The sequence below is a fragment of the Myxine glutinosa genome, chromosome 1 (assembly GCF_964187855.1).
Source record: "Myxine glutinosa chromosome 1, kmMyxGlut1.1, whole genome shotgun sequence".
Classification (NCBI taxonomy): domain Eukaryota; kingdom Metazoa; phylum Chordata; class Myxini; order Myxiniformes; family Myxinidae; genus Myxine; species Myxine glutinosa.
The window spans coordinates 296,531,444-296,675,622 of record NC_136261.1 but is presented as its reverse complement, the minus strand read 5'-3'; the positions used below and the strand labels follow the sequence as shown (position 1 = coordinate 296,675,622).

Here is a 144,179-nt window from a genome sequence, read left to right as displayed (position 1 = left end):
TTCCATCTCTTCCTCATTATGAGGATTGATGATGAATTGGGTGATGGCAAATTTTGGTTAGAGGGATTGTGGTGACGAATTTGGTATAGAGGAAATATGGGGAGACGTGACAGTAGCGACGGATTGGTAATGTGTAGATTTTGTACATATGGGGTAAGGGCAAGGGTAGTGTAGGTGACAGGGGGGTGACGTACGGTAGGGACGAGCTTTCTCACTTCGCTCTCCGTACGCATTTCGCCTTGCATTGCCTTATTGATGTGTACCCTTGTGACCTTACCCCTCGCTCATTTGTCTCTTTTGTCTCCCACATGACCTGTGCGCCATTGGGCGCCGAGGGGAGCGTGCGTGAGTCGGCCATTGTGCGCCCGGCACTCTCAGAACCAGCTGTCTGCATCGATGCACCACATTATGGACCACATGCCTGTGGCCGAGCACCACTGATGGACCCCATGGGTTTGGGCATGGCCCCTCTGCTGGAAACGGCCATGAGGGCCCGAAATCTTGCTGGCGGACCTTGGCCACAGGGCACCGATGCCCCACAGGTGAACCACACTAGTCGGCCCTGTGGGCCATAAATAAAATAAAATAAAAAGGACACATTGGGTGCATTTTTCAGTTCAAATAGGCCGCCAGTAAGAAAATGAAAGAATGACAACATCTGGAAGAACAAATAATAATAACCAGCAGAGGGAGCCGAAGAGCAAGAGATCACCTGCAGGGTTAGGGGTTGTTGATTTATTTTTTATTGTTGAACATTGATGAACAGTGATGACTGCACCGATTGGTGCTTGGGTGTGTATTGGTGCGTTTTTGGGTGCTTTAATGGTGCATTGATGCAGAGCAGACTGTCTCCCCCACAGAAAGAACAATTACAGGTCCTGGGTTAGTTTGTAAATAAAAATAGCGTCATTGTAAATAATGCTCCCCACCGTCAGTGTGTAGTTTGAAGACCATTCCGCAATTCGGTTAACTGTGGGCGTAAGTCTGTTAGGCAGGGTGCAATGGAGCAGCGGGACACATTTATTTATGTTTTAAAAACTGTCGCACTCAGGGTCAGGTTAAAAGTAGAGGGAACTACACCTACGTGTCACACTAAATAAAAAGTTGTAGGCCCGGGACGTGCCTAAGAGGAGGAGGGTGCAGTGTTGCGGATATGAGGATTGTGTTTTTTTTTATTGTGTGCTTTATTATTATTATTGGTTATTCTGCGCCTCCTGCCTCCGGAGCTGTGTAAAGGTCAAAAGGGCGTCCCATAATTAGTCCACAAGCATACACGTCAGCCAATCATAGAATACCCCTGTTCGATAGTTATATCTTATTCTGTGTTTTAGGGTAAGGCTGTGTCTCCCATTAATAGAAGTACTCCATTGCACCAAGTGAAAGAGATAGATTCCCTTCATTCCCATTCCCAAAACCTCCATTCCCCCTTTTCGTCGATTGGAAACTACCTCCGCTCCAATTGCCGCCATTGACCACGAGGCAGGGTTGGGGAAGAAAGGCGGGTCCCCACCTCGTCATAGAGGGGAGGAGTGAACCAGCCCTTGCCGACCAACCCAGAACGAGGGGTTGGCTTTAGAGGGCGGAGAGAGAACGTTTGGGGGAGGTTCGAAAAGGTTGAGGGGCAGGGCCTATATAACCCACAGCGGGGCGTTTCCAAAAGGAGATGCGCTTTGAGTAGAGTCGAGGAGGGAGGAGATCAGAAGACAGAAAGGCCTTGAGTTGGACTAAGCAAGAGAGGAAGTTGTTGGCCTGGGTGGGACTAAGAAAGAGAGAGAAAGAGTCCTGAAGCTTGTGAGGGAAGGAGAGAGAACCCGTCACACCAACCCCCCACCAGCCGCGTTGGCTCCACCAAGCGTTCACCTCCACCAAGGCTCCACCAAGCTCCGCGTTGGCTCCACCAAGCGTTCACCTCCACCAAGGCTCCACCAAGCTCCGCGTTGGCTCCACCAAGCGTTCACCTCCACCAAAGCTCCACCAAGCTCCGCGTTGGCTCCACCAAGCGTTCACCTCCAGCCATCCACCTCCTGCCATTCCTGTCATTCCCGCGTGAGTCTGTCTTTTGTTTGTTCTGTCCTGGGTTAATTAAGACTGTAGGTAAGCTAGCGTTGCACTGTGTCACCTGCGTCTTATGTGTTGTAAATAAACGTGACTGCTTTCTTTTTGCTTATGTGTGTAAATAGTAAATAAATTTAGTAGTATTTCCAAACCTTTCTTTGCCTTCGTCTTCCGCTTTGCATTCGTCGTTTTAGTCTTTTCCCTCATTGAGCAGCCGCGGTGCGATCCGGCCAACGTTTGGGTGGAATCGGGTTCTAATCGGGGAATAACTGTTCGGTCGCGGTAATACACCACCGCTCGGTCAAAATAACATCTTAACCGCGTCCGTAACAATTGGTAGTCAGGAGTTGGGATTCGAACCTGGGACTAAATTTATTTAGCCCAAATTTTGGACACCAATTGTGTTATTACCGCAACAATTGGTGTCTGGGAGTGAGATACGGACCCGAAGCGCGCTTAACGCGCTCAAAATTACAAGCTGCTGGAAATTTGTGTTGAAAAGCAAAAACCCGAATTTTGAAATCGCGCCATGGCTGGTCAAGGTGATCGAATGCCGGTGGGTGAGCTAGAGGAGGGGTTAGGAGTAACCCAGGACCTCGGGGTAATGTATATGGAGGAGGTGGTTGAGGGGGTATCAGACGCGCAAAATGGCGCTCTCGCGCACGAGGTTACGGGCGCGCAAAATGGCGCCTCGCACATGGCCACGGCGCCCGCGACCGTAGCAGCGCCGCCGTTGGATTTGAACCTTTTGTTGCAACAAATCGTGACAGTACCCTTTGTACTACCAACGGTGGCCCAAATGCAAGCCTTCATGGCCGAAATGAATGCAAAAATGGATAGGATGGGGGCCGATTGGGAGGAAAGGGAGCAGAGGGACAGAGACCGCAGGTTGGGCGAGCACGTCCCACGGGTGCACGAGGAGGTAAAGCGGGTCGAGAAGCGCTGGTTGAGCGAAGCTGAGGAAAGCGCGGGTACAATGACGGGTGTAGAAATCGCGACACGGGGTTTGGAAAAGCCGGCAACCGCTGAGGTAGAGGAGGGTGTTTTATTAAAGCCAGCGGTCGTCGAGGTGAATAAAGAAAAAGCAGTGCTGGGAATTAAAATTGAAGAGACGACGGAGGTAGCCCGGGAATTGCAGGGAGAAATGGAAAATGTACAAAGTCCCTGCTCAAATCATGATGATGTACGCACTAACCAAATAAAGAGTTTGCAGGTTTTGGTGCAGGGAGGAAGAAGAACCCCGAAGGTGAGACGTGCTGTGTATTGTGCGGGGAGATTTTGTAAGAGGATGTTTGGCGACAAAAGAATTTTCGCGCGCTTGGGATCGAGGCATCCGGGCGTTGGTGAAGGGTCCCGTGTGAGTGGAAATGGCACGCGTGTGAAAAAAAGTGTGCGTCAAGGGGTGAGCGTGTTACGAAGCGCGAGTGTGATACCGAGTGCGAGCGAGAATGCACGTCGGAGTGTACGGAGTGTGACACGGAGAGTAAGGTGGTGGTGGAACATGTGCGAGGAAGCACACCTGAGTTGGTGGTAGCGCGAGTGTGGGCGAGCCCATGTGAGCGCGTTAGTGGGTGGATGCCAGAGTGCACGCCCATGGTGAGTGTTACGGAGGACGTAACGGAGGAGAGGTGTGGACCGAGGTGTGCGCACGGCGAGTGTGCGCAAGAGTGTGCGCGAGAGGAGTGGTGTGTAACAGGGAGAGCGTTGGTGGAATGTACGGACGGCGTTGGAACGCCGGATTTTGTGAGGGTGAAAGGGGTAGCGTATGCGTGTGAGCATGCCGGTGAAGCATCGACGGTAACCGGGTTAGCGGTTAGGGCGACGGATAGCCGATGTGAGCACTCGGGGCGCGGTGTGCTTTGTTGGGTGCGAGGCCCGGCGCGGATCGATGCTGGGTCGCTTCTCTTCGAAGCGTCGTTGCCGATTCGGGCTTGGCCCCGCCCCGCACGGTCGAGTCCGGGCCTTGTCGGGCCAGGCGACCGGTCCGGTTCAAGGGCGAGTGGGAGGAAGCGGAACGGTGCCCCCTCGCGGGGACGGGGTTCCGACCGAGGGAGATTGAGCCATCGGGCCCGGGACCGCAAGGTGCCGCGCCGAGATGGTGCGTGGAACCTCGGCCCAACCAAACCACCTCCCTTGAACCGAAAGCCGGACGGATTCAACCTGCAGGCGACCAAACCACCCGAATTCATTGCTCGGCTTTACGAACCGAGTTTAATGATGTCACGACGCACCGAGGCTAGGATATAGCGGACTGTGATGATGGTAGTGATTTGATACGAAATTTATAATAGTGGGTAGAATTGGCAGTAAATGGAAAATTTTTGAATTGGTTGGAATTTGGACGAGCAAAATTGATAGTGGGACCTCCCCGATGTGGTGGGATTGCAACTCTGTCATCCCTCACAACGAGGGGGGCAAAGGAGCACTAGCTTATGGGGTTGATGGCAGTGAAAACTAGCCCGGGTGGGTTAGGATATTGTGTGTAGGGCCCTAGAAGATGACATTAGGTAACGGTAAGATTAGTTAGTGACAATGACACCTGTAGTGGGGACGCAGGTAGTTTAGTGTGGATGATAATGACGTGGGAGCGCAATAGTTTAAAGGGGCGACTGGGAAGCCCAAGTTTCAGAGGGGAGTAGTTAGATGAGATGATGCCGTGTGTGTGAGGATTGAACAGGTGTGATTGCACAGGTGTGCAACTGAACAGGTGTATGGAGCAGTGTTTGAGTGATGGTAATGGTGAGGTGTGTTGTGTTGACCAACTGGTCCAGGAAGGAAGGAGGGTGCAGGTGGCACCAGGTGTGAGTGCACAGGTGTGCACCAACAGGTGTGTGGAAAACATGGAGTGTGGAGTATATGGAGGATTGGAATGGATGGTCGTGGAGTGAGTATGGTGGAAATTGTGGAGTGGAGTGGATGGTGTGAAGGTGTGAATGGGGGAAGGGTGGACCCCCATCACCGATACCCGGGGCGGGTAGTGTAAGTGTTAGGTAGAGGGTACAGGTAAATTGTGGTTGGATATTGGCATCTGTGGTGCGGTTGGAAGAATGATGTTTGGATGGGTGCATTAGTGTTGTGGAAATGGCTGGGCGTGTAGCCTGTTAGTGTGTGTAGTTGGTTTGGGCACACCACCACTGTGAGGATGTCGGCCAGGTGAGTCCGCAGGTGGGCTCTGGGAGCCGGTAGTAGTTGTTGTGGATGGGGCCCGAGGATCCGGAGGACGGACCCGGGTAGCCCAGTGCCAGAGGGCACCGAGTGGGGTGACAGAGCCAGGAGGGGCCTTCCCCAGCTAGATAGGTTAGGGTGAGGAGCTAGGTAAGCTCGGGTGGCAACTGCAGTGGTGGAGGTGTGCAGGTGGGTAGACCTGCTGGGAGAGCTACACGTCGCAGCCCAGAAATTGTGCGAGGGCACCGGGAGATGAATCGGGGGAGTGAGACCCCAAATTGAGAAGCACCAGTTTGGTCAATGGGAATTGGTTTTTAGAACCCATAGTGTAAGTTGGCCAATGGATTGGCAGGGAAAGACCCCGGGTAGTGTAAAGTGTGTTAAAATCATTTCGAGGATAGTTAGGATGAAGGATCTCCTCGCACCATCTGCATCCACTCACCTGAGGTGACAGGTACTCCACACCATGCCATGTTTTGATTATTTTTTATGATGCAAATGTTTGGATTGTGAGACGCATCATGACGTGGGTGTGACATTGTGCTTGATGTTCCATCTCTTCCTCCTTATGAGGATTGATGATGAATTGGGTGATGGCAAATTTTGGTTAGAGGGATTGTGGTGACGAATTTGGTATAGAGGAAATATGGGGAGACGTGACAGTAGCGACGGATTGGTAATGTGTAGATTTTGTACATATGGGGTAAGGGCAAGGGTAGTGTAGGTGACAGGGGGGTGACGTACGGTAGGGACGAGCTTTCTCACTTCGCTCTCCGTACGCATTTCGCCTTGCATTGCCTTATTGATGTGTACCCTTGTGACCTTACCCCTCGCTCATTTGTCTCTTTTGTCTCCCACATGACCTGTGTGCCATTGGGCGCCGAGGGGAGCGTGCGTGAGTCAGCCATTTTGCGCCCGGCACTCTCAGAACCAGCTGTCTGCATCGATGCACCACATTATGGACCACATGCCTGTGGCCGAGCACCACTGATGGACCCCATGGGTTGGGGCATGGCCCCTCTGCTGGAACCGGCCATGAGGGCCCGAAATCTTGCTGGCGGACCTTGGCCACAGGGCACCGATGCCCCACAGGTGAACCACACTAGTCGGCCCTGTGGGCCATAAATAAAATAAAATAAAAAGGACACATTGGGTGCATTTTTCAGTTCAAATAGGCCGCCAGTAAGAAAATGAAAGAATGACAACATCTGGAAGAACAAATAATAATAACCAGCAGAGGGAGCCGAAGAGCAAGAGATCACCTGCAGGGTTAGGGGTTGTTGATTTATTTTTTATTGTTGAACATTGATGAACAGTGATGACTGCACCGATTGGTGCTTGGGTGTGTATTGGTGCGTTTTTGGGTGCTTTAATGGTGCATTGATGCAGAGCAGACTGTCTCCCCCCCAGAAAGAACAATTACAGGTCCTGGGTTAGTTTTGTAAATAAAAATAGCGTCATTGTAAATAATGCTCCCCACTGTCAGTGTGTAGTTTGAAGACCATTCCGCAATTCGGTTAACTGTGGGCGTAAGTCTGTTAGGCAGGGTGCAATGGAGCAGCGGGTCACATTTATTTATGTTTTAAAAACTGTCGCACTCAGGGTCAGGTTAAAAGTAGAGGGAACTACACCTACGTGTCACAATAAATAAAAAGTTGTAGGCCCGGGACGTGCCTAAGAGGAGGAGGGTGCAGTGTTGCGGATATGAGGATTGTGTTTTTTTTTATTGTGTGCTTTATTATTATTATTGGTTATTCTGCGCCTCCTGCCTCCGGAGCTGTGTAAAGGTCAAAAGGGCGTCCCATAATTAGTCCACAAGCATACACGTCAGCCAATCATAGAATACCCCTGTTCGATAGTTATATCTTATTCTGTGTTTTAGGGTAAGGCTGTGTCTCCCATTAATAGAAGTACTCCATTGCACCAAGTGAAAGAGATAGATTCCCTTCATTCTCATTCCCAAAACCTCCATTCCCCCTTTTCGTCGATTGGAAACTACCTCCGCTCCAATTGCCGCCATTGACCACGAGGCAGGGTTGGGGAAGAAAGGCGGGTCCCCACCTCATCATAGAGGGGAGGAGTGAACCAGACCTTGCCGACCAACCCAGAACGAGGGGTTGGCTTTAGAGGGCGGAGAGAGAACGTTTGGGGGAGGTTCGAAAAGGTTGAGGGGCAGGGCCTATATAACCCACGGCGGGGCGTTTCCAAAAGGAGATGCGCTTTGAGTAGAGTCGAGGAGGGAGGAGATCAGAAGACAGAAAGGCCTTGAGTTGGACTAAGCAAGAGAGGAAGTTGTTGGCCTGGGTGGGACTAAGAAAGAGAGAGAAAGAGTCCTGAAGCTTGTGAGGGAAGGAGAGAGAACCCGTCACACCAACCCCCCACCAGCCGCGTTGGCTCCACCAAGCGTTCACCTCCACCAAGGCTCCACCAAGCTCCGCGTTGGCTCCACCAAGCGTTCACCTCCACCAAGGCTCCACCAAGCTCCGCGTTGGCTCCACCAAGCGTTCACCTCCACCAAAGCTCCACCAAGCTCCGCGTTGGCTCCACCAAGCGTTCACCTCCAGCCATCCACCTCCTGCCATTCCTGTCATTCCCCGCGTGAGTCTGTCTTTTGTTTGTTCTGTCCTGGGTTAATTAAGACTGTAGGTAAGCTAGCGTTGCACTGTGTCACCTGCGTCTTATGTGTTGTAAATAAACGTGACTGCTTTCTTTTTGCTTATGTGTGTAAATAGTAAATAAATTTAGTAGTATTTCCAAACCTTTCTTTGCCTTCGTCTTCCTCCTTGCATTCGTCGTTTTAGTCTTTTCCCTCATTGAGCAGCCGCGGTGCGATCCGGCCAACGTTTGGGTGGAATCGGGTTCTAATCGGGGAATAACTGTTCGGTCGCGGTAATACACCACCGCTCGGTCAAAATAACATCTTAACCGCGTCCGTAACAATTGGTAGTCAGGAGTTGGGATTCGAACCTGGGACTAAATTTATTTAACCCAAATTTTGGACACCAATTGTGTTATTACCGCAACAATTGGTGTCTGGGAGTGAGATACGGGCCCGAAGCGTGCTTAACGCGCTCAAAATTACAAGCTGCTGGAAATTTGTGTTGAAAAGCAAAAACCCGAATTTTGAAATCGCGCCATGGCTGGTCAAGGCGATCGAATGCCGGTGGGTGAGCTAGAGGAGGGGTTAGGAGTAACCCAGGACCTCGGGGTAATGTATATGGAGGAGGTGGTTGAGGGGGTATCAGACGCGCAAAATGGCGCTCTCGCGCACGAGGTTACGGGCGCGCAAAATGGCGCCTCGCACATGGCCACGGCGCCCGCGACCGGAGCAGCGCCGCCGTTGGATTTGAACCTTTTGTTGCAACAAATCGTGACAGTACCCTTTGTACTACCAACGGTGGCCCAAATGCAAGCCTTCATGGCCGAAATGAATGCAAAAATGGATAGGATGGGGCCGATTGGGAGGAAAGGGAGCAGAGGGACAGAGACCGCAGGTTGGGCGAGCACGTCCCACGGGTGCACGAGGAGGTAAAGCGGGTCGAGAAGCGCTGGTTGAGTGAAGCTGAGGAAAGCGCGGGTACAATGACGGGTGTAGAAATCGCGACACGGGGTTTGGAAAAGCCGGCAACCGCTGAGGTAGAGGAGGGTGTTTTATTAAAGCCAGCGGGCATCGAGGTGAATAAAGAAAAAGCAGTGCTGGGAATTAAAATTGAAGAGATGACGGAGGTAGCCCGGGAATTGCAGGGAGAAATGGAAAATGTACAAAGTCCCTGCTCAAATCATGATGAAGTACGCACTAACCAAATAAAGAGTTTGCAGGTTTTGGTGCAGGGAGGAAGAAGAACCCCGAAGGTGAGACGTGCTGTGTATTGTGCGGGGAGATTTTGTAAGAGGATGTTTGGCGACAAAAGAATTTTCGCGCGCTTGGGATCGAGGCATCCGGGCGTTGGTGAAGGGTCCCGTGTGAGTGGAAATGGCACGCGTGTGAAAAAAAAGTGTGCGTCAAGGGGTGAGCGTGTTACGAAGCGCGAGTGTGATACCGAGTGCGAGCGAGAATGCACGTCGGAGTGTACGGAGTGTGACACGGAGAGTAAGGTGGTGGTGGAACATGTGCGAGGAAGCACACCTGAGTTGGTGGTAGCGCGAGTGTGGGCGAGCCCATGTGAGCGCGTTAGTGGGTGGATGCCAGAGTGCACGCCCATGGTGAGTGTTACGGAGGACGTAACGGAGGAGAGGTGTGGACCGAGGTGTGCGCACGGCGAGTGTGCGCAAGAGTGTGCGCGAGAGGAGTGGTGTGTAACAGGGAGAGCGTTGGTGGAATGTACGGACGGCGTTGGAACGCCGGATTTTGTGAGGGTGAAAGGGGTAGCGTATGCGTGTGAGCATGCCGGTGAAGCATCGACGGTAACCGGGTTAGCGGTTAGGGCGACGGATAGCCGATGCGAGCACTCGGGGCGCGGTGTGCTTTGTTGGGTGCGAGGCCCGGCGCGGATCGATGCTGCGTCGCTTCTCTTCGAAGCGTCGTTGCCGATTCGGGCTTGGCCCCGCCCCGCACGGTCGAGTCCGGGCCTTGTCGGGCCAGGCGACCGGTCCGGTTCAAGGGCGAGTGGGAGGAAGCGGAACGGTGCCCCCTCGCGGGGACGGGGTTCCGACCGAGGGAGATTGAGCCATCGGGCCCGGGACCGCAAGGTGCCGCGCCGAGATGGTGCGTGGAACCTCGGCCCAACCAAACCACCTCCCTTGAACCGAAAGCCGGACGGATTCAACCTGCAGGCGACCAAACCACCCGAATTCATTGCTCGGCTTTACGAACCGAGTTTAATGATGTCACGACGCACCGAGGCTAGGATATAGCGGACTGTGATGATGGTAGTGATTTGATACGAAATTTATAATAGTGGGTAGAATTGGCAGTAAATGGAAAATTTTTGAATTGGTTGGAATTTGGACGAGCAAAATTGATAGTGGGACCTCCCCGATGTGGTGGGATGGCAACTCTGTCATCCCTCACAACGAGGGGGGCAAAGGAGCACTAGCTTATGGGGTTGATGGCAGTGAAAACTAGCCCGGGTGGGTTAGGATATTGTGTGTAGGGCCCTAGAAGATGACATTAGGTAACGGTAAGATTAGTTAGTGACAATGACACCTGTAGTGGGGACGCAGGTAGTTTAGTGTGGATGATAATGACGTGGGAGCGCAATAGTTTAAAGGGGCGACTGGGAAGCCCAAGTTTCAGAGGGGAGTAGTTAGATGAGATGATGCCGTGTGTGTGAGGATTGAACAGGTGTGATTGCACAGGTGTGCAACTGAACAGGTGTATGGAGCAGTGTTTGAGTGATGGTAATGGTGAGGTGTGTTGTGTTGACCAACTGGTCCAGGAAGGAAGGAGGGTGCAGGTGGCACCAGGTGTGAGTGCACAGGTGTGCACCAACAGGTGTGTGGAAAACATGGAGTGTGGAGTATATGGAGGATTGGAATGGATGGTCGTGGAGTGAGTATGGTGGAAATTGTGGAGTGGAGTGGATGGTGCGAAGGAGTGAATGGGGGAAGAGTGGACCCCCATCACGGATACCCGGGGCGGGTAGTGTAAGTGTTAGGTAGAGGGTACAGGTAAATTGTGGTTGGATATTGGCATCTGTGGTGCGGTTGGAAGAATGATGTTTGGATGGGTGCATTAGTGTTGTGGAAATGGCTGGGCGTGTAGCCTGTTAGTGTGTGTAGTTGGTTTGGGCACTCCACCACTGTGAGGATGTCGGCCAGGTGAGGCCGCAGGTGGGCTCTGGGAGCCGGTAGTAGTTGTTGTGGATGGGGCCCGAGGATCCGGAGGACGGACCCGGGTAGCCCAGTGCCAGAGGGCACCGAGTGGGGTGACAGAGCCAGGAGGGGCCTTCCCCAGCTAGATAGGTTAGGGTGAGGAGCTAGGTAAGCTCGGGTGGCAACTGCAGTGGTGGAGGTGTGCAGGTGGGTAGACCTGCTGGGAGAGCTACACGTCGCAGCCCAGAAATTGTGCGAGGGCACCGGGAGATGAATCGGGGGAGTGAGACCCCAAATTGAGAAGCACCAGTTTGGTCAATGGGAATTGGTTTTTAGAACCCATAGTGTAAGTTGGCCAATGGATTGGCAGGGAAAGACCCCGGGTAGTGTAAAGTGTGTTAAAATCATTTCGAGGATAGTTAGGATGAAGGATCTCCTCGCACCATCTGCATCCACTCACCTGAGGTGACAGGTACTCCACACCATGCCATGTTTTGATTATTTTTTATGATGCAAATGTTTGGATTGTGAGACGCATCATGACGTGGGTGTGACATTGTGCTTGATGTTCCATCTCTTCCTCCTTATGAGGATTGATGATGAATTGGGTGATGGCAAATTTTGGTTAGAGGGATTGTGGTGACGAATTTGGTATAGAGGAAATATGGGGAGACGTGACAGTAGCGACGGATTGGTAATGTGTAGATTTTGTACATATGGGGTAAGGGCAAGGGTAGTGTAGGTGACAGGGGGGTGACGTACGGTAGGGACGAGCTTTCTCACTTCGCTCTCCGTACGCATTTTGCCTTGCATTGCCTTATTGATGTGTACCCTTGTGACCTTACCCCTCGCTCATTTGCCTCTTTTGTCTCCCACATGACCTGTGCGCCATTGGGCGCCGAGGGGAGCGTGCGTGAGTCGGCCATTGTGCGCCCGGCACTCTCAGAACCAGCTGTCTGCATCGATGCACCACATTATGGACCACATGCCTGTGGCCGAGCACCACTGATGGACCCCATGGGTTGGGGCATGGCCCCTCTGCTGGAAACGGCCATGAGGGCCCGAAATCTTGCTGGCGGACCTTGGCCACAGGGCACCGATGCCCCACAGGTGAACCACACTAGTCGGCCCTGTGGGCCATAAATAAAATAAAATAAAAAGGACACATTGGGTGCATTTTTCAGTTCAAATAGGCCGCCAGTAAGAAAATGAAAGAATGACAACATCTGGAAGAACAAATAATAATAACCAGCAGAGGGAGCCGAAGAGCAAGAGATCACCTGCAGGGTTAGGGGTTGTTGATTTATTTTTTATTGTTGAACATTGATGAACAGTGATGACTGCACCGATTGGTGCTTGGGTGTGTATTGGTGCGTTTTTGGGTGCTTTAATGGTGCATTGATGCAGAGCAGACTGTCTCCCCCCCAGAAAGAACAATTACAGGTCCTGGGTTAGTTTGTAAATAAAAATAGCGTCATTGTAAATAATGCTCCCCACCGTCAGTGTGTAGTTTGAAGACCATTCCGCAATTCGGTTAACTGTGGGCGTAAGTCTGTTAGGCAGGGTGCAATGGAGCAGCGGGACACATTTATTTATGTTTTAAAAACTGTCGCACTCAGGGTCAGGTTAAAAGTAGAGGGAACTACACCTACGTGTCACACTAAATAAAAAGTTGTAGGCCCGGGCTGTGCCTAAGAGGAGGAGGGTGCAGTGTTGCGGATATGAGGATTGTGTTTTTTTTTATTGTGTGCTTTATTATTATTATTGGTTATTCTGCGCCTCCTGCCTCCGGAGCTGTGTAAAGGTCAAAAGGGCGTCCCATAATTAGTCCACAAGCATACACGTCAGCCAATCATAGAATACCCCTGTTCGATAGTTATATCTTATTCTGTGTTTTAGGGTAAGGCTGTGTCTCCCATTAATAGAAGTACTCCATTGCACCAAGTGAAAGAGATAGATTCCCTTCATTCCCATTCCCAAAACCTCCATTCCCCCTTTTCGTCGATTGGAAACTACCTCCGCTCCAATTGCCGCCATTGACCACGAGGCAGGGTTGGGGAAGAAAGGCGGGTCCCCACCTCGTCATAGAGGGGAGGAGTGAACCAGCCCTTGCCGACCAACCCAGAACGAGGGGTTGGCTTTAGAGGGCGGAGAGAGAACGTTTGGGGGAGGTTCGAAAAGGTTGAGGGGCGGGGCCTATATAACCCACGGCGGGGCGTTTCCAAAAGGAGATGCGCTTTGAGTAGAGTCGAGGAGGGAGGAGATCAGAAGACAGAAAGGCCTTGAGTTGGACTAAGCAAGAGAGGAAGTTGTTGGCCTGGGTGGGACTAAGAAAGAGAGAGAAAGAGTCCTGAAGCTTGTGAGGGAAGGAGAGAGAACCCGTCACACCAACCCCCCACCAGCCGCGTTGGCTCCACCAAGCGTTCACCTCCACCAAGGCTCCACCAAGCTCCGCGTTGGCTCCACCAAGCATTCACCTCCACCAAGGCTCCACCAAGCTCCGCGTTGGCTCCACCAAGCGTTCACCTCCACCAAAGCTCCACCAAGCTCCGCGTTGGCTCCACCAAGCGTTCACCTCCAGCCATCCACCTCCTGCCATTCCTGTCATTCCCCGCGTGAGTCTGTCTTTTGTTTGTTCTGTCCTGGGTTAATTAAGACTGTAGGTAAGCTAGCGTTGCACTGTGTCACCTGCGTCTTATGTGTTGTAAATAAACGTGACTGCTTTCTTTTTGCTTATGTGTGTAAATAGTAAATAAATTTAGTAGTATTTCCAAACCTTTCTTTGCCTTCGTCTTCCTCTTTGCATTCGTCGTTTTAGTCTTTTCCCTCATTGAGCAGCCGCGGTGCGATCCGGCCAACGTTTGGGTGGAATCGGGTTCTAATCGGGGAATAACTGTTCGGTTGCGGTAATACACCACCGCTCGGTCAAAATAACATCTTAACCGCGTCCGTAACAATATTATTCCATTGTGGCGGACACGAAAGCCCATTGGCGTGGTGACATCATTCCGCGCACCAAGTGGGCGGCGGCCACGCCCGAGGGGTAGGCGTGGCCTGAGGATATACACGGGGCGCGCAGCCCGGAGCGCGCTGGTGTTACAGTGAGCTCCTGAAATAAAGACGCTTATAAGTTACCGTTCGTCCGCTTCCTCCTTGCTCGCAAGCAGCGCGCGTAACGCCGCGCTTTACTGGTGACCCTCGACGTTGGATCTGCCGGAGCGATCCTTCCACACACGACGCCATTGCCATGGCCAACTTCATCAAACTTCCCGAATTTTGGGAGGCCCAGGCCGAAGTCTGGTTCGTCCAAGCCGAAGCCCAATTTCAGCTTCGGCGCCTCACCGGCGACGACACGCGCTACTGCCACGTCGTCGCCTCCCTCGGGCCCGGCATGGCCGCTCGAGTTGTGTCCGTCCTTCGCCACCCACCAGACGGCCACAAGTACGAGGCACTCAAGCGGCTACTCCTAGCCACGTTCGGCCTCACGGACGACACACGGGCCGACCGCCTCCTGGATCTCCCCGAGCTCGGCGACATGCGCCCGAGCTAGGCTGGGCCAAATCAGGGGTGATTTTCAATTTTTCATACTACAAGGTTGTAATTTACCTAAAGGTTGTGGCTGGGTAACAGAAACAAAACCATGAATTTTTTTTTCAAAAATATTGACGTCTTACGGTAAAACAGCCCTTTACTATAGCAACCGTTACAGACGACTCAAAAAATTCTTAAAATCGATTATTTCTCAGGCTGTGTGTGATCCCCAGAGTTGATTCTGGTACCAAAAGATCAGAATTGAAAGCCAAGGATGATTGGATAGCTTAACAATGTCTGTGACACAATTCAATACAACTTTTATCCCAAAAACTCATTTTTATCTCAAATTTAAGGCATTTGTTTGAAAAAAAAATGAAAATTTTGCTTTTTAATCATAGGATAATCATTAATCAGAGCTATAGTCAAATTAAATGTACTTTAAATTAACTTTTGTCATTGATTAAGCTTTTTTGTCTCAAATTTAAGGTCTGACATTGAACATTGATAACAAAATAAAAAACCTAGTCCCAATTGTAATCAATGGAGGCCAATGACTTCTTAGTCACAACCTCAGTGGATGTTGCCAGTCCATGCAGCTTCTCCCTGACGCCCTTCACAACCCTGTATAGAGCCTGGAGCTGCGCCTCAGATTTGGGGGCCTTGTTAGTGTTCAAATCTGTGGCGAGTCCAAGTGTCCGCTCTGCTGCGTCATTGACAACTGGGAGTTTGGCCACAACTTCCTTGCCATGACGATAGCTGTCTGAGGTGGGCCACTGTGCAACGGGGAGCTTGACAAAACTGGAGTCAATACCCAAGAGTTCAAACATGCTCCAAGAGTCGTAACCAACAAAGTCTTTGAGGGCTTTACTCCCCAATTGCTGTGAGGCTGGCATCTCCTGTATCATGTTATGTGCAGTCCCATGGTACCTGAGCATAGCCCTTCTCATAGTCTGCTTGTCAGATGACGTTCTGTCCGAGAAGAGTGCCAAAGAGACCAATCTCTCTGAGAGGTACCACAAATGGTTTTGTAGCTTCTCTCGGGCCACAGTCACAAAGGACAGAAATTTGGCAGGCCACTTTGTTGGATTCTTTGCGATACTGGCCTCAGCCTTGAGGAGGTTCTTCATCAGGTACATGTCGTTAGATGGTGCATCTGCAGCACTGGTACATGTCAACCATGCTTTAGTGTAGAAGACTGACATGAATGCAGCGAGACTGGTTATGTCTTCCAGCTCTTCGGGTGTGTAGATATCTCCCAGCTTCCAACGGAAGAGTGCCACCTTTATAGTGTATAAAGTCTTGCTCATCCAACGGGCGTGGTGGAATGCCCCAGGAGCTTTGATAGTGATGGTCCTCATACCATCAGGGACAGTCCCTCCAAGAAACAGCAGTGTGAGGTGTGCCAGCTCCAGGTAGTCGTGTCGAAGAGTCTCCTTTGTGCTATTGTCCATCCACGTCTGAAGGAAGGTGATGGTGGCATGTACATGGCCAGCCAGCTCTCTCTGTTGAGCAGACACCTCGACCAATGTGTAGTTGCCCTGGTCCAATTCACTCCAAGTGTTGAGCAGTCGCTTGAACAGCTGTTCATTAGGTCCTGTGGTGGGGCCATACACTATTGAGCAAGACGCCCCTCCAACCAATTCGTGGATGTGGTGCCGACATGCCAGTTGCAGAAGATTCCTGCCAAACTCAGTCTCCAGTCTTACTACGACTCCACTCTTGACCCCAGAGTTCACTGCCGTTGTATCGAAGACAAGAGCGCCTATCCTTGATGTGTGCAAGAGCGCCTTGAACGCCCTGATGAATGGTTACAGTAACAACCGAAAGCAGGCATTAAAATTAATGATTGTAAGCTGCTTTTGTTAACTTTTTTTTATTGAAATGAAGATGGCCAAATTTAAACAACGTTATAACAGTTATAAAAACTGGACAATACAAGGTTGTAAAAGACAATTTAAAGTAAATTTAATCTGATTAATGGTTATCCTATGATTAAAAAGCAAAATTTTCAATTTTTTTCCATAAATATGCTTGAAATTTCAGACAAAAATCCGTTTTTTGGATAAAAGTGGTATTGAATTGTGTCACAGACATTGTTAAGCTATCCAATCATCCTTGGCTTTCAATTCTGCATCTTTTGGTACCAGAATCAACTCTGGGGGTCAAACACAGCTTGAGAAATCGTCAATTTAGGCATTTTTTGAGTCGTCTGTAACTGTTGCTATGGTAACGGGCTGTCTGACCGTAAAACGTCAATATTTTTGAATTTTTTTTTCATGATTTTGTTCCTGATACTCACTCACAACTTTTAGGTAAATTACATTGAATTAGGAAAATCACCTCCGATTTGGCCCAGCCTGCCGCCCGTCGGTCCGAATGGACCATATGCTGTCACTGTTGGGCGACGAAGCCCCCGGTTCTCTATTCCGGGCGCTTTTCCGTCGCCAACTTCCAGCGCAGGTTCGCCTCGCGTTGGCCGGGACCGTGCTAACGGAACCCCGAGCATTGGCAGCCGAGGCGGACAGGTACTTCGCGGCTGCGGACACGTTACGTGGGCGAGAGTCGGTGCGGCCTTCACGGACCTCGAGGCTGATGCTGCTGATGATGCTGATCCACAGCATCAGCTTACACAGCATACGCAGCATGCTGATACGCACCTCGTGACCGCCGCCACGCCCCGCCCACCGCCGCGGCGAAAACCGCCACCACGGGGAACACCGCCAACTCCACCGGCCTGGCGGAGCCAGCCGCACTCCTCCAGCTCCACCACCTGGTGCTGGTTCCACGCCAGGTTCGGCCACGAGGCTCGGCAGTGTCATCCGCCATGCTCCTTCAACAGGTCGGGAAACGCCCGGGCCGGCGCTCAATAGTGGCGATGAGCGCCGGCCGTTCGAGCAGCCTGCTGTTCATAACGGACACCTTATCCGGGCGCCGTTACCTGTGCGACACGGGAGCGCAGGTGAGTGTCGTTCCCGCCGGTACGTCAGACAAGCACGCCGCGGGTGGGGGCCCTGTGCTGCTTGCCGCGAACGGGACGCCCATCCGTACGTACGGAAAACGCTGCCTCTCTCTGCGGTTCGGAGGGCAGGTTTTCCGATGGACGTTCGTCACCGCCGACGTGCCCATGGCACTGCTTGGCGCGGACTTCCTGTGCGCTAATGGGCTCCTGGTCGACATAAAGCGCAGACGTCTTGTCCAGGCCGAGACGTTCAGCTCGCTCGCTTGTGCGCTGCCCAGCTCGTCGAGCAGCTCAACGAGCGGCTCGCCGAGCGGCTTGCCAAGCGGCTTGCCGAACGGTTCGGTTCCGGCCACGTTGATCTGTACGCTTCCGGCAGCGGACGAATTCACCCGCCTCCTCGTCGGCTTCCCGGCCCTCACGCGGCCCACCTTCTCGGCGGGGGCCGTCAAGCACGGGGTGGCCCATCACATCCCCACCGTCGGGCCACCGGTCTACGCCCGGGCACGCCGCCTCGAGCCGACGAAGCTGGCGGTGGCAAAAGCGGGTTTCGCTACCCTGGAGCGACTCGGCATCGTTCGGCGCTCAGAGAGTGCTTGGGCGTCGCCGCTGCACATCGTGCCGAAGCCCGGCGGGGGATGGCGACCGTGCGGGGACTATCGCCGTCTCAATGACGCCACCACTCCCGACCGCTACCCCGTCCCCCACATTCAGGACTTTTCCGCCCGTTTGGCGGGCATGTCCTTCTTCTCGAAGGTGGACCTCATACGCGGCTACCATCAGGTCCCCGTCAGGCCGGAGGACGTCCCAAAGATGGCGGTCATCACGCCATTCGGACTCTTCGAGTTCCTGCGGATGCCCTTCGGTCTGAAGAATGCGGCTCAGGCGTTCCAGCGACTGATGGACAGCGTCCTGCGCGACTTGGATTTTGTCTACGTCTACCTGGACGATATCCTCGTCGCCAGCACGTCCCGCGAAGAGCACCTACGCCACCTCCGCACGCTCTTCGAACGCCTGGGCCAGCATGGCCTGATTGTGAGCCCCGCAAAGTGCCCGTTCGGCGTCGCCGTAATCGATTTTCTGGGGCACCGTGTCACCAGGCAGGGAGCCGTCCCCCTGCCGGCCAAGGTGGAGGCGGTGAAGGGGTTTCCGCGCCCCCGCACGATCAGAGGGCTGCAGGAGTTCCTGGGCATGGTGAACTTTTACCATCGGTTCCTGCCCCGTATCGCCCAGCTCCTGCGCCCCCTGCACGAAGCTCTCCGAGGTAAGCCGGGCAAAGGCGACGTTACCTGGACCGAGCAGATGGACACGGCGTTCACGGGCGCGAAGCTTGCCTTGGCTAACGCCACCATGCTCGCGCACCCGGCGCCCGATGCACCGATCGCCCTCACCACCGACGCCTCGGACTACGCGGTGGGCACGGTGCACGAGCAATGGGTGCGTGGAGCTTGGCAACCGCTGGCGTTCTTTACCCGGCAGCTTCGCCCGCCCAAACGCCATTACAGTACCTTCGACCGCGAGTTGCTCGGGCTTCACTTGGCGGTCAGGCACTTCCGCCATCTGCTCGAGGGCCATGCGTTCACGGCCTTCGTCGACCACAAGCCGCTGATCTTCGCGATGGGCAAGGTCACCGAGCCGTGGTCGGCCCGGCAGCAGCGTCACCTCTCGGCCGTGTCCGAGTACACGACGGACATCCGGCACGTCGCGGGGAAGGACAACCCGGTGGCGGATTGCCTTTCCCGGGCCGTCGCCCACGCAGTCCACCTCGGCATCGACTATGCCCGGATGGCAGTGGACCAGGCCGCTGACCCCGACGTCCAGGCCTTGCGGACCGCCGTCACGGGCCTCCGCGTCACCGAGGTGCCGTTCGACGGCGCGGGTGCGGCCCTCTTGTGCGACGTCTCCCTCGGGCGGCCTCGCCCCATCGTGCCCGCGGCCTGGCAGCGCCAGGTGTTTGACGCCATCCACGGCCTGTCCCACCCGGGCGCGAGGGCCTCCCAAAGGTTGATTGCCAACAAGTTCGTCTGGCATGGCCTCCGGAAGGCCGTCCGTGGCTGGGCCAGGACGTGCCTCGCATGCCAGCGCGCCAAGGTGCACCGGCACACCCAGGCCCCATTGGCCCCGTGCACGGTGCCGGAACGCCGGTTTGACCATGTCCACGTGGACCTGGTGGGACCTCTGCCCCCCTCGCGGGGTTTCACCCACGTCCTCACCATGGTGGACCGCACCACCCGGTGGCCGGAGGCCGTGCCCTTGGCGTCGACGACGGCGGCGGACATCGCGCAGGCTTTCATCGCCACCTGGGTCGCCCGGTTCGGCGCCCCCTCAGACATCTCGTCCGACCGTGGCCCCCAGTTCACCTCGGAGCTCTGGGGGGCGGTCGCGCAGGGGCTCGGGGTCCGGCTGCACCGAACCACGGCCTACCACCCCCAGGCTAACGGCCTGTGTGAGCGATTTCACCGCTCATTGAAGGCCGCGCTCCGGGCCACCCTCCGCAACGGCGGCTGGGTCGACAGGCTCCCCTGGGTCCTGCTGGGCCTCCGGACGGCGCCCAAGGAGGACCTGCGCGCATCTGCGGTGGAGTTGGTCTTCCGGCAAACGCTGCGGGTGCCGGGCGAGTTCCTCCCCGACGCCACGGCACCATGGTCCGCGGCACAGCAGCGCTCTGCTCTGCAAGAGACCGCCCAGAGGTTCGCCCCGGTGCCAACGGCATGCCACGGGCACCCACCGACGCACGTCGCCCCGGAGCTTCGCAGGGCGGAGTACGTCTTCGTCCGCCACGATGCCCACCGGACACCACTGCGGCCCCCGTACGACGGGCCTTTCCGCGTGCTGGAGACGGGGGCGAAGCACTTCACCCTGGACATCGGCGGTACTCCTGACCGCGTTTCTGTAGACCGCCTCAAGCCGGCCCACCTCGACGTGGACCATCCACCGCCGGTGGCCCGACCCCCGCGTCGGGGCTGCCCCCCTGCGGGCAGACCCCCGGCAGCGCCCAGCCCCGCCGCCCCGCCGCCCCCCGGTCCTGCACCCATCCCAGGGGCAGCCAGGGGCATCCCACCTGGCATCCCTGCACCCCGGACGCCGCCGATCACCAGGGGGCGCTTCGGCCGGGTCATCCGTTTGCCCCGCAAACTGGCCCTCCAGGTGCGCGGGAATTCTGGGGGGGCGCATGTGGCGGACACGAAAGCCCATTGGCGTGGTGACATCATTCCGCGCACCAAGTGGGCGGCGGCCACGCCCGAGGGGTAGGCGTGGCCTGAGGATATACACGGGGCGCGCAGCCCGGAGCGCGCTAGTGTTACAGTGAGCTCCTGAAATAAAGACGCTTATAAGTTACCGCTTGTCCGCTTCCTCCTTGCTCGCAAGCAGCGCGCGTAACGCCGCGCTTTACCATCGTGTTTCAAATCGTGATGAGTGATATCAACTGTGCGCTTTTCTTTAGGAAAAAAAATGGAATGATTTTGTACGGTACCTCTTCTTCAGCTTAGAACTTCAGGATAGACGACATTGCTGATAAAAGTTCCTTTTCTCTCTTTGAAGTTCTTGGCAAACATTTTTATATTGTCACTGCTGCCAACACCACGCCATGGCATTATTCATTACATTCAGTCATTCATTTAATGATCATTAAACATTATTCTTACGCTCATTAAACGTTCATTAAACGTTAAACGTTCATAAACATTAAACGTACATTAAACGATTACGAAAATAAAAACGAAAAACATCAGGAAATTACGTTCACAACGTCACGTCAAACACTACCGTGAACACAAACATCGTCACAAACGTTACGTTACGTAATTCAAACCGTGAACACATTGAATATTGGAGAGCCCATTGCGCAAACGATTTGTTTTCTCTGGTACGTGTTCCTGGGCGGGAACCGTTTCAGATAAACCGGTGAAATGCCTCCCAAACGGAAAGCCTCATTAACGAAAACGTCCAAGGAAGCTGTTGCAAGCAAGAAGGCTCGCCTAGACGAGGACTATCAGAAGCAGGACCAAGGACGTAACACAGCTGCACACCAGTCTCGGGGGCAGTCCGAGGAACACAGATCTGGTGAACAAGGACGTGACACAGCTGCACACCAGTCTCGGAGGCAGTCCGAGGAACACAGATCTGGTGAAGAAGGACGTGACACAGCTGCACACCAGTCTCGGAGGCAGTCCGAGGAACACAGATCTGGTGAACAAGATCGTGACACAGCTGCACACCAGTCTCGGAGGCAGTCCGAGGAACACAGATCTGGTGAAGAAGGACGTGACACAGCTGCACACCAGTCTCGGAGGCAGTCCGAGGAACACAGATCTGGTGAACAAGGACGTGACACAGCTGCACACCAGTCTCGGAGGCAGTCCGAGGAATACAGATCTGGTGAACAAGGATGTCACACAGCTGCACACCAGTCTCGGAGGCAGTCCGAGGAATACAGATCTGGTGAACAAGGACGTGACACAGCTGCACACCAGTCTCGGAGGCAGTCCGAGGAATACAGATCTGGTGAACAAGGACGTGACACAGCTGCACACCAGTCTCGGAGGCAGTCCGAGGAATACAGATCTGGTAAACAAGGACGTGACACAGCTGCACACCAGTCTCGGAGGCAGTCCGAGGAATACAGATCTGGTGAACAAGGACGTAACACAGCTGCACACCAGTCTCGGAGGCAGTCCGAGGAATACAGATCTGGTGAACAAGGACGTGACACAGCTGCACACCAGTCTCGGAGGCAGTCCGAGGAATACAGATCTGGTAAACAAGGACGTGACACAGCTGCACACCAGTCTCGGAGGCAGTCCGAGGAACACAGATCTGGTGAACAAGGACGTGACACAGCTGCACACCAGTCTCGGAGGCAGTCCGAGGAACACAGATCTGGTGAACAAGGACGTGACACAGCTGCACACCAGTCTCGGAGGCAGTCCGAGGAATACAGATCTGGTGAACAAGGATGTCACACAGCTGCACACCAGTCTCGGAGGCAGTCCGAGGAATACAGATCTGGTGAACAAGGACGTAACACAGCTGCACACCAGTCTCGGAGGCAGTCCGAGGAATACAGATCTGGTGAACAAGGACGTGACACAACTGCACACCAGTCTCGGAGGCAGTCCGAAGAATACAGATCTGGTGAACAAGGACGTAACACAGCTGCACACCAGTCTCGGAGGCAGTCCGAGGAATACAGATCTGGTGAACAAGGACGTGACACAGCTGCACACCAGTCTCGGAGGCAGTCCGAGGAATACAGATCTGGTGAACAAGGACGTGACACAGCTGCACACCAGTCTCGGAGGCAGTCCGAGGAATACAGATCTGGTGAACAAGATCGTAACACAGCTGCACACCAGTCTCGGAGGCAGTCCGAGGAATACAGATCTGGTGAACAAGGACGTGACACAGCTGCACACCAGTCTGGGAGACAGTCCGAGGAATACAGATCTGGTGAACAAGATTGTAACACAGCTGCACACCAGTCTCGGAGGCAGTCCAAGAATTACAGATCTGGTGAACAAGATCGTAACACAGCTGCACACCAGTCTCGGAGGCAGTCCGAGGAATACAGATCTGGTGAACAAGGACGTAACACAGCTGCACACCAGCTTCGGAGGCAGTCCGAAGAATACAGATCTGGTGAACAAGTACGTGACACAGCTGCACACCAGTCTCGGAGGCAGTCCGAGGAATACAGATCTGGTGAACAAGGACGTGCCACAGCTGCACACCAGTCTCGGAGGCAGTCCGAGGAATACAGATCTGGTGAACAAGATCGTAACACAGCTGCACACCAGTCTCGGAGGCAGTCCGAGGAATACAGATCTGGTGAACAAGGACGTGACACAGCTGCACACCAGTCTCGGAGGCAGTCCGAGGAATACAGATCTGGTGAACAAGGACATAACACAGCTGCACACCAGTCTCGGAGGCAGTCCGAGGTATACAGATCTGGTGAACAAGGACGTGACACAGCTGCACACCAGTCTCGGAGGCAGTCCGAGGAACACAGATCTGGTGAACAAGGACGTGACACAGCTGCACCCCAGTCTCGGAGGCAGTCCGAGGAATACAGATCTGGTGAACAAGGACGTGACACAGCTGCACACCAGTCTAGGAGGCAGTCCGAGGAATACAGATCTGGTGAACAAGTACGTGACACAGCTGCACACCAGTCTCGGAGGCAGTCCGAGGAATACAGATCTGGTGAACAAGTACGTGACACAGCTGCACACCAGTCTCGGAGGCAGTCCGAAGAATACAGATCTGGTGAACAAGTAAGTGACACAGCTGCACACCAGTCTCGGAGGCAGTCCGAGGAATACAGATCTGGTGAACAAGGACGTGACACAGCTGCACACCAGTCTCGGAGGCAGTCCGAGGAATACAGATCTGGTGAACAAGGACGTGACACAGCTACACACCAGCACAGTGATGTGGCTTTTATTGAAATGCTACAAATACTGTTTAGATTTTGATGATTTGCGTGTGATATGATTGAACGGATGTTTATATAAATCGTTTAAAATAAAAAAGCCTTCAATTTCTGATATTTTGCCTTTTCATTTGAGCCTCCCAATTGAAGCCCCGCCCAAAGGGCGGGTACCGTTGCTTGTAATTATAATGACCTTTTGACCTCTTGATATTTAGTGGGGAATCCCCGGAGATGGAGGCAGAAGTTTTCCGTGACAATTTTTTTTCAGCAGTTTTTTTATCCAGCCCAGCGGCCCATTTTTTACCCAGCGGTCCCAGCCCACCGGGCATTGCCCAAATGCCCGTATGGCCAGTAGTCCGCCCATGCCTCCCCAACCACACTTTGCTCAACCAATCCTACTACTCTCCTCCCCTTTTCTTCATGTGACCAATCCCATCTTCAAGACCAATTTGATCCACGCCAATTTGGTCTTGAAACTTCAAGACCAAATAAATTGTGATCAATTTATTTCTTTGTTTCCAGCCAGTATAAAGACATGCTGACAAATTCAGCTGCTAGGATTTCACTTGGTCTGTAAATACTGTATGTTGATATTGTACTTAGGATTTTCACTTGGTTTGTCGATACGGTATGTCGATATTGTATACTGTGCATGCTACTGTGTATTTTTTTTTTTTTTTTTGTATACTGAATCGAGGCTCGTGAAAGAGCTGACATTTACTTCACAAACAAATCAACCAGACAAACAAAATATATAAAAAGAGGGAGCAGAAGACAAGAGAAGGGGAAGCACACAAACACTTGAGAGCACACAACATTTAAGAGCAGGGAGATGTGTGGGAGGGAGAGGGCTTGGGGGGAGGAGGCGTGGGAAGGGGGGGGGGGGGGGTGGGAGAAGTATAAAACACAAGGACACCAAGGACTTCCAGGACAGAAGTTGGTATTTCAAAAAAGTGGAATTGGGGTGAAATTAGCGGGAATAGAAAAGATCAAGGTTTTGGATGGGGGAAGATAAGAGATGGTGGTGAACAGCTGTTTTAAAGACCTGGAGGGTGGAGTGGGATTGCAGAGAGTGAGGGAGTTTGTTCCAGAGGCGGGAGAAAAGAGGAATGAAGGAGTGAAGGTGAGCAGTGAGTCTTGATTTTGGCAGTTTAACCATAAGAGGGTTGCAGGCAGATCTTGTGCGACCTGTAGGAATATTTGCGGGACAGAGCCCAGAGAGAGCTGGGGGTGCAAGGCCGGAGAGGAGTCGGTAGAAGACGGAAAGACCACCAACCTGCCTGCGGTGAGTGAGTGAGAGGCCCTTGGAGTTAGCTTCATCGCGGGAGATTCCAATGATTCTGAAGATTTGGTGTATCCTCATGATGTTTTCTTTGATGTACCTCTCTACTGTACCAGGACTTAGGATTTTGTAGTGTATCTTGCAATGTGCTTTCCGTGATTTGCTTTATGTTCTTGGTTAGGAAAGGGTTTATTGTTTCTTAATGTGTATCTTCTTGTAAACAAAAAGTGATATCCTCCTCGGGAATTAAAATTTGTCAATCCTTCTTCTGACAAAAGGTTTGGACATTGAATTCTTGATTCATCAATTACATACTGTCCAAAATTCCACAACACAGCCAAATAACCACAGGCTGCATACGAATAAATAAATAATTAAATTGACATATGTGGGAAAATTACATGACCAGACCAGGAATCGAACCCAGCTCCTCTGATGAACTGTACCAGTGCTCTTCCCTCTGAGCTATCTGGGTAACCCTGACTATGCATGCAATTTTCCCACACATATAATTGTCACTCTTTCTGTCAATGCTTCCGGGGTACTCACTGCCAACCATAGGAGCCCAACGTCCTGATCACGAGAGGGTCTTCCTCCAATTGGGGGACAAATCCATGTCAGCTCTTACAAACACCACTGATGGAAAGAGGCAGAAGAGATGCCAAGTTTCATGCCCATCTGAGGGACGGCACACACATTAATGAATTAACCTGCACATGAAACAGCTCCAAGCCACCTACAAGGCTTTCATCCACAGCTTGATGAAGTACCGCTCTGCTCTCTGGGCTGGCTCCCCTGCCTCACATCTTGCTCAGCTTGACACTGTGGAAACCAAGGTCTTCAATATCATTGGGCTCTCTCACGATCAAGCTGAGTCTATGGGCCTATAACTTCGTTATCATTGACATTTCGGTTGTTTTTCTGTCTTCTTCTTATTTCATTTCTGGTCTTGCAACCTCTCCCCTCTCCGTGCCTTGTCTTTCCCAGGTTTCCGCAGGGCACACGAGGTCCACCAGCAACCCCGTCATAGTGAAACTGCCTAAATCTAGAACCACTGCTGACCTACACTCATTTGTCCCTCTTTTTCCTGCCTGTGGAACCGCCTTCCACACTCTCTTCAATCTCATCCTGTACTCCAGGCCTTCAAGACAGCTGTTCACCACCATTTCGTCATTCCCCATCCAAAACCATGATCTTTTCTACACCTGTTAAACCATGGCCACCATTCCCAAAACTCTGCGTATGTATCCATCTTGTTCATCCCTTGCATTCTCCCCTAACCCCCATCTTTACCTGCATCCCCTGTTTGTCCATCTCTGTCAACTTTCTCCCTCCACCCTGCTGTTGATGTTCCCCTTTCTCCTGCTGTTTCCTTTGTTATTTTGTGTCCTGAACTATTCTTACACGAGCCTAGACCATGTGTTTAAAAACAAGACCGGAAGTCTAACAGCGGCGTAGCCGGCTTGTAAAATATTATAAACCACAAGCACACATGATTAGCTTTTTAAACAGTCGCTAATGCTGTTTATAACATTAAACAAAGAAATTTGGAGAAATTCAGACATCAGTGAGGTAAGTTTTACTTACAGAACTGAGCGAAGATGTACTGTAATCTAAATTATACCCCATATGGGTTAGGCACATACCGTTTTATTAGAAGCGACGTAACGCCGATGCTTTCGATATTTGATGGTCATTTTAACAATCGGTATGTTTGTGTTTCACATTGAATGAAAAACACTGTTCTAGACGGCTTTGCCCTATGGCTACGCCGTAAAAAACAAAAAGCACTGGAATGACAGTTTATAGCTAGGTCAGGATTCAAACCCAAGTTAGACAGCTTAGAAGCCAGTGTGTATACCTTTCGGCCATCCTGGCAGCCTTGGATCTTTAATATCCACCAGATAATGCCAGTAGATGGAACACCCAGCTCAACATCCATCTGAGGGATAGCACACTCTTTGATGGAAAGCCCTAACTGTGTAACAACAGGATGACAGTTTATAATTGGATCAGGAATCAAATTTAGATATATAAGTACACTACTTACATTTGAGCTATCCTGCTAGACCAACCAGGTGTCGTGTTTCCCATATTAAGTGAACATTGTCATAAGATAGTGTGAGCAAAGTCAAACTTTCTCCCTTCATTTATGGTGTGTGGCTGGTGCGCCGTCCTTCGGATAAGACATGAGGAACAGAGAACTGTAGCAACCTAACGCATATATAACTAGGCACGTCGGCCCATCTGGGGGTTTGGAGGGTGGCAAGATTGTTGGCACATCTGCGCGAGGGAGCAACACAACCAAGTGGGGAGAGGGTGAGGGTGGTGTGTGTGTGTTTGTGTGTTGTTGTTGTATAGCCCCGAAGAGTTCTCTCGACCAAGCCCACTGCACGAAGACAGCCAATTGATCTCCCAGAAGCGACCCAGAGATTCCCACATCCAGGATGGTGTACCCCCGTCTTCACGAAGTCAGGGTCATGACAGAGTGAGAGGGAGAGAAAGTGAGAGAGGGGGATAAGAGGGAAACAGAGAGGGGGATAAGAGGGAAACAGAGAGGGAGACAAGAGGGAAACAGAGAGGGAGACAAGACGAAAACAGAGAGAGAGAGAGAGAGAGAGAGAGAGAGAGAGAGATAGAGAGAGAGATAGAGAGAGAGAAAAGAGACAGAGAAAAGAGACAGAGAAAAGAGAATGAGAAATAGACAGAGAAAAGAGAATGAGAAATAGACAGAGAAAAGAGACAGACAAAGAAAAGAGACAGACAGAGACAAGAGGGACGGGGCCGGTCCATGGGGACCGATCGGCACTCTGACCGTGACCGTATTGCCCTGACAAACCTGGGCAGCAAGGAAGAATGGTGAAGATTTGACCCCAGACCTGTGTGTTTGTGTGTTGGGGTAGGGGGTGCTCCCCTCTCACAGTGTGGTGGTTTCTCTTAGAGCTTGTTGTTACATCAAATATTGCCTTCCATTGTATTTCTATACAATTAGATTTGTTTTTTAGTATATTGACGACTACTGTGAGGCATTGTTAATGTGGGCCCACATAAAACGAATAATTGTCATGAAACGATGACACGAAACAAAATTGTTCATCATCCACTGCAGACAAAAGAATTCACATCTTAGAAAGAAGTGTAACTAAATGAATGTATGCCAAATTGTATGTGAGGGAGAGGTAGAGGATCCAAAACGAAGCATGTTTTACCAATGTACACCCAAATATATGCTCGATAATTGTCAAAGTTGATTATAACTAATCGCACATAAATGATAACAGACCACCTTCACTGGCAACTTTTATTGGTGGTATAAAAACATATATATTGCATCAGATCACTCCGAACCATGCTCTACACAGTGAACCATGCTCTACACAGCGCGTCAGTGATGCCGAAGTAGTTTCAATGGGTAGGCCGGTTATATTTGAGGTTGCCAAATCTTTAAAAAAAAAAAATATCATGCTGAAATCTCAAAATGATCATATTTTCAGAAAATTATGGTACAATAGAAGCAGATGAACCCACTCCCTATGGGAGTAGCCAGAGTGGTTATGCTATTATCCTTATTCAAATGTCTAATTCAAAATACCTCTCCAAAATACTTTCACTGCAAAATTAAAAACACCTCACTGCACTGGAAAACGTGGGGGCAGGAATACTGCACATACTGTAAAGGGTGGGACTTGTAATACCCTTTTCCAGATGGAGGCCGTGCTACATGATACACATTTACAGAGAAAATGTGCCCATTCCCCTCCCTCAATACCACCAGCAAAGACAAAAACACCCCTATGCACTAAAGGAGGTCATGCTGATCCTATCTAGCACGTCTGGATGGAATCAACCCAGAACTGTAAGAGGAGTAGCATGACAAACAAACAAACAAGAAAGACATTGTACAGGGCACAATACTTGCGGAATCGTTGAAACAAATTTGACCTAAAAAAAAATTGGTGGCTGAATTCAGTGACCTGATATGCAAGTCGTGTTCAAATTTCAAATCAATCAGAAGAAAATTTAGGATTTTAGAAAGCAGTTGAACTTTGGCCTATGTTTATCTTTTGTCAGATGTTGACCTCAAAAATAATTGGTGGTGGAATTCAGTAACAACAACAACAACAACATGCATTTTAAAGGCCATTTTCCCTGCTAGAGTGGGGTTAGCCTTGCGGTCCCCATGACAATCTTCTCCATTTTGCCCTATTTTCTGCATCTCTCCTTGTTAACCCCCTTGCCCGCATTTCTTCTTCCACCATCTTTAGCCAAGTCTTTCTCGGTCTTCCCCGTCTTCTACTTCCTTCTACATTCATTTCCATCACTCTTCTCAACCAGTCACTTTCATCCTTCCTCAACACATGACAAAACGATCTCAACCTGTTCCTCTTCACAGCATCAATCACAGGCTCTATTCCCATCATCTTTCGCAATTCATCATTTGTCTTCCTCTCTATCAACGATACTCCGCACATCCATCGAACCATTCGCATTTCCACCCTTTCCAACCTTCGTTGCTGCTCTACGTTCATTACCCATGTCTCGCTCCCATAAATCATAACACTTCTCACACATGCAGCATACACCTTTCCCTTCAGCTTCAACGACACTCCCCTCATCATCAGCACGCCACTCAATTCCCGAAACTTCTTCCATGCACATCTCACTCGAGCAACCGTTGCCGAGTCTGATCCACCTTCTCCATTCAGCATGTCTCCGAGGTAGCAAAATGTTTTCACACCTTCCAGCTTCACGCCATCTCCAAGATCCAACTCAACATTTCCTCCATCTGCAGCTCCCTCTGTGCACACCTTACATTTGAATGTAGCTGCCACACTGGTTAATGACCCTCTCAGACCACTACATTTTTGATGAACCCACTCAGCGCACATTGTACACTGAGTTCACTCACTGGAGTTCACTCCGACACCCTTCCTACACACAGCACAGGGCCACTTCCCAGTTCTTTCCACCTCACCACATGCTTTACCACTTGCCATCACCTTCGTCTTTCCGATATTCACCTTCAGACCTTTTGTCTCCATACATTCCTTCCACGTGTTCATCTTTTCCTTCAGTCCATCCATACTTTCCGCAATCAACACCAGATCATCTGCATACATCAACTCCCACGGTAAACCCTCCTTTACGTTCTGAGCCAGCACCTCCATCACAGCTACAAATAGTAGTGGACTTAGTACCGACCCCTGATGCACTCCCACCTTCACCTCAAACTCACCACTGTTCCCGTCCTTCGTCCTTACAGCTGTGCGCGCTCTTTTGTACATTGCCATCACCTGATAATAGGTAAGGAATTCAGTAACCTGATATGGAAATCCTCTTCAAATTGCAAGTCAATCGGATGAAAATTGTGGATTGTAGAAATTCGACAAAGTTGTTGACATTTGGCCTAAGTTGACCTTTTAACCTCAAAATCAATACGCCTCTTCCTTGTGATCAACTCTACCATTTGGTGAAGTTTCGAGAAAATCAGTTTGAAATTGTGATCTGTAGGCGATTGACATGTAGACAAACAAAGAGACAGAATACCACACGCGACCATACAGTCCCATAAAATGGGGTGAATAGGGACAGCAAGGTGAATAGGGATACAAACTGAAAAAAAGTTCGGAAACTCTTTTCGCTGAAAATTGATAACCATACTGTTTTGTTGATATTTGGGTTGAAAGTGTTCTCTTGTTTTTTAAAAAAGCAACTTATAGTCCCTATTAACCCCATATATGGGTTAAATAGGAATAAATAGGATTTTTATGGCTGTCCCTATTCACCCCGTTTTACGGGTGAATAGGGACAGTCACTAATACAAAAAAATAATAATCAAGAAACATTCCTGAGTATCCAACTTATTGCTAAATTGATAGCTCAGATGGATGCACATAATATGCACCCATAATATAAACCACGGTGCCAATGAAAAAAATATGGGATAAAAAGTTTCTCCAAACTGTCCCTATTTCTTGATTTGTGACGGACACGAAAGCCCACTGGCGTGGTGACATCATTCCGCGCACCAAGTGGGCGGCGGCCACGCCCGAGGGGTAGGCGTGGCCTCAGGATATACACTGGGCGCGCAGCCCGGAGCGCGCCAGTGCTACAGTGACCTCTTGTCAATAAAGACACTTTTGTTTAACCGTGTTGTCCGCTTCCTCCTTGGTAGCAAGTCACGCGCGTAGCACCGCGCTTCATTGGTGACCCCGACGTGATGGTCAGCCGTCACTGACCAGCCGCAGTCGCGGAGGGTGGCCCGGAGCGCGGCCTTCAACGAGCGGTGGAACCGCTCGCACAGGCCATTAGCCTGGGGATGGTAGGCCGTGGTGCGGTGCAGCTGGACCCCGAGCCCCCGCGCGACCGCCCCCCAGAGCTCCGAGGTGAACTGGGGGCTGCGCGCGGTCGGACGAGATGTCCGAGGGGGCGCCGAACCGTGCGACCCAGGTGGCGATGAATGCCTGCGCGACGTCCGCCGCCGTCATTGACGCCAAAGGCACGGCCTCCGGCCACCGGGTGGTGCGGTCCATCATGGTCAGGACGTGGGTGAAACCCCGCGAGGGGGGCAGAGGTCCCACCAGGTCCACGTGAACGTGGTCAAACCGACGTTCCGGCACCACAAACGGGGCCAATGGGGCCTGGGTGTGTCGGTGCACCTTCGTGCGCTGGCACGCGAGGCACGTCCTGGCCCAGCCGCGGACGGCCTTCCGGAGGCCATGCCAGACAAACTTGTCGGCGATCAACCTCTGGGAGGCCCTCGTGCCCGGGTGGGACAGGCCGTGGATGGAGTCGAAAATCCGGCGCTGCCAGCCCGCGGGCACGATGGGGCGAGGCCGCCCGAGGGAGACGTCGCACCAGAGGGCCGTGCCCACGCCGTTGAACGGCACCTCGGTGACGCAGAGGCCCGTAACGGCGGTCCGCAAGACCTGGACGTCGGGGTCGGCGGCCTGGTCCGCCGCCATCCGGGCATAGTCGATGCCGAGGTGGACCGCGTGGGCAACGGACCGGGAAAGGCAATCCGCCACCGGGTTGTCCTTCCCCGCGACGTGCCGGATGTCCGTCGTGTATTCGGACATGGCCGAGAGGTGACGCTGCTGCCGGGCCGACCACGGCTCGGCGACCTTGCCCATCGCGAACACCAGTGGCTTGTGGTCGACGAAGGCCGTGAACGCACGGCCCTCGAGCAGATGGCGGAAGTGCCTGACCGCCAGGTGGAGCCCGAGCAACTCACGGTCGAAGGTACTGTACCGGCGTTCGGGCGGGCGAAGCTGCCGGCTGAAGAACGCCAGCGGTTGCCAAGCTCCACGCACCCATTGTTCGTGCACCGCGCCCACCGCGTAGTCCGAGGTGTCGGTGGTGAGGGCGATCGGTGCATCGGGCGCCGGCTGCGCGAGCATGGTGGCGTTAGCCAAGGCAAGCTTCGCGCCCACGAACGCCGCATCCATCTGCTCGGTCCAGGTGACGTCACCTTTGCCCGGCTTCCCCCGGAGGGCCTCGTGCAAGGGGCGCAGGAGCTGGGCGATGCGGGGCAGGAACCGATGGTAAAAATTTACCATGCCCAGGAACTCCTGGAGCCCCCTGATCGTGCGGGGGTGCGGGGTCCAGCTGCACCGCACCACGGCCTACCACCCCCAGGCTAACGGCCTGTGCAAGCGGTTCCACCGCTCGTTGAAGGCCGCGCTCCGGGCCACCCTCCGCGACGGCGGCTGGGTCGACAGGCTCCCCTGGGTCCTGCTGGGCCTCCGGACGGCGCCCAAGGAGGACCTGCGCACATCCGCGGCGGAGTTGGTCTTTGGACAACCGCTGCGGGTGCCGGGCGAGTTCCTCCACGACCTCACGGCACCTTGGTCCGCGGCGCAGGAGCGCTCCGCGCTGCAGGAGACCGCCCGGAGGTTCGCCCCGGTGCCGACGGCGCACCACGGGCACCCAACCACGCACGTCACCCCGGAGCTTCGCACCGCGGAGTATGTCTTCGTCCGGCACGACGCCCACCGGACACCACTGCGGCCCCCGTATGACGGGCCTTTCAGCGTGCTGGAGACCGGGGTGAAATTCTTCACCTTGGACATCGGCGGTACTCCCGACTGCGTCTCGGTGGATCGACTCAAGCCGGCCCACCTCGACGTGGACCACCCACCGCCGGTGGCTCGGCCCCCGCGTCGGGGCCGCCCCCCGGCACCGCCCAGCACCGCCGGCACGCCGCCCCCCGGTCCGGCACCCATCCCGGGTACAGCCGGGGGCATCCCAGCTGGCATCCCTGCACCCCGGACGCCGCCGGTCGCCAGAGGGCGCTTCGGCCGGGTCATCCGTTTGCCCCGTAAACTGGCCCTCCAGGTGCACGGGAATTCTGGGGGGGCGCGTGTGGCGGACATCGCCACCTGGGTCGCCCGGTTCGGCGCCCCCTCGGACATCTCGTCCGACGGCGGCCGTCAGTTAACCTCGGAGCTCTGGGGGGCGGTCGCGCGGGGGCTCGGGGTTCACCTCCTGCGCCCCTTGCACGAGGCCCTCCGGGGGAAGCCGGGAAAAGGTGACGTCACCTGGACCGAGCAGATGGACGCGGCGTTCGTGGGCGCGAAGCTCGCCTTGGCTAACGCCACCATTATTATTTTTTTGTATTAGTGGTGAATAGGGACAGCCATAAAAATCCTTCCTATTTAACCCATATATGGGGTTAATAGGGACTATAAGTTGCTTTTTAAAAAAACAAGAGAACACTTTCAACCCAAATATCAACAAATCAGTGTGGTTATCAGTTTTCAGCGAAAAATGTTTCCGAACTTTTTTTCAGTTTGTGTCCCTAATCACCTTGCTGTCCCTATTCACCCCCATTTCACGGTACCAGTACTTGAAAAATCTTCGATTTTCGCAAGTAACAAACAGACACTGGTCCGTGAATTAGGGTAAGGATTCGAAAGGAGTCATACTTTCCCGGGCAGGTTCTTTACGGCCCCATTATAAGCATGAAGACCACACATTGTGAAATTCTGACTAATGTTTCAGTAATAGTCAAAGGTAAGATTATCTGAAACATTTAAGTCACTGAGAAAATGTATTTGCCAAATTTGTTATGCATCACATCACATTTTATCATGTCAAAGAGTTGCAGTTGTTGGTCCTGTCGGTGTTGTCGTCATTGTCTGTACTATAGTGGTATAGAGAGGTTTCAATACCCATGATGCAGTGCGCGGGCGCCATTATAGGTTGGTGTAACATAACTTGACAGACAACGATCGATTGTCGTGCATTTATTAACTCTGAGGTTACAGGCCCATTTCACGTCTGTGCCATCTGTACTCTACCGTAACCGCCGGAAACGGAAATAGCCCCGTTTTACCAGGGAACCTTTGCACATCCACATATGACAGTTGACAAGCTAAACAAGCGAGAAAAGGTAAACAAGGCCAAATAATGAGCGTAACGTTCCATTACAGTAAGTCAGAATAACGAGATAAACGTGCTAGATTGTGGCGCTGTTGATGCTATCGTTGCTAGGGAAGTGAATACAACCAACGCAACATAGGGGCGCGCACAGCATTATGGGACAGGAAGGCAGGGTAGGCATTTGCAATTTCCTCGTGGTGCCGGCGATAGCTCGCCTACTCTTCGTGAAGAACGCCGTGAGATATTTAACGCCCACCAATTGTAGTGCCAGCGGCCAGGCCGTACAGGCTCACACATTGATGAATCACTCTGCCAATGAAACACCAACCTTGAACAACTACTCTGAACAAACACCAAACACCAACTCTGCCAAATGACAGTTTATAGCTACTCGAACCCCGGCTGGACAGCTTGCAACATTTGTGCAGCTTCCTTCGGCCATGACGATGTAATTAAGAGCAGTTTTCAACGACCACAGTCGACGTCATGAAGGCGTTATATATTGGATATATTTTTAGAAGGTAAAGGGAAATTATAAGTTAAAAAAAAAAACCATTTAAAACTGTGTAAAACTGAAGGATTTTAAGAGGTACATTTTGTTCGGTGTTCGGTCACCTCGGGACACGTGGACGTTGGGGGCTAACTGTAGATGGCGCTGTCTTTGTCCGGCCTTTTTCTCCCAGTGCCAGGAAAAGATGCCACTACTGCACGTTCGAGTATCCGCCCTCGATTCCGCCGCTTGCTCGTCACTCTTTGCGCCTTGTCGCACTAAACCTCGGAGAGAAGGAGTAGGAGAGCTTCCAGCGACGGGCTGACCTGAGAAGGGCTCGGTGAGGCCGGAAGAGACGATGCCCAAACCGCGGAGGAGAAGCGGCAAAAGTGAGGCCTGAGTTTGGCGCCCTGTTGGGTGAGGGTTTGGGGAGGTGATCCGGCTTTGCTGAATCGGGGGTAATTATTGTGGTGGATGAAGGATTCACGGTGTTGCGGTTGCAGTGGGATTAAGGATGGAAATGGTTCGCATAGATCACGTTGTGATGTGAAACGGCTTGTCAGTAATGGCTGTGTTCGAACTTGTGCTTGTATATACTTTGAATAGTTTGATGTATTGTGGTCACTGCCCTTGATATGCGTCGCTCCTTTTGTGCGGCTCAAAGTGCTCATGTCATGTGATGTTGAGACCTGTGTCCTGTTTTGCGCTCTCATTTTGTCCGTGAAAGCTGTGATTGCACAATGGGTCACGTTCATTATAACGCAACCACCAGGGCAGAGGGGGAGCGGGGGTGGTGAGGAGGAGGGGGGGGTGAGGGGGAGGGGGGGGTGAGGAGAAGGGGGTGAGGAGAAGGGGAGAAGGGGGTTTGAATTAGAGATGTTTATGTTCCGTTGTTTCGGAAACCTGATTCGAGTTTGGACGGTGATGATGTCCTCCAGGATGCTGGTGAAATTCAAAGGTATCAGCAGTGGGTGTGGGTGTGTGTCCCTGTGTGTGTGTCCGTGTGTGTGTCCCTGTGTGTGTGTGTGTCCCTGTGTGTGTGTGTGTGTCCCTGTGTGTGTGTGTGTGTGTCCCTGTGTGTGTGTGTGTGTGTGTGTGTGTGTGTGTGTGTGTGTCCCTGTGTGTGTGTGTGTGTCCCTGTGTGTGTGTGTGTGTCCCTGTGTGTGTGTGTGTGTGTCCCTGTGTGTGTGTGTGTGTCCCTGTGTGTGTGTGTGTGTCCCTGTGTGTGTGTGTGTGTGTCCCTGTGTGTGTGTGTGTCCCTGTGTGTGTGTGTGTCCCTGTGTGTGTGTGTCCCTGTGTGTGTGTGTGTCCCTGTGTGTGTGTGTGTCCCTGTGTGTGTGTGTCCCTGTGTGTGTGTGTGTGTGTGTGTGTCCCTGTGTGTGTGTGTGTGTGTCCCTGTGTGTGTGTGTGTCCCTGTGTGTGTGTGTGTGTGTGTGTGTGTCCCTGTGTGTGTGTGTGTGTCCCTGTGTGTGTGTGTGTGTCCCTGTGTGTGTGTGTGTGTCCCTGTGTGTGTGTGTGTGTCCCTGTGTGTGTGTGTGTGTGTCCCTGTGTGTGTGTGTGTGTCCCTGTGTGTGTGTGTGTCCGTGTGTGTGTGTGTGTGTGTGTGTGTGTGTGTGTGTGTGTGTGTGTGTGTGTGTGTGTGTGTTTTGGTCTGTGTGTGTTTTGGTGGGACATTGTCTGTCTGTGTCTTGTGTTTTGGGGTGTCTGTGTGTTTTGATGTAGGTCTGTCTGTTTGACCTGCCTTTGCTAATGCTAAATCTGATTCAAATGTTCTTCCAAACATAATTTGCAGCATTTAGATTGAAGAGTGGAAATTTCAAAAAGGTTAACCCTAATTGTTGTGTTTCTGAATGCTAATTGGACTCGTGGAAATATAGAAATCAGAGAAATATCCACAGATGAGGTGTTGGGGTTCATACAATTTGCTGTGACACACACACACACACACACACAATTTGCTGTGACACACACACACACACACACACACACACACACACACACACACACACACACACACACACACACACACACACACACACACACACACACACACACACACACACACACACACACACACACACAGAGTATTCAGACCCCTTCACTTTTTTCACATTTTGTTATGTTGCAGCCTTATGCTGAAATCGTTTAAATTCATTTTTTCCCTCATCAATCTACACTCAATACCCCATAATGACAAAGAGAAAACAGGATTTTAGAAAGTTTTGCAAATTTTTTAAAAAGAAAAAACGGAAATATCACATTTACATAAGTATTCACATATAAGTGTGTGCCTGATATTTGATTGGTGTCCTTGACCTGCTTTTTTCTGATTGTGACCCAATTAACAAAAACCTTTTTTGATCCTAAGTTGAATAATTTTCCTCCAATTTCCATGATGTTGCGTTTTATGGATGGATTTTAGATGGGGTCACATTTTCTTCAAATACACGATCTGATGTTGAAGGTCAAGGTTATATGGCGGTCCTAAAATAATATGGCCATCATTGTTTCGTGGGTGTTGGGGGAAGCGTACCCTCAACAATTGCTTTGTTGATCGCAGATATCTAGTTTATTTCTCTCTCTCAATTCAATATGTTGAAAATTCTCATTTCTTTTTAGTTTATTCCTTTTGGTGTTTATATTTACCCTTCAGATGCCATGCGAGATGAGATGTTCCATTTCAAGGTTGCTACGCCCCACAAAAAAGGTCTGTACAAGTTGCCCAACGCAACAGTCCTACTGGCTGTCTGTGTGTGTTTTGGTGGGTCTGTCTGTCTGTGTGTGTTTTGGTGGGACTTACTGTGTCTAAGTCCCACCTTTCTTTCTGCCTTTCCTCTTCGCTTGGTGTTTGCCAAACCTCTGCTTGTTGCCAGATGCGATGCGTTAGGAGTTCCTTCATTAGCTTTCAAAACTATTGTTGCATTTGTCACTTTTTGCATGAAAATGGCACCAATGCTTCCTAGGTTGCTCTGTTGTTTGTTTATTTATTGTTTTTTCATTCCTGGCATGCCAAATTATCTGCCTGCATTTTGCCACGCATATTTTTTGGTTTCCCATGCATTATCATGAAGGTGGGAACTTCATACATTTATGCGAATTCAATGTAATCCAAATTGCAATTTTCATTTACTGTGATTGGTGCTATTTTCTTCGCCACTTTTGTCCTAAGTAGTATGTGTGCACTGTTTATGCTGAAGCCTGAAAACAATCCAACCTGCACATTGATTAGGAGGAGGTTGATATTTGTGGTTATTGCTGAATAAATCAATGATAAGGCAAATGCTGCAGCAAGATTGTCCGTTTATTTTAGTTGGATGATTGTGGTGCGTGTGCGTGCACGCCCTGAACCCAATCACAATTCTAGCTGAGGCAACAGATGACTCAGTCGCTATTTGATGCTGCAAAATGCTACTTGTCATATAAATGACCATTGCCAACTGAATATGCTTTACTAAATCCCACTTTTAACTACATTGCTACTTCAAGCTCTTCTGCCGTTATCTGTCCATTTTCTTTGTTCTTGGCTCATTTTGTTTGATTGCACATGCCTGGTAAATTATATCTGGTAAATTGTGTTGACCACAGCATGCTGTTTCCAAGCTGATCTTCTCTTGCCCAGCTTTGCAATCGCCCCTTGTGTAACTCAGATGATGTTGAAATAACTTGCTTGTTAAAGCTTCGACGTGCAAAAATCATTTTCTCAATTGATGCTCCCTTCAAGATAAACGTTTGAAATTGTATTTATTTATTTTAAAAAAATAATTTCTTGTTATTTTTCTTTTTCTTTGCAATTTATATACTTTTCACTATCAACTCACATCACAGGAGATGCCAATAATGTTAAGGCTCATGGAAGAACAAAGTCGTGGGAAGGTTTGAACTGGCAGTGCAGCAAGAGCTGGACACCAAGTACTGGAACAAACAAATAGCAAAAGGGGAGCAAAGGAAATGCAAACATTCCATTATTGCCGGTAGAATGATTGTGGATTGGGAGGGGGGTGGGAGGCAAGATAAGGCTGCTCATGAGATGATGCTGCACCTCCTGCTTTTTTAAACTGACTGTGGATGGAAGAATAGGACAGAACAGCCTCAGGAAGTTGGTTCCACAAAGCAGTGAGGAACAAATGGGCTTAGGTATGCAGTCAGCCTGGATTCTGGAAACTTAACTCTGAGGGCATTGCTCGAGGGACTCGTTCATTCTGAAGTTTCTGGTGAGGGTCGCGGGCTGAGAAATCTTTCAAGAGCAGAGTTAGCTAGTCCGGAGCAGATGCAGTTAAAAATTAATAAAGCAAACGCCACTGATGTGCTTGCGATGTAAGGGTGACAGACCTTGCGCTTCAACCTTGTCGCAGGAGATGTCAATCATGTTGTGTGACAGATTTTACAGAATCCAGGAGACTGATGTCATGCTTGGCCTGAGCCATGTGGGATAGCAGTTAATATTGAACTAAGGACAAAGGTCTTGTAAGAGAGTAGGTCATTTCAATTTTTAGAGAAAGGACTTTGCAGTATGGAGGATGCCAAGTCTGTGGTTTGCTTTGGAGACCAGCTTTGCAATATTGTCATTCCAAGAGACATTGTGGCTGATTGTGAAGCCGTGAAGTTAGATATTGAACCTCGGGTGAGAATACAACAACAACAACAACAACATGCATTTTAAAGGCCATTTTCCCTACAAGAGGAGGGGTTAGCCTTGCAGTCCCCATGACAATCTTCTCCATTTTGCCCTATTTTCTGCATCTCTCCTTGTTAACCCCCTTGCCTGCATTTCTTCTTCCACCATCTTTAGCCAAGTCTTTCTCGGTCTTCCCCGTCCTCCACTTCCTTCTACATTCATTTCCATCACTCTTCTCAACCGGTCACTTTCATCCTTCCTCAACACATGACCAAACCATCTCAACCTGTTCCTCTTCACAGCATCAATCACAGGCTCTATTCCCATCATCTTTCGCAATTCATCATTTGTCTTCCTCTCTCTCAACGATACTCCGCACATCCGTCGAACCATTTGCATTTCCACCCTTTCCAACCTTCGTTGCTGCTCTATATTCATTACCCATGTCTCGTTCCCAGAAATCATAACACTTCTCACACATGCAGCATACACCTTTCCCTTCAGCTTCAACGACACTCCCCTCCTCATCAGCATGCCACTCAGTTCCCGAAACTTCTTCCATGCACATCTCACTCCAGCAACCGTTGCCGAGTCTGATCCACCTTCTCCATTCAGCATGTCTCCGAGGTAGCAAAATGTTTTCACACCTTCCAGCTTCACGTCGTCTCCAAGATACAACTCAACATTTCTTCCATCTGCAGCTCCCTCTGTGCACACCTTACATTTGAATGTAGCTGCCACACTGGTTAATGACCCTCTCAGACCACTACATTTTTGATGAACCCACTCAGCGCACATTGTACATTGAATGGAGTTCACTCCGACACCCTTCCTGCACACAGCACATGGCCACTTCCCAGTTCTTTCCACCTCACCACATGCTTTACCACTTGCCATCATCTTCGTCTTTCCGATATTCACCTTCAGACCTTTTGTCTCCATACATTCCTTCCACTTGTTCATCTTTTCCTTCAGTCCATCCATACTTTCCGCAATCAACACCAGATCATCTGCAGACAACAACTCCCACGGTAAACCCTCCTTTACGTTCTGAGCCAGCACCTCCATCACAGCTACAAATAGTAGTGGACTTAGTACCGACCCCTGATGCACTCCCACCTTCACCTCAAACTCACCACTGTTCCCGTCCTTCATCCTTGCAGCTGTGCGCGCTCTTTTGTACATTGCCATCACTACTCTGATCAACCATTCCTCCACTCCTAACTTCCTCAATGCCCATGTCAATACTTTGCGTGGAACCCTATCGAATGCTTTCTCCAGATCAACAAACCCAAGAAACAACTTCTTCCTCTTCTCCATGTACTTCTCCTGCAAATGCCTCACAATGAAAAGCGCGTCTGTCGTTCCTCTTCCTGGCATGAATCCAAACTGCATTTCGTCGATATTCACTTTCTTCCTTATCCTCCTCTCCAACACCCTTTCCAATACCTTCATTCCATGCTCCAATAACTTTATCGCTCGGTACGAGCACACTCCAGAGGGTCACCTTTCCCCTTGTATAGAGGGACGAGGGTACTCAGTTCCCAAACCACTGGAATGCGGCCTTCTTTCACCACCAGATTACAGATCTCTGTCATTCTCTTCACACCCCAACTTCCTGCTGCCTTCAACATATCTCCCACAACTCCCGTCGGCCCTCCCGCTTTTCTACCCTTCATTGCTTTTATCGCTTCCTCAACTTCCTTCTCGGTTATCTTCTCTGCCGGTCCTAAAACTGGGTTGCTCTCTATGTTGCCATCCCATTCATTCTCTGTATTCAACAGCATTTCCATATATCTTTTCCATCTTCCTTTAATTCCATCTGGGTCGACAACGATTTGTCCCACTTCATCCTTCAAGCAACTCACCCCCATCACATCACACCTCTCGTTCGCTATCTGCTTTGCAATCCTGAATACTGCTTTCTGACCATCTTCCGAATCCAAGCGTTCTCCGAACATTTTCCTACATGCCTCCTGCGCCTTTGCTACCTCTTTCTTTGCAGCCTTCCTGGCTGCCTTATAACTTTCATGCTCTGCTGTTTCTGCTCCCGTACCCTTCGCCTTCTGCCACTCCTTGAACTTCTTCCTCTTCTGGTCAATCCTCTTTCCAACTTCATCATCCCACCACCATGTTTCCGAGTGCCTCGGTGGTCCTTTTGTCCATCCACATACCTCACCAACGGCTCCCAACAGACTAGCTTTCATTGACATCCAACCACTTTCAAGCTCAACCACATCATCCTCGACCCTACTCAGCCTCTCTTTTAATGCCTCCCTTACTGTCACCTCTTTCAACCTCCACACCTTCATTCTCGGTTGGTACTTCACCCGCCGAGCTCTCCTCGCACCTTTCACCCTTATGTCGCAGACAACCAAGTGGTGCTGTGAAACAGCCTCCTCCCCCGGGATCACCTTTGTGTCCCGGAGGTGCCCCCTCTCTCGCCTACGCACCATCAGGTAGTCAACGGTTGTCGTCGACCCACCTGACGTGTATGTAACAAGCTTATTATCCTCTTTCTGGAACTGAGTATTACAAATCAACAAATCAGCTCCATCAGCAAACTCCAAAATCCTTTCACCTTCTCCATTTCTCACACCATATCCGTAACCCCCATGAACTCCGTCAAAACCATCCATACTCCTTCCCACATGTCCATTTAGGTCTCCTTCCTACCACAATAACTTCCTCTTCTTTCACGTTTTCCATCAGCTTCTCCATCGCACACCAGAACTTGTCCTTCTCTTCATCGCTTCGACCAACCTGCGGAGCATATCCCGAGATGACGTTCACCAAGAGCTTTCCAATCATCATTTTCACCATCATCAACCTTTCACTCACTCTCGTCACACTCACCACACTGTCTACAAACTCCTCAGAAAACAGGACACCAACACCATTCACGCCCTCCAGGCACCCTTGCCACATAAACTTGTATTTCTGTCCCTGCCTACCCTTCACCATTCTCACACCACTTCCCTTCCATCTCGTCTCTTGCACACAACATATGTCCATTAAAGGTGAGAATGCATTATTGTCCCCCGTCGCTCAGCGGAGCGAAAGGGGGACTATGGCTTTCCCCTCCGTCCGTGTGTCCGTGCGGGCGTGCATGTGTGCGTGCGGCGTGCGTGCGTGCGTAAGCGAAGGACCGCATTCGAATTTGTTGTGTGGGTGCAACCCACGTCAAAATCCAAGGTGGCCACCGCCATGTATGTCTGATGCCATGTATGTCTGAACCTTGTAACCTGCATATCTTGAAAAATAAGGAAAGTACCAACTTCTAATTTGGTGTGTGGGTGTATCTTGGCATAAGGAAGAACGCTATTGAAAGTTGGGTCGCCACGTCAAAATCCAAGATGGCCAGCACCATATATATGTCTGAACCTTGTGAGCGAAATATCTTGAAAAATAAGCGAAGTACCAACTTCTAATCTGGTATGTGGGTGTATCTAGGAACAAGCAAGAACGCTGTTTAAAATTGGGTCGCCACGTCAAAATCCAAGATGGCCGCCGCCATCTATGTCTGATGCCATGTATGTCTGAACCTTGTAACCTGCATATATTGAAAAATAAGCGAAGTACCAACTTCTAATCTGGTGTGTGGGTGTATCTAGGCATAAGGAAGAACGCTATTGAAAATTGGGTCGCCACGTCAAAATCCAAGATGGCCACCGCCATGTATGTCTGAACCTTGTGAGATGAATATCTTGAAAAATAAGCGAAGTACCAACTTCTAATCTGGTGTGTGGGTATATCTAGGCATAAGGAAGAACACTGTTTGAAATCGGGTCGCCACGTCAAAATCCAAGATGGCCGCCGCCATGTATGTCCGAACCTTGTGAGATGAATATCTTGAAAAATAAGCGAAGTACCAACTTCTAATCTGGTGTGTGGGTGTATCTAGGCACAAGGAAGAACACTGTTTGAAATCGGGTCGCCACGTCAAAAGCCAAGATGGCCGCCGCCATGTATGTCTGAAACTTGAGATGAATATCTTGACAAATAAGCAAAGTACCAACTTCTAATCTGGTGTGTGGGTGTATCTAGGCACAAGGAAGAACGCTGTTTAAAATTGGGTCGCCACGTCAAAATCCAAGATGGCCGCCGCCATGTATGTCTGATGCCATGTATGTCTGAACCTTGTAACCTGAATATCTTGAAAAATAAGCGAAGTACCAACTTCTAATCTGGTGTGTGGGTGTATCTATTGGGTCGCCACGTCAAAATCCAAGATGGCCACCGCCATGTATGTCTGAACTTTGAGATGAATATCTTGAAAAATAAGCGAAGTACCAACTTCTAATCTGGTGTGTGGGTGTATCTCGGCATAAGGAAGAACGCTATTGAAAATTGGGTCGCCATGTCAAAATCCCAGATGGCCGCCGCCATGTATGTCCGAACCTTGTGAGATGAATATCTTGAAAAATAAGCGATGTACCAACTTCTAATTTGGTGTGTGGGTGTATCTCGCCATAAGGAAAAACGCTATTGAAAATTGGGTCGCCACGTCAAAATCCAAGATGGCCGCCACCATATGTATGTCTGAACCTTGTGAGCGAAATATCTCGAAAAATAAGCGAAGTACCAACTTCTAATCTGGTGTGTCGGTGTATCTAGGCACACGGAAGAACGCTGTTTAAAATTGGGTCGCCACGTCAAAATCCAAGATGGCCGCCGCCATGTATGTCTGAATCTTGTGAGAAGAATATCTTGAAAGATAAGCGAAGTACCAACTTCTAATTTGGTGTGTGGGTGTATCTCGGCATAAGGAAGACCGCCATTGTAAAGTGGGTCGCCACGTCAAAATCCAGGACGGCCGCCACCATATATATGTCTGAACCTTGTGAGCGAAATATCTTGAAAAATAAGCGAAGTACCTTCTGGTGTGTGGTGTATCTCGGCATAAGGAAGAACGCTGTTGAAAATTGGGTCGCCATGTCAAAATCCAAGATGGCCACCTCCATGTTTGTCTGACCCTTGTGAGCGAAATATCATATCATAGCATGTTTTCTGCGTGTTCCACTTTGTCAACTCACATCACTTCCCCGACGGGGGATCTCGGCGTAACGCTTGTTATTTTTATTTCTATTTTATTTTTTCCCCAGGATAGAAGGACACTTAATTTTTCATTGTGGCATCTTCTATATTACTGATCATTAGAGAGTGATAGTGATGCAAGCTGGCAGGATGGCTTAGAGGTACACACACTCACCTTTAAGCAGTCTCGCCTGGGTTAAAATCTCGGCCCAGCTATAAACCGTCATCGCGATGTTTCACAGGCAGGGTGATTCATCAGTGTGTGCCATCCCTTAGATGGATGTGAAATGGGTGTCCTGTCTGCTGGCATTAGTTGGTGGATATTAAATATCCCATGATGTCCTTCGCTAAGGGTAGGTGAGCTATCCGCCTGTACCATGGCCAAATTACATATTCCTTTATATATATATATATATATATATATATATATATATATATATATATATATATATATATATATATATATATAAATGTTGGAGGCTCCAGGCACGGACTATGTAGCTAGCCCTCATCGAGGCCAGGCCTTAAATAGAAGTGAAGAAAAGTGTATGATGAAAAATGTATGATGTTTGTGAGAAAGAGATTGAAGCTACAGAAAGCTGTAGTTTGAGTGAGACAGAAACAAAATTCAGCAATCCTGACATGGAGTGTGTAAGATGGTTCCGGGCATCACCCCAACGCTCCTAAGTCCGAACGGTAGTACCACTGAACGGTTGCTGCCTTCAACTTACTACCTAAGGAACCGGTCCAACCGGATGAGTGTTTTTTTGGAGACACAATCTCCTTACTGGATTACTCCTTACATCTCCTTAATGGAGCTGTTCGCTCCCAGAGGGAGCTCATCTGCCCTTTGACAGGTATTGTTTTTAGTCCTGTGGGGTGTCGCAGTCACCCTCCCCCACTGGCAAGCCAGTGGAGGGTAGCCAGTTTAGTCACCGATTGCCCGACCAGTGCAGGTAGCACTGGGTTACGTGTTACCAGTGGCAGTCAAGAGACTGATCTGACCGCCAAGCCTTAACCGTAGTCAAACGTCAGGCCGGATCACTTGGTTTTTGAAAGACTTGGGCCAAGCTTTCCCTGGCCAACCCCACATCAATGTGGGAATAATTCTGGCTGATAAAGAAGAAGAAGAATGATGCAGATGCTGTTTATCAGTTTATTGGGGTACTTTGTGACGATATGGAGTAATATACAAAAGGAAGAGGGCTTTCGAGACTGATGAAGAGATAATTCATGTGGGGTGAATAAAATGGCGCAATACCCCTTGTGGATGCCTGGTGTTGGCTTAACGATTATGGTGGCTTGCTTATGATCCTAGGGTCTTGAGTTCAAGCCCCTGTCATGCCATTGAATTAACACCACATGGGTCAACTCAGCCTATCATCCTTCCGAGGTCAGCAAATGAGTACCAGCTAGCTGGCAAGGGTGCATTTCATCAGTGGCACACCCACACTCCCAGAAAATGATGCAGCCAAGCAGCCACGTGCTGCATACGAATAAACAAACAAGAAGAAAAAGACATAAAATGTCATAGCCCTTGTGGTTTTAGTAATTTTGTTGTATGGAGTTAAAGGCCATGAGTCGGCCATCTTTGGTTGGATTACAAAACAAAATCTGCATATGTATACTATCATGTATTGTCTTTGTGCCAAGTTTGAACAAAAACGGTCCATGCATGTCAATAAATGGTTGGAGACACGTTTAAGTAACAAAATGGCCGCCAGTCGGCCATCTAGGATCTGATCTCGAAAAACAACGTGCATGTGTAACCCATCATTCTTTATCTGTGTGCAAAGTTTGAACAAATCAGTAAATGCATGTCCTTGAAATGGTTTAGAACCTGTTCAACATTGGGGTTTTTTTCTTTACAACTAAAACGGACGCCAGTCGGCTATCTTTGATCGCATGGCAAAACAAAATTATGTGCATTTGTATACCATCATGTATTGTCTTTGTGCCAAGCACGAACAAAATCGGTCAAGATCAACCCCAAAATAGTCAAACTAATTGTGAAAGCAATGGAGCTCTGGAATACTGCATTGATACTACGGCACTCAGAAGGAAAGATCGAAATACAAGGGGGAAAGATATGACATGGGATCATCCGAGGTGATAACCTATTTTCCCCTCCCCCTCCTGTTTTTCCTTGCTCTGGATCCAATAAGTAACCACATCAATGACCAAGGGCATGGACACACCATAACATCCAATAAAACAACATCTAAAGAACAAGAAAGATGTCACATCTACTGTGCATGGATGATTTCAAACTCTGCATTGAACACCAATAAATTGGTGGAACAACTGAAATGAGTGAAATGGAAGACATTCAAAAGTAATTTTGCTTAGATAAGTGTTGCAAGTGCACATTCGTACAAGGTAACCCAACAGAAACGGACAACATAAAAATTGACCTAAATACAACTATACAGGAGCTACACGACGAAGCATGTTACATACATCTTGGAGTAGAAGAGGGCCACTAAATTTGTCAAAATTAGATGCGAAAAATATTTACCAATAATACCTATGTAGAATGTGGCTCATGCTGAAAACGTAGCTCCACCCAAGAAACAAAATCAAAGCCATAAACCAATAGTCTGGGATCCAGTCACCAAAATTTGAGAGAACCTGACATGGCATGCTATACTTTTTGTTTGTGTTTTTTCTATTAATTTGGACATTAAGGTCCGCTGAATGAGAGGTCTGGTCTGCTCTGCCGGAAACCTTGCGGAAAAAATTTGTGCCCATTTTTGTATATGCAGCCTTTATTTTTTGACCGAAAAATGTGAAAGATGTTTTTTTTCTTAAAATCCTCAGTGTGTTGTGTAGGCTGTCAATAAATGCATCCCAGATACACAGAATACATGTGTTGACGACATCAAGTTGAGAAATACACTTACAAAACCTTTCCAAATGATTTAGAATCATTTTTATGCAAAAGTGCCCCCGATTTTCTTCTTTTTTTTTTTTTCTTTTTTTTTTGCATTTTTTCATTATTTTCATCTTGCTAAAAAAAATTGTGGCCAACGGACCCAGATGTGGTTGAACAGTCAGTTCAGTACTGCATGGATGTGTCAAGAAAACAGGGCCAAGAGTTCACCATCATCACATGCGACCAAGCAATCTATGAAGTGGTTCTAGGTCTGCAAAAGAAGAACCCCCAGAAGTATGCCAAACTTATCTTGCGCATGGGTGGCTTCCTTATTGCTCAAAATTTCCTGGGAGCAATTGGGCATTTGATGCAGGCCACTGGAATTGAAAACATCATGGTAGTAGCTGATGTCTGTCTCCGTGGAACAGCAAACAAGATCATCAGTGGGAAAGACTACGATGCAATGCTGCGTGCCCACACTATGGTGCATGCAGCCATGTTTGCCCGACACTGGGAAGCATTTGCCAGATGGTTGATCATTGAAGAGAAGGACCTGGAGTGCATGTCTGTGCTTGCCATCAATGTCCAGCTACTCCTAGATGCCCTGTCAGAAAAGGATGTAGAGAAGGCATCTTATACATGTGCTGATGCCACCGACCAACTGAAAAAGCTGTCACGTTTGATGGCTGAGTTTGATGAAGTATGTACGTCACCTACCACAAAGCTATGGCTAATGTCCATGGACATGGTGATGATTCTGAAGGATTCTGAAGGCCTGTGGGAGGAACACCTGGCTGAAGTAGAAAAGATGTTACCATACCTTGTAGCTGCTGGCCACTACAAGTATGTATCCTGCCTGCCCTACTACCTAGAAGCAATGAGAAGCCTACCTACACTGGCTCCGAACATCCATAGGGAATTCAAGGATGGGCAGTTCACTGTACGTCAAACAGAAGGTTGTTTCAATGGTGTCTGGACAGACATGGCACTCAAGAAAACCTACAACCGTGATACCAAGACAAAACTCTTCACTGGCATCAGTCAGCAGCCAGCGGCCATGGAGAAATACTTGCGAGCTCTTCCAGTTCTGACAGCAGTGTCAGAGCAGACAAAGGCTATGGCACACCTGGATATGGATGACACCAAACACCATGAGGACTCCAACAGCCAAGGCACAATGGAGGCTGAAAGTGTTAGGAAAATAACAGATGTCATCAACAACCAGATGATCAATCCATTCACATGTGAAGAACAGGAGCTGATGAACCTCTCAACAGGCCACAAAGCTGCATCTGCAGACTTGGTGAGTGCCCGTAAAAAAGGACTGGAGGCACTGGCTGCAGCAAGAAAAACAGACGGTGAGAAAATGGCCCCAATAAAACTTGCCACATTTGCAGCAAAGCCAAAAAGTCACTGTCCATGGCACTCAAAGCCAAGAAGGTCTACGAGGAAGAGAGTGCAGTTGTCCGAAACCTGTACTTTGTGCAGGACTTGGATGAAGATAAGAAGGTGGAGGTCTTCAGTCATGAGTGGACAAGTTGCCCAGCCTCCCTGTTTGAGCCAGATCCATCCCTTGACCAAGGTTATGCCATGCGTAAAGGGAACAAGGCCGACTACTTGGCTGCAATCAAGACATCCCTTGGCAGCTCATGGAGGGAAGTGGACAGACTGCCACCGTCCGACAAGCCTGTTGTAATGGTAGTAGATGCCATGGCATTCATCCAGCGTCACCAACATCTTGGGAGCAACACCTTCCATGAACTGAAAGTAAAGTACCTGAAGTACATTCCTGCAGGATGCACACTTATTCTTGGTGGAATCTTCCATGATCCTGGTCGCACTGTCTCGTCAGCGGATTGTCAGGTTGAGCTTCCAGAACTGTCCTAGGAGAAGCATGAGGAGGCAGATACAAGGATGTTTGCCCACATTGCATACTCAGTACAACATCTGCACCACAAATGGGCTGCAGTGGTGGCTACTGACACAGACGTGATCATGATGTGCATATACTACATCACACACCTGGATGGCCTGCAGGAGCTGTGGGTGAAGAAGATGGATATCTACCTACCTGCTCATGCAATCGCCGAAGCACTGGCAGTGAAGTATGGTGTTGAAGCTGCAGATCTTACATCCATGCTCCTCAGCACCTACATACTGACTGGATGTGACACAGTGAGCTATCTCTACAGAAGAGGAAAAAGGCGCGCCTACAAAACTGCCGTTGATCACCTGGCAGACCTTCTGCCCCTGTGCAGATACGGTGAGCCTGAAGAAAGCCTGGATGTTCAGGAAGATGTTGTGACAGCAGCTAGGCGATACATGGTGTCACTGTATGAGAGGAGTGACTTCGGTGGTAATTTAGATGCACTGCGAGCCCATCTCTTTGGTAACATCAAAGGAGACATGCGTTGCCTTCCACCTACCGAAGATGCCTTGCAGTTACACCTTCGCCGAGCCCTGCATCAGTTGGCTGTATGCAAGCGAGCACACATGTTTCAGCCAACCTATGCTGCTGCCACTGACTTTGGCAGAGAGCTTGTCAATGGTAAGTTGGTGGCAACCATGATGCTGGAGGAGGCAAAACCTGCAGAATTCAAACGCACCAAATACTGTCACTGCAAGAAAAGCATGTGTGCCCGAGGATGCTCCTGTGCGAAAGCCTATGTGAAGTGTGTCATCGCATGTCTCTGCACCGGGGACCCCAACAAATGTTCAAGGATTGAACTCGCACTCGAAGACCGTGACATGCATTACACATTATAAGTTATTTTGTTCAGTGCAATGTTAATTTCATGTGATATTACAGACGTTGTTGCCAGTAATTTTTTATTTTGTTATGTTCAATTATTCTGTTCAGTTAAAGTTTAATTTCATTTTTTCTACATACTGGTCACTAATCTATCCAAATTCAGCTGCATAACGATCATTGTTTTGTTGGCTTGTCATCCTGTGTACATTTTGTTTAAAAAATCATTTTGCTGTTTTGTATTTCTTGTGTTACAAGTATTTTCTTTGGGGGCACAGGGTTCTGTTAAAATTAAAAAGATGACTTGGCCAGGATGTTTAATAAAATGGACATAAACTACCATGATGCTAAATATACGGTATGTCTCTAGGATTTTTTAGCGTAAGAGTAATAAAATCACCACAGATCCAATGATTTTGGTTTGATTTTCAGAATGTTTTCTGTGGAATGACAATAATGTTTGGTGAAAAGAATGACATTGGCTGATGTCATAACTCAGGGCATAGTTGATTACTAATGAAGTAAAGATGAAAATAATGCAAAAATGCAAAAAAATCAGGGGTGCTTTTGCATAAAAATGATTCTAAATCATTTGGAAAGGTTTTGTAAGTGTATTTCTCAACTTGATGTTGTCAACACATGTGTTCTGTGTATCTGGGATGCATTTATTGACAGCCTACACAACCCACTGAGGATTTAAAGGAAAAAAACATCTTTCACATTTTTCGGTCAAAAAATAAAGGCTGCATCTACAAAAATGGCCACAATTTTTTTTCGCAAGGTTTCCGGCAGAGCAGACCTCTCATTCAGTGGACCTTAATGTCCAAATTAATAGAAAAAACACAAACAAAGTATAGCATGCCATGTCAGGTCCAACCCATTTTATTGAGCTTTTGAGCCTGTGGATCCCTGACTACAACTAATCAGTACAAGTGTAAACCAAAGCCATATATCAATACAGTTGTGGATAAAATAAACCCACAATCGAAAATCAAGAAACTAGATATCAAAACAAGCAAAATCAATGTATCCTAAGAATGTGCCCGCAGAGACGAGAACAAGCTTGGTGCAACCCAACCAAATGCACAGAGTGGCAACTGTAGCATTGGCCGAGTATGTGAAAAGTTCAACAAACTACCAAATGCAATTTTCCAGTTATTGTGAATGGCTGCATTAATGCAGGAGCAGGCTTCGGAGGGGATAGAAAGGACCATCCAATGTGTCTGGCATTGTGTGAATGCTTAGCCGTGCCTGAATGTGCTGCGCTTAAAGAGGGCGCCATGTTCAACGTATAACATTGACGCATTGCAGGATGGATTTGTATTGTTCGTGGTGTGGTTTGTGGAGTGAATATTGTACGTGTTTTGAGTCTGTAGAGTTTAAAAGCGCTCGAGGATAGAGGTTTGAGAACGAGGAAAAGAACAATGGGATAATTCTAACTGCAGTGCCTTCAAAAAGTATTCACATCCCTTTGACTTTTTCACATTTTGTTTTGTTACAGCCCGAATTTAAAAGGGATAAAATTGAGGTTTTTGTCACTGGTCTATACATAATACCCCATAATGTTGAACTGGATTTTCTTTCCCGAAATTTTAGCAAATCGATTAAAAAAAAAAAGCTGAAATGTCTCGAGTCAAGACTTGAATCTCATTGAAAATCTGTTGAAAGACCTGAAGATTGCTGTTCACTGACACTCCCCATCCAACTTGGCAGAGCTTGAGCAAATCTGCAAGGAAGAATGGGAGAAATTCCCCAAATCCAGATGTGCAAAGCTGATAGACATAACCAAGAAGACTCAAAGCTGTAATCACTGCCAAATGTGCTTCTATGAAGCATTGACTCTGGGCTGAATACTTGTGCAAATTAGATATTTCTGTATTTCATTTTCAATAAAATTTTAAAACTTTCTAAAAACATTTTTTTCACTTTGTCATTATGGGATATTTTGTGTCGATCCGTGACAAAACATTTAAATGTATCCATTTTAAATTCGGGCTGTAACACAACAAAATGTGAAAATGCACATTTTTACATTACATATGCATTGCACTCACAATGCATAATCTTTCACTGATACAAGGAGGAGAAGCTGCAATTTAGCTAGACAAAATACTCCAGATATAACTATGCCAGGGATCCCTTATGTGTTGGTATGTGTCTCCCTTGGGCCTCTGAAAACTGTCACAATATATATGAATGGTCATTTTTTTTACAATTATTTGATATATTTTGCATAATTCTTTTCTTCCACTTTTCCACAAAGCACATCTCTTTGTAAATTGAATAACTGATCTAAAATTGACAGCCTGTTGTACTTCCTATCATAATGCTATTTTGATTTACCTGTGTACAGGTAAGGCCCAGCATTTTGTGGACAGTGAAGACGATGTTGCGAGTGAGGCTCAGAGTCACTACAGTAGCACGAGTGATGTGACAAGCTTAACCGAGGATGGTGAGTCTCGAAGCACTAGCTATCTCTACTTCATGTTTCTCTCTCCATTCCTTGCATCCTATAGAAATTTCACTGTCACTCTGTTGTTCATGCCAATATCATCTTCGACTCTGGAAGAATTTTGGTGGCGTAGTCCATTCTAAACCAGATATGGGATTGAGATGGTAGGCAAGTGTCGGCAGCAATGCCATCAACAAGTCAAAATTTGTGCTAAACCTTCTGTACCACACTTGATGCTGTCATTGAATATAACTTTAGGGTTCATTACCTTTATATTGCAAATTTAAGTGGACAAAAAATAGTGCTGTAATAATCTACTTGAAATAAGCTTTTGCACATGCATCCATCTTAAGAGGAAAGGGTAATTGACAAACCATTTGGTTCAGCCAGATTCTGTGCCAACTTTCAAATTATCTTGCACTAAAACGCCTGGAATATTATCGCTGACCTGACCAACTGGCACAAACTTTTGCAAAATGAAGCACAGTAAGTGCATCCTAACCTTGCATTCAGCATAGCAAATGGGAAAGTGAAGGCAGTTGACTTGTTGCATTGCTGCTTTCTTAGCCGAGACTTCATGAATTTGGGCCTTGTCAAAAGCTTTTGTTTCTTGCTCGAATCGCTTCCACTATAAAATAGTCTTTAAATTGGACCTTAACCAAAATCTAATCGGCTTGTTGTTGTCACCTGCCCAACCCCATCCACCAAGTCTCATCTGAATCCTTCCACAACGTTTTGAGATATCGTGCTAAATATTGTTTTTGTTTTTTAACCCATATTTAAATGGTGAAGAATTACTTTTAAAAAATTGAATATCCGGATCCTCACCAAAATCGAATCAAATCATCCTTGTCACGCCCCCAACCTGCTCACAGACAAATAGACAGACGTGAAAACATAACCTTTGGTAGCGGAGGTAATGAAATTCATGAGCAAAGACTGAAGAAGTGTGTACATTGATTGAACACTTTCCATCACATAACCAATTAATGGAGTGATCTACTAGGTTGTCTTGGTCTTTTGATTTGTCTTTTGACTTTAGGCTTACCATCCATGTCACTTCAAGGTACTGCTTCATGGATTGTGAGGAAAAATTTGGGTTTGTTAGAGACCTGTGCTGCATGTCTCGTTTCGTCGCAGTCATGATTGATGGTGCAGATGAACAGCAGGCCTCTGTTGAGGAGTACGAGGAGAAGCTGAGGACATGCATTGATAACATGATGGACAAGAGGTTATTACATTTCAATCTATTCTTGTGGTCTTATTATGGAACATGCAGATAGATTAATTTTCTTCAGAGTTTGTGATGGTAATTGCCACTTTTGGTTAATTTTGGTGTCAGTATTGATAGGCAAAGGTGTAAAATGGCATGTACAAGTTTGCTTTTGGAAATGGCTTCAAGCGAGAAATGATCATGGATGGGTTGATTTTTAGTTTATGCAGTGGCTTCTTGAAAAGAATTGAGAGGAGGCTGCACTTTTGGTTTGCATCAAAAAGGTGCTGATCAAATGCCTTGTTCACAGCAGTACGAAGACTCGGCAGAGTGCTCTGGAAAGTCTCCGCTGTGCATTTTCCCAAAAACTTCTCTCTGATTTCCTGAGCGAGCGGAAAATGACCATCACGGATTCCCTTGAACGTTGCCTCAAGAAAGGCAAGTGGCTTGGGTTGATGCCTGTTGATGAGCGTTACCATGCAATGCAACAACTTTCTGGTTTGGAGCAAACTATGCTTTCCAAAACGGTCTCCTTATGACAGTGATGGTTGATGTGGCTGGCGTGTTGTGCAGGGAAAGGTGAGGAGCAGTCTTTGGCAGCAGCTGTGGTTACGCTGCTTGTGTTGCAGCTAGGGTCTGCTGGCGAAGCGGAACAGTGTTTTCTCTCACTGCGGCCTGTGCTCGCCTCCATCCTTGGAGACCCTACCGCTAGCATGTCTGCACGGCAAAGCGTAAGAGTCTATCACTTAATTTTCACTTTCCGTCTCGTATTTCTAAGCTCTAGCCAAGCAGGTCGAGAACTGCTAGAAAGAGACCATTGCATTACTGCCCACTCTCCTACTCTTCCTCACCCCCTCCCAATCTCCCCCCCCCCTATTAAAACTTTTTCTTGGAGTCAAGAGTATTGTAAATATTATTGGTAAATCAAATGTACAGTATTAGTGATCGATTTAGCTCATGTTACTTTCGGCACTACATTACTCTGCACTTCAATAAAAACCCCCAATTTAGGATTTGGTACATTTCATCTCTTGATGTCCAATCGAAAGCCTGACACACTCCGAACATTCATTTCAAAGGTGAAACGCAAGCAAGACAATTGCAGTTGATGAGAAAATCAACCGCACAGCAGTTTGATCACGGATGCTGCTGTGCGGTTGATGACAGATGGACCAACTCTAAAAGCTGGTTGGGGCAATTCCCTCCTGGATTCTCTCTTCTTTGTCTCGATTACACTGCTGCAATTCCCTCACTGCTGAACTCTCTCTGCACATCCTCCTAAAACACAGTGTTTATTACCCCCCACACACAAAGCGAAAAGCAGGGTTAAATAATTGGTTCACTTTGTCTGCCACTCTATAAACGTCAGTTTGATTGAGGAAAGACGTGATTTCACTTGAATGTTGTATTTTGGACACAAATCGGAAAATGAACCTGAAGTGTTGCTGTGAATTTGTCCCGATCACACATGCGCAGATAGGACTAAGTCTTTATTCTAGTCTGTCTGCCTGATTGGCAGTTAAAAAAAAAAGAAAATCATTCCAAGCAGGGAACTTAATTTTGAGGGATGTCATAAATAAAAGGACACAGAAACAGACAGGAAGAATGGATTTAACATGTTGAAAATAAGATGGTGTAGAAAACGCTCCATCAATGGCGGTAAACTTCCGAAAATATTTTTTCCGACAACCTATAAAAACATTTTTCTTATTTCGATTGAGTTATATACTCGAACACTATAAAACACAAATCACCTCAAAAACGTTTCATTTAGCAGTACTTTGACAAAATATTAAGACATTTCACATCATCTCGACCAATCAAAGTTGCCCTTTTTCCTCAAGACTGCACGGAGTAAGGTGTTCTATGAACTCTAGTTTTATTTTTGGCTGTCACCAGCACTTTCCCTTAAATGCTCCCCCATGCTCCACTCACAATATGTATTTGAAGCAATCAACCAATCATATGGGTCAACTAGAGGAATAGAGAGTTTGAGCCAGCTTTGGGGAGACAGATGTGCAAAAGCGTGTTCAAATATCCAGCTCGCTCCACATTGGCAGTTGGTGCAAGTTGTGGAGAAAAGTCTAGAACACATGAAATAATGAAACAAACAAAACAAGTACCAAGTCTAACCAAACAAGTGAAACAAACAAAACAAAACAAGTAATGAAACAAAACAAGTACCATCTGTTGTCCATCTAACAGTTATTCTGCATGGCCCAATAATATCGTATTTGTATTCATAATGAAATTTGAACAAAAGTTAAATAAAATGTCATTTAACTAACCGAGATTTAACTAACCGAGAATACATGATAATTTTTACATTAAATGATGATTAACATAAATTACATGACAATTAACATATAAATAGCACTGAATGGACTGACTGTCATCTCTTGAGGTTAAAAGTTACAGGGCGAGATTTTGGGGAACTCCCTGGGAGCCCCCTGATCCAAAATCTAAGAGCGAGCGATCCTGCGGATAATGACTGGAAGGGCTGTGTCGGGTTTCAGAGCAATCGGTTGGTAAATAAGGGATGAGTAGGGATTCGAAGTTTCAGAACAATCAGCCGGGTGATGAGGGAGGAATAACAAAAATAGCAAAAAGTTGACAGACGAAGATCCGGACATCTCAATTTATTTTATAAGTTAATATCTTAGAGATCACGATGAGATGATCTAAAAATACTTGACAATTTTCATAACAGTGAAGTGAAAAATTGTATTTTCTTCTCACATCCTGGCATTGGCTTAGCGGTTAGGGTGCCGGCTTGGGATCCTAGGATCCTGGGTTCGAATCCCGGTCGATCGCTGAATTAACGCCAGGGGGGTTGACCCAGCCTGTCATCCTTCTGAGGTCGGCAAATTGAGTACCAGCTTGCTGGGATGAATGATCACGGTGTGTACCCCGATTTAGAATAGGTACACCGTATCCCTGCGCATCGTAAGAGGCGACCAAGGGTTGGCATCAGGAAGGGCATCCGGCCATAAAAACATTGCCTCAAACAGGGAACCATGATTGTCATGGGGCCCGCAAGGCTAACCCCCGCTCTTGCGGGGAAAATGGCCTTAAAACGATCATTCATTCATTCATTCATTTTCATTCTTCTCAAATATTATGGAGATGTTTTAAGCTGGACATGCAAATGAAAATGTGCAATTTTTTGGCTGTGTTGACTCGTCATTGTGCTCGAGATACGAGGCTAGCAGAAGACACTACATTAATTAATGAGGCTGTCCAAAATGTGACAAGGGCAGGGAATTCGAGCTAAACAGCAAATGCAGCCAAACTAATTTTGCACAGCGAAAAGTGACCTGAACTCGCCTTTAAAGGGCCACAGACACAGAAAATCATGTTTGGTTTCATTAATAGATATTGCTTCACTTGACACTTAATCGTCCTTTTTTTTTGGAATAAATATCACTCGATTGGCAATATCACCCAAAAAACGGCGATTTGATTGCTCATGTGACTGGCTACGTCATCGAGGGAATTTTTGTTGCTGCTGGTAGTTTTTAGCTGGTAGTGGAGTCCCGCCCCTAAAATCGTGATGATCATTCATGATGTCACCTGTGTGATGTAATCGAGGGAAAGGTTTCTCAGCACGCAATGATAACTGCCTGACCAAGAATCTTCTGATAGTCAAAATCATTATTAAAAACTGTCTGTTGTACAGCAGTATGAAGGGTGTGATTGGATAATTCGTCAAAGGTTCGCCAAAATCATTATTTATTTTTCCCCCGCTTTTCATTGGCTGATATATTTTGCCTGATCTCTTGTACATATATCATTTGCAATACATGGATAATAGAAGACCCACATTTTTCTTGAACTTGATGGTCAAGTGGGCAATGGTTACATGGAAAGGGGACATTGGGATTTCAGCTACGGGCTCAGATAGAACACTAAACGGGCCAAACCCATGTTGGATCTCTACTTTAACTATAAAACCCAACAAAAGGCTTCAAAAGGTGAGGCATCTCTCTGATTCGTGCACATAACCATCATCCCAATATTTTACAATTTTAATGAGATCCAAGTCTCCCTGCAGCATCCTGTCCTTTGCTTCCCCATCCTGTCATCTCATGCTACTGAGATTAGTAAAATGTTGCTGGAGGACAAGGACAAGACGAGCCTCCCCCTCCCCCCCACCGCTCACTTCCCCCACCCTGCACAAAATGCAAACAAGTCATTGGTTAAAATTTCTTAATGTCTTTCACATTTATATTCCTACCTAAATGATCTGTAAAAATAGACGTCTTTCAAGATTGTGCCAGTAACCATTTAAAGTTCCATTGAATGGAAAAGCATAATATTATGGAACAGATTTGCTCTCTCTTCACTTCAACATTTGGCTGAAAGGATGGCCATGTCTATCCTGGGTTTGATTCCCAACCCAGCTATAAACTGTCATCCTGGTATTTCACAGGCATGGTGGTTCATCAGTGTGTGTATCATCCATCGGATGGCCGTTAAACGGGAGCCCCGCCTGCCATTATTCTTTGGTGGACGTTAAATCCCCTCCCTCACCTCAAACGGCCACAGCGCCACACGGCTGACTCCGCACGTGAAAAAGCTGAATGCCTCAACTCTGTGTTTGCCTCTAAATCTTGTGTCCAAAACCCATCCCTCTCTGTACCAGTCGTACCCAGCTGCTCCTGGACTCTGTGTCCTTTCCTCCTGACAAGGTGGAAAAGTTTCTGTCAACCCTCGACTCTGATTCTGCAACTGGACCTGACGGCATCAGCCCACGGGTCCTAAAATCCTGTTCTTCCGCTCTTTCACTCCCTCTCTCTGTTCTCTTCACCCTCTCTTTTGCTCAAGGTCATCTGCCATCTGCTTGGAAATCTGCCAACATCACCGCTTTGCACAAAAAAGGTGCAAAAACAGATCCCAGCAACTACAGACTAATCAGCCTCTCCCAATTATCAGCAAAGTCATGGAATCCATCATTGCTTCAGATATGAAATCTTTCCTCTTCTCCAATGGCTTGATCTCTGATCATCAATTTGGTTTCAGACCTGGTCACTCTACTCTGGACATGCTGCTTCTGCTTTCTCAACAATGGATGGAGGTCCTCAATGCCAAACAGGAAATTAGAGCTGTCTCCCTTGACATATCACATGCCTTCGATACGGTCTGGCACCCCACTCTGCTCACCAAACTCTCCTCTTTTGGTATCCATGGAAATCTCCACGCATGGCTGGTGGACTTCCTCTCTAGTCGTAGTCAACATGTGGCCCTGAATGGGTTTCTCTCATCTCCTCTGCCTGTTCAGGCTGGAGTTCCCCAAGGCAGTGTTCTGGGCCCTGTGCTTTTTCTGGTCTTCATCAATGATCTCTCTGACTCTCTTGAAAATCCTCTATCTCTTTGCTGATGACTCTACTCTCTGTCGCTCCATTCTTCATCCCTCAGATCGGCAGTCTGCAGCCTCCTCACTCTCTGCAGACCTGGACAAAATCACAAACTGGGCAAACAAGTGGAACATGTCTTTCAATCCTGACAAATCTCACACTCTTACGATGTCTCTCCGAAAAGACCGACTGGACAACCCTCCCATCCACTTTCTGAATAATCCTCTCCAAGAAGTTCTGTCACTCAAGCTTTTGGGTCTCACTATCTGCCATGATCTTTCCTGGGGAAACCACATTTCAAATCTGGCCTCCAAAGCCAGTCGCCGACTGGGCATCCTCCGTCATGCGAAGTCCTTCCTTGGCACACCTGAGCTCCTCACCACATACAAGGCTTTCATCCGCAGCTCAATGGAATACTGCTCTCCCCTCTGGGCTGGTGCTCCTGCCTCACACCTAGCTCGTCTTCACGCTGTTGAAACCAAAGCATTCAGAATCATTGGAATCTCCCGCGATGAAGCTAACTCCAAGGCCCTCTCACTCACTCACCGCAGGCAGGTTGGTGGTCTTTCTGTCTTCTACCGACTCCTCTCCGGCCTTGCTCCCCCAGCTCTCTCTGTGCTCTGTCCCCCAAATATTCCTACAGGTCGCACAAGATCTGCCAGCCATCCTCTGATGGTTAAACTGCCGAAATCTCGGCTCTCTGCTCACCTTCACTCTTTCATTCCTCTTTTCTCCCACCTCTGGAACAAACTCCCACACTCACTTCAATCACACTCCTCCCTCCAGGTCTTCAAAACAGCTGTTCACCACCATCTCTGCTAATTTCACCCCAATTCCACTTTTTTGAAATACCAACCTCTGTCCTGGACGTCCTTGGTGTCCTTGTTTTTTTTACTTCTCCCCCCCCCCCCCCTTCCCACGCCTCCTCCCCCCAAGCCCTCTCCCTCCCACACATCTCCCTGCTCTCAAATGTTGTGTGCTCTCAAGTGTTTGTGTGCTTCCCCTTCTCTCCCCATCTTGTCTTCCGCTCCTTCTTTTTATATATTTTGTTTGTCTGGTTGATTTGTTTGTGAAGTAAATGTCAGCTCTTTCATGAGCCTCGATTCAGTATACAAAAAAACAAACAAAAAAAAAAAAAATCATTGGGTCCCTCATGAAGAGTAGGCGAGCTATCGCTGGCACCATGGCCAAATTGCACATTCCTGCCCTATCCAGTTGAGGGCATTGCATCAGCGGCAATGCCACGCCATCAACCAATGATGCTACCCCACAGCCTTGTGCTACATACGAAGGAAGATTTCACCATTTCCTTTCCCAACCATTCTTTATAAAAATATCACCCCCTTTTTTTATATGGCCTATTTATTTATTTGTTTATTCTTTTTGCAACAAAATTTTAAATTGTGACTGTTGATCATATTAAAACTCAAGTTAAATTTCATATTAAATCTCTTAAATATTTAAAAAAAACAATGATTCTTTGTCCCCTGGTTTCATTATTTTGATTGTTGAACTAAATGCCACCTTTAATTACTGTTTAATGTCTTTTGTCATGTCTTTTGCAGTGTGCTACCTCCCTTGCCATGTGTTGCTACCTGGCAACTGATGATATTGAGGTGAGCATGCAACCGCCTTGTTCTCCATTACTTTCTGTTGCACTTCGATATTTTGACTGGAACTTGTTTTTTTGTTTCTCATCAATCCACAACCAAATGTATTTGCCATTCTATTGCATGTGCATGACATGTGTACATGGAATCGGCCTTGGCTTTAAGAGCAATAATATATGAATCAGCATTTTAATTCAGTGACTACCGCTTCTGACCATTGGCCCTTTTGTTTCAAGAAGCTTTTCTTTGTTCCCACCGAACACTTTTCAACTGGATCCTTCGATATCATGCATGGCTGATACTCCTTCCGTATAGCATCAAACTCCGTGTTTTTGTAACGATGGCGGTTTCCCATATGGGAGGCAGGAGAACCCATATGGCGGTTTCCGTATTTTCATCATCAGAAAAACATGCCACGATTTTTGAGAATTGAGGTTCTATTCCGATATGCTGATTCGTTTCTTAACTGTGTAGATTTGTGTCGAAGCTATCTGGGTACAAAAGCTTGCAAGTGCGTTCCCATGATCAGATGTCCTCCAGGCAGGAGATCGTCTGTCTACATTGGTAAATACGGAAATAGCTTCCATTATTGGAGTTTCACATCGCCGATCCCTCCAATGAACTTCACGGAAAATACCGAAGCACCGTCTTTACATAACACCAAGTAATGATGCGATTCTGCTGCACACAAATACAAAATCCGATTATGTCTGTTGGTCACGGTGAAGTTTGTAACCACATCGATACGAGACCAATAAATCCTAACAAGGAAATGTGATGCAGGAGGAGGTGGTGAGAATTGTTAGTTCCACCTCTCTTTCAGAGAACATTACCAATTTAACATATGTGGATTTGTCCTTAAGCCGAGGTGGCACACTTGGGACCCGGACACCCAGCATAATTTTGTTGCGCTGTAAATTTTTATTAAAATGTTTCTTTGCATGCCATTTCAGGTATGTAATTTGTGCCATATCACGTGATCTGTAAAATTTGTGCTTCTGCTTTTGCCATTGTGTAACCTTACTCTTCCATCCGTGACTCGCATATGTGGTGTTTTGTGATTTCTTTGTGGTATTTTGCCATCCTTGATATCCTTTACTACCGTGTTTCTACCTTTATTAAAGGTGTGTGTGTGTGTGTGTGTGTGTGTGTGTGTGTGTGTGTGTGTGTGTGTGTGTGTGTGTGTGTGTGTGTGTGTGTGTGTGTGTGTGTGTGTGTGTGTGTGTCCATGTTTTTTTGTGGTGTTCTATTGGAGCTTTCTGATGTGGAATGTGATACACCAAAATGATCGTCATTATCTCAAGAGTTGATTTGGATAATTAACTAAAAATAATCCGGAAGAATTCCCATCTATCTAACCACACAGCTTAATGGGTCCTTCCACGGCATGGCATTATAATTACAAAAAAAAACAAAAAACAATGATAACATTGTAACAAAGCATTTTTTAATTAATACAAATAATATTAACAGTAGTGTCATTTGGCAAAAATAACAACGAATGTATAATCCCCCACAACCCTGCCCTGGCCCAAGCATATCTGGCCCAAGTAAAAGGTAAACTAATGCTCAAGCACTACAGCAGGTAGACATGCTATAAGGTTGTGGTCACGTGTTGAGGAAAGACCAATGAAAATTTGGACCAATGGGCCCACTATTGTATCAGAAGTTCTGGAAAGGTATATGGTGTTCAGAATTCATTTATTTTATAATAATAATAATAAAATGCTATGAATGATCGTTTTAAGGCCATTTTCCCTGCTAGAGCGGGGGTTAGCCTTGCGGGCCCCATGACAATCATGGTTCCCTGTTTGAGGCAATGTTTTTATGGCCGGATGCCCTTCCTGATGCCAACCCTTGGTCACGCTCTTACGATGCGCAGGGATACGGTGTACCTATTCTAAATCGGGGTACACACCGTGATCATTCATCCCAGCAAGCTGGTACTCAATTTGCCGACCTCGGGAGGATGACAGGCTGAGTCAACCCCCCTGGCGTTAATTCAGCGATCGACCGGGATTCGAACCCAGGATCCGAGGATCCCAAGCCGGCACCCTAACCGCCAAGCCTCCACCAGGCTTATTTATTTATAATAATAAAATGCTATACTAACTGAAAATAATCTTCCCAACAATGGATGTTCAGGTGACAATATTTTTCCACCAAATATTACTTTTTTATTTGCATCGTTATTTTTTGTTACAATTTGTACAAGATATTAAAAGAGAGACTGAGTATGGTAGAGGATGATGTGGTTGAGCTTGAAAGTGGCTGGGTGTCAATGAAAAATAGTCTTTTGGGAGCCGTTAGTGAGGTATGTGAATGGACAAAAGGAACACCGAGGCACTCGGAAACATGGTGGTGGGATGATGAAGTTGGAAAGAGGATTGACGAAAAGAGGAAGAAGTTCAAGGAGTGGCAGAAGACGAAGGGAACGGGGGCAGAAAAGACGGAGCATGAAAGTTATAAGGCAGCCAAAAAGGCTGCAAAGAAAGAGGTGGCAAAGGTGCAGGAGGCATGCAGGAAAATGTTCGGAGAACGCTTGGATTTGTAAGAGAGTCAGAGAGTGGTATTCAGGATTGAAAAGCAGGTGGCGAAAGAGAGGTGCGATGTGATGGGGGCAAGTTGCTTGAAGGATGAAGTGGGACAAATCGTTGTGGACCCAGATGGAATTAAAGGAAGATGGAAAAGATATATGGAAATGCTGTTGAATACAGAGAATGAAAGGGATGGCAACATAGAGAGCAACCCAGTTTTAGGACCGGCAGAGAAGATAACTGAGAAGGAAGTTGAGGAAGCGATAAAGGCAATGAACAGTAAAAAGCGGTAGGGCCGACGGGAGTTGTGGGAGAGATGTTGAAGGCAGCAGAAAGTTGGGGTGTGAAAAGAATGAAAGATCTGTAATCTTGTGGTGAAAGAAGGCCGCATTCCAGTGGATTGGGAACCGAGTACCCTCCTCCCTCTGTCCAAGGGAAAGGTGACCCTCTGGACTGTGGCTCATATAGAGCGATAAAGTTATTGGAGCATGGAATGAAGGTATTGGAAAGAGTGTTGGACAGGAGGATAAGGAAGAAAGTGAAGATTGACGAAATGCAGTTTGGATTTATGCCAGGAAGAGGAATGACAGGCGTGCTTTTTATTGTGAGGCAGTTGCAGGAGAAGTTCATGGAGAAGAGGAAGAAGTTGTTTCTTGGGTTTGTTGATCTGGAGAAAGCCTTTGATAGGGTTCCCCGCGAAGTTGTGACCTGGGCATTGAGGAAGTTAGGAGTGGAGAAATGGTTGATCAGAGTGGTGATGTCAATGTACGAGAAGGTGCTCACAGCTGTAAGGATGAAGGATGGGAACAGTGGTGAGTTTGAGGTGGAGGTGCATGGTGGTGAAGATGCGAGTGCATCAGGGGTCGGTACTAAGTGCACTACTATTTGTAGCTGTGATGGAGCTGCTGGCTCGGAATGTAAAGGAGGGTTTACCGTGGGAGTTGTTGTATTCAGATGATCTGGTGTTGATTGCGGAAAGTATGGATGGACTGAAGGAGAAGATGAACAAGTGGAAGGAATGTTTGGAGACAAAAGGTCTGAAGGTGAATATCGGAAAGAGGAAGGTGATGGCAAGTGGTAAAGCATGTGGTGAGGTGGAAAGAACTGGGGAGTGGCCGTGTGCTGCGTGTAGGAAGGGTGGCGGAGTGAACTCCATTCAATGTACAATGTGCGCTGAGTGGGTTCATCAAAAATGTAGTGGTCTGAGAGGGTCATTATCCAGTGTGGCAGCTACATTCAAGTGTAAAGTGTGCACAGAGGGAGCTGGAGATGGAGGAAATGTTGAGTTAGATCTTGGAGATGGTGTGAAGCTGGAAGATGTGAAAACATTTTGCTACCTGGGTAACATGCTGAAAGGAGAAGGTGGATCAGACTCTGCAACGGTTTGTAGAGTGAGATGTGCATGGAAGAAGTTTCGGGAACTGAGTCGCGTGCTGACGAGGAAGGGGAGTGTTGTTGAAGCTGAAGCTGAAGGGGAAGGTGTATGCTGCATGTGTGAGAAGTGTTATGATTTATGGAAACGAGACACGGGTAATGAACATCGAGCAGCAACGAAGGCTGGAAAGGGTGGAAATGCGAATGGTTTGGTGGATGGTGTGGAGTATCGTGGAGAGAGAGAGAGACACAGAGAGAGACACAGAGGCAAATGATGAATTGCGAAAGATGATGGGAATAGAGCCCGTGATGGATGCTGTGAAGAGAAACGGGTTGAGATGGGTTGGTCACGTGTTGAGGAAGGATGAAAGTGACTGGTTGAGAAGAGTGATGGAAATGAATGTAGAAGGAAGTGGAGGACGGGGAAGACCGAGAAAGACTTCGCTGAAGGTGGTGGAAGAAGAAATGCAGGCAAGGGGGTTAACAAGGTGAGATGTAGAAAATAGGGCAAAATGGAGAAGATTGTCATGGGGCCTGCAAGGCGAACCCCCACTCTAGCAGGGAAAATGGCCTTGAAATGCCTGTTGTTGTTTGTACAAGACATATTTTGATGAATATTTTGACATAATATAAATATTTGACCCACCAAAATACGTATTTTGACATCAATTTTGCAAAAATTCCCAGGGGAGCATGCCCCCAGACTCCCTACAAAGGAGAATTTTTCCTGTTTAAAAATAAAATAAAAACAAGACCAAAAGTCTCAGTGGCGTAAAAAACCACATTTAGAGGCCATTTTTCCCCGCAAGCGGGGGTTGGCCTTTTTCGGGAACTGTGGTTGTTGTTTTTTCGGTCCCCTTTTTGAAGCAATGTTTTACGGCCGGATGCCCTTCCTGACGCCAACCCTTTTTGCCGCCTTTAACGACAAGCAGGGAATTACCAGTGAACTGGTACTCAATTTGCCGACCTCGGAAGGATGACAGGCTGAGTCAACCCCCCTGGCGTTAATTCAGCGATTGACCGGGATTCGAACCCAGGATCCTAGGATCCTAAGCCGGCTAGCCGGGCTTAAGTGGCGTAGCCGGGCTTGTAAAATATTATGAACCACAAACACACATGATTAGCTTTTTAATCAGTCGCTAATGCTGCTTATAACATTAAACAAAGAAATTTGGAGGAATCTCGACATCCATGAGGTACGTTTTACTTACAGAATTGAGCGAAGATCAACTAATTTATATACCTCACAAGGGTTGGAGGTGTGCTCATTTACCAAGCAGCTAGCTAGCGCTTGCCAAGCCAGCCGTTCCTTAACGGTTTTGAATGGAGTGCTTGCTCGAATGCTTAAACCACTTGGCGATCTCTCCACAAGAAACTTGGTAAATGAACACACACCCAATGTTATTGAGACCCGACCATAGAACCAAAAAAAAGAACCACCTTTAGAGGCCATTTTTCCCCGCAGAGCAGGGGTTGGCCTTTTTTTGGGCACCGTGGTCCCCTTTTTGAAGCAATGTTTTATGGCCGGATGCTCTTCCTGCCACCAACCCTGTTCGTCACCTCTTGCGACACCCAGGGAATTACCAGTGAACTGAGACAGATCGACTGTAATCTAAATACCCCAAAGAGGAAAGACCTTTCCTGCCGCTCTCGAAGTGAGCGGGTGTTTACTCCATAATGACATCATATACGTAATGACGTAGCATGACCGCCGGACACAAAACCGTCTCTCGTTTAATATATATAAGATATATATTTAACCTCCAGCCACGTTGCAGTCACTACAAAGGGATTAGTGTTACGATTAGATTTACTATAATAATAACGTTACGTTATTATTACAAAAATTCAATTTTTTTTTTTAAACCGATGTGGATTCCTTACTTCCACGGTTACGCCGCTTCAATCCATCAACTTTCCATTCACGACATTGGGATTAAAGTGTTATGGTTATATTTACGATAAAATTATTATTATTACGAAAACGATACTACCGAAACAATACCACTGCATTAAGAAACCTGGGCTTAATTTGTCCGAAGTGGAAGGTGAGTCATAACGCCAAAGGCCTATACGTACCGTATTGTTGGAAGAGATGTACCGCCGATGCTTTCGATATTTGATGGTCATTTTAACAATCGGTTTGTTTGTATTTCACACTGAATGAAAAACGTAAAGGTAGAGCATGGCGATTGTGATATGACAGGTTCGACGATGTGTTCGGCTTGAACGAAATATAAATCAACATGGCGGTGTGGAGAGTCGGCCGCAGCACCGCCGTAATGACATCAGACGTGATAACATCACCCTGTCATGTGACCAGATTCTCAGCTCTGATTGGTATACGTTTGAGGGGACATACATACATGGTCACGTGAAAAGGTAAGTACACCCCATGTAAAGTTTTGACTTTTTAAACATATTTCAACATACAGCTATTTGATCTTCATTTCAACAATATTGATAGATAAAGGTGATATAATATAACAAATATCATGAAACATTTACATTTTGTAGTCCATTGTATAATTTAAATAAACATAAATGCAAATTTCGCATGTGGAAAAAGTAAGTACACCCCTCCATTTATCACTACTTCAAATACCTAAAATTAGAATCAGGTGCACCAGCTCAGGTGCAAATGATTAAAACATCGTCAGAGAAGATCTTGGAGGAACCTGTCTTATTTAAACCTCAGACATTTAGTTTGGTTTGCTCTTTGTTGTTGAAGTGTGCGGCGTCACCATGCCTCGATCGAAAGAGCTCTCTGAGGCCTTCAGAAAGAAGGTTATAGATGCCTACGAGTCTGGGAAGGGATTCAAAAAGATCTCCAAACAATTTGAAATCAATCATTCGACTGTCCAGAAGATCATCTGCAAGTGGAGAAGATTCCAAACAACTGCCAACTTGTTCAGGCCAGGCCGCCCCAGCAAGTTCAGCCCGAGAGCAGACCGCAAGATGCTGAAAGAAGTCTCTAAGAACCCCAGAATGTCATCACGGGACCGACAGGTAGCTCTTGCCACTGTTGATGTCAAAGTGCACGAGTCTACCATTAGAAAGAGGCTGCACAAATTTGATCTACCTGGTAGGTGTGCCAGGAGGAAACCTTTGCTGTCCAGAAAGAACATTAGGGCAAGACTAAAGTTTGCCAATGAACACCGAGGCAAAGACCAGCACTTCTGGAACAATGTGCTCTGGACAGATGAGTCAAAGGTGGAGCTATTTGGCCACAGTACCAGAAGACATGTTTGGTGAAAACCAAAGACAGCATTTGACCACAAGAACCTGATACCAACTGTAAAGCATGTTGGTGGAAATATTATGGTTTGGGGCAGCTTTGCTGCATCAGGGCCTGGGCAGCTCACCATCATATAATCCATTATGAATTCTTCATTGTACCAGAGGGTGCTTGAGGATAATGTGAGGCCATCTGTCGGAAAGTTGAAGCTCAACCGAAGGTGGACCTTGCAACATGACAATGACCCGAAACATACCAGTAAATCCACCAAGGAATGGCTGAAAAGAAAGAAATGGAGGGTTCTGGAATGGCCAAGTTAAAGCCCGGATCTAAATCCCATGGAGATGTTGCGGGGGGGATTTGAAACGAGCTGTGCATGCCAGAAACCCCTCAAACATCGCACAGCTGAAAGAATTCTGCATGGAGGAGTGGGCAAAAATTTCTCCCAGTCGATGTCAGAGACTGGTAGACAGTTATAAGAAACGCCTACTTGAGGTTGTTTCTGCCAAAGGGGGCAACACCACCTATTGGAGCCAAGGGTGTACTTACTTTTTCCACATGCGAAATTTGCATTTATGTTTATTTAAATTATACAATGGACTACAAAATGTAAATGTTTCATGATATTTGTTATATTATATCACCTTTATCTGTCAATATTGTTGAAATGAAGATCAAATAGCTATGTTGAAAAAGTCAAAACTTTACATGTGGTGTACTTACTTTTTCAGCTGACTATACATGCATACAGACTATACTGTTCTAGACGGCTCTGCCCGATGGGCTACGTTGTGAAAAAACTTCTGCAGTCTCACCCATGATCATTCATGATAGTGTGCACCCTGTTACAACTCACTAAATCTGTAAAGTGAAACTTGTCGGCATCAGATTTTTTGGCATGATGCTGATTACGAGCTCATCTTCTCCTCCCTCCTCTCCCTTCACCATCCTCTCATCTGTTTGCTCCGTGATTGATTTGTTCGAGACAAAATAAATTCCCCCAAAACGGCAATGTTCAACCTGATCGTTTCAAAAATTTGATTCCAGTTTAGTTGATTGGTGATGGCCCTCTCTCACTCACACCATGCAGGAGGTTGCAAATATCATGGCCTGTTTGGAAGGTGTATTTGTTTCCGCCTATCCCCGTGGGAATGGGAATCTTCAAAACCACGGCCCGGCACGGCAAGCCCTGCACTGTACTGCCCTTAATGCCTGGGCGCTACTCCTCACTGTGTGCCCTCCTTCCTTCCTGCAGAATGTTCTTGAAAGGTGAGTGTGAACGACAGGAATTCTTACTTTTGCAGTGTTGGTGTAGATTGCTTGTTGTAATTTGACTGGTGTGCTTTGCAGCCACTTGCCCAAGCTTCCGACATTGCTCACCATCGAAGACGTGAACATTCGCATCGTCGCTGGGGAGCTCATTGCACTGCTTTTTGAACTCGCCATTGAGGTAGACGAGGTATAAACTTCACCATATCCTTTTTGATTCCTTCATAAGATGTAGAAGCTACAGAAATTGTAATTCTTCATGCTGATTGTGAATACGATGATCATCTAAAGACTGAGGTCAACTGTGAATGTCGTCTTCAACCTTTGAGGCTACAGTTTTTCTGAGCATTACTTTGGATGTTGAGAGACTCTTGAAACATAAGAAAATAAAAAATTCACTCAAATTTTCAACTGCCACGAAGGCAGAGGATTCCAGTCCTTTCCTCAGTCATCCTACTAGTTTTAGTATTTCCTGCTCTCCTGTCTCTCTTCTTTTCTTGTTTGTTTATTCCCTTGATGTTTGCCTCAATGTCAGATCTACCTTGCTCTTCCATGAGCCTTAATCCTGAAAGGGAAAAAAAAAATGTTACCCCATTCAGACAGTTACAAATTCTTTCAACTAGTGTCATGCACAGCCAATCACCTGTCAAATATGACATTGTCGGTGAATATCACATATCCTAACATTATATTCTGCTTTCCACTGCCACTGAAGGTGGACAGAGGTTTTAGTTTCACCCCTGTCTGTTTATCTGTGTTTGGTACCTGCAAAATTGAAGATTTTTGAAGTATCTTTGTATATTGTTGGTCGACATTGTTTTTACTTGGCAATTTTTTTATTTTGTCAAGTATGTTGTTCACTCCAGTTTGTGTGTTGGTTTGTCTGTCCGCTCACTTATACTTTCCTACAGGTCACAATTTTAAAACGATCTTCACGAAACTTCACCAAATGGTAGAGTTTGTGGTCTGACAAAATCCTATATATTTGAGGTCAAAAAGTCAACATAGGCCAAAGGTCAACCACTTTTTTTTCAAATTTCTAAAATGCTCAATTTTCATCCGATTGACTTGAAATTTGAATAGAATTTTCATATCAGCAAATCATAACTACTAATCCTACCCTACCCAAACCCTAAAAGGGTTGGCGTCAGGAAGGGCATCCGGCCATAAAACATTGCCTCAAAAAGGGAATCATGACAACTACAATTGCATATGGGCAGGGTACAGCCCGAAGTGCCCCGTGGGGGACCTCAATCCCTCTCGTAAAAACTCAAGTTGAAGAACCCGATCGAAGCAAGGGTAGAAATCGCTCCATTTATGACAATGAAACGTCTGATGCCCCACGTGGAGATCGGTTTCTGAGGTTTGGGACATGGAATGTAGGGACAATGACAGGGAGATCAGGAGAAGTGGTGGAAGTATTGGTCAGAAGAAGAGTGGACATATGTTGTGTGTAGGAGACGAGATGGAATGGAAGTGGTGTGAGAATGATGAAGGATAGGCAGGGACAGAAATACAAGTTTGTGTGGCAAGGGTGCCCGGAAGGCGTGCATGGTGTTGGTGTCCTGTTTTCTGAGAAGTTTGTAGACAGTGTGGTGAGTGTGACGAGAGTGAGTGAAAGGTTGATGATGGTGAAAATGATAATTGGAAAGCTATTGGTGAACGTCATCTCGGGATATGCTTCGCAGGTCGGTCAGAGCGATGAAGAGAGGGACAAGTTCTGGTGTGCGATAGAGAGGCTGATGGAAAACGTGAAAGATGAGGAAGTTGTTGTGGTAGGAGGAGACCTAAATGGACATGTGGGAAGGAGTATGGACGGTTTTGAGATAGTTCCTGGGGGTTACGGATATGGTGCGAGGAATGGAGAAGGTGAAAGGATTTTGGAGTTTGCTGATGGAGCTGGTTTGTTGATTTGTAATACTCAGTTCCAGAAAGAAGATAATAAGCTTGTTTCATACACGTCAGGTGGGTCGACGACAACCGTTGACTACCTGATGGTGCGTAGGCGAGATAGGGGGCACCTCCGGGACACAAAGGTGATCCCGGGGGAGGAGGCTGTTTCACAGCACCACTTGGTTGTCTGCGACATAAGGGTGAAAGGTGCGAGGAGATCTCGGCGGTTGAAGTACCAACCGAGAATGAAGGTGTGGAGGTTGAAATATGTGTCAGTGAGGGAGGCATTAAAAGAGAGGGTGAGTATGGCAGAGGATGATGTGGTTGAGCTTGACAGTGGTTGGAAGCCAATGAAAGATAGTCTGTTGACAGCCATTGGTGAGGTATGTGGATGGACAAAAGGACCACCGAGGCACTTGGAAACATGGTGGTAGGATGATGAAGTTGGAAAGAGGATTGACGAGAAGAGGAAGAAGTTCAAGGAGTGGCAGAAGGCGAATGGTATGGGGGCAGAAAAGGCAGAACATGAAAGTTGTAAGGCAGCCAAGAAGGCTGCAAAGAAAGAGGTAGCAAATGCGCAGGAGGCATGTAGGAAAATGTTCAGAGAATGTTTGGATTCGGAATAGGGTCAGAGAGCGGTATTCAGGATTGCAAAGCAGATAGCGAAAGAGAGGTGCGGTGTGATGGGGGGTGAATTGCTTGAAGGATTAAGTGTGACAAATCGTTGTGGACCCAGATGGAATTGAAGGAAGATGGAAGAGATATATGGAAATGCAGAGAATGAATGGGACGGCAACATCGAGTGTAACCCAGTTTTAGGACCGGCAGAGAAGATAACTGAGAAGGAAGTTGAGGAAGCGATAAAAGCAATGAAGAGTAGAAAAGCAGGAGGGCCGACTGGAGTTGTGGGAGATATGTTGAAGGCAGTGGGAAGTTGGGGTGTGAAGAGAATGACAGAGATCTGTAGTCTGGTGGTGAAAGAAGGCCGCATTCCAGTGGATTGGGAACTGAGTACCCTCGTCCCTCTATACAAGGGGAAAGGTGACCCTCTGGACTGTGGCTCGTATCGAGCGATAAAGTTATTGGAGCATGGAATGAAGGTATTGGAAAGGGTGTTTGAGAGGCGGATAAGGAAGAAAGTGAAGATCGACGAAATGCAGTTTGGATTTATGCCAGGAAGAGGAACGACAGACGCACTTTTCTATTGTAAGGCAGTTGCAGGAGAAGTACATGGAGAAGAGGAAGAAGTTGTTTCTTGGGTTTGTTGATCTGGAGAAAGCATTTGATAGGGTTCAATGCGAAGTAGTGACATGGGCATTGAGGAAGTTAGGAGTGGAGGAATAGAGGGGTCAATATATGGTTGAACCCCCAAAAAATTGATACAAAAGGTTTTTCAATGGATTCTGGTACCATTGGGCATGCTAAAAACATACTAAAAATCTAGTAACATCTGACTTCCGGAAAGGGGTCATTTTCAAGATGGCCGCCGGGAGCTTAAAATGGCCATATCCCAATTATTATTCAACCTAGAAAGGTGGTTTTGGTGTCTAACCCTAGGTTTTAGGGCCCAAGGAATCCAATTGAATCAATAAAATTACCATCCAGCATTATGGTTCAGCTACGACCATTGTCTTTGATGGCTATGAGGAAGGGCCATCCATTAAAAACAACACGCATCAGAGAAGAGGACACAATATTCATCCCATTGTCAGCTTCACTGCTGAGACAAAGTTCTCAGGCAAGAAGGAGGAGGTCCTGTCAAGAGATATCAATAAACAGAGACTGATTGGGATGATAAGTGATGAACTGAGAGAAAGGTATTGCACTGTGGTCAATGCACCTGGAGATGCTGACGTAGATATAGTAAAGGCTGCAGTGGAGGCATCTCTTCTACACACCACTACACTGATCGGAGAAGATACTGATCTCCTTGTCTTACTCCTTTACTATGCGCAGGGAGACAGTAAGAGCCTTTATTTCAGATCAGACAAGTCCAAAGCTGATGGAAGTTTTAAAGTGTATGACATCAACCGTCTAAAAGAAATCCTCGGACATGACGTGTTCTCAGTTGATATTCATCCATGCCATGACTGGTTGTGACACGACTTCTCGGATTTTTGGTGTTGGCAAAAAGACTGCTTTCCAGAAGCTTGTAAAAGGAGACCCTGTCCTTCGGTCTTGTGCCAACACATTCACCATCCCAAACCAGACCACAGAGGTGATCGATGACCTTGGATGCCGAGTAATGGCTATCCTCTTTGGTGGCAAGTGCAAAGATTCCCTTGCAACAATGCGATATAACACCTTCAGCAAGAAGGTTGTCTCTGCTTCGTCTTTTGTAACACCCGAACGTCTGCCCCCAACTGAATCTGCTACCAAACTTCACTGTCGTAGAGCGTACTACCAGATCATGGTGTGGATGGGAAAAGAAGAGGGTATGGATGCCATGAAATGGGGGTGGAGCCTGCAGGATAATCAGTTTGTCCCACTTATGTCAAGAATGAAGCTGCTCCAGACAGTCTCTTGAAGGTCATTCATTGTAACTGCTCCACTGCCTGCAAGACACTCCGCTGCTCTTGTAGACGATATGGACTACCATGTACTACTGCCTGTGGACCGTGCCAACTTGAAGAATGTGACAATCCACAAAACTAGTTTCTTCCAGAGGAGTCGGAGGATGACGATGAATAGCGACTAACTGTATAAGACAACAAATGCCTAATGGGCTGGTAAACCTGGCTTACTGGATTACCTGATTACTTTGTGCTTATTTAAGTAATTTTGATGATTTCCTGGGTGCCTTAAACCTAGGTATACACACTGAAAAAATCTCTCTAGGTTGACTACTATTCGACAGAGCCATTTTAGTGGATCAGGATGTCACCTTGGGATGCCATCTTGGACTTGTCAATAAATAATTAACTGATGGTAATTTTGTTGATTCAATTGGATTCCTTGGGCCCTAAAACCTAGGGTTAGACACCAAAACCACCTTTCTAGGTTGAATAATAATTGAGATATGGCCATTTTAAGCTCCCGGCGGCCATCTTGGACGCCATCTTGAAAATGACCCCTTTCCGGAAGTCAGATGTTACTAGATTTTTAGTATGTTATTTAGCATGCCCAATGGTACCAGAATCCATTGAAAAACCTTTTGTATCAATTTTTTGGGGGTTAGGTGAGTTTTTTTTCGTATATTGACCCCCTCTAGAATGTTTGATCAGAGTCGTGATGCCAATGTACAAAAGAGCGCGCACAGCTGTAAGGACGAAGGACGGGAACAGTGGTGAGTTTGAGGTGAAGGTGGGAGTGCATCAGGGGTTGGTACTAAGTCCACTACTATTTGTAGCTGTGATGGAGGTGCTGGCTCGGAATGTAAAGGAGGGTTTACCGTGGGAGTTGTTGTATGCAGATGATCGAGTGTTGATTGTGGAAAGTATGGATTGACTGAAGGAGAAGATGAACAAGTGGAAGGAATGTATGGAGACAAAAGGTCTGAAGGTGAATATCGGAAAAACGAAGGTGATGGCAAGTGGTAAAGCATGTGGTGAGGTGGAAAGAACTGGGATGTGGCCATGTGCTGTGTGCAGGAAGGGTGTCGGAGTGAACTCCATTCAAAGTACAATGTGCGCTGAGTGGGTTCATCAAAAATGTAGTGGTCTTAGAGGGTCATTAACCAGTGTGGCAGCTACATTCAAGTGTAAGGTGTGCACAGAGGGAGCTGCAGATGGAGGAAATGTTGAGTTGGATCTTGGAGATGGCATGAAGCTGGAAGGTGTGAAAGCATTTTGCTACCTCGGTGACATGCTGAAAGCAGAAGGTGGATCAGACTCTGCAAAGGTTTGTGGAGTGAGATGTGCATGGAAGAAGTTTCGGGAACTAAGTGGTGTGCTGATGAGGAAGGGGAGTGTTGTTGAAGCTGAAGGGAAAGGTGTATGCTGCATGTGTGAGAAGTGTTATGATTTATGGGAGCGAGACATGGGTAATGAACGTAGAGCAGCAACAACAACAACAACAACAACATGCATTTTAAGGCCATGTTCCCTGCTAGAGCGGGGGTTAGCCTTGCGGTCCCCATGACAATCTTCTCCATTTTGCCCTATTTTCTGCATCTCTTAGAGCAGCAACGAAGGCTGGAAAGGGTGGTAATGCAAATGGTTCGGTGGATGTGTGGAGTATCGTTGAGAGAGAGAGGCAGACAAATGATGAATTGTGAAAGATGATGGGAATAGAGCCTGTGATTGATGCTGTGAAGAGAAACAGGTTGAGATGGTTTGGTCATGTGTTGAGGAAGGATTGAAGTGATTGGTTGAGAAGAGTGATTGAAATGAATGTAGAAGGAAGTGGAGGACGGGGAAGACCGAGAAAGACTTGGCTAAAGATGGTGGAAGAACAAATGCGGGCAAGGGGGTTAACAAGGGGAGATGCAGAAAATAGGGCAAAATGGAGAAGATTGTCATGGGGCCCGCAAGGCTAACCCCCGCTCTTGCAGGGAAAATGGCCTTAAAATGGCTGTTGTTGTGTTTGTTGTATTTTCATATCAGCTAACTGAATTCAACCACCAACTGTTTTTGAGGTCAACATCGGTCACACGGTCAACATTGGCCAAAGATCAACCACTTTTTTTCAAATTTCTGAAATCCTCAATTTTCATCCGATTGACTTGCAATTTGAATGGGATTTTCATATCGGCGAACTGAATTCAACCACCATCTATTTTTGAGATCAACATAGGCCAAAAGGTCAACAACCTTTTCAAGTTTCTAAAATCCTCAATTTTCATCCGATTGACTTGAAATCTGAATAGGATTTGAATGTCGGCTTCCTGAAACCAACCACTAACTATTTTTGAGGTCTACATAGGCCAAAAGGTGAACAACGGCCGAATTTCTAAAATTGTCAATTTTCATCCGATTTTCTAAAATTTTGAAGACTATTTGCATATCAGTTCACTGAATGCAACCACTAATTATTTTTGGGGTCAAAGGGATGCTCTACTGAGTGCCATTTAACCTTGTTCTCTTTTGCCAAGTGTCGCTCTATGAGGGATTTTTTTTGATGTGTTTGTTGAGCGCCTACAGGTCACAATTCCAAATCGATCGTCATGAAACTTTACCAAGTTACCACGTGGAGGAAGCTTATCTCTACAAGTGATTTTCATGTTCAGGAAATGCAAAATTCAAGAATTTAACATTTAGTCAGTACCTAACCTCAATGCTACCCATTTTTACTGCAGCACGACAATAAAAACCACCCAATCAGGTCGCTTTGCGACCACATTTTTAACATACTGCCGATATATATTTTATATCGTCATAAACCCAAGGTTGAAAAATGAAACTACCTGCTTCTGCCAAAATGAGTCGGTTGAGGGCATGCAATTGTAGAGAATGCTGGCTCGAAGACCACTTTAAGATGGTTTTCGAGCTCACATTTAAAGCCTCAGTCTTAGAAGTTTACCTCTTCCTGAATGGCATCAGCAGTAAGACATTCCACACGCCTATCATGATTACTGTTCACTCCCTGGCACTGCAGGGATTTCAGTATGGAGATTTAACGGAGCTTTGCCACTGTCTGCGAGATCTGGCCACTGACGGGACAAAGTCCCGTGCCAAAGCAGAACGCCGGCGTCAGCGTTCCATCTTCCGTGATGTGCTTAAGGGCGTGGAGGTGAGGGCCGATGGAATGCGTTTTTGGCACCTTGTGCTGCTTTGCCTTTTTATTGAGACAGAGCTCTTTATATTTCTTTGCCTGAGGTTGTGTGAGATATGGCAATTTTGTGAAGCTAATGGTGTGCAATGGATGAATGATATTTTGATCGGGTGATCTTATTCCCTTTTTCTCTACTTGTACTGATTGGTCAACTGCCCACCGCAGGAAGGCGAAGCACCATCAGAGACTGTGCGGTTTGGTTCGGAATGCATATCCGTGGACAGTTGGGTTAGGCGGAGGACTTACCACGCCTTTAGGGAGGCACTTGGCTCTGGGGTCTGCAGGCATTTGCAGGTATTTATTTTATTTCGTTATTTTTTTTCATTCGGTTATTCTGGTGTGCATCAAGCATTTATTTATTCATAAAAAGATTCTGGTTAAAAGTGACCAATGATTTCAAAAATAATTTGCCCATTTGACTTGTTTCCTTGTATAACAATTTATTTTGCTTTGAAGCATTTTATATGACAAGTCTATTTGTAGCTATTTTGGAAGCAAACTATCTTACATTTTAAAATGAGGTAGTTGGAGGCACACGACAGTACCATATACAACTAGAATGGCACTTGGTAGAGCGCATACCTCCTCCAGGCTGAAACATTGATGGTCGGATCTGGATCCAGATGTTCACCAAAATAGTGTTACAGACGCGGCTTAGATGTTATTTACCGAGCGGTTTGGTATGACCACGTCTGCACAAGTTACCCGATTATACCCGAACGTTGACTAATCGCGCTACGCTAGATCAATGAAGGAAAAGACACACGGCTGGGATTAAAATGACACGACACCAGGGATACGGTTCTCAAGACCTCCGGAGGAGGTTATATTAGTGCGGAAGGTTCAGATTACAGGGATGAGAGGTACAGCATAGAAAGACAGGCACTTAATTACGGTCTTAAAATAGCCCCGACAGACGACAGATAAACAGGACAAAAACTGACTCACACGGGCATTGATGGCAAGGAAAGCGGGTATTCATTCGATGGCCAGCACAAGGTGCACCTTGTGCTCAGGGACAGGATAGCGCGGCCCAAAAGATGCAGGAGGTCTCTCAGCGCTCGGAGGTGGCTCTCTTGTCTTCTCAAGCTCGGGGCGCATCTGACGTCACGTCCGGTACGTGGCCGCGTATATCCGGCGGGGAGTGACACGCCCTCGGCTCGTTAGCTCCGCCCCAGATGGAATCGGCTCGTTGCTTCTCATTGGGTGCGTGCGGGGGGGTTACCGGCTCCGCCCTTGACGAGGGGCTGACAAGGAGCCCCTTCGTGGTAACCCCGTCGGAGCGCATCGTCAATGGCGGCTAACCGAGCCGGTGTGAGGACGCACACTCCTCCGCGCAGCGCCGTTGTTGTAGTTGTAGTTGTTGTTGTTGTTGTTTGGGGAAGAAGACGGGAGGAGGCATGGGAAGGTCCTAAACTCACTACTGGTGCCATATAATCACATTCTGGTGCAACGAAGAGTCGGAATTAATGGAAACGAGTCCTTAACTGACATAGACTAAGAATAACTAGCAAGATGTCCGAAAGTTGTCTACGTGTGATGCGGTGGACCTGGGCACGACATTTAATGGGGGAAAAAGGGGAAGGTCGGTTCTACAGAGTGTTGTTTACAGACAATGGGACTAGGGAATGGGGGATTGGGGATAGTTGGGGAGTATTGGGGAAATAGGGGAATATTTACAAGCGGATATGGAGGCCAAATTCCATATTCGCAACATTGCACCCTTCTCTACCCTCGGGGCGTCCCGACCCGATAAATTTTTACCTATTTTAGTGTGGCACTCAGATGTAGTTCCCTCTACTATTAACTCTACCCTGAGTGCGACAGTTTTACAGATATTCACAAATGAGTAAATATGTCCCCCTGCGACGTTGCACCCTTCTCCTCTCAGAAACACACCCACAGGATAACCGAATCCGGAAAGAATTCGCAAACTAAACATACAGCCGGTAGGGAGCATTATTTACACGACTACGCTGCTATTTACACTACGATCCAGGACCTGTTTTTGGAGGGACACATGCAGATGTTATGCATAGAGAGCGCACGCATGCCAGCATCGATACACCAACCCACGAGTGCTCTGTGGCCTACGGCCTTTAATAACGTGCAGAGCACCCTTTCCCAGCACGAAAAGCACCACCCCATCATGTACAGTCAGCACCATCCGGTGCACCAATAAAGTGTTTATAATCACCGGTGGTGTCGCAGCCGGCCGATGTTCTGCCGCTGGTCTTGCCTTCGTGTGGTGCACTTGGCCTTCTTGCCTCTTTCAAAAATAAAGAAAGGCGCCAACCGCGTCCATTTCTATATTGTGGCCGTCAGGGGGCCAACTGTTAGTGGTTCACCTTGTATGGCAAAGGTGCCACGTTGACCCATAGGTCCATCCATGGGTGGTGCTTGGCCGCAAAAGAACTGCGGTCCATTGTGGGTGGCCACAAACATTGCGGTCCATATGGTGTATCGATCCAAGCAGCAAGCAGCGAAAGTGCAGGCCCACAACTGCGAAGCCAGCACCTCTCTCTCCTCTCTCTCTCTGCCCCAAAGCCAGATCCTCGGAGGTGGGAGACAAAAGAAGCAGACAAGTGAGTAAGGTGGTAAGGGCGCAAAAGTGCACGCAATGCAAGGTAATGCACACTGGGGGCACATGGGAACCAGGTGAGACAGGTACGTTCCTACCGTACGCTCCCCCCCCCCCCCACCAGGTAACCTACATGGCCCCTCCCTTACCCCTTACTGTATCCACAAAACACAACACTACCCATAAACATCTACTTTACAAATCAACAAACATCCCTACTGTCTTCCCCGTTCCTCCCATATACCAAATTCGTCTTCTCTCCCTCCTAACCAATCAAATTTGCCATTTTCAACTCAACATCATAATTTGCCATCACCAATTCATCATCAGTCCCTCCTAAGGAGGGAGAGATGGAATCACCCCAATGTCTCATCCACGTCGTGATGCGTCTCACAAATCCTCACAGCAGTCCTTACTTCCTGCAACAAAACAAAGAAAACACAGGTGTGGAGTCATCATCATCACCACAGGTAAGTGGCTGCGTATGGTGCGACAGGTTCATCAATCCTAACTATTTCCTAAATGACTTTAACAACTTTACACTACCCGGGGTCTTTCTCCGGCCAAACCATTGGCCCTCTTACACTATGGGTTCTAGAAACCAATTCCCATTGGCCAAACTGTGGTGCTTTTCAATTTGGGGTCTCACTCCCCCGATTCATCTCCCGGTGCCCTCGCACAATTTCTGGGCCGCGACGTGTACCTCTCCCAGCGGGTCTACCCACCTGCACACCTCCACCACTGCAGTTGCCTCCGAGCTTACCTGCTCCTTACCCTAACCTAACTACCTGGGGAAGGCCCTCTGGCGCTCTCCCCACTCGGTGCCCTCTCTGGCACTGGGCTGCCCGATCCACACCCGGGATCCTCAGGCACCCACTCACAACTACCGGCTCCCAGAGCCCACCTGCGGCCTCACCTGGCCGACATCCTCACAGTGGTGGAGTGCCCAACCAACTACACACACTAACAGGCTACACGCCCAGCCATTTCCACAACACTAATGCACCCATCCACAACACCATTCTGCAACCGCACCACAAATGCCAATATCCAACCACAATTTACCTGTACCCTCTACCTAACACTTACACTACCCGCCCCGGGTACTCGTGAAAGGGGTCCACTCTTCCCCCATCCACACCTTCGCACCATGCACACCACTCCGTACCACTTACTCCAACTCTCTCCACACACCTGTACCTGCACACCTGTGCTCTCACACCTGGTGCCACCTGCACCCTTCTCTCCCCAAGCGCATTCGCGCTGATCCACAACACTCACTACTCACACACTGCTCCACACACCTGTCCAGTTGCACACCTGTGCAATCACACCTGTTCCATCCTCACACACACGGCATCATCTCAGCTAACTACTCCCTTCTGAAACTTGCGCTTCCCAGTCGTCCCTTTAAACTATTGCGCTCCCTCGTCATTATCATCCATACTAATCTACCTGCGTCCCCACTACAGGTATCAGTCACTAACTAAACTTAACGTTACCTAATGTCATCTTCTAGGGCCCTATCAATATAACCTAACCCACCCGGGCTAGTTTTCACTGCCATACACCCCATAAGCTATTGCTCCTTTGCCCCACAATATGGGAAGGGTGGCAGGGATGCCCCCCTTACCCACCGGGCCCATCGCTCACTACCAATTTTGCACATCAAATTGCAACAAATCCAAAATTTGCCAATCACTACCCATCATCTGCCAATCACTACTGCCAATCCTTTGCCAATCATCAAATTTTGTTTTTCTCTAATTTTGGGTCCAAAACACTAACCTCATCACCCAGTCTACTCACTAATGCCTCTCGGTGCGCCAATTCCTGTCCAAAGCCAGGCTTCGTAAAGCCAAGCCATGAATGCGGGTTGTTCTGTGCCAGCGGCTGGATGCGTCCGGCATTCGGTGCAGGGACGGGGGCTTACCCGTGCCGAGATCCCACGCACCATCTCGGCATGGAGCCATCCCATGGCTCGATCTCGACCTGCCGGAATGCCTCAACAAAAAGTGGTCGCCATGACGACCCTTTCTATCGGGCTGCCCGCTCCGCCTAGTGGAGCACGGACGCGGCCGTTCCACGCGAGGCCCAGCACGCACCGAGGGCCCGCTTCGGCTAAAAGTCGACCTAACCTCTAACCTGGTTACCGTCGATGCTTCACCTGGATTCTTACACCCCGCAGCCCGTTCCTTGCTCACACCTCCAGCCGTTTCCATGCTCCTCGTACCTTTCCTTACACACCCAGGTACTCTCAGTCCACTCACAGACTTGGTCACACACCTGACCACCGAACACTTTGGCACACATTCGTTGGTCGCACACCTCACCAACACACCTCTTCGCACCCCCTCCTCTGTCACCTCCTCTGTGACAATGACAGGTGTGCTCTCATTCGCACACCCAACCACGTGCCTCACCACCAACTCCAGCGTGCATTCCCACTCACGCTCTACCATTCCAGGTGTGCATCCTTCCATCCCAGGTGTACATCCTCGCTCACCTGTCACAACCACCTCACTCTCCTTGTCACTCTCACTACTCTCACCTCCATTCTTGACAGCGCACTCACCCTTACTCTTGACAGCGCACTCTTTCCTCATGCACCTGTCCGTCACACACCTTTCTCGCGCACACTCTCCCGTTACACCCTCTGTAACACTCACCACCGGTGTGCATTCTTCCTTGCCTTTGACAGCGCACTCTTTCCCCATGCACCTGTCCGTCACACACCTTTCTCGCGCACACTCTCCCGTTACACCCTCTGTAACACTCACCACCGGTGTGCATTCTTCCTTGCCTTTGACAGCGCACTCTTTCCCCATGCACCTGTCCGTCACACACCTTTCTCGCGCACACTCCTGCGCACACTCTCCCGTCACACCCTCTGTAACACTTACCACACCGCGCTTCCATGTGCTCCCTTGCACACGCGCTACGACCGACTCACTCTCGCCAGCACCCTCACTCCTTGGCACGCACTTTTTCCTCACACACCCCAGAGTCGGACTTTCTCGCACACCTCCTTTTTCGCACCCCAGACCTGTCGCACACTTCACCAACGGCCTCTCACGAACACCCGGGTCTATCTCGACCCCCAAGCTTATTAAATCCCCTGGCGCATCATACGCACGACCATATTGGTCACCACTTACACCGGGTCCTCTTCCTCTTCGCTTCTCCTCCATCACCTGCGAATCCCTCATCCGGTTAATGAGCACATCATCACGATCCGAACACAGACTTTGGACCAATTCTTTTACTTCCTCCTTTATCTCTTTCTTATCCTCTCTCCGTCGCTTCTTAATTTCGCTCACCCCTTCTTCCACTTCTTCTAATTTCTGCTTCACCTCCTTCATCTCTTCGTGCGCCCCTTTAAGTTCTTCCTCTAACTCCACTTTATTTTTTTCTATGTGCTCCCGCACCTCCCGCTCTTTAACCTCCATCACCTCTACCACCTTGTCCATTTTCCTCGTCAGGTCCTCATGTACCGTCTGACACTCTTTTTTAATTACCCCTACGTCCTTTTTCATCTCCTTCTGTGTCGATTTTAAACCCTCTATTACCGCTGTGTTCTTCTTTACCTGGTCCCCCAACTCCTTTTGTCCCACTGTCAGTTGTTCTACTCCCAGCGTCAACTCCTCTATACCACCTTGCAATTTTACAGTCCCCTTTCTCACCTCCTTCTCCATGCGCTCCTTACAGTGCCTCACCTCCTCGCGCACTCCTCCGACCTCCTCACTCACTCCTCTCCTGATCTCCTCTCCCATCACTTGCATCTCCTGCCCAGATGCCACCCTCATCTGCTCCATTTCCTCCCTGTGAGCATCCAGTTTGGCTTCTACCCCCATTCTGACCCCCTCTATCTGCTGCCCCATTTGGTTAACTTCCCTTTCCGCTTGGTCCCTCATGTCCCTCAATTTGCCTTCCATACTGTTTTCTAACCCTATTAACCCATTTCTCACCTCTTTTATCCCGTTGTCTAACCCCTCAAAATTATTGTCTAACTTCCCAAATTTCTTGTCTAACTCCTTAAAATTATTGTCTAACCCCTCACCGGTACCCCTCGCTTCGTCCCTCATTACCCCCATTTGGTTTCCCATTACCCCCAATTGGCCCTCCAATCGCTCACTATCAGCCCTCATTTGCTCACTCTGAGCATCCATCCGGTTCCCCATTACCCCCATTTGGCCCTCCAATCGCTCACCCATTTGTTCCATAAGGGCCCTCATTTGCAACATAAAAAGGTTCGGATCCACCAGGGGCGCTGCCACGGTCGCGGGCGTGGACGCCGTGGCCACCTCGTGCGTGACAACGCTATTTTGCGACCCTGCCGCCCTCACTGCTTCGCTCTCCTCGCGTCCCTCAATTTGGTCCTGGACCGGCCCTGCCTCACTCTCCCCTACCGGACCCCAGCTGTCTTGGTCTGCCATAGCGCGACTTTCAAAATTCGGGTTTTTATTTCCGTATAACAAAATCAAATTTCGCCGTTATAATTTCGCGCGGGAAACGCGCTCCGAATCGATTCTACTACAAATTTGGGCCTAATAAATTTAGTCCCGGGTCCGAATTCCACTCCTCGACACCAAATGTTACTGACGCGGCTTAGATGTTATTTACCGAGCGGTTTGGTATGACCACGTCTGCACAAGTTACCCGATTATACCCGAACGTTGACTAATCGCGCTACGCTAGATCAATGAAGGAAAAGACACACGGCTGGGATTAAAATGACACGACACCAGGGATACGGTTCTCAAGACCTCCGGAGGAGGTTATATTAGTGCGGAAGGTTCAGATTACAGGGATGAGAGGTACAGCATAGAAAGACAGGCACTTAATTACGGTCTTATAATAGCCCCGACAGACGACAGATAAACAGGACAAAAACTGACTCACACGGGGATTGATGGCAAGGAAAGCGGGTATTCGATGGCCAGCACAAGGTGCACCTTGTGCTCAGGGACAGGATAGCGCGGCCCAAAAGATGCAGGAGGTCTCTCAGCGCTCGGAGGTGGCTCTCCTGTCTTCTCAAGCTCGGGGCGCATCTGACGTCACGTCCGGTACGTGGCCGCGTATATCCGGCGGGGAGTGACACGCCCTCGGCTCGTTAGCTCCGCCCCAGATGGAATCGGCTCGTTGCTTCTCATTGGGTGCGTGCGGGGGGGTTACCGGCTCCGCCCTTGACGAGGGGCTGACAAGGAGCCCCTTCGTGGTAACCCCGTCGGAGCGCATCGTCAATGGCGGCTAACCGAGCCGGTGTGAGGACGCACACTCCTCCGCGCAGCGCCGTTGTTGTAGTTGTAGTTGTTGTTGTTGTTGTTTGGGGAAGAAGACGGGAGGAGGCATGGGAAGGTCCTAAACTCACTACTGGTGCCATATAATCACATTCTGGTGCAACGAAGAGTCGGAATTAATGGAAACGAGTCCTTAACTGACATAGACTAAGAATAACTAGCAAGATGTCCGAAAGTTGTCTACGTGTGATGCGGTGGACCTGGGCACGACATTTAATGGGGGAAAAAGGGGAAGGTCGGTTCTACAGAGTGTTGTTTACAGACAATGGGACTAGGGAATGGGGGATTGGGGATAGTTGGGGAGTATTGGGGAAATAGGGGAATATTTACAAGCGGATATGGAGGCCAAATTCCATATTCGCAACAAATTTTATATGACAAGTCTATTTGTAGCTATTTTGGAAGCAAACTATCTTACATTTTAAAATGAGGTAGTTGGAGGCACACGACAGTACCATATACAACTAGAATGGCACTTGGTAGAGCGCATACCTCCTCCAGGCTGAAACATTGATGGTCGGATCTGGATCCAGATGTTCACCAAAATAGAATCAGCTTGTCATTGTCATCGACCCAACTCATCCACCAAGTTTCGTCCAAATCCGTCCACAGCTTTTTGAAACATGCTATATCTCGTTTTTGGCCATATTTCTCATTGGTGAAGAATCGATTCAACGGTGAAAAATCAACAATCACAAGAATTGTAGTATCTGGATCTTCACCAAAACCTCATCATTTTCTCCTTGTCACACACCCAACCTGTCCACCAAATTTTATCTGAATCCGTCCACAATGTTTAAAATATCCTGCTCACAGACAGACAAACAGACAGGGGTGAAAACATAACCTCCATCCAACTTTGGTGGTGGAGGTAATTAATATGTGTGTACCTCTGCTCCTGCAAGTCTTCAACTTTGTGGGCAATGTTATTTTCCTGTCACATTAATGTGTATAGAAGTAACATTTCCCACAAGAGTGAAATTATGGTTCTACCTTTTACATGCTGGGGGCTTTTTTTTGTTTGTTTTTTTCCCCTCTCCCCCTTCCTATCAAGTGCAATGGTGATGCCAGAACTATTATTATCTACCTTGCTCACACCTGTCAATGGGCACGTTTATTCATTGAGATGGATCACATCTGCTGGCAATGGTATTCTGTGGGAAGGGCAAAGCTTGGATTGGCATCACTCTGCCACAGTGCATCTCAACTGTTTGCTGATTTGGTCATCCCACTCTCAACATTGTCAACTTCAATCGATTACAAATCTGGATCTTTCAGGTTCATGTAATGTAAGTGAAGGCTCAACAAAAGATCCAGGCTGATGTCACTTGATTACAAGTTTGACTTCTGTCACGGAAAATCCGGTCAATCCGTTATTAATTAAATAGCTGCAGTTGTCATATTGTGGCACCAAAAGATTATGTTTTACACTGTCTCTCTGAGTCGTCCATTGCTGCACATGGACCAGGAGCAGGATGACCACATTGACGTGTAGGTATCGTCACATTGACGTGTAGGTAGGTATAGTCAGTGGCAGGATACTGGCAGCCAGCTGCTGCAAGTCCTTTGATAGGCTGTGATCTGAATTTCTTAACATGCTATTTAAATTCTGTGCCAGCGAGTTTTCCAGTACAAAAGACAAGGTGCTCTTGGCTCTCTGAAATGTATCAGAAGCTTTGAGTCGAGAGAGTCGCTCCCACACACACTGCTCAGACTTTTTATCATACTTAGATAAATAGCCCCTCTCTTTTGATTTTGATTTTGATTTTTTAAAATCGCAGATATCTTGTTTTATTCTTATTTGTATAAAAACAATTGGGTTATTTTGAGTATTTCTCCAAAATAATCTCAGAGTGGATCCTGGTGTCCGTCCATCTTTACGTACATCCGCTAACATTTGACTAAAACATCTCCTCACAAACTACCTGACTGATATATATGGACCAAATCTGGTACGATGCATCATGACAGCAAGGTCTCGTGGATTTGCACTCCCCAACTGGATGCGCCCCTATGAAGGTATTTTGGAGGTGGGGGGGGGGGGGCATAAATATTGTTATTTTATTAAAAATCTTCTTTGAAACTGGCAACTGGATCCAGACTAAACTGGCCATGTGGCATTGTGACCATGCCCTAACCTTAGGTTAGTTGAGCACTGGATGAAACTTGGTGGGCAGGTTGGGTGTGTGTGACAAGGACAAATAGATTCGATTTTGGTGAAGATCCAGATCCGGATGCAATCATTTTTTAAGTGTTTCTTCACTGTGTGATGGGGGCTAAAAACAATATATCACATGATATCTCAAAGGTGTGGTCAGAGTATGACAAAACTCGCTGGATGAGTTGGTTAGGTGACAAGAACAAGCCGTTTCGATTTTGGTTCAGGTCTGGGGCCTATTGCCATTCTTGCAATATATGCGTAGAGTAAATACATAAAATACGCACACACGCACACACGCATACACGTACACACGCTCTCGCACACGCTCTCGCGCGCACGCACGCTCTCGCGCGCACGCACGCTCTCGCGCGCACGCACGCTCTCGCGCGCACGCACGCTCTCGCGCACACGCACGCTCGTGCACACACACACACACACCACTCTCGCTCACACACTCTCGCACACACACACGCTCGTGCGCACACACACACACACCACTCTCGCTCACACACTCTCGCACACACACACACTCGTGCACACACACACACTCGTGCGCGCACACACACACTCGTGCGCACACACACACTCGTGCGCGCACACACACACACACACACACACACACACACACACACACACACACACACACACACACACACACACACACACACACACACACACGTCACACACACGCACACACTCTCGCTCACACACACACACACACACACTCACACACGGATGAATGCATTACTCCCTAGCGGGAGTAATTACCGGTAGCACATTTTGGCACAACATGGGTGATTATGTTGGTGATGATGCAAGTTGGTGTTGGTATGATGTTGTGACACCTTTGATTTTGGTTATGTCACTTCCCAATAGATGCTGCATTTGACCTTTCAGAATTGCATTTGATTACCAGTGCGACAGTTAGCAAAGCAATACTTCACTTGGGTCAAGTTGCCAGCCGTTTGAAAGAGACGAAGTACAGAATCTGTCTCGACGATCTCCAATAAACTGAAATATAAGAATAGAGGTTATAAAAATCCAGATCATTGCAACCTATTACTAATTCCTATCTCACTGATGTTTTTGTTATAATCCACAACAAAAAATAAATTGCAGCAAATAAAACAAAATATTCCTTGGTTAATGGCCTTGGTTAAATGGATTTAAATCTCAAAAGTCAAATAAGGCCTTGGTTAATGTGATTGAGAGGGATGTGAGATTTCCATCTCACAAACCCCATCTGTTGTAATCATTTAAATCTCAATTAAATGCATCAGACCCTTAGAGCGTTGGGAATACCAAAATAGTTCCTGGGTTATGCCGGGTGGTTTGCCATTGCCTTCCCAGAAATCAGTCACAGCAGGATTTTGTAATTTGTTCACGGGTGACGGTATGAACTCACCTACTCTTCGCAAAAGACAGAGATCTTTGTCCACAAACGACCACTACTAGCAGACGAGTCCTCCGGCTTGATATCCCCCGATGGGGTTTTATTTATTCGTATGCAACCTGTGGCTGCTTGGCTGCATCATTTTCTGGGGGTGTGGTTGTGCCGCTGATGCAATGTGCCTGTTACCAGCATGCTGGTGCTCATTTTGCTGATCTCGGAAGGATGACAGGCTGAGTCAACCCAGCTGGTGTTGATTCAAGATCCGACAGGAGCTTTAACTCAAGACCCTAAGATCTCAAGTCAGCCACCTTAACCATTAAACAAACACCAGGAATCCACAAGGGGTATTGCGCCATTTTATTCACACATTTTATTCAATGAACCATTAGCACTGAAGGTGTGACAGTGGTATGAATTTGTACATCGTGTCTTCCGTTCTGATAGTTGTAGTTATCCTGCTATTGGTCTGCTTGCTCCTCGGTTGCACGATTGTTTTGATGACCCCCAAAGTCGGTATTTATTCTCCTCTCCAAAACTACACTCACTATTTCAATGAAATTTGACCACAACCTTCATCACCCATGATGCACCAAAGTTTGTTAATGGCAAAAATAAAATTGGGGTCAGTGGGGATTTGTGGGGTGTGGGTGGGTGGGGGAGGGAGAAGGGGGATGTTGCACCCCCAAAATAGGTATATAAGTGTTATAATTACATTGGTATGATTCTACATGCTGCCATGTCTCCTCGCAACCATTGAAATTGGTTTAAAATACCGTGATACTGTTTAACGTGCTGTCCTGTCCGCAGCTGGTTACCTCCAAGCTGAGGACGGATGAGCTGAACCAAGCTTTAACTCCTGAGGCGATCTTCAATTATGGCGGTTATTGCGTGCGCTGGAATGAAGAACCACGGAGCGTTTATTCTCACGAGCACACGGGTTTATTCCGTCACCCAATAATAACAATGGACAAAAATGTAACAATAATTATTCACAATAAAATAAGGTGCGGAATGAGAATAAACAAAAGTGCTGAGGTAAAAATGCTACAACGAGGATCCTGCGCACAGGGTGAAGTAAGAAAATAAAAGTCACGTCCCGGCACTCAGCTGGACCAAATGGATCCTGTGGTAAGTTGGCAGCCATAGAAGGCCAAAGCCACACAGGTGGGAATCCTGGCAAAATAGTGGCAACGTCAAATGCCGAGGTCACCCAGTATCGAGGCGAGTGGCGTAGACAGCCCTCTTTCTCTCTCGAGGCCAAGGCTGGCAGGCAAGACGACCATCTTTAAGCTCTCCACCCTCTTAGCACACTCCAATCTCCTCCGACCTCTCAATTCTCCCAGACTCGCAAGCTCCCCTCAGGGGAAATTAACCATCATCCCTACTACTAATTAACATGGCATCACCCCCAGTATGATGCACATTTAAACACAACCGTAAGCTACATTTTCCCCACTTATTACATCAAAATGCTCCTACACATCACACAGTCCATACTATTTCCTATTCAATCCTACCTTTCCTATGGTGTTCTCCAACCTACCCCCATAAACGTAACAATGCCTTTAATTGGTGGAATCTGCTGCTTTGTTCTATCAAGTAAGCACCCAGGGGTATTGCCCTTATTTTTATAAAGATACGACGCAACTTTTGATGTGCTGATAATGATTATGATGAGTTGGAATCAAGTGAACTCCCATGAAGAGGAAGCAGGTGAGCGTGCTGAGTCGTGCACTGAAGGGGACACAGGTGAGGGTGCTGATTGTGTTGAGGTGGAGGTGTTGGAGCGAAACAAATGGGTAATCGACTGCTGTTTTGCTGAGTGCTGCAGATTTCTGTGTAGCTCCTTATACTGGAGCAAAACGTCATCCAAACCCCTCTTGAACCAGAGGTACCGCTCCATCACTGGGTCGGCATCTTGCAACCTGTCAGCGACTGCCCTCAAATCTTGCAGCACCTCAGTCAGGAACCTGATGGTCAGTTTGGGCTTGCCACCTCTTCCTCCTCTTTACTGCACCCCTCCTCCTAGGAAACCTTGCTGATGGCCTCCAACTTCTCAGTAATCTCCTCCCCATGTGAGGCAATGGGCTCCTTCAAATCCTCATGGTTGGAGGCTTAAACGCCATCTAGCAAGTCTTTAGCGCTGATGCAGTGTGCTATGTTTAAGTCCATCCAACATTTCCCGACGGTAAGTTCGGGGTCGGACTTTATAGCACCCAAGATATGACGGAAGGTGCGGTGGGTGTAAAATGTTTTGAACATCGAATGTACCCCTTGGTCGAGTGGCTGAATTAGGGAGGTAGTGTTGGGTGGCAGGAAGATGACGTCGACATTGGGATGGACCACCTTCAGCACCTCAGGATGTCCAGGAGGGTTGTCCAACAGCAGGAGGACCTTGAAAGAGATGTTCTTTCCTGCCAAGTACCTCTTGACTTGAGAGACAAAACACTTGTGGAACCAATCCATGAAAATTGCAGCTGTTACCATGCCTTTCTGTTGGTGTGTGGATTTTGGGAATGGTAGGTACAACATCATCTGATTGATCATGCAGTCCCCTTTGGCTTGGCGTTGGTGCTGAGGAGAAGAGATATCCTGTCCTTTGCAGCCTTTAACCCTAATGCTGTCCTCTCTTGCTTTGAGATGGAAGTTCTCATGGGCATTTTTTCCCAGAACATGCTGGTCTCATCTGCATTGAAGACCTACACTTGTAAATACCCCTTCTCCTCGATGAGCTGCGTGAGTTGAGCAGGGAAAGTTGCAGCTGTCTCGTGGTCTGCTGAGCCATGCTTGCCTGTGAGCTTCACATTGTAGAGACAGTTCAGCTTCCTGAAGCGGTCAAACCATCCCTCCCCCCCTCCTCCCGCTATCTCAGAAGAGACTGCGGCCACTTGTACCCTTATCACTAAGCACATCACTCATACCCGCATTATTTGTGTTTGCAGTTCCACCCACGCCAACCAGGTGATCGTACATGCACTTTGCCTTTTCACAAATCAGAGGCCGCACTCTCAACTCTTGATAGCCAGTCTAATAGCTCCACTTTCTGGCTCAGGCGTAAGACTTTTTTCTGGCTCTTTGGAGCAGATGCATCTGCTGCGCTACTCTTGCACTTAGGACCCATGATCAAACAATAAGAACAAAAAGTCCACGAGCGTGAGGAATCACAGCAGGTCAAGGCAGCGGGACTAGAAGAAAGAATGAGCACAAGATACACTGCACATAAGTGGCGGTGCAGAGAGCTGTGGATAGATGGAAATTGGGTGGGTTGTGTGACCGTTATTTGTGGGGGATCATGGTGTGGGATGGTTTATGTGCATGTAGAGCTGCCTTATGTGCGTGGCTGGTGGGAGATGTTTTATGCGTGGCTGGAGGTAGTTTATGCGTGGCTGGAGGTGGTTTATGCGTGGCTGGAGGACTTGGAGGTGGTTTATGCGTGGCTGGAGGTGGTTTATGCGTGGCTGGAGGTGGTTTATGCATGGCTGGAGGTGGTTTATGCATGGCTGGAAGTGGTTTATGCATGGCTTGAGCTTCTTTATGCGTACAGCTGGTGGGAGATGGTTTTAGAGCTGCTTTATGCCCACTACTGGTGAGAGATGGTTTATGCACCCACAAAAAGCATGACTATCTGAAGCACGGGCCGCAAAAGTAGAAGCAGGTCAGATTTTATAAACTGTGAATATGTGGGATCCGCGAATGTGGGGGTTTCACGGTATATATTTTCAGGATGTGTGCATCTGATACTTGTAATGGGTGCCTACAACCATCCTTGACCATTTTGTGGAATGTCGGCCAAGGCCCTCGCTTCTGTTTTTTCTTCCACCCTCAATTTTCCACCATTATTCGCTTTTAAATTTGTTTTTTCCACAACTGCTTGAGCAATTGAAATGAAACTTTCAACATAGGAGCGCTTACCCATGGTGATTTTGTTTAACAAAGTTGTATGATGAATAGATGGAAAATGCTGCAGTCATTCTAAAAATATAAAAAAACTTTCTGTAAACTTGGGTTGCAGGGTGCTTCTTGTAGCAGAAATGGAGCCTCGACTCCACCTCACTCGGCCGAGGCCAAATAAATTTCAATTCGGGCCAGAAACAGATGCCAGCTTAAAACGCCTCGCTTAAAACCCCAAAAGTCATGATCGAGGCCACACTTTCAGGGTCAGTCTTTGTAATGGATATAAAAATCAAAGCAAGCATTTTTCCCTTTATCCTTGACAAGTGCAGGGTGTCTTGTTGACCAAGGCATGAAATAGAGTACCAATGCTCCTGTATCTCACCTGCCTTGTTGCCCAAAACTGGAGTGAAGGATCGATCAGGCTAAAAATAAGAGCTGTATTTAGAATATACAACTTAGGTTCGGTAGTATTGACATGATGTTCACAGTAGTGCAACTTCCTGCAGTCTGAGCCTTAGTTTTTCGAGATATTGCCCTCTTCCGGTCTGATGACGTTATTTAATTTTGTCAAAATTAGCCCTATTTGACAAGATGCAACTCCAAGGTATGTGCAATTCATATTTTTCAAGATACTGCCCACTTTCTGTATTATGACATCACTGGCGGCCATATTGTGTTTCAGATCAACGATCATATATTTTAAGTTTTGCATTGGGCAATTAAGCAGATTTGCATTGCTCAGTCAGAAAATATGGATTGCAAAGGTTTTCCTTTAATCCAATATGACTGCCAGAACACTTCACTAATGACGTCGTTGTTAACAAATAATGTTTCCATGGGGAAGTTTTGATTGTGCAGTTAATTTAGTTTTGCAGCCATCAGTTAAGTGGTTTCAGAGAAGGGGATTTTTAAAGGTTTTGTTGTGATCGAATAGGATGTCATTGTTAACAGACTACATTTCCCTTGGGTAGTTGATCACAAGTTGAAAGTTTTGCATCGATAGGTTAGGTGGTTTGAGAGAAGCTTGTCAAAGATTGTCCTGTAATCCAAAATGGCAGTCAAACTCGATCAAAATTGAAGTAGTTTTTGGACCTTTAAACCTTATGATGACCCACTTATATAGGTGGAGGATGGCATGAACAAACTTGAGTTCTACCATACCAAAGATCATTTTAGGACCGGCGGACAGATGACATGCCATCCTATAAGCTCACCTGAACTATGTTGATTTTTTAAATCAGGTTTTTGGGGGTTTTTTTTCTGTAAAAAGATGATGTCTTTTTAATATATATATATATGAGGTCTTTTTCCTCATATAAATATGAGGTATTTTTATGCGTGCGGTCATCCCAGAGAATGAGGTCATCCCAGAATATTGAAGAAACCGGTTCCTCATTTGGTGACGTGCTTTCGTATCTACTCGTTTTAATTTTGTTTTTAAGAGATTGAGGCACATGGGGTGATCGGCCAACACACTAACAAGTAACACGGAGCAGAGGCCAATGGGCAAAGGGTGGAACTGGGTAATGAAAAGACAGTCGTCGTCAGTTGGGAAATGATGACAGGACGAGCGAACAGAGAAGGATAAGTAGACGACACGTCTCTTGGTATACAAAGACATTAGGAAGCATTGGATAAATCATCACACGTGCATGGTATTTGGATCCAGGAGGAAAATGTTCAAGTCGAAACACGCCAACGTATAGTGATGCAAGGGAATATCGGTTTGAACCTTTTATTAACAACTCGTCTTTGATTACAGCTTGCATTTTGAACTTGTTCTTTCAGCAAAATGAACTCGTGCGGGATATCTTCGAGCTGGGGCCGCCTCTGCTGCTGGATGGCAAAAGCTTGAGGAATTCCAAATTATCGCGCTTCGAGCGGGTGAGTTCCCACCTTAAAGGGGATTGCCGTCATCCTAGAATTGCCATTCGGGCAGCTTTGGTAACTTGCGAATCAGTGTTACCACGGCTTGGGAAATTTACCAAGACCTTGGACAATTGAAACCCATTTCCCAAAATCGCCAGATTTCTTGGTAATTCGATGCAAATTATTGAGTGGAGGGAATGTGGATGTGTAATTATCTGATCTCCGTAAGTTTGGAAAATCTTGGAAAATTTCTTATGCTAATCTATTCTTGGATTTTTTTTTAACTTTAAGTAGTAACACTTGCAAAATATGAAAGTTTAATCCTTCATCTGCGAAGTAGATTTTTGCATTTGTAGTTCACTGCAAGCAAATTCATCGAGTCATTTTTGAAAGTGTCTTTTAACAGCAAAAATGTTTTTTTTTTTTTTTTTGTTTAGATACATGCTTCCCCAATAAATAAATACGTATCCAGGATGATCTTTTAAAAAGACATTTTTGAGCACTGTTATGCAAGTCTGAGTCTGCTATTTTTTACATTGTCCTTTACCTCGGCAAAGAGCAGTTCAGATGGTTAATGAGACCTGCAAGCCAAGCCAAAGGGAAGTAATGAATATTGATTTTATTTGCTCTTGTATTCTCAATCTCATGCCACCCACCTTTCCTTGTCGATTAACTTCATATTTGTCTGTGTCGTCTTTCTGACCTCACCCAGCATTGGTACAACTCTGCGGCGTTCAAGGCCAGGACGAAAGCACGTGGAAAGATGAGAGACAAGCGTGCGGACGTGCTGTAATTTGGCCCCACAGCTAGACGGTGGTTTGCATTTCACCACTTTTGAATCTTCACGGATATTCTCGTAACAACAGCCGTGTGATTCCTCGTACTTATTTTTACAGATGGGGAGATTTTAAATGAAATGTATGTGGGTGGTCTCTGGTGCAATTTGGAACGTTTTTGCTCCAAGTTTGGAGTTTTTGCTCAAAATCACAATGTTTGTGCCCTGCTGCCTTCCGCTCCCCCCAACCCCCTTTAGCTTCACACAAGTCATGTGATACTATTCTGAAATACGGTATTTTACTTGTACTTAATCTTAAAAAAAAAAATTGTGTTTTTGTTTGTATATGCCCATCACAATTAATGAGGGTTTGCTTTTAGAAAAAAGGGTGGGTAGGGAATGGTTTCTGTTTTGCTGTCGTTTTTCTCAGACGACTTGCACTTCATTTCACAGTTTGCTCTACAAATTGGATGCTGTCCTTCACCATCCCGCTTTTTTTCCAGTGGGGTCCTAAATTATGTGTGGCACGAACAAGCTTGGGTAGTAACTTAACCAGCATGGAGATGTATTTGTCAGAATTGAGCCCCTAAGAAGTAGTGGGGGAGCGGCACGCGACACACATGTACACGTACAAGTACACATACACACTACAAATCTTGATTGAGAGGGCTCTAAAGTTCAGATGCAGTCTCATTGAGGAAACCAGTGCAATCTCATTGAGGAAAGCTCGGGATCAGAAAGGACTGCCATTAACAGCAAAGGTGCACTGACCATAAAAGATTGTTTTTGTGTGCACGAATCTTGACCATCGATAGGTGAGACAGCCCAATTTTGACCTATCTGGGGTTGAGTAGTTCACAAAGAAGTAGAACATGGTGTGTGTAATATTTTTTTTTTTTTTTTGTGTGTGATGGGGAATGGAGGGGCATAATCAATCAGTCAGTCATAAGGGGGGTATATCGGCATCAGGTTTTTGATTATTTTTTTGTTGTTGGAGGGAGCTGCTGTTCTCCTTTGGCAATAACTTTGATTCAGACGTTGATTGCAAAAAGCATTACCAATAATATTCGGTTGTGCAAATATTTAATTTTTAAACTGATTATTAAAATTGACTTCTCTGCAGCGTCATCGAATGCACTGACCCAACAAGACTGACAGTCATTTTCTAACATGTGTGAATGCATTAGCCCCACAATGTGCTCGTTTCCAGCATTCGCTATTCCACAGCCTGACTGAAGTTTTTTGGGTTTTTTTCTTTCCTTGTATTTATTTTTTAAATCCCAGAACGTATTCTGTTGCAACTCGTCAACACAGGCTTTTACTCATTTGATTCTCATTTCGGATTCAGGTATTAATAAAAGGTGTTTGCGAGTTTTACGAGGAAAATGTACCCTGAACCCCATGGTTTTCGTTCTTGTCAAACACATTGGCACACTATGCCCATATCTTAATTGCAAGGCAGGTATACGTTTAACGGCAGGTTCAGAGAGTTGTTCAGACTTCACTTCTTTGTTCCATAAAATATTTTTCTATCGGTCCTGCATCATGTCTATTTTCAAATGGCACTGGTTTTGCATCATGTAGATTTTCAAATGGCTGTGGCTCTGGTTATACTTGACAGGCTCGATCTATGGGAGTGGTTGGAAAGTTCGAGCAAAACATGAATTCTGGTTGTGACCGCAACAAGGCGTTGGGAGCGGTCAAAGAGGAGCCCACCACCTCTAATTTTTGCATACGTGATATGTCGATCCATATTTCCCTTTGATCCATATTTATATAAATATATGAAGTTATGCTTGAACCTCCAAATCAATAAAATCAACTTTGAAGGAATACGTAAACTTTATTTTTGGGTGAACTGCCTCGTGCGTTGATTTATCGGCTTGGCGGTTGTGAATGATTCGGACAGTGTGGATTTGCGAGCAGGTGCACGGACTGTGACCGCAAGTTTAAATGCCAAGAGAACATCTGCCAGCGAGGCATTCGAGGTGCGCAATGTAGGTGCAGAAAAAGCATTTCAAAGCGTTTTACTTCCCACACTGCACATTAGAATTCATCTCGCAACACGTGCTTGGTGAGTCTGACGAGGGTTTTCAGACTTTTAAATTAAGACGTTCACTTCATTTTTCAGAAAAGATGCTTCCCAATTCCATTGATGCTCCTAACACTGCCCCTTGACTCCCATCACTCAATGACACACACACACACACACACACACACGAGGCCTGGTCTCAACTGGTTTTGGATTGATTAGATTGTACGTAAGGACAAATGTTTCATTTTTTTTTCATTCCTCCAGCAAACTTTTTTTTTTCTTTTTGTATACATGATCGAGGCTCGTGTAAGAGCTAATATTAATCACAAAAAGACAAACTGACACATAAAACAAGATAAAGAGTGGGAGACAAGATGGGGAGAGAGAGGGAAGCACACAAGTACAACATTTGAGAGCAGGGAGATTTGTTGGGGGGAGGAGGCATGGGAAGGGGGAGAGGTATAAAACACATGGACACTGCTCGGAATTCCAGGAAACAATTTGGTATTTCAAAAAAGTGGATCTGGGGTGAATTAACGGGGGTAGAAAAGATCAAGGTTTTGGATGGGGGAAGATAAGAGTTGGTGGTGAACAGCTGTTTTGAAGACCTGGAGGGAGGAGTGGGATTGAAGAGACTGAGGGAGTGTTCCAGAGGCAGGAGAAAAGATGAGTGAAGGTGAGCAGAGAGTCTTGATTTTGGCAGTTTAACCATAAGAGGGTTGCAGGCAGATCTTGTGCGACCTGTAGGAATATTTGCGGGACAGCCCAGAGAGGGCGGGGGGGGGGGGGGGGGGGCGGCAAGGCCAGAGAGGAGTCGGTAGAAGACAGAAAGACCACCAACCTGCCTGCGGTGTGAGTGAAAGGCTCTCGGACTTAGCTTCACTGCGGGAGATTCCAATGATTCTGAAATGATAAAAAATGTGTTCCATAAATTCATTTGCATACAGTGCATTCAGAAAGTATTCAGACCCCTTCAATTTTTTCACATTTTGTTTTGTTGCAGCCTTATGCTGAAATCGTTTAAATTCTTTTTTTTCCCTCATCAATCTACACTCAATACCCCATAATGACAAAAAAGAAAACAGGATTTTAGAGTTTTGCAAATTTATTAAGAAGAAAAAACTGAAATATCACTGACATAAGTATTCAGACCCTTTGCTGTGACACTTGAAATTTAGCTCAGGTGCCTCCCATTTTTTTTTTTTTTGTGTATACTGAATCGAAGCTCGTGAAAGAGCTAACATTTTAATTCACAAACAAATCAACCAGACAAACAAAATATATAAAAAGAGGGAGCGGAGGACAAGATGGGGAGAGAAGGGGAAAGCACACAAACATAACATTGGAGAGCAGGGAGATGTGTGGGAGGGAGAGGGCTTGGAGGCATGGGAAGGGAGGGGGTGGGGGGGGGGGGGTGGGAGAAGTATAAAACAAGGACACCAAGGGCTTCCAGGACAGAAGTTGGTATTTCAAAAAAGTGGATTTGGGGTGAAATTAGCGGGGGTAGAAAAGATCAAGGTTTTGGATGGGGGATGAACAGCTGTTTTAAAGACCTGGAGGGTGGAGTGGGATTGAAGAGAGTGAGGTAGTTTGTTCCAGAGGCAGGAGAAAAGAGGAATGAACGAGTGAAGGTGAGCAGAGTTGATTTTGGCAGTTTAACCATAAGAGGCTTGCAGGCAGATCTTGTGCGACCTGTAGGAATATTTGGGGGACAGAGCCCAGAGAGAGCTGGGGGGGCAAGGCCAGAGAGGAGTCGGTAGAAGACAGAAAGACCACCAACCTGCCTGTGGTGAGTGAGTGAAAGGCCCTTGGAGTTAGCTTCATCGCGGGAGATTCCAATGATTCTGAACGCTTTGGTTTCAACAGCGTGAAGCCGAGCTAGGTGTGAGGCAGGAGCACCAGCCCAGGTGGGGAGACAGTATTCCATTGAGCTGCGGATGAAAGCCTTGTATGTGGTGAGGAGCTCAGGTGTGCCAAGGAAGGACTTTGTACGATGGAGGATGCCCAGTCGGTGACTGGCTTTGGAGGCCAGATTTGAAATGTGGTTTTCCCAGGAAAGATCATGGCAGATAGTGAGACCCAAAAGCTTGAGTGACAACTTCTTGGAGAGGATTATTCAGAAAGTGGATGGGAGGGTTGTCCAGTCGGTCTTTTCGGAGAGACATCGTAAGAGTGTGAGATTTGTCAGGATTGAAAGACATGTTCCACTTGTTTGCCCAGTCTGATTTTGTCCAGGTCTGCAGAGAGTGAGGAGGCTGCAGACTGCCGATCTGAGGGATGAGGAATGGAGCGACAGAGAATAGAGTCATCAGCAAAGAGATAGAGAGGATTTTCAAGAGTCAGAGAGATCATTGATGAAGACCAGAAAAAGCACAGGGCCCAGAACACTGCCTTGGGGAACTCCAGCCTGAACAGGAAGAGGAGATGAGAGAAACTCATTCAGGGCCACACGTTGACTAGAGAGGAAGTCCGCCAGCCATGCGTGGAGATTTCCATGGATACCAAAGGAGGCGAGTTTGGTGAGCAGAGCGGGGTGCCAGACCGTATCGAAGGCACGTGATATGTCAAGGGAGACAGCTCTAATTTCCTGTTTGGCATTGAGGACCTCCATCCATTGTTGAGAAAGCAGAAGCAGCATGTCCAGAGTAGAGTGACCAGGTCTGAAACCAAATTGATGATCAGAGATCAAGCCATTGGAGAAGAGGAAAGATTTTATATCTGAAGCAATGATGGATTCCATGACTTTGCTGATAATTGGGAGAAGGCTGATTGGTCTGTAGTTGCTTGGATCTGTTTTTGCACCTTTTTTGTGCAAAGCGGTGATGTTGGCTGATTTCCAAGCAGATGGCAGATGACCTTGAGCAAAAGAGAGGGTGAAGAGAACAGAGAGAGGGAGTGAAAGAGCGGAAGAACAGGATTTTAGGACCCGTGGGCTGATGCCGTCAGGTCCAGTTGCAGAATCAGTCGAGGGTTGACAGAAACTTTTCCACCTTGTCAGGAGGAAAGGACACAGAGTCCAGGAGCAGCTGGGTACGGTGGGTACAGAGGGATGGGTTTGGGACACAAGATTTAGAGGCAAACACAGAGTTGAGGCATTCAGCTTTTTCACGTGTGGAGTCAGCCGTGTAGCCGTTTGAGGTGAGGGACGGGATGGAGGGGGAACAAACACCAGAAACAGATTTGACCAGACGCCACCAGGATTTGGAAGAGGGAGACAGATAAGAGAGTTCGGTCTTTAGAACGGAGAGATAGTTTCCTGGCTCTCCTGAGGGTGAACACACACTTGTTTCGGGCTTTGTGAAAGGAAAGGAGATTTCCTTTCGTTGGATTTGCTTTCTAGGAGACGAAAGCAAGTTGTTTCTGGGAAACACCCTCACCACAAGATTCCGTGTACCATGGATGGGAGGAAGGGTATGACAACTGAAGACTAGATGGGATAAATCTGTGCATGAGAGAGCAATTTCCTTTGGAAGAATTCCCAGGATGAGTTGATGTCAGAGGCGGTAGAGATGGGAGACCAGTCCAGATGATTGATGGCTGCTTGAAGACCGTGCCAGTTGCCTTGAGTGAAATGCCAGACTCGTCGACGCTGAGGAGGCTCTCTGAGAATGGTCAGAGAGATGTCCACTTTAACAAGCACATGATCAGATGAGGCGATTGGAGCAGAAGAAGTGCAGCAGACATTTTCAGGGAAGTTAGTCATAACCAAGTCCAGAAGTGAAATGCCAGACTGAGATGCGAAGGTGCTCCGTTGACTGAGATCCGGGTCGGGAAATTGACAGATTGTGTCATTCCCAGTGAGTCGCAGAAGTCGTTTGCTGAAGAGCCATGGCTGGTGAGAGAGGTACCCACACCCAGCCAATTGGCATGGTGACAATTGAAATCACCACATATGAGGAAGAGAGAGTTGGGATGGGTAGATAGAAGTTGGTCCTTTGATCATCTTTGAGATGTTTCTCCACCTTGATTGGAGTACACCTGTGGTAAATTCAATTGATTGGACATGATTTGGAAAGGCACACACCTGTCTATATAAGGTCTCACAGCTGACAATGCATATCGGAGCAAAAACCAAGCCATGAGGTCGAAAGAACTGCCTGCAGAGCTCAGAGACAGGATTGTGTCGAGGCACAGATCTGGGGAAGCCTACAAAAAACTTTCTGCTGCATTGATGGTTCCCAAGAGCACAGTGACCTCCATAATTCTTTAATGGAAGAAGTTTGAAACAACCAGGACTCTTCTTAGAGCTGGCCGCCTGGCCAAACTGAGCAATCGGGGGAGAAGGGTCTTGGTAAGAGAGGTGACCAAGAACCTGATGGTCACTCTGGTTGAGCTCCAGAGATCCTGTGTGGAGATGGGAGAAACTTCCAGAAGGACAACCATCACTGCAACACTCCACCGATCTGAGCTTTATGCAGAGTGGCCAGACGGAAGCCTCTCCTCAGTGAAAGACACATGAAAGCCCACTTGGAGTTTGCATAAAAGCACCGAAAGGACGCTCAGACTGTGAGAAACAAGATTCTGTGGGCTTTTATGTGTCTTTCACTGAGGAGAGGCTTCCGTCTGGCCACTCTGCCATAAAGCCCAGATTGGTGGAGTGTTGCAGTGATGGTTGTCCTTCTGGAAGTTTCTGTCATCTCCACACAGGATCTCTGGAGCTCAGCCAGAGTGACCATCGGGTTCTTGGTGGTCATCTCTCTTACAAAGGCCCTTCTCCCCCGATTGCTCAGTTTGGCCGGGCGGCCAGCTCTCGGAAAAGTCCTGGTTGTTCCAAACTTCTTCCATTTAAGAATTATGGAGGCCACTGCGCTCTTGGGAACCTTCAGTGCAGCAGAATTTTTTTTGTGGGCTTCCCCAGATCTGTGCCTCGACACAATCCTGTCTCTGAGCTCTGCAGGCAGTTCTTTCGACCTCATGGCTTGGTTTTTGCTCCGATATGCATTGTCAGCTGTGAGACCTTAAATAGACAGGTGTGTGCCTTTCCAAATCATGTCCATTCAATTTAATTGACCACAGGTGGACTCCAATCAAGGTGTAGAAACATGTCAAAGATGATCTCGACAAATGGGAGGCACCTGAGCTAAATTTCAAGTGTCATAGCAAAGGGAAGTGACATATGAATACTTATGTCAATGTGATATTTCAGTTTTATCTTTTTAATAAATTTGCAAAACTTTCTAAAATCCTGTTTTCTCTTTGTCATTATGTGATTGGTATTGAGTGTAGGTATTGAGTGTAGATTGATGAGGGAAAAAATGAATTTAAACGATTTCAGCATAAGGCTGCAACATAACAAAATGTGAAAAAAGTGAAGGGGTCTGAATACTTTCTGAATTCACTGTAAATGTTCGCAGTTTCATAAATAAAATGGGATAATTGGTGCTGACATCCAGCACCAGGTTGGATAGATGTCAAGCAGTGATTGTATAACAGCGGCCAGCGAGGAGCATGGCGGAATGGATGAGACCATCTGCAAAGAGAGTAGACCGTCGTGTACCAGTGGTTCTCGGATAAGTGGGTTTGGTCGTGCTTTGCTCGGACCATTTCTGGTCTTTAACCACCTGCGGAGCCCCTTGAGGCTCTGTGATTGGTCGGCTTACCAACAAAGCCCTAAATCAGATTGGTACGTCATGTATCGTACATCATGGTGATTGGGAGCAGTTTATGAATGGTGACCAAACGTGTTCGAACACTTGCACGAGTTCAGCGAAGATTTCGATTGCTTCGTGCGAGTGTTCCCGAACTGTTCACCTCCACCATGCGTTCGTTCACTAAAGGTAACCCAATGATGGATTCGCACATTTCAAACGTCACATCCGCTTTATTATCAAGGGCCGTGGCCCCAAACCAAACCACCCGTCTATCCCCGCAGGTGTGTGTGTGGTCGTGCGCGCTCTGTGATCACCTGTTTGGAACGACCCTAACATTAAGATGCATTTGGATCAGTTAAACACAAATCACTTGCATTTCACGCACACCTGCACCTGTTGCAGGATATCGTTACAGCAACGTTAGGATAGAAATGAGAATCGTGCTCGAACACCACAAACGCGGGTACATGTATGAATTAATATACGACTGTACATGGATCCCCCCCTACTCCATTCATATATGATCCGTGTAAAGTTTCCGGAACGGAGTGGGCACGGCCGACCGTGCGCGGCGCTGCGGTAAGACCCACGACAGGCAGGTGGGGACACCGAACCGGAGGAGCCGGCGCAGCTCGCGGTTCGAGATGACGCAGATCAGGGGGCTGGCGCTGGCGTGTGCGAGGGTCAGACCCTGCAGGGTCGCGCCCTGGAGCGCGGGAGAGCGCGCGAGCACGCGCCAGGAGCACGAGACCATGTACGGCGACCAGAGGAGTGCGAACGAGAGGGACACGAGGAAGAACATTCTGCTGGTTCGCAACTCGGTGCCGAACTCTTGGAGGTTGAGCAAGCGCGGACCCTGTACCTGCTGGCCGGTGCGGACCCCCACCAGGGTCGGGGGCGTCGGACCGCGACCGAAGCCGTTGAGCCAATTGGCGGCGGCTTGACCGGTCGCACCGGGTCCGTGGAAGGTCCAGCAATGGCTGACGGCCGGCACCAGGTGCACGGAACGTGGACGGCGATGCTCGTGGAGGAAGCAGGCGAGCTTGGAGTAGACGGCGTGAGTGGCGACCACGATGACCGCGAACACCAGGAGAAGTCCGAGCGAATCGTTGGCGCGGAAATAGCGATTGTCGAACCTGCAAAGACCCTCGGGCGGAGACGGGGGATACGCGCCCAGGTCGAAGGCAGGGGGCAGCGCCATGGCGAGAGACAGAAGCCACGCGGCCGCGGCGATCCCGACCCCGGCGCAAGGGGTCAAGCGCTTGGACATGAAGCGATGGTGCGCCGCGGTCATGTACCGGGTGAGGCTTACGAAGAAGAGGAGGAACGCGGCGTGGAACGCGAGAAACGCTCCGAAGAACGCGAGGATCTTGCACCCCAGGGCTCCGTGGCCCCAGGGCGCTCGCTGTCCGGGGCCGATTCCCATGGGTAGATACCAAATGGACCTGAGCGCGTCCGCAGCGCTCAGGTCAAGCAGGAAGATGTAGTGGGGGCGCCGGAGAGCGCGGCTCCGCGCCAACAAGACGCACAGCAGCCCGTTTGCCATGGCGCCCCCGGCCGTGACGACCGCCAGCGCCCCGAGATGCACGGCACGTATCCCTGGCTGCGGGTCCAGCACCTCGGGCCATCGGGTCACGTTATCGGCGGCCCCGCGGGCAGACATGGCGCTCAGTGCCCGCCGTGCCGACGCCGCCTCTGTCCCCGTCCCGGGGGTTCGCCCACGCTCTGGGGCATCATGCCGCGCACCACGACCACCCCGCCAGCCTCACCGAGCTCCGATTCACAGGAACACGTCCACAGTGCACACCCACGCTCTGCACACCCCACCCTCCATCACGTACCATGGATGGTGCGCCGCTCCCACGTCTCATGCATTTACCACGTGGACCCTCGAACCCGACACCCGTTCATCGCTGCCTCGTCACCGTCACCGTTGCTCTCTCCAAAAATTGCAGCAAAATTTCGATAAATAAACGCTTATCCCCGCCCACCTCCACGACCTTAGCCACGCCCCCATATTTTCTTTTTCTCGTTCAGTCCCCTCGACCGTTCGACCTCCTGGGCGTCTGCACAGTCGGTGGACGTTAAAGGTTCCACGATGTCTTTCGCGAAGAGCAAGCGACATGTCGCCGTTAGGATGAACGAATTGCATATTCCCGCCATAACCCGATGAGGCACTGCATCAGCAGCACTGCATTGGTTCCAGAAATGATGCAACCAGCAGGCCCGTGGTGTACACCAGAGAAGAGGTTTCATGCAGGTCCCGGTCGACTGCACAGTCAATGTGACGTTAAGATTTCAAATTCTACAGCTCTCCACTCCTTTCATCTTGTCCGCACTTTCTCTTTCTCCTGTCCACACCTTCCCGTCCTCCTGTCCACACCTTCCCGTCCTCCTGTCCACACCTTCCCGTCCTCTTGTCCACACCTTCCCGTCCGCCTGTACACACCTTCCCGTCCTCCTGTCCACATCTTCCTGTCCTGTCCACACCTTCCCTTCATCCTGTCCACACCTTCCCTTCCTCCTGTCCACACTTTCCCTTCATCCTCTCCACACTTTCCCTTCATCCTCTCCACACTTTCCCTTCATCCTGTCCTCACGTTCCCTTCCTCCTCTCCTCACCTTCATTCCTCTGCCTCCTTCTGTCCTCACATTCTCCTTCTTCCTCCCCTCCCCTCATTCTCTCTCCTCTTTGGAGGAGATCTCTCCTCCTCTTCTCTCTCGTCCTCGTCTCTTGGTCCTTGGACCTCGTCTCTCTCCTCTCTCACATCCTCACCTTCATTCCTCTGCCTCCTTCTGTCCTCACATTCTCCTTCATCCTGTCCACACCTTCCCGTCCTCCTGTCCACACCTTCCCTTCATCCTGTCCACACCTTCCCTTCATCCTGTCCACACCTTCCCTTCATCCTGTCCACACCTTCCCTTCCTCCTGTCCACACTTTCCCTTCATCCTGTCCACACTTTCCCTTCATCCTGTCCACACTTTCCCTTCATCCTGTCCTCACTTTCCCTTCATCCTGTCCTCACTTTCCCTTCCTCCTCTCCTCACCTTCATTCCTCTGCCTCCTTCTGTCCTCACATTCTCCTTCTTCCTGTCCTCCCCTCATTCTCTCTCCTCTCCTCACCTTCATTCCTCTGCCTCCTTCTGTCCTCACATTCTCCTTCTTCCTGTTCCCCCCTCATTCTCTCTCCTCTCCTCACCTTCATTCCTCTGCCTCCTTCTGTCCTCACATTCTCCTTCATCCTGTCCACACCTTCCCGTCCTCCTGTCCACACCTTCCCTTCATCCTGTCCACACCTTCCCTTCATCCTGTCCACACCTTCCCTTCCTCCTGTCCACACTTTCCCTTCATCCTGTCCACACTTTCCCTTCATCCTGTCCACACTTTCCCTTCATCCTGTCCACACTTTCCCTTCATCCTGTCCACACTTTCCCTTCATCCTGTCCACACTTTCCCTTCATCCTGTCCTCACTTTCCCTTCATCCTGTCCTCACTTTCCCTTCCTCCTGTCCTCACCTTCATTCCTCTGCCTCCTTCTGTCCTCACATTCTCCTTCTTCCTGTCCTCTCCTCATTCTCTCTCCTCTCCTCACCTTCATTCCTCTGCCTCCTTCTGTCCTCACATTCTCCTTCTTCCTGTTCCCCCCTCATTCTCTCTCCTGTCCTCACCTTCATTCCTCTGCCTCCTTCTGTCCTCACATTCTCCTTCTTCCTGTTCCCCCCTCATTCTCTCTCCTCTCCTCACCTTCATTCCTCTGCCTCCTTCTGTCCTCACATTCTCCTTCTTCCTGTTCCCCCCTCATTCTCTCTCCTGTCCTCACCACGCCCCATTGCTCTCTCATTTTTGTCCAATTCCTCGTCGACGGTTTCCCTTCATTACACCCTCAGAGTTACCATTGTGTGCCGGACACTGCATCAGTGCATCAGTGGCATTGCTGTGTTTAGGTAAAGATGTATATTGCAGCAGAACGAATTTGTATAACTGAATCCTTCCATATATTACAGTTTAAGGAATTTGGGAAGATTGTACGAAAACTATTTTTTTTGGATTGACATTAATTAGGGGAGGAAATGTGGGCGGATGGGATTTTATGTATTCTACTAGCTGATGTACCCGGCTTCGCCCGGGTTGAATAAGAATAAGACAAATATATGATGAAAAGAACATGTATATTTTAGAGCAATATCACAGTACATTTCCTACATGACGTTTTGTCAATTTTCAATTTCTCAAAACCTCTTGGTATACATTTCTGGTTAACTTTGGGGTTTCCTGGGAAAGGGATTCCTGCGACAGAGTTGTTATCGCTGTGACAGATAAACCTGCGTGACAGGTTTTGCGGTTGATTCTGAAGAGAATCATTAGAGTGCCGTTACGTCTCGATAACGGGCCGTTTTGTGTCGCGCCTGATTTCGCATTGCTCCAGGTTCTTCACCTCGATTCAACCATTTTCACAACCATCCAGACGTTAATCTGGTGTGTGTGTGTGTAACGTGGATTTTGAGTGGGAATTTGCGGTTCGTTGATTGGGAGCTGTTGAACGTCCATACCCGAAGGTGTGATTTCCCAGCCACCTCTTGAGGACACTTTTGCCTATCTTTGGCAGTGTGACTGTCAACCGAGCGGGATTCTGGTCTCGATACAACATCGTTCTGACGATCGCTTCAACATCACCCGTCCCACAATACCCGACCTGTCCCACAGTACCCGAGCCGTCGGGTACTGTGGGACAGGTCGGGGAGGGGGAGGGGAGGGGGGAGTGGAGGGGAAGGGGGGAGGGGAAGGGGGGAGGGGAAGGGGGAAGGGGGAGGGGGAGGGGAGGAGGAGGGGGTGAGGGGGAGGGTTGAGGGGGGAGGGGAGGGGGTGAGGGGGGAGGGGGGAGGGGAGGGGGAGTGGAGGGGGAGGAGGGAACGGCTAGCTTGGCAAGCGATAGCAGGCTTTTTACTTTTATTTTTACCTCAATGAGGGCTATATATATAGTCCGTGCTTGGAGCCTTCAAGTTCAACATAAAGTTTTTTTATGAAAAATAATGCAGATGTATAACAATCCACCAATGCAAGTTCAGAAATGAATGCAGATCCTTTACTTTGCGATACAAACGCAATTCCCGCCATTTCCACTTACGATCGAGGCCTCCACAGTGACCGCGCCTCTTCTTCCTCCTACAACTTCGTCTCACTTCTTTCACTCAAAATGCACGAAATTCTGCCGCATGAAATTATGTAGAGGCCTCGTCGGGGGGATATAAGGTAGATAAGGAAGGCGTTGTAACAGAAGAATCAAAATAAAAGTGGAAGAACATAAGGAAATGGGAGCTATTCTGGACCCACAGCCAAACCCGACAAACCATTGCAATACACCCTGAACGTCTAGCGCCGCCACAAACTACACCATGGAATTGCAGCTGGCGCGGTTTTTTTAAACCATTGATATTAAAATAAAACGTAGCCTAAAACCACCGGGATTTTATGCTGATTCCGAATCTGTGTCTAAAACTTTTCTCCGATGTGTCGTTCTTGAGTTATAAGCGGACATCCAGACAGACACACACACACACACACACACACACACACACACACACACACACACACACACGCACACACACACACACAGACACTCCTCCTTTATATATAGAGATATTCGGCGACTGTAATAGCCTAAAGCCATTATTTACTTCCACCACTGATGGTGGGCAGAGGTTTTGTTTTCACCCAGTCTGTGTTTCTGTCTGTTTGTTTACTTGCGAACACGATATCTCAAAAGGATTCGGACAAAACTTGGTGGACATGTTGGGTATGTGACAAGGATGGAATTATTTGATTTTGGTGAAGATCCGAATCCGGATTTGATTACTATAATTTTAAAGTGATTCTTCACCATTGAGTGATGGGGCCAAAAATTATATATAGCATGATATCTCAAAATGTTGTGGACTAATTATGACAAAACTCGGTGGATGAGTTGGTTAGATGACTAGAACAAGCCAATTAGATTTTGGTTAAGCTCCGAATCCAGATCCAGCCAATCAGTGGGATGCAAAAAAATATATACATATTGTTGCGGTTTTTAGAACCCTCACTTTTGTAAATAAATAATCACTTCTTGTAAATATTCCATCATTTAAAAGGTCAAAGGTCGCACCCATAGTTAGGCCGTATGCAACACGTAGGACACCATAGGACTGTCAGTTATTTCCTTAGTATGTGTTTCAGATAAGGCTGTGTTCCCAATAGTTGAATCTGCGTTGCATTAATGAAATAAGATAGGCCTCATTCCGTCCATTTTGCCAGTCTCTCTCTCCAAATTGGGTTACTCCAAATTTCGCTGCCTCGCTCCAAACGCCATTACGCACACGGTCAAGCTTGGAGAAGAATGGGGCGGAGCGCCAAGAACGAGGCGTGGCCCTGTCAACGAGCCATCAGGGGCGGAGCCGGTGAGCCCTCGCTATCCAACCAGGGCTGAGGTGAGCTCACTGGTGGGCGTGTCTCTATGAAGCGCGCATTGATTTCAAAGCGCGTTATATAAGCGCAAGTGCGAGGACTGCTTTAAGGGCTGCGCGGGGAGAGCTCGAATATCATGAACTGTGCAGGGGACCGTTGCTATTGGGAGAACTGCAGACTGCATGAGCGAGGACATTCTAATAACTGCGCAAGGAACCCTCGTGTGATACGAACTGCCGTTTGATACGGACCGTGATTGATCAGGAGAGAGAGAGCGTTTGGCACGCTAAACGTATGCAGCATTCCAGCCCCTCGCATATGTAAGGTCCGGTCACACGCCAACGACACGCAAAGCTGCCTGCCGTTCTTTGCCTGTGGACCCGGAGCCTGGACGGAGCTTACCTGCCTGGACTGAACCTTCCTCCCCTACCAGCTACCATCCCGTGTAAGTCTGTCTGTTTGTCCGGGGTTGTAAGTAAGACTGTAGAGATAAGCTTGCCCTGTGTCCTTTTGTTTCTCTCTTCTTGTACATGCTTTCGTTTCCTCTTCTTTGGGTCTTGTAAATAATTAATAAACCCACTCTTTGTTCTTCCCTTACTCTGGTTTCCTCTTATTCGATCGCCTCCGTCCTTTCTTTCAATTGAGTACCTGTGGCACGATTTCAGAACCGCTCAGGATTGGGTTTAGTTTTATTGTTAATGGCTCGGGCCGCGGATTGCTAACTGCTCGGCAATTTCCATTTTGTCCGTGGTTCGAGCGGGAGTTATTTCCCTGCTCGCGGTCGGGGTTAGTACGTAGGTATTTGGGACTTCATTGACCAATCACCCTAGCTGATTCCGACCGGGAGGAGCGTCATAATTTCCAGGATTGGGGGATGGCCAGCTTAAAAGACAAGGGGATTAACCCCCCCTTGATAAGGGGAGAGCCGACCCCCGAATCCGCAACAATTGGTGTCAGGAGTGGGATTGGACCTGAACCAAATTTTATTACATCTAAAAAAAAATTTGGTCAAAATTTTGAGCGGCCGAAATTTTTAGTATTAAAAACCAAATTAAAATCGTGCCATGGATAATCAAGGCGATCGGATGCCGGTGGGGGAAATAGAAGAAGAATTAGAGGCAACCCAGGACCCCAGGGAACAATTGGGAGAGATGGAAGAGGAAAGCAATGAGGGTGCGGTAGAGGGGGTTGCAGGCGCGCAAAATGGTGGCGCCTCGCACATGGCGACGAGGGTGGGCGAAACCCGCTGCGAAAATGGGGGTGGGCGAAATGCAAACCTTAATGGCGGAAATGCAGAAAAAGAACGACAGTATGGACAAGGTGGGAGAACAATTAGAACGAATGGGAAACCAAATTGGCGGATTGAGAAATGACATGGGAAGCCAAATTGGGGGATTACGGAAAGAGATGGGAGAAATGAGGGCCGATAGTGAGGGAATGGAAAATAGAATGGGAGAGCAATTGGAAAGTCACATTGGGGGGTTAGAAGCCAAATTTGGGGGATTAGACAGCAAATTTGATGGATTAGACAGCAAAATTGGGGGGCTAGAAAGCAAATTGGGAGGATTAGAGGGCAAAGTAGGGGACCAATTGGAGGACATAAATGGCCATGCCCGGGAAGTAAACGAGGGGCTAGCGAGGGGGCAAGCCAGGTATGAGACGAGGGAAGTTGAGAGGGAAATTGACCGCGGGGCGAGCGAGGAGGTCGCATTTGTATGCGACGAGGTAGCGCGACTAGAGGAGCACGGGTTGAGCGACGTTGAGAAGAGCGAAGTCACGTGGACGGGTATAGAAATCGCGACCCGGGGTATGGGAAAGCCGGCGACCGCCGAAGTAGAGAAAATTTTATTAGCGCCAGCGGTCGTCGAAAAAAAAGAAATTAAAATCGAATCAATCGAACCAATAGTGGAAATTGGGGCGGAAGAGACGGACTTAGAAAAGCACTCGCGGGAGGAAGAAATGGAATGCACACAAAGTCTGTATTCGCATTGTGATGCCGTGCTTAACCCCAATGAAAGTTTGCAGGTGTTGGAGCGAAGAAGAGGAAGCGCCAAGGTAAGCCGGGTGATATATGGTGCTAAGAGATTTTGCGGGAAAGTGTTCAGCGCAAAAAGAATTTTCACGCGCTTGGGATCCTAGCGTACCCCGGGCGTTTGTGGGAGGTCCGTGGTGTGCTGTGTGAGTGGAAATGGCGTGCGTGTGCGGGCGGCGCCGGAGCGCGAGTGTGAAAGCGAGGGTGAGTGCACGACAGAGTGTGATAGTGGGAGTGATTGTGATACAGAGTGTGAGTTGGTTGTGGCGAGTGTACGAGAATGCACACCTGGGTCGGTTGTGGAGCACGTGATTGGGTGTGCGATAGGGGATTGCACACCCGTGGGTAGGTGTACGCTGAATGGGTGGATGCAAGAGTGCACCCCCATGGGTGGTATGGAGTACGTACCGAGGGTGAGTGCATGCGGGGAAGAAAGGTGTGTTATGGAGTGTGCGAGCAGCGAGTGGTGTGCACCTGAGAGTGGAGCTGTTACGTGGTCCTCTGCAATCTCCTGGTCTCGGTAAACTCCGAACCCCGAGAGGAACCCCGGCAGAAAGATATAGATGTTATTCCGTGTCGAAATCAATCACTAATGAAACCCTCCATGAAACCCTCAAAGGAAACAATCCAAATCAATAAGGAAACCACACCCTTGGTTGTCAATGCACAAATATTATATTAAAAGCACACAAAAAGAACCATACAACCATGGTGGCAATCAACCCTACAATCAATATCTTAAGATGGTAACCCCAAACTCACGGCACTCCCAGGAAATGGAACCGAGCCCTCCTCAATGTCTCTATAACCCTCCAACGCGAAGTTGATGTGCTCCGGCGATCATTGGAACAATGTCCGATCAAGAGCAACCGAGGCGTAGACGGTCGCGGCGACACAGAAGTCACGTGGTCCAACATCCAGCAAACTTGCGGTGGAAAGGCAACTCCCAAAGACGTGATCCAGACGTGCACCTGCACCGTTCAATCAGCGAACCGCAGTGCAATCTTCAGACGCTGCTTTATTGCACAGCTGTCTCCGGCAAACCACTGGAGGATAAGCCCAACCGACGCGACAAAAACCTTTTCCGATGAAGGTAGCGCGCGGGGCGAAATGGCGGACGGCCCTCACTCGAGCCAGAGCTTCTAGGCAAGGATTCTCCGGAATCTCAATGTCGATAACCGTCTACGCAGGCTCCACAATACTCCGGCAATATCACCTATCGCTCGAGCTTCCTCTCAAGGACTCAAAGTCCACTCGCAACGTTCGCTCAACCACGCTCCGTACAGAGCTTCAAGGCAAGTCTTTCACTGTCCTCTGCCTTCTTCTTCTTCAACGCCTTTTTCTTCCGGGTCACGATCCGATTTCCTGTCTCATTTTTACCATGAGCGCTTTTAACCTTTTAACCACAATAACCATTTCCCTTAAACAACAATACCCATAATACTTAGAACCCACAATGATAATAATAACAGCAATAATAATAATAATAAGTGCCGAATCCGTAACAGGAGCGGAAGAGAAGGCAAGAGAAAGTGCAATAACGGAGTCTATGGAGACACCTGGATGGGTGAGTATGGGAAGAGTCGCGTGTGGATGTGAGCATGCGAGTCGGGCATCGACGTCAACCGGGACAGCGTTTAGGCCGACATATAGCCGACGCGAGTTCTCGGAGCGTGGTGCTCTTTATTTGCTGCGGGAACCGGCCGGGATCGGTGCCACGTCGCTCCTGCGTGGAGCGCCGTGCATGATTCGGGCCGGGCTTTGCCCTGCACGGTCGGTGCCGCGTTTTGTTAGGCAAAGCGATCGGCTCGGTTCGAGGGGAAGGAGAAGGGTTAGGAGCGCGCCCCCTTGTGGTGGCGGCGCTCCGGCCGGGCAAGGCTGGGCAAACGCGCTTGGGAGCGCAAGGCCCTGCGTAGGGATGGTGCCTGGAGTCTTGGCCCGACAAAACCTCCTCCCCTGAATCCGAATGCTGGACGGACCCAACCTGCAGTAGACCAAACCACCCGTATGCATTGCTTGGTTTTTCGAAACCGAGCAGTACAAATGTATTCGCACCAAGAGGCTCAAGTTTAATGGACTAGTAGTGGTAGTAATGGCAGTAGTGATGGTGGATGGTAGTTTTACCATTCACATTACTCACTTTGGGCAGAGGAGCTATAGGTTTATGGGGTGGCGGTGAAAACTAGCCCGGGTGGGTTAGGATAATGGATAGGAATCTAGAGGAATGACTTTAGGTGACCGAGATTTAAGTAGTGACTTTTGTACTTGTAGTGGGGATGTAGGTAGAGTAGATGGATGATAATGACGTGGGATGTGCAATAGTATAAGGGATGACAGGGAAGCACTAAGTTAGAGGGAAAACCAGGTAGATTAAATGACGCAATGTGTTTGTGGTGTGGTTTATTGAATGAGGAATTGGTATGAGAGTCTTGCTGGTGAGCATATTGAAATGAGGAATTGAGAGGCAATGGTTTGGAGAAGTGAAAGTGTATTGAGCAGAGTATCGAGGATGTGTGTGATTGTGCATTGAGTGATTGACTTGCAAGGTGTGCAAGTGAAATGCAGGTGTATGGAGAATGGTTGTCTGGAATAGATGGTATGGAGTGAATGGAGTATGGAATGAATGGTGTGGAGTGCGTATTGTGGAATGTGTGGAGTGGAGTGTATGGTGCGAAGGAGTGGTTGGGGGAAGGATGGCCCCCTTCACGAATACCTGGGGAGGGTAGTTTAAAAGTAGGTAGGGGGAGTAGGTAAATTGTGGTTGGATATTGACATCTGTGGTGCGAAAGTAGCAGAGTACTGCTTGATGGGTGCATTAGTGGAATTAAATGGCTGGGCGTGTGGCCTGTTAGTGAGAAAGAATAAATGGGCACTCCGCCACTGTTAATCTGTCGGCCAGGTGAGGCCGCAGGTAGGCTCTGGGAGCCAGATAGAGTTAGCAGAGTTCAGCGGGGCCCGAGGATCCGGAGGACGGACCCGGGTAGCCCAATGCCATAGAGGGCATCGAGGGGGTAAGTGCCAGGGAGGGCCTTCCCCAGGTAGGTTAGGGTGAGGAGCAGGTAAGCTCGGGTGGCGATTTACAGTGGCGGAGGTGTGCAGGTGAGCGGACCTGCTGGTGAGCCACACGACCCAGCCCCAAAATTGTGCGAGGGCACAGCGGGAAAGAATCGGGGGAGTGAGACCCCAAATTGGTGAGCGCCACAGTATGTGCAATGGGAATTGGTTTTTAGAACCACATCGTGTAAGATGGCCAATGGTTTGGCAGGGAAAGACCCCGGGTAGTGTAAAGTGTGTTAATGTCATTTAGAAGGTAGTTAGGAGGAAATCTCTTCGCACCATCCGCATCCACTCACCAAGGTGACAGAACTCCACACCATGGTTTGCAAATGTTTGGAATGAAAGATGCATCATGACGTGGGGGGGACATTGTTTATATTCCATCCCTTCCTTCTTGGGAGGGATTGATGATGAATTTGGAACTAGAGGGGATGGGAAGGACAAAACATAGAGACGGAATTTGTAAATGTGTAGATTGTGTAAATACGGGGTAGCGGCAAGGGTAGAATAGGTAACATGGGGGGTGACGAACGTTAGGGACGAGCTTTCTTGGCTCGCTCTCCTGCGCCCCTCATGTCTGCATTATCTTGTATTAATGTGTACCCTTGCGCCCTTGCCACTGCTTTGCTTGTCCTCCTTCCCCCACTCATGGACTTGTTTTTTTTTTGGGCCCGGGGGGAGTGCGCAGATGGCCGCAGTTGTGTGCCCGCACCTTTGCTGCCTCCGGCCTGCACTGATGCACCATATGGACCACACTGGCACCACTCATGGACCACACGTACTGTGGCCTGGCGTCTCTGCTGGGACCGGCCACTGTGGCCGGCGGTGTCTGATTGCGGACCACTGTGTTTTAAGTGGCCTCCATGCCATGCAGTGGACCACCTACGTTGGCCCTGCTGGCCAGAAATAATAAAAAGCGGACGCGGTGTGTGCCCTTTTATTAATAAATAAACATCAAGCATGAAGATCATCGACAACCAGAACCAGCGGCCCAGCAGAGAAGAGAAGAAGAAGACGTCATCGTTTATTATCTTTAAAAATGTGATGACTGTGCATTTTTGGTGATGGTGATTTTTGGTGCTTTTCTGTGCATTTTCATTTATGGTGCTTTTGGTGCATTTTATTTTATGGGTGCATATGGTATGGTGCATCGGTGCAGTGCATGGCAATATTTTTCCCCTTCTCAAAAGATCTTTTTCTTCTCTTCCCACAAAAGACAGGTCCTGGGTGACAGTTTGTAAATAATTAGTGTTTTTGTAAATAATGCTCCCCACCGGCTAAATGTGTAGTTTTTGAAAATAATTCCGCAATTCGGTTAGTCTGTGGGCATGAGTCAGTGACATAGGATGCAACGCAGCAGGCGGGACATATTTAGTGCTAAAACTGTCACACTCAGGGTGAGGTTAAAAGTAGAGGGTAACCACACCTAAGTGCCACACTAAGTTAAAGTTGTTTTGGCTCGGGACGGGCCTGGAGGAAAGGAGGGTGCAGTGTTGCGGTTTTTAGAACCCTCACTTTTGTAAATAAATAATCACTTCTTGTAAATATTCCATCATTTAAAAGGTCAAAGGTTGCACCCATAGTTAGGCCATATGCAACACGTAGGACACCATAGGACTGTCAGTTATTTCCTTAGTATGTGTTTCAGATAAGGCTGTGTTCCCAATAGTTGAATCTGTGTTGCATTAACTAAATAAGATAGGCCCCATTCCGTCCATTTTGCCAGTCTCTCTCTCCAAATTGGGTTACGTGCCTCTGCTCGCCCAGCAGCGTTCGCTGCCTCGCTCCAAACGCCATTACGCACGTGGTCAAGCTTGGAGAAGAAGGGGGCGGAGCACCAAGAACGAGGCGTGGCCCTGTCAACGAGCCGTTAGGGGCGGAGCCGTTGAGCCCTCGCTATCCAACCAGGGCTGAGGTGAGCTCACTGGTGGGCATGTCTCTATGAAGCGCGCATTGATTTCAAAGCGCGTTATATAAGCGCAAGCGCGAGGACTGCGCGGGGAGAGCTCGAACATCACGAACTGCGCAGGGGACCGTTGTTATTGGGAGAACTGCAGACTGTGTGAGCGAGGACATTCTAATAAGAACTGCGCAAGGAACCCTCGTGTGATACGAACTGCCGTTTGATACGGACCGTGATTGATCAGGAGAGAGAGAGCGTTTGGCACGCTAGACGTATGCAGCAGTCCAGCCCCTCGCATATATAAGGTCTGGTCACGCGCCAACGACACGCGAAGCTGCCTGCTGTTCTTCGCCCGCGGACCCGGAGCCTACCTGCCTGGACCCATCTGCCTGGACCTTCCTCCCCTACCAGCTACCATCCCGTGTAAGTCTGTCTGTTTGTCCGGGGTTGTAAGTAAGACTGTATAGATAAGCTTGCCCTGTGTCCTCCCTCAACATGGCCCACTCACGCACACTGAGAGAAGGAGGAGAAGTTCGCCCGCCAAATGCGCTCCGCCGTCGGTCGCTCCGGGGCAGCTCGCCCGGCATGGCTCTCTGATGTTCACGGCACGTATGCTGGAGAAAGCAGGCAGGAGGAGATCGCGCGTCTGTGGCCCGGCACGGGCGTCCTCTCGAGTGCGCGATTCATACAGCGCAGAGCGCAGGGCACGGGGAAAGTTCGTGTACAATCTCGATCACTGCAATTCAATGCACTCGTCCTGCAGCGCGTTCTCGTGCGTTCTCAAGCTCAAGCCAACTCCACTCACTCTCACAAGGAACTCTCGTCTCACAGGGAACTGTAACTCAGCACTTGAACGCACGATACTCTCCGGCTCTGACTGACACGACTCTCACTCATCTCATCTGGGGTGGGGGGAAGGGGGGAGGTGTTGGGGGGGGGGGGGGGGTCGGAACAGGGTTTTATGGCCCCGCCCCAAAGTCTCACTCAAATGTTCCAAACCCCGCCTCTGGCCATCGTGGTTAGCCACTCCCCTCGAGCACTGATTGGCGGCTCATTTCTTACCGACCACTCCTCCTGCAGCGCCTCCCTTTGGCCTCGGTAGACTTGTTCAGGCCTGCCACGTGGCATGCTATCGCCAAAAGAACCGCCCTGCGCACGGGCCTGCTCAACGCAAAGGTCTTTCGAAGAAGAAGAGTTTGGAGTTGGACTGGACACGAGGCTGAGCAGACGCCATTTGGGAGAGCTGAGAGGATTCAGTCGTGATAGGGTGAGTCTGAGTGAGTATATCAAGACAAGAACAAGAACTAGAAGGAGGTATGTACGGTGCGAGTCATATAATATATTGTTTAGTTATCGTCGATGAGGAATTTGGGGTCGGGATGCGTGGTCGGCCTGGGTGACTTGGTCTTGACTAGATGCTAGGCCGCACCTCATTTTGTCCAATAAAGTGGTTTTAATTTTTTTTTGATGGTTCTTATGCTTATCATTAGATGCATAACGTTCGTAGCGAGGTGTGGATATATGGATTGACATCGGATGGTCTGGGATTCGGGATTTAGGAGCTTCGAAGTTTTTTCATTAGGAATATATGCGCTTTGTTTTGGGGGGCCCTTAGAGCTAATGGAGGCTCGGATTTTAATTCTGATTCCGGATTTCGCAGTCGCTAGTACGTCTTAACACTCGACAGAAACTGGCCCCGCGAAATTTCCAGGATTTTCGGTAAAATTACTTCAGGGTAAATTTTCATAGGAAAACCCCATGCTAAATTTTCGTCGCCGAAGGACTTTATTTTTTGCGAAATTCATCCTGACTTCGCCTCAAGGAGGATACAGGGGTATCTGTGGATAACGGGAACCTTTATTTGGCGAAATTCGGACTGGTATTGACCGAGTTATTCAAAATATTAACTTATATAAAATTGCCGTTTAAGCCTGTAAACGCAGTGACGTCACCACGCTCCGCGGCACGACTTTGGATCCGGAGGAGTTTTTGTTACATTGTGCACGCCTTCGTTTTATTTCCAAATTAGAATCTGTTTTCACTTCTGCCGCAAAAACGACATCAGTGCTTCTCTCTTCTTGTACATGCTTTCGTTTCCTCTTCTTTGGGTCTTGTAAATAATTAATAAACCCACTCTTTGTTCTTCCCTTACTCTGGTTTCCTCTTATTCGATCGCCTCCGTCCTTTCTTTCAATTGAGTACCTGTGGCACGATTATGGATCCGCTCAGGATCAGGTTTAGTTTTATTGTTAATGGCTCGGGCCACGGATTGCGAACCGCTCGGCAATTTCCATCTTGTCCGTGGTTCGAGCGTGAGTTATTTCCCTGCTCACGGTCAGGGTGAGTACGTTGGTATTTGGGACCTCATTGACCAATCACCCTACCTGATTCCGACCCGGAGGAGCGTCATAATTTCCAGGTTGGGGGACGGCCAGCTTAAAAGACAAGGGAATAACCCCCCCCCACCCCCCCCCCCCCTTGATAAGGGGAGAGCCGACCCCCGAATCCGCAACAATATAGATATATTGTTACGGTTTTGCGAATAAAGGCAACCCCCCTATAGTTAGTTACACCACAACATGTAGCCTCCTATAGTTCCATTTCATCCATCAGTTTGGCTGGGTGGCCAGCTGCAGGAAGAGTCCTGGTTGTTCCAAACTTCTTCCATTTAAGAATTATGGAGGCCACTGTCCTCTTGGGAACCTTCAATGCAGCAGAGATTTTTTTGTAGGCTTCCCCAGATCTGTGCCTTGACACAATCCTGTCTCTTAGCTCTGCAGGCAATTCCTTCGACCTCATGGCTTGGTTTTTGCTCTGATATGCATTGTCAGCTGTGAGACCTTATAAAGACAGGTGTGTGCCTTTCCAAAACATGTCCAATCATTGGAATTTACCACAGGTGGACTCCAATCAAGGTGTCGAAACATCTCAAAGATGATCAAGAGAAATGGAAGGCACCGGAGCTAAATTTCAAGTGTCTTAGCAAAGGGTATGAATACTTATGTCAATGTGATATTTCAGTTTTTTCTTTTTAATAAATTTGCAAAACTTCCTAAAATCCTGTTTTCTCTTTGTCATTATGGGGTATTCAGTGTAGATTGATGAGGGAAAAAATAAATTTAAACGATTTTAGCATAAGGCTGCAACATAACAAAATGTGAAAAAAGTGAAGGGGTCTGAATACTTTCTGAATGCACTGTATATTGTTACGTGGAAGGGGCAGGGGATCCATAGCTAAACTGGGGTCAGTGAAGTATGGTCTGTGTTTTGAGTAGGTGGGATTGTCATGTGACAGGGACCTATCATTCCTGGCATGTGACATGTGACAGGGATTGTGTGACGTATAAGTCGTTTGTTACACGTACAACACTACAACTGCATCCATATATGCTTAATATAATAATGTTCGAGTCTGTTCAGTCCAATACTCGTGCATCAAGCAGACCAGTGAGGAGCCTGTTGTTAAGTATCACTTTTATCTGAATGTGATATTGTAGATGGCGCTGTAATTTTATCGTTTTGAGCTTAATTATCGAATGCACTGTTTTTATTCTTTAAACGTTTTTATTTAAATTAAAAATGTTTGATTTTTATACATTCATATAACTATTCCAGATGAGTTTTTATCATTGTAGTTTATTTTATTATATTCTGTTGCCAAGATTTCTTTTTTTTATTCTGAATCATTCAAGAATGTACTCGAAAACCAATTTTTTTCATATAAGAAATTTGATTTTCACATGCGAAAATCAAATTTCTTATGTGTCGACAGTTCACAATCTGACAGTCATGCTTTCATTTGTTTACCATCTCTCTAATGTCGACTTGAAGCTGTTGACCAGTGCATTATTTGAGTGGAGCATATCTTGTAAGGCGATGATTAGTTCAGAGCGTAGGTTGGGGAAGTTCTGTCCTCGTCGGGCAGCTTCTTCTCGGTGGTCACCCATCAAATAGATTTGTAAAAATGTCGGTTGCTCACCTGGTTGAGGGTGGATAGAGCCAATGAGGTGGTATACCTGGCCTTGCACCTTGAATGTAGGCATGAACCCTTGCTCAGTGACGACGCGATCTGCTCCAAACGAAGTCATTTGGAACGAAGAGTTGTAATTACGGATTTCCTTCAGGAAGTGTCTGGATTGAGTCGTAGTTGGTTGAAGTAGTTCTTTCAAAGGTTCCGGTGGAGATTGGAGAGAAGGCAAAAGGACATTGCCTCCCCTGCAACACATTCCTGGTGTTTCTCCCTTCCATTTCAAGGCATGGCAAAACTGACAGGTGAACGACATGGAGCCAATATCAACGTTTGAGGAGTAGTCAGTGTTCGGATTGTAACTGAATGCAGCCTTCTCCCATGCAATGGCCGGCTGCCGTCTGCCAGTTGTTGATGGTTGCCAGTTGTTGAGTCGTTTTTGGCGCTGTTCTTCTGTCTCCTGCTGTCTGGCCCTCGCTACACTTTGTTGATTGGCGTTTAGACGTGCCTCTGTCTCATCTTCTGTCTCTCGCTGTCTGGCCCTCGCCACACGTTGTTGATTAGCGTTCAGACGTGCCTCTGTCTCATCTTCTGTCTCTCGCTGTCTGGCCCTCGCCAGACGTTGTTGATTGGCGTTTAGACGTGCCTCTGTCTCATCTTCTGTCTCTCGCTGTCTGGCCCTCGCCAGACATTGTTGATTGGCGTTTAGACGTGCCTCTGTCTCATCTTCTGTCTCTCACTGTCTGGCCCTCGCCAGACATTGTTGATTGGCGTTTAGACGTGCCTCTGTCTCATCTTCTGTCTCTTGCTGTCTGGCCCTCGGCAGACATTGTTGATTGGCGTTTAGACGTGCCTCTGTCTCATCTTCTGTCTCTCGCTGTCTGGCCCTCGCCAGACATTGTTGATTGGCGTTTAGACGTGCCTCTGTCTCATCTTCTGTCTCTCGCTGTCTGAATCTAGAGACACGTTCTTGATTGGCTTGTCGATGGTGAAAAGTACCTTCATCGGCTTCATGGAGTCTCCGATCAGCGATTTTCCTTGCTCGGGAGGTTGAACGTGACAAATTTCTTTTCTTCGGTGCCATTGCCTTTATCACAGTCAGTCTTCCAGTCACTCACTCATAGACAAATTCAAATTACAAAATTCAAAATACTCGTAGACAAAATACCATGTTTACACGTGGAAAGAAACGACGCAAACGCACGACTGCAACTCTGCGTCGTGTCGTGGGCATGGCCAACGTGGCCTCATTGCTCCCAGGTGATTGGCTAACTCGAGCTCGAGAGAGCCATAATGCGCTACGTTATGGCAAAAAATATGGATCTAAAGATGAAAGAAAAAAAAACCTATGTGGTGTGAATGGCAATGTTCCTCGCTGAAATGTGAAAAAACGCAATCGCACGGCAAGGAACATCACGTGTTCGCTCTGAGCGAATCAGCGCGCTGCTCTGCCACCGGTCAGAATCCATGTATAATATTCCTCGCTGAAAAAAAATCTATGTGAAACATGCTACTATCTATGCTAAATCATGCTAAATGCTAATCATGCTAAAATCTATGCTACTTGCTGTGAGTTTATGGCGGCAAGGAACATCACGTGATCGCGTCACGAACATCATTCGTGATCACGTGATCGTGATCGTCATCAATGAGCGCGAATGAGCGAATCAGCGCGCTGCTCTGCCACCGATTCAGATTCCGTGTATAAAAAAATATGGATGAAAAGAAAAGATGAAAGAAAAGAAAACCTATGTGGTGTGAATGGCAATGTTCCTCGCTGAAATGTGAAAAAACGCAATCGCTTTTCGCTCTGAAATACGTGCGAACGCGTAACTGAGTTAATGGTGGCAAGGAACATCACGTGATCGCTCTGAGAGAATCAGCGCGCTGCTCTGCCACCGGTCAGATTCCGGTCATAATATTCCTCGCTGAAATGCGCTGAGGTAAAAATATGGTAACAAAATATTATGAAATCAATTTTTAGGTCGGCCATGTTCTTCCCAGGCTCAATGGCCATGTCTGTGCCAAATATCAAGTACGTGAGCCTCTCCGTTTAGGAGTCTATCGGTAACATTACACACACACGCACGCACACACACACACACACACACACACACACACACACACACACACACACACACACACAAACTGTGTTTTATAAAAAAAGATATAGTCCAGTCAAAATGTGAATGGACCCGCCACTAATTGCAAGAGAAACGAAGTAATACTTTTCTGAGACCTTGATGTCTCCTAAATATCTGCCCAAAATTATACTTAAATATATTGAGTGGAACATGGTTTTTCAGGTCCTTTCCGATTTGGAAACTTTTCGGACGACCGCAATGTTTGGAAATTAATGATATGACAATATCACTCTTAATAATACACCAAATCAACTCTAAATTATTTATTTAACCATGTTTGAATACACTACCACAACTATTTGTACCCAATGTCCTTCTGTCCGTTCACAATATTTAACACGTCACTTCGTCTAATTATTATAATCTATATAATAAAAGGCAATGTCTGATTGTGGTGTCGTGAGGTATACAAATCCGTATGCGCCTACTTCGAGGTCTTAATGGTGCACAACTAGTGGTAGTTTTATATGGGGAATCCAATGGCAGTCTTTAAAATTACTGAAATCGCAACCCCCGAGCTCAAACTAAAAAAAAACAAGCAAAAAGGCGGGACCACGAAATATTTGACCTTTCTTGAAGGGTCAAATTTTTGTACCCTTTTTCTATTGGACAATTTAAATAGTCTCCACCTCCCTGAGGTCTCTGCCCCTCCTAATAATCCTATATAAGCCGTGGTGTTACTTCAACATTCATTTTAATAGCGAACGTTTTCGCCACGTTTCTTCATTATTATTATTACTAGCGTGACTCGGCGCGTTCCGCGCGCCTCACCACACGTCGTTTCAAAGGGGTAGGCATCTTTGACCATTTCGGTGTCTTTTGGGTATTCATGGTGTTTTGGGTTTTCAGGGCCATTTGGGTCTTCAGGGTCTTTTGGATCCCCTGGGCCTTTAAGGGTATTTTGGGTCTTTGAGGTGTTTTTGGGCCTTTGGGGTCTTTTGGGTCTTCGGGGTATTTTTGGACTTCGGGGTCTTTTGGGTCTTCGGGGTCTTTTTGGTCTTTGGGGTCTTTTGGGTCTTCAGGGTCTTTTGGGTCTTTTGGGTCTTCGGGGTGTTTTGGGTCTTCGGGGTGTTTTGGGTTTTCGGGGTGTTTTGGGTTTTCGGGGTGTTTTGGGTATTCGGGGTGTTTTGGGTCTTCGGGGTGTTTTGGGTCTTCGGGGTGTTTTGGGTATTCGGGGTCTTTTGGGTATTTGGGGTTTTTGGGGGTCTTCAGGGTATGCTGGGTCTTTGGGGGTCTTCAGGGTATTTTGGGTCTTCAAGGGTCTTGGTGGTCTGAAGGGCCTTGGGGGAATTAAAGGGTCGTCAAGGGTCTGATGGGTCTCAGCAGTCTTAACGCAATTAAGAGGGTTAATTAACAACAACACAACAACATGCATTTTAAAGGCCATTTTCCCTGCTAGAGCGGGGGTTAGCCTTGCGGTCCCCATGACAATCTTCTCCATTTTGCCCTATTTTCTGCATCTCTCCTTGTTAACCCCCTTGCCCGCATTTCTTCTTCCACCATCTTTAGCCAAGTCTTTCTCGGTCTTCCCCGTCTTCTACTTCCTTCTACATTCATTTCCATCACTCTTCTCAACCAGTCACTTTCATCCTTCCTCAACACATGACCAAACCATCTCAACCTGTTCCTCTTCACAGCATCAATCACAGGCTCTATTCCCATCATCTTTCGCAATTCATCATTTGTCTTCCTCTCTCTCAACGATACTCCGCACATCCGTCGAACCATTCGTATTTCCACCCTTTCCAACCTTCGTTGCTGCTCTACGTTCATTACCCATGTCTCGCTCCCATAAATCATAACACTTCTCACACATGCAGCATACACCTTTCCCTTCAGCTTCAATGACACTCCCCTCATCATCAGCACACCACTCAATTCCCGAAACTTCTTCCATGCACATCTCACTCGAGCAACCGTTGCCGAGTCTGATCCACCTTCTCCATTCAGCATGTCTCTGAGGTAGCAAAATGTTTTCACACCTTCCAGCTTCACGCCGTCTCCAAGATCCAACTCAACATTTCCTCCATCTGCAGCTCCCTCTGTGCACACCTTACATTTGAATGTAGCTGCCACACTGGTTAATGACCCTCTCAGACCACTACATTTTTGATGAACCCACTCAGCGCACATTGTACACTGAATGGAGTTCACTCCGACACCCTTCCTACACACAGCACAGGGCCACTTCCCAGTTCTTTCCACCTCACCACATGCTTTACCACTTGCCATCACCTTCGTCTTTCCGATATTCACCTTCAGACCTTTTGTCATACATTCCTTCCACGTGTTCATCTTTTCCTTCAGTCCATCCATACTTTCCGCAATCAACACCAGATCATCTGCATACAACAACTCCCACGGTAAACCCTCCTTTACGTTCTGAGCCAGCACCTCCATCACAGCTACAAATAGTAGTGGACTTAGTACCGACCCCTGATGCACTCCCACCTTCACCTCAAACTCACCACTGTTCCCGTCCTTCGTCCTTACAGCTGTGCGTGCTCTTTTGTACATTGCCATCACTACTCTGATCAACCATTCCTCCACTCCTAACTTCCTCAATGCCCATGTCAATACTTTGCGTGGAACCTGATCGAATGCTTTCTCCAGATCAACAAACCCAAGAAACAACTTCTTCCTCTTCTCCATGTACTTCTCCTGCAACTGCCTCACTATGAAAAGCGCGTTTGTCGTTCCTCTTCCTGGCATAAATCCAAACTGCATTTCGTCGATCTTCACTTTCTTCCTTATCCTCCTCTCCAACACCCTTTCCAATACCTTCATTCCATGTTCCAATAACTTTATCGCTCGGTACGAGCCACACTCCAGAGGGTCACCTTTCCCCTTGTATAGAGGGACGAGGGTACTCAGTTCCCAATCCACTGGAATGCGGCCTTCTTTCACCACCAGATTACAGATCTCTGTCATTCTCTTCACACCCCAACTTCCTGCTGCCTTCAACATATCTCCCACAACTCCCGTCGGCCCTCCCGCTTTTCTACCCTTCATTGCTTTTATCGCTTCCTCAACTTCCTTCTCAGTTATCTTCTCTGCCGGTCCTAAAACTGGGTTACTCTCTATGTTGCCATCCCATTCATTCTCTGTATTCAACAGCATTTCCATATATCTTTTCCATCTTCCTTTAATTCCATCTGGGTCGACAACGATTTGTCCCACTTCATCCTTCAGGCAGCTCACCCCCAAGAGGGTTAATTAAGAGGGTTGTAATTTTATTTGAAGAAGAAGAAGACGTTTTCGTCACATATGAACATACATCGTGAACCATATACGTTTGCTCTATTATAATAAGATATAATAAGATTCCTATTTCTCCGATTTATTCCCATTTTTTTATACCGATTTATTCCTACCATCGAAAATCTCCGATTTATTCCTATTTTATAAGTAAAGCGAACTTTTCCATAAAAAACGAGCGTTTTCCCCACCTCTTCACATTATCAAACGAAAAGCGACAGTTTTCCCTACTACGATGCCACCCAAAAAGTGGCCAAATTTCGGAAAGTCACGTGCAGCCCTCCATATGCAGACACGAAGAGAAGCACGGACAGATGCGGAACATCAGCAGGAACGTCAAACCCTGGCACGCAGGCGATGAGCTCTTATAGACCAAGAGACACTCGAGGAAAGACAGTCACGACTCCAAGAAAACGCTGCCAGACGAAGAGCTGAAAGGCAGCAGGAAGCACTAGAACAGAGGCAGTCTCGCCTCCGAGAACAGGTCTTCCGAAAGTCAACACGACGGCAGGAGGAAACTCCAGATGAACGTCAGACAAGGCGTCAAAGAGAGAGAGTTTTTCTGATTGTTGCTTAGAGTATCTATGAAACACATCACAACGTAATATTTATTTGTTGTACATTGTTTGCTATTTCCCATTGTCAAATCAATGCCAAATGCCAAAACTTCTGGAGCTGGTCAAGTTCTAAAGAGATGTCACTTAATTGTTTGGGATGAATGCACAATGGCCCATAAAAGAGCATTGGAGGCACTTGACAGAACATTGCAAGATTTGTGTAATTGCAAGGCCCCAATGGGAGGAGTCACTGTTCTACTGTCAGGTGACTTTCGGCAGACATTGCCTGTAATTCCCAGGGGAACCAGAGCTGATGAAATCCGTGCTTGCCTGAAGTCATCATTCTTGTGGCACCATGTCAAGACCATGACCCTGTCAACAAACATGAGAGCACGTCTTTTTGGTGATCAGCTTTCTGCTCAGTTTGCTCAGAATCTGCTACAGCTTGGAGAAGGGCGAGTAACTGTACTTGCTGATGGTACCATAAATCCAGTTGCGATCAGCACTGTGGTCATTTCAGTCAACGACTTGATAGGAAAGGTCTTCCCAAACTTACTGCACCATTATCAAAATCACAAATGGTAGTGCGAGAGGGCAATTCTGGCACCAAAAAACACCACAGTCAATGCAGTAAACGAGCAACTCTTGCAAAGCAATACCTGGAGACTCACGCACATACAAATCTGTTGACACTGTTGTTGATCAATCTGAAGTTGTAAATTACCCCACTGAATTTCGTAATTCGCTAGAACCACCTGGCCTGCCTCCTCAGTGGATTGAACTTAAAGTAGGAACACCAATAATGCTGCTATGCAATTTGGATCAGCCTCGACTGTGCAATGGCACAAGACTTGTGGTCAAGAAATTAATGCCCCATGTTATTGAGGCTACTATTCTCACTGGTAGTGGAAAAGGTGAGGACGTCTTCATTCCTCGCATTCCTCTCATACCATCTGACCTACCCTTTCAGTTCAAGAGACTTCAGTTTCCTGTCAGGGTCAGTTTCGCCATGTCTATCAACAAATCACAAGGGCAAACATTAACAGTGGCAGGATTGCATCTGGAAGAGTCTTGCTTTTCTCATGGTCAGCTATATGTAGGCTGTTTCAGAGTTGGAAGTCCCTGCAATCTTTTTGTTTACACTCCAACTGCAACGACTCACAACATCGTCTATACTGAAGTGCTGAAGTGAAATTGCCTGTCATAAGTGGGGCAAAATTATCCAAAATGTCCTATAGATATATAGGTCAATTGCGAAATAAGCTATGACTAATAAGCAGTTGCGGACCATCAGTGGTGGTGCTATTAGAGTTTGGTTGGACTGCGAGTCTGGCAAGCTCTTAGTTCTAAAAAAAAGGTCACAATACTGAATGACTGTATCGTGTCAAGGCGGGTGCACCTTGCCATAAAGATGCCAAATGCCTACTAGGAGTAAACCTGGAATAAAAAATCCGAGTGGCTGTTGGGAACCCACTCATCTATCTATAATTCCAGCAATCTCTGTGTGTCTGTCTGTGTGTCTGTGTGTCTGTGTGTCTGTGTGTCTGTGACCGCTGTTTCTCGACAACCACGGGTCCGATATACTTGAAACTTGCCAGGTATATTGCTGGGGACCCGAGGATGTGCCTTTTCAAGGTTTGTAATTAATCGGACAAGTACCTACCGAGATATGTCCAAAAAACGCTTCAACCAATCAGAGAGCAGCGAGCTATCACGTGTGCCGAACGTGGCGATCAGACTCTGCCTCGGACGGCACATTTGACAGCGTATTCATTTATTTCACGTTGGAAAACTATGTTGCCGTTAAACTATGTTTTAAAACGAATTCAAACTGCGATTAAATTAAAACGATTCATCCTAACTGCGATTTGCGAACTTCCGGACAGTGACGACTGTCCGGCAGCACGCTTTCCGGCATCCAATCACAGAACGCTTTGTTGCGTAGGCGTGGCCGATGTGAGACGAGCGGAGCTGAGCGCGTTACGAGCTGACCGCCATTACGGTACGTAATTCGATTTCTTATGCGCATTATTTCTCCCAATTCAGTCAGAGCGAAGGGCGGAAGCGAAGAGCGTTGTATTTTTTGTTTACGGGCGTACGGGCGGGGTAGAGCGTACGGGTAGCGTTTTTTTTTTTTTTTTGGCAAGGAACGGGCAACCACGCGTTTGTGCACGCGATGGCGATTGCTTTACCAAACTCCGGAAGCCGTTCGCTTTGGACCAAACCATTGCATGTAAATAGAGGGGGGGGTTCTGTGGTCGTTGCGAATGGACCAAACCATTCATGTAAATAGAGGGGGGGGGGTTGTCACTGTACTCGCAAGCCGTTCGCCGTTCGCTTTGGCGTTGCGAATGAACCAAACCATTTCATGTAAATAGAGGGGGGGGATATAATTTTAGATAGATATATAGTACGGGCATATATATAGTACGGGCATGCCCTAGTCTATCTATAATTCCAGTAATCTCTGTCTGTACGTTTGTACGTTTGTACGTTTGTCTGTTTGTCTGTGACCGCTGTTTCTCGACAACTACCGGTCCGATATACTTGAAACTTGCCAGGTATATTGCTGGGGACCCGAGGATGTGCCTTTTCAAGGTTTGAAATTAATCGGACAAGTACTTACCGAGCTATGGCGATTTAGCCGTTCGCCGTTCGCTTTGCCGTTGCGAATGGACCAAACCATTCATGTAAATAGAGGGGGGGGGGGGGTTCTGTGGTCGTTCGCTTTGGCTTTGCGAATGGACCAAACCATTCATGTAAATAGAGGGGGGGGTTCTGTGGTCGTTCGCTTTGGCTTTGCGAATGGACCAAACCATTCATGTAAATAGAGGGGGGGGGGTTCTGTGGTCGTTGCGAATGGACCAAACCATTCACATCGAATCATCGAATCACATCGAATGGACCAAACCGTTCGCTTTGGACCAAACCATTGCATGTAAATAGAGGGGGGGGGGTTCTGTGGTCGTTGCGAATGGACCAAACCATTCATGTTTTTTTTTTTGTTTTTTTTGGCAAGGAACGGGCACCCACGTACGGGCACGTCCTAGCTTATATATAGTACGGGCATGCCCTAGTCTATCTATAATTCCAGTAATCTCTGTTTGTTTGTACGTTTGTACGTTTGTTTGTTTGTCTGTGACCGCTGTTTCTCGACAACTACCGGTCCGATATACTTGAAACTTGCCAGGTATATTGCTGGGGACCCGAGGATGTGCCTTTTCAAGGTTTGAAATTAATCGGACAAGTACTTACCGAGCTATGGCGATTTAGCCGTTCGCCGTTCGCTTTGGCGTTGCGAATGGACCAAACCATTGCATGTAAATAGAGGGGGGGGGGGGGGGGGTTCTGTGGTCGTTCGCTTTGGCTTTGCGAATGGACCAAACCATTCATGTAAATAGAGGGGGGGGGTTCTGTGGTCGTTCGCTTTGGCTTTGCGAATGGACCAAACCATTCATGTAAATAGAGGGGGGGGGTTCTGTGGTCGTTGCGAATGGACCAAACCATTCACATCGAATCATCGAATCACATCGAATGGACCAAACCGTTCGCTTTGGACCAAACCATTGCATGTAAATAGAGGGGGGGGTTCTGTGGTCGTTGCGAATGGACCAAACCATTCATGTAAATAGAGGGGGGGGGGGGTTCTGTGGTCGTTACTGCCACGTGGTTTCAAAGTTTTTTTTTGTTGTTGTTGTTTGCACGCATGTTTTTTTGCACCCACGTACGGGCACGCCCTAGGATGTTTACACACACACACCCCTACACAATTTTTTTTTTTTTTTTTTTTTTGGCAAGGAACGGGCACCCACGTACGGGCACGTCCTAGCTTATATATAGTACGGGCATGCCCTAGTAACCCAAATTCCCATGAAACCTTCCGAGCGAAGCCGGGTACTTCTGCTCGTATAATAATATAATGCATAATATAATAATATATAATCATATAAGAATAATATAATAATATAATGTATAATAAAATAATATAATACCCTGTGTGGAGTCGAATAATATAATAATTAATAATAATTAACTTTACAATTGGTTTTTAAAAACTTTTTGAACAATTTCAATGTTTTCGAGAAATGTTATAATTTATAACTATTTTCATTCCAGGTCTGGTCTTTAACTGGAAAAATGGCCCAACGCAAAACACAACTGCTGTATCAGGCCGAAAAAAATATATTGCTGGTCTCTGGTCAGACCAAAGTTCCAGAATTGATGCGGCGATGCGGTTTTTTTTTTTTTAAAGCATGGATTGCACATATAGAGGTGTTTTTTGTGTCCTCATGCCTTGCGGTCCTCCTCATCTGCCATGGCGCCGTCCAGAGAGACATTAAAGACAGCCAATGGGACTTGTAGGCCTTTTTGTATATTATGAACACAAGCTTAAGTTATTTTAAAATGTATTTATTCTGAAAATCATTAAGTTCTTCAAGCATATTATAGACTGCCATTTCGATCTCGAGATCGCCTCGCCGCAAAGCCGGCCGCTGGTATAAACACTCTATGCGGTTGTTTGGGGCCACAACCGCTAGGGGGGGGCCACACACGGCTAACTCAGTGTGTAGCCATGTAACGCTGGGGTAACGTTGCCGTCAACGTTTTGTTGTTATGTAGCAGCGCCATCGCCAGCACCTGCTTCTCTCTCCCAATCTCCCATTCGCAACTTATTTTGACCAACAGAGTACACAAATGGCTCCTAAAATAAAATTTATGTCTGGTGCTCAAGGGTGGAAGAAGAGAAAATTGGATATGGTAAAAAGAACACAGGATAAATATGTAATTGTTTGTTTGTTTGTTCTGATTGAATGAATCTGACAGTCGTTTTTCTTGCAACATTAAAGTCGTCTTTTAAAATAACTAGTGCAGTGTCCGTTCAAAACATGCCTGTTCCAAATAGGCATTATTTGGATAAACTGACTATATATAAATAGGCCTGGAAGATACATATAACATACCCATGTAATGTCTTCCAGCCTATATTTAAAAAATAATAATAATCTAATGTATAATCTTTTCAGGGGCATTATTGAAATATTTTGGAGCAACCTCCGCTGCACCAGGACCATCTACTTCGTCAGCTGACATGACTGCTGCTGAGGGAACATCGTCAGATTCAGAGACTTCATGGGCATCTACTCCCTCCTCTGACGTGACTGCGTCTGCTGCAGAGGTCGTAACTGAGGTACCACAGCCTTCTACATCATCCACTGATATTCCATCTGCCACCTCCCAATATCCAGTTGCAGCACAACCGCAAGATCCATTTGACTGGCCAACTATCCTGTCAGATGCAGACAGGACAGATATTGTACGCAGAGGGCCGTTTCAGGTTGCCCCAGCAATCACCTTTCCCAGAAGGCAGGATGGTAGACGTTTTCATCACCACTACACATACAGGACACTGGTAAATGAGGAAACAATTAAGCGGAGCTGGCTCGTCTACTCCAGGAAAAACAATGCAGTTTACTGCTTCTGTTGCAAACTGTTCTCCAGCAAGACATACAAGTTGGTTAAAGAGGGACTGTCAGACTGGATGAACATTGGGGCCTTGTTGAAAACCCATGAAAACAACCCTGATCACACAAAGCATATGGCCACATGGAAAGAACTGGAGCTTCGACTCCACATGCATGTGGAGACCGTACTCAAGGAGAAGACACTGCAAAGCACGAAGACTCACTTTGCCTATGAAGCACCAGATGAGCCAGTCAGGGATGCCCTGAAGAGGCTAGAGACCACATTTTTCAATGTGGTCGTCGACTCTGCCATTGCATCTTTGGACAACTGGTTTGAAACACTTGGACAAGTTAAAAGCAAGTTTGGGGTACTGCAAAACTTCCCAACCTTGGATGATGAAGCACTGGAGAAACAATGTGAGGAGCTTGAGAACACACTGCGGAGTGGAGAGGAAGCCGACATTGATGGGAGAGAGCTGGCCATGGAAATCAGGAACCTTCCTCAGTTACCCACAAACAGGATGACTGCATTTGAACTGCTGGACTTTGTCCACAAGAAGGAACTGACAGAGTTGTATCCAAATCTTTGGATATCCCTGCGGATTGCCTGTACCCTGCCAGTGACAGTGCCATCAGCTGAAAGAAGCTTTTCAAAGCTTAAGCTGATGAAGACATACCTGCGATCATCTATGGCACAAGACCGCCTCACTGGACTTGCCATCATTAGTATTAACCAAGAGGTTGGCAGGCAGGTGTCTTACGATGATGTCATTCATGATTTTGCTTCAAGAAAATCAAGGAGGCAAAGATTTTGAGGACTTTCTCACTGATGTTGGATGGTGGTGAAAGGATGGATCGCTATAGTTTCTAAAGTAGACTATAGCTGTTGTTTTGTACAAGTTTTTTTTTTTTTTTTTTTTGTATACTGAATCGAGGCTCGTGAAAGAGCTAACATTTACTTCACAAACAAATCAACCAGACAAATAAAATATATAAAAAGAGGGAGCGGAAGACAAGATGAGGAGAGAAGGGGAAGCACACAAACACAACATTTGAGAGCAGGGAGATGTGTGGAAGGGAGAGGGCTTGGGGGGAGGAGGCGTGGGAAGGGGGGGGGGGGGGGAGGGAGGAGTATAAAACACAAAGACACCAAGGACTTCCAGGACAGAAGTTGGTATTTCAAAAAAGTGGAATTGGGGTGAAATTGGCGGGGGTAGAAAAGATCAAGGTTTTGGATGGGGGAAGATAAGAGATGGTGGTGAACGGCTGTTTTAAAGACCTGGAGGGTGGAGTGAGATTGAAGAGAGTGAGGGAGTTTGTTCCAGAGGCGGGAGAAAAGAGGACTGAAGGAGTGAAGGTGAGCAGAGAGTCTTGATTTTGGCAGTTTAACCATAAGAGGGTTGCAGGCAGATCTTGTGCGACCTGCAGGAATATTTGTGGGACAGAGCCCAGAGAGAGCTGGGGGGGGGGGGGGGGCAAGGCCAGAGAGGAGTCGGTAGAAGACGGAAAGACCACCAACCTGCCTGCGGTGAGTGAGTGAGAGGCCCTTGGAGTTAGCTTCATCGCGGGAGATTCCAATGATTCTGAATGCTTTGGTTTCAACAGCGTGAAGACGAGCTAGGTGTGAGGCAGGAGCACCAGCCCAGAGGGGAGAGCAGTATTCCATTGAGCTGCGGATGAAAGCCTTGTATGTGGTGAGGAGCTCAGGTGCGCCAAGGAAGGACTTCGCACGACGGAGGATGCCCAGTCGGCGACTGGCTTTGGAGGCCAGATTTGAAATGTGGTTTTCCCAGGAAAGATCATGGCAGATAGTGAGACCCAAAAGCTTGAGTGACAGAACTTCTTGGAGAGGATTATTCAGAAAGTGGATGGGAGGGTTGTCCAGTTGGTCTTTTCGGAGAGACATCGTAAGAGTGTGAGATTTGTCAGGATTGAAAGACATGTTCCACTTGTTTGCCCAGTCTGTGATTTTGTCCAGGTCTGCAGAGAGTGAGGAGGCTGCAGATTGCCGATCTGAGGGATGAAGAATGGAGCGACAGAGAGTAGAGTCATCAGCAAAGAGATAGAGAGGATTTTCAAGAGAGTCAGAGAGATCATTGATGAAGACCAGAAAAAACACAGGGCCCAGAACACTGCCTTGGGGAACTCCAGCCTGAACAGGAAGAGGAGATGAGAGAAACCCATTCAGGGCCACACATTGACTATGACTAGAGAGGAAGTCCGCCAGCCATGCGTGGAGATTTCCATGGGTACCAAAAGAGGAGAGTTTGGTGAGCAGAGCGGGGTGCCAGACCGTATCGAAGGCACGTGATATGTCAAGGGAGACTGCTCTAATTTCCTGTTTGGTATTGAGGACCTCCATCCATTGTTGAGAAAGCAGAAGCAGCATGTCCAGAGTAGAGTGACCAGATCTGAAACCAAATTGATGATCAGAGATCAAGCCATTGGAGAAGAGGAAAGATTTCATATCTGAAGCAATGATGGATTCCATGACTTTGCTGATAATTGGGAGAAGGCTGATTGGTCTGTAGTTGCTGGGATCTGTTTTTGCACCTTTTTTGTGCAAAGCGGTGATGTTGGCAGATTTCCAAGCAGATGGAAGATGACCTTTTCGCAAAAGAGAGAGTGAAGAGAACAGAGAGACGGAGTGAAAGAGCGGAAAAACAGGATTTTAGGACCCGTGGGCTGATGCCGTCAGGTCCAGTTGCAGAATCAGAGTCGAGGGTTGACAGAAACTTTTCCACCTTGTCAGGAGGAAAGGACACAAGAGTACAGGAGCAGCTGGGTACGACTGGGTACGGTGGGTACAGAGAGGGATGGGTTTGGGACACAAGATTTAGAGGCAAACACAGAGTTGAGGCATTCAGCCTTTTCACGTGCGGAGTCAGCCGTGTGGCCATTTGAGGTGAGGGAGGGGATGGAGGGGGAACAAACACCAGAAATAGATTTGACGAGACGCCACCAGGATTTGGAAGAGGGAGACAGATAAGAGAGTTCGTTCCTGAGAACGGAGAGATATTGTTTCCTGGCTCTCTTGAGGGTGGACACAGACTTGTTTTGGGCTTTGTGAAAGGAAATGAGATTTCCTTCCGTTGGATTTGCTTTCCAGGAGACTAAATCAAGTTGTTTCTGGGCAATAGCCTCACCACAAGATTCCGTGTACCATGGACGGGAGGAAGGGTATGACAACTGAAGACGAGATGGGATAAATCTGTGCATGAGAGAGAGCAATTTACTTTGGAAGAATTCCCAGGATGAGTTGATGTCAGAGGCGGTAGAGATGGGAGACCAGTCCAGATGATTGATGGCTGCTTGAAGACCATGCCAGTTGGCCTGAGTGTAATGCCAGACTCGTCGACGCTGAGGAGGCTCTCTGAGAATGGTCAGAGGGATGTCCACTTTAACAAGCACATGATCAGAAGAGCCGATTGGAGCAGAAGAAGAGCAGCAGACATTTTCAGGGAAGTTAGTCATAACCAAGTCCAGAAGAGAAGATGCTCCGTTGACTGAGATCCGGGTTGGGAAATTGACAGATTGTGTCAGTCCCAGTGAGTCACAGAAGTCCTTTGCTGAAGAGCCATGGCTGGTGAGAGAGGTACCCACACCCAGCCAACTGGCATGGTGACAGTTGAAATCACCACATATGAGGAAGAGAGAATTGGGATGGGTAGATAGAAGTTGGTCCATATTATCAGACAGCGAGATGTAGATGGAGTCATCACTGTTTGGTGGACGGTACAGCACACATATGAACAAAAGGTGGGAGCGAAGGGGAAGCCGTAGCCAAAGGTATTCCTGGGGGTGAGGTGGAGAGAGGGCAGTGCAGGGCGAGTGAGGAAGAGTTTTTTTTATAAAGATAGCAACCCCACCTCCAGGACGAGGCTCAGGTCTATCATACCGGAGGAGGGAGTAACCTGGGACAGTTAACATTTTTGTAGTGTTCACTTTATTTATTTTGAATGTTTTGAACTCATTGATTGTTCATTGCTATTTAATTGTCAAAATATTTTTTGTTTTTATTGGTGTTCATTTGTCATTGTCTACTTACTTGTTTCTTAACTTCTCAAATTTTTATATATTTTTAATATACATTGTTTTCAAATAAAGTAAGAGATTTGTTGTTAATTCATTTGTCCATCTCCATTGTGTGTGTGTGTGTGTGTGTGTGTGTGTGTGTGTGTGTGTGTGTGTGTGTGTGTGTGTGTGTGTGTGTGTGTGTCCTTTCAGTTATGAGCAGTGCGTGATTTGGGGGTTGCGCTGGGAGTGTTTTGGGGCCACAATCAAATTGTTTAGGGCCACCAAAATCCTAGGGCCGGCCCTGCCTCGCCGTACCGTCAAACATTCCATTGCGTCGATCACGTCAACACTGCGCAAGCGCAAGTGGTCTAACAGGCCGATGGTCTCCCACGATCTCTTCTCCCAGTCCACCAGATTATCGCAGACACTTACAACTTCATGACATACGAGATAGGATCCAGGCCTAAATAACGATACCGCCAGCAGCTCTCTCGGCCTTCCGGTTGTTTCACACGAACCCGACAAAGAACGTCTTCGTTTCAATAAATGACAATATCCAGCCGATTGGATTCATGACGTCACGGCACACAAAACTACTCATATCGTTGGAACGGCTGGTTGGATTTGGACAAACTAAACGGAGTTTTGTAGGGGAGACCCGTGCGCGACCGTCGATACCAATGGCGACCCTCACAGACCCGTATTTCCCGAGATAGCGCGCCGGCCCGGCAACAACAGGCACGTGCTGTTGTAGGTACCGTTGGAAATTAAAAAAAAAAAATTGCTGACGCGCAGGGTCAAAATCAATGACGCTGACCAGAGACCGGAAATATATTTTTCTCGGCCTAAGCCTGAGTTTTTGAAATATGGCTTCACCGAGATGAGAGAAAAATCTGGGAATGTCCGACCTCAGTGTGTTCAGTGCCTGCAAGTCCTCGCCAATGAATCTATGAAGGAAAACAAATTGAAGCGTCATTTGCATTCAGTTCATCCAAACTTTGTCGAAAAGCCAATGAGTTACTGGGGGGACAAAGAAGAAGAGGTAAAACGAAGTCGGATTGATGCTCCCTCGAGTTCAGCCTTTTCTCTGGAGAAAGCTTCCTTGGCGCCCTTTTAAGTGGCATGGTATATTGCAAGATGCAAAAAGTCCCATAACATTGGAGAGGAGCTGGTGAAGCCAGCAGCAGTGGCAATGGTAAAAACTGTTTGCGGATCAGATGTTGCCAAGAAGACTGAATCGGAACCACTTTCTGACAATAGCATAAAACTTCGAATTGATGTCATTGCAGATGATATTTTGGCTCAACTGATTGTGGCACTGAAAAAAGCAGGAAAATTTTCGTTGCAGACGGATGAATCAGTAGACGTTGCAGGTGACGTTCAACTTATGGTTTTTATAAGGTACAGAAGAGAAGACGACATTCTAGAAGAATTTCATGCACTGGCAGACTGCTTTAAAAGCATCATCAAATGTCGAAAATTTGTAGTCCATTTGCGTCACGGGTATTCTGAGGCGCACAGTTTGTCTAGGCATCAGTCTTCATGCCTTCCGGTCTATAGGATAATTCATTCATGGCCCAGTGGAATTGGAATCTATCCAAGCTATATAAACACTATGTATTATATATGCACATAAGCAATAGCAATGTTTTGACTTCATTACACAACCCGAGTTGTTATTACCCTGCACTCGCGAAGCGAAAATCCGAGGTTAGGCATTCGGTTGCGTATGTGCGTGCATGTGGCGTAAATGTCTGCATTTTAAAAAGTCATTTTCTCAGGAACCGTTGGTCCGATTGACACGAAATTATACCATAGGGGTGCCTCCGCCTGTATAATTTTTTTATTCATAATTATGACGTCATAGGTCACGTGGTGCGGATGCCATCTTGGAAAAACGTTACACCTCTATATCTCCCAAACCACTCAATGGAAAAAATTGAAACATGGCTCATTGTCAACTTCTCCCCATGGAGAACAAGCATTCTGAGTATTGCGCTGCAATACATGTCCCCTACCAAAGTTCAAAGTGCCATAACTTTGTCAAAAATGATCGAACATGCAAATTTATGCACGGTTGATGCTGGTTTTCAAACTTGATCTGAGGTATGCTGAGACACATGTGTGTCATGCCTCGACTCGTTGATGAGCCCGCAAGGTTGCTCCATGGAGCGGCCTGCACGTATTGCACTGTGTGAATTATATAATTACCAACTCACGGTCTGAGGTACTAGCGATTCAAGAGATATCCATTAAAAAAAAAAAAAATCGTTTAATTAACGATATCTGCCAAACCACGTGCCCTATCGCAAATTCCAAAAGGACATTTTAGTAGACTGACATGCTCAACAGATCTGTGAAGTTTCCCCTCGATTGGATCAAAAATGAGGGAAGGGCTCGGTTTTAAAGGTTCATGCTTTAAAACGTCATAACTCTGAAACCATGTGACGCATGACGTCATGCTCGCTTTGGTAGGGGACATGCATTGCAGCGCAAAACTCAAAATGCTTGTTCATTATTGATACGGGTCCCAGCGGAGTGTTTCTATGTATGTCCGCACACTACATCATCTTCTTCTTTCACTGGCAACGTATTTCACTCCCAAAAACGTCTGTGTGGTTTAAACTCCAACCCAAAAACGTCTGTGTTGTTTAAACTTCAACCCTTGTCCTGAACCTTCCCCATTTATCTACCGTTGGAAAGGTAATCATCGGTTTTAGTCAGGTTCACTATGTTAACAAATATAATTTCGTTCAAAATTTTGGGAGATTAGCAAACCTGTACATTTTTGGAATCATCAGAGCATGGAGAATCCGAAAATCAATGTTGTCATTTGCACAGACACCTGCATGGCCGCCATTTTGGATTTTCAAGATGGCCGCCATAAAATACATATTTTGCGCTATCTCGGCTTCTAGTCAACCTAGAAACTTAATTAAATGAGCTAATCCTATGTTTTCTGGGTCTTGGACCTTGGAGTGGGATTGGACCTGCAGTACACTTCACGTACTGCGAAATTTCGAGCGAGTGGAAATTTAGTTTTGAAGTGTGGTGCTGCGCACACACAACTTGCTTGCCAAAGAGGTAGGCCACAACGCGTTTGTTAAAACAAAAGAGTCTTTATTTCGAAAGCTCGAACTGCAGCACTGGGCGGCTCGAGCTTAGAGCCCGCATATATGTGCCGAGGCCACGCCTAATCCCCGGGCGTGGCCGATCGGTCGAAGGGTGGGGAATGTGCCATCGGTCCCCGCCTGGGCGCTCGCGCCACCCACTGGTGTGCGGAATTATTGCCCCTTGTGCCCGCCACACGCGCTCCCCCAGAATTCCCGTGTACCTGAAGGGTGAGTTTGCGGGGAAACCGGATGACCCGGCCGAAACGCCCCCTGGCGATGGGTGCAGGGCTGGGGGGTGCCGGGGGTCTGACCGCCGGGGGGCGGCCTCGACGCGGAGGCAGAGCTGCTGGCGGGGGTGCCGGGGGTCCGACCGCCGGGGGGCGGCCTCGACGCGGAGGCAGAGCTGCTGGCGGGGGGTGGTCCGGATCGAGGTGGGCCGGCTTGAGGCGGTCCACGGAAATGCGATCCGGGGCACCACCGATGTCGACCGTGAAAAATTTGTCCCCGGTCTCCAGCACGCGGAAGGGCCCGTCGTACGGGGGCCGTAGCGGTGCCCGGTGGGCGTCGTGCCGGATGAACAAGTACTTTGCCGTGCGAAGCTCTGGGGCGACGTGGGAAGGCGGGCAACCGTGGTGTGCCGTTGGCACCGGGGCGAACCTCCGGGCGGTCTCCTGAAGGGCGGAGCGCTGTTGCGCCACGGACCAAGGAGCCGTGGAGTCGGGCATAAATTCACCCGGTAGCCGCAGTGGTTGCACGAAGACCAGCCCCACCGAGGACACGCGCAGGTCGTCATTGGGCGCCGTCCTGAGGCCCAGCAGGACCCAGGGGAGTCTGTCGACCCAGCCACCGTCGCAGAGGCTGGCCCGGAGCACGGCCTTCATGGAGCGATAAAAGCGCTCGCACAGGCCATTGGCCTGGGGGTGGTAGGCCGTGATGCGGTGTAGTTTCACGCCGAGCCCTTGCGCCACCATGGCCCAGAGCTCCGAGGTGAACTGGGGGCCGTGGTCGGACGAGATGTCCGAGGGGGCACCGAACCGGGCAACCCAAGTGGCGAGAAAGGCTTGCGCCATCTCAGCCGCAGACGTCGCCGCCAATGGGACGGCATCCGGCCACCGTGTGGTGCGGTCGATCATGGTGAGGAGGTGGGTGAACCCTCGCGAGGGGGGCAGAGGTCCCACCAAGTCGACGTGCACGTGGTCGAACCGCCGCTCGGGCACCGTAAACGGGGCCAACGGTGCCTGGGTGTGGCGGTGGACCTTTGCGTGCTGGCACGCGAGGCACGTGCTGGCCCAGTCGCGGACGTCCTTCCTGAGGCCATGCTAGACGAACTTCACCCCGACGAGTTTCTGGGATGCCCTCGCGCCAGGGTGGGACAGGCCGTGGATGGCGTCGAACACTGGGCGCTGCCAGCCAGCAGGCACGATGGGGCGAGGCCGGCCGAGGGAGACGTCGCATAGGAGGGCCGTGCCCGCAGTGTCGAACGGCACTTCGGTGACGCGGAGGCCCGTGACGGCGGTCCGCAAGGCCTGGACGCTGGGGTCGGCGGTCTGGGCCTCCGCCATCCGGGCATAGTCGACCCCGAGGTGGACCGCGTGCACGACGGACCGGGAAAGGCAATCCGCCACCGGGTTGTCCTTACCCGCCACGTAACGGATGTCCGTCGTGTACTCGGACACGGCAGAGAGGCGGCGCTGCGCCCGGGCCGACCATGGCTCGGCGACCTTGGCCATCGCGAACACAAGGGGCTTGTGGTCAACGAAGGCCGTGAACGGGCGGCCCTCCAGCAGATGGCAGAAGTGTCGGACCGCCAGGTGGAGCCCGAGCAACTCGCGGTCGAAGGTGCTGTACCGGCGTTCGTGCGGGCGAAGCTGCCGGCTGAAAAACGCCAGCGGTTGCCAAGCACCACGCACCCATTGCTCGTGCACCGCGCCCACCGCGCAGTCCGACGCGTCAGTGGTGAGGGCGATCGGTGCATCTGGCGCCGGGTGCGCCAGCATGGTGGCGTCGGCCAGAGCCAGCTTTGCGCCCGCGAATGCCGCGGCCATCGGCTCCGACCATGCGATGTCACCTTTGCCCGGCTTGCCCCTAAGGGCCTCGTGCAAGGGGCGGAGGAGCCGGGCGGCATGGGGCACGAAGCGGTGGTAAAAGTTTACCATGCCCAGGAACTCCTGGAGCCCCTTGATCATGCGGGGCCGCGGGAAATCCCTGACCGCCTCCACCTTGGCCGGTAAAGGGACGGCCCCGTGCTCGGTGATGCGGTGCCCCAAGAAGTCGATGGTGGCGACGCCGAAACGGCACTTGGCGGGGTTGATGATTAGGCCATGCTGGCCCAGGCGTTCGAAAAGCGTGCGGAGGTGGAGCAGGTGCTCCTCCCGGGACGCGCTCGCGACTAGGAAGTCGTCCAGGTAGACAAACAGGAAAGGTAAGTCGCGCAAGATGCTATCCATAAGCCGCTGGAACGCCTGAGCCGCATTCTTCAACCCGAAGGGCATCCTTAGGAATTCGAAGAGGCCGAAAGGGGTGATGACGGCCGTCTTCGGGACGTCGTCCGGTTGGACGGGGACCTGATGGTAGCCCCGGATGAGGTCCACCTTAGAAAACACGGTCGTGTTGGCCAACCGGGCGGAAAAGTCCTGAATGTGTGGGACCGGGTAGCGGTCGGGGGTGGTGGCATCGTTGAGCCGGCGGTAGTCCCCGCACGGCCGCCATCCCCCGCCGGGCTTCGGCACAATGTGCAGCGGAGAAGCCCAAGCGCTGTTGGAGCGCTGTGTGATCCCCAGCCGCTCCAGCATGGCGAACTCCGCTTTCGCCACGGTGAGCTTCATGGGCTCGAGTCGGCGTGCCCGGGCATAGACCGGCGGCCCGACCGTGGGGATGTGATGCTCCACCCCATGTTTAACGGCCACCGCTGAGAAGGTGGCCGCGTGAGGGCCGGGAAACTGGCGAGGAGGCGGGTAAAGTCGTCCGCTGCCGGAAGCGTGCAAACTAAACTCGCCGGGACGGAACCTTCCAGCAAGCCGCTTGGCAAGCCGCTCGGTGAGCCGCTCAATGAGCCGCTCAGCGAACAAGCGAGCGAGCTAAAGGTTTTCGGCCTGGACGAGCCGTCTGCGCTTCACGTCGACCAACAACCCATTCGCACATAGGAAGTCCGCACCAAGCAATGCCATTGGCACGCTGGTGGTCACGAACGACCATTGAAAGCGCTGCCCTCCGAACCGCAGGGAGAGGCAGCGCTTCCCGAATGTGCGGATGGGTGTACCGTTGGTGGCAAGCAACGCGGGGCCCCTGCCCGCAGTTCGCTTGTCGGACGTGGAGGCGGGGATGACGCTTACCTGCGCTCCTGTATCGCAGAGGAAACGGCGCCCGGACAAGGTGTCCGTAATGAACAGGAGGCTGCCGGAATGGCCGACGCTCAGGGCCGCTAATGAGCGCCGGCCCGGTCGTTTCCCGACTTGTGAAAAGAGCATGGCGGGCGACAGTCCTAGCCTTGTGGCCGAACCTGGCATGGTAAGAGCACCAGGCTTGCGGGGGCGGCGGCGGCCGCTGTGTTCTCGGCGGCGGTGGTGGTGGGCGGGGCGCGGCAGCGGCCATGAGGGACGCTGTAGCTTCTGCCCCGGGATCCACGACGGCAGCACCGTAACTCGACCGCGTGTCGCAAGCCATGAAAAACTTGTCGGCCTCTACGGCCAGGGCCCGGGGTTCCTTTATTTCGGAACCGGCCAGCGTGAGGCGTACCTGTAGAGGTAGCTGGCGTAGGAAAAGCGGCCGGAATAAGAAATCCGGGGCTTGGTCACCCAGCAGCGACAGCATAAAATCCATCCTCACGGATGGTCGTGTGTCGCCGAGTTTGGGAAGGTCCAGGAGGCGGTCGGCCCGTTCGATCTCCGTGAGGCCGAACGTGGCGATGAGGAGACGTTTGAGCGCCTCGTACTTGTGGTCGACCGGCGGGTGCTGCAGGATGGACACGACTCGGGCGGCAGTGCCGGGCCCGAGGGAGGCAAACACGTGGTAGTAACGGGTCTCGTCCGCCGTTATGCCTCGAAGCTGAAATTGAGCTTCGGCCTGCACGAACCACACGTCGGCCTGTGCTTCCCAAAACTCTGGGAGTTTTACTGCGACGGCGTTGGTGGCCATGGCGCGTTCGGAGGTCAGCGACAGCTGAACCAATCGGGGTCACCAGTGAAGTGTGGTGCTGCGCACACACAACTTGCTTGCCAAAGAGGTAGGCCACAACACGTTTGTTAAAACAAAAGAGTCTTTATTTCGAAAGCTCGAACTGCAGCACTGGGCGGGCTCGAGCTTAGAGCCCGCATATATGTGCCGAGGCCACGCCTTGTCCCCTGGCGTGGCCGATCGGTCGAAGGGCGGGGCATGTGCCATCGGTCCCCGCCTGGGCGCTCGCGCCATCCACTGATGCGCGGAATTATTGCCCCTTGTGCCCGCCACAGTTTAATACAAATTTAAAAGAAATAAATTAAATTCGGATGATGTCAGGCCAAAACGAGCAGGTGCCGGTGGGAATAGAAAATGTAGAGAATGTAGAGGAGAAATTAATGGCCAAGGACACAGGCGAACAGATTGAACTTGGAGTTGATCATGTCATGGCAGGGAGTGAAGACAATGGCGGCGCTTCACACGCGGGGACAGCGGCGGAGGTTGAACCCATTGTGCAAGGGGGTTTTAACATGGAGTTATTCATGACTCAAATGAAAGCATCCTTTGAGGTGCAAATGGAAAAGATGAGAGAAGAGTCGAGATGTGGAATGAACAAAATGGGTGAAGGAATGGATAAAATGAGTAATCGGATGGACACCATGAGCGAGGAGGTCGCGGGTGTGCGGGACGAGGTAAAGCGGTGTGAGATGCGCGTCCGTCCAGCGAGAGCTGAAGGACAGCACGGCCAAACTGAATGAGGGAATAGAAGGATTGATGCGGGAGGTAGAAAAGCTGACGGTGGGGCAACAGGAATTAAGGGAACAGGTGGGTAGGAATGCTGATGTTATAGGTGAGTTAAAGTCAGCACAGAAGGAATTAAAACAGGAAGTTGTAGCGACGAAGAGGGAATGTAAAATGGTGCACGAGGGACTGATGAAGAGGGTGGATGACGTGGACGTCATAGAAAATATGGGGACGAAGGAACGAGACATTAGAACGCACATTGAGACGACCAAGGTAACCTTAGAAGGGGAGATTTCGGAGGCGCATCGGGAGATCATGGGGGTTAAGGAAAAAATGGCGGAGGTGGAAAATGATATGAGTGATATTAAAAAGAGATGAAGTGACATGGGGAATGAAATGCGGGAGCAATTGCGGAAATGTATGCAAGAGTGGTGCTCGCATCGTGATGAGGAATTTGCTAATCAAATAAAAAGATTGCAGGTTAATGAAGAGAGCCGGACGAAGATGGGTGGCGATTTCGTGGGTTTTCGTGGTTCGGCTTTTGGTTTGAGCGGATGTGTGAGTGGCGATTTCGGGAATGTGTTTGGTTCGAGCGGATGTTCGGCTAGCTTGGGAGAAAGGACAGACCCGGGAATTCGTGCAGGGCCAAGTGTGAGGGGTACGAATGGTACGGAGTGTGTGGAGAGAGGGTGCGCACCGGAGTGTGCAAGTACGGAATGGGATGCGAGGGATAATCCACCA

The 144,179-nt window shown here is 48.1% G+C and overlaps 2 protein-coding genes across 51 annotated transcripts; one reads left to right on the top strand and one right to left on the bottom strand.

Moving 5' to 3' along the window:
* Positions 1-35,179: 35,179 nt before the first annotated feature.
* On the top strand, positions 35,180-96,793 carry LOC137439002 (interferon-related developmental regulator 2). Of its 50 annotated transcripts, none has more exons than XR_013621266.1 (15): positions 35,187-35,445; positions 37,710-37,763; positions 52,686-52,784; positions 53,925-54,015; positions 54,308-54,435; positions 54,571-54,728; positions 60,920-60,970; positions 69,204-69,382; positions 69,464-69,572; positions 76,811-76,945; positions 77,153-77,281; positions 94,105-94,200; positions 94,898-94,998; positions 95,219-95,254; positions 96,582-96,793. XR_013621266.1 is itself a non-coding variant. In XM_078767764.1 (14 exons), the coding sequence occupies exons 1-13, from the start codon at positions 35,415-35,417 to the stop codon at positions 94,976-94,978; spliced, it is 1,341 nt and encodes a 446-aa protein (XP_078623890.1). In that variant the 5' UTR covers positions 35,187-35,414; the 3' UTR covers positions 94,979-94,998; positions 96,582-96,793. The 50 variants fall into 50 exon arrangements, 34 of the variants coding, with proteins under 34 accessions (XP_078623915.1, XP_078623895.1, XP_078623890.1 ...); XR_013621267.1 differs by having other exon boundaries at positions 94,898-95,001; XR_013621276.1 differs by having other exon boundaries at positions 35,192-35,445; positions 54,311-54,435; positions 69,464-69,563.
* Positions 96,794-102,783: 5,990 nt separating this feature from the next.
* LOC137439048 (putative G protein-coupled receptor 85) lies at positions 102,784-104,987 on the bottom strand. Its single transcript, XM_068134678.2, has one exon. The coding sequence runs from the start codon at positions 104,247-104,249 to the stop codon at positions 103,101-103,103; it is 1,149 nt and encodes a 382-aa protein (XP_067990779.2). The 5' UTR covers positions 104,250-104,987; the 3' UTR covers positions 102,784-103,100.
* Positions 104,988-144,179: the final 39,192 nt, after the last annotated feature.

What these genes read in the sequence shown, in the direction of transcription:
- LOC137439048 (XM_068134678.2), bottom strand. Translation starts at nt 104,249, where the DNA reads ATGTCTGCCCGCGGGGCCGCCGATAACGTGACCCGATGGCCCGAGGTG.
- LOC137439002 (XM_068134600.1), top strand. Translation starts at nt 35,933, where the DNA reads ATGTTTATGTTCCGTTGTTTCGGAAACCTGATTCGAGTTTGGACGGTG. An exon ending in TGCTACGCCCCACAAAAAAG is followed by an intron (nt 37,764 to 52,685) that starts GTCTGTACAAGT and finishes ACCTGTGTACAG; the next exon opens with GTAAGGCCCAGCATTTTGTG. An exon ending in CTGCAGAATGTTCTTGAAAG is followed by an intron (nt 69,383 to 69,463) that starts GTGAGTGTGAAC and finishes TGTGCTTTGCAG; the next exon opens with CCACTTGCCCAAGCTTCCGA.